The 108992-nt window shown below is 37.6% G+C and overlaps 2 protein-coding genes across 2 annotated transcripts; both read left to right on the top strand.

Moving 5' to 3' along the window:
• Positions 1–27529: 27529 nt before the first annotated feature.
• On the top strand, positions 27530–79549 carry LOC133309120 (clustered mitochondria protein-like). Its single transcript, XM_061509858.1, has 29 exons — positions 27530–27696; positions 28263–28503; positions 36977–37038; positions 37293–37482; positions 37562–37702; positions 37813–37969; positions 38055–38248; positions 38348–38449; positions 39563–39698; positions 39813–39941; positions 40392–40782; positions 41066–41170; positions 41791–41909; positions 50603–50711; positions 50803–50901; positions 63789–63923; positions 64109–64279; positions 64435–64521; positions 67143–67286; positions 67481–67636; positions 67745–67813; positions 68340–68498; positions 68992–69048; positions 69126–69166; positions 75695–75814; positions 76836–77145; positions 77218–77325; positions 77811–77882; positions 78701–79549. The coding sequence occupies exons 2-29, from the start codon at positions 28272–28274 to the stop codon at positions 79163–79165; spliced, it is 4260 nt and encodes a 1419-aa protein (XP_061365842.1). The 5' UTR covers positions 27530–27696; positions 28263–28271; the 3' UTR covers positions 79166–79549.
• A 28062-nt stretch (positions 79550–107611) lies between these two features.
• Positions 107612–108673, top strand: LOC133309119 (uncharacterized). The gene has a single exon (XM_061509857.1). The coding sequence runs from the start codon at positions 107612–107614 to the stop codon at positions 108671–108673; it is 1062 nt and encodes a 353-aa protein (XP_061365841.1).
• Positions 108674–108992: the final 319 nt, after the last annotated feature.

The following is a 108992-nucleotide window of genomic DNA, read 5'->3' as shown; positions in this document are numbered from 1 at the left end:
CCGGATGTGGTTCTCATATTTGCAATTCGTTGCAGGTACTTAAGAGCCCAAGAAGATTGGAGAAGAACGATAATGGAGCAAGAGTTGCTGCTCATGCTGTTGGAGATACCGACCTCATTTTTCCTACAGGCCTTTTATTGCATTTGAATAATTGTCTTTATGTTCCTAGTATTTCTTGAAACATTATTTCTATTTCTTGTTTAGAACAAGATGGTTTTGCTTTCACTATTAGGTATGGTACATTTTCTATCATTTTGAATGATATTGTTTTTGGTACTGCTTCTTTAATAAATGGCTTATATGTTTTAGAAATGGGAACTGAAGTGCTCAATGTAAATGTGAAACGACCTAGGACAGATAATCAATATTATCTTTGGCACTGTAGACTAGGGCACATAAACGAAACAAGATTATCTAGGATGCATAAAAATGGATACCTAGATTCCATGGATTTGGAATCCTATGGACAATGTGAGTCTTGTCTAGCTGGGAAAATGACTCGTTACAAGCCCAAAGGGCTTGAAAGTCATAGGGCTAGTGAGTTATTAGAACTCATTCACTCTGATGTTTGTGGCCCAATAGAGGCTAGAGGAGGATACTCCTATTTCATTACCTTTACTGATGATAAATCAAGATTTGGGTATGTGTACCTGATGAGATATAAATCTGAAGCCTTTGAAAAATTCAAAGAGTATAGGAATGAAGTAGAGAAACAACGTGACAAGATGATTAAGACATTGCGATCAGATCGTGGTGGCGAATATCTGAGCCATGAGTTTCAGGATTATCTGAGAGAAAATAGAATTCTCTCGCAGCTTACTGCACCTTACACACCACACCAAAATGGTGTCTCCAAAAGGATAAACAGGACCTTGTTAGACATGGTCAGGTCTATGATGAGTGAGACTCAACTTCCAAAATCATTTTGGGGACATGCCTTAGACACAGCGGCATACCTTCTAAATAGGGTACCGTCTAAATATGTTCAGACCACACCATATGAGATATGGAATGGTAAGAGACCCAACCTGAGTTACCTCAGGGTATGGGGATCGCCATCATATGTCAAAACGTTGGCATCAGACAAACTTAGTGCTAAGAGTACTAAATGTCTATTTGTGGGGTATCCCAAAGGTACTAAGGGATAGTACTTTTACTCCTTGGAAGAACACAAAGTGTTTGTGTCCAAGAATGCTGAGTTCCTTGAGAAAGATTTGATCTCTCAAGGAGCCAGTGGAAGAAAATTTGATCTTGAAGAAGTTCAAGGACGACATGAACAGATTGAGGAACCCGAGTCTGCTCCACAGGCGACGTTCTCCAATGGAGAAGTGAACACACAACCCCGTAGGTCTACTAGGGTCATCCATCCACCTGAGAGATACGAATTTGTGATTGAGAATCAACAAACCGTCGAGGATGATAAACCAAGTAACTATGAGGAGGCAGTCAAGGATGTTGACTCTTCTAAATGGCTTGAAGCCATGGAATCTGAAATAGATTCAATGTATCAAAACAAGGTATGGACCTTGGTTCCAAAACCGCAAGGAATAGTTCCTATCGGTAATAAATGGGTCTTTAAGAGAAAGATTGATGCAAATGGAAACGTTCAAACCTCCAAAGCTAGGTTGGTTGCGAAAGGATATCGTCAAAGACAAGGAGTTGACTATGATGAAACTTTCTCACCAGTTGCCATGATCAAATATATTAGGATCATGCTTGCCATAGCAGCATATCACGACTATGAGATTTAGCAAATGGATGTCAAGACCGCCTTCTTGAATGTATTCTTGAAGGAGAAAGTGTACATGACACAACCTGAAGGTTTTGAAACCAAAGGCCAAGAGCATATGGTATGCAAACTGCAAAGGTCGATATATGGGCTAAAACAGGCATCACTGAGTTGGAATATTCGTTTTGATGAAGTCGTTAGGAATAACGGTTTCATCAAGAACGAGGATGAACCTTGTGTTTACAAGAAGGTTAGTGAAAGTAATGTCGTTTCCCTGGTTCTTTATGTAGATGACATTACTAATAGGAAATGACATCCCCACATTACAAACAACAAAAGATTGGCTTTCAGAAAGCTTCACCATGAAGGATTTGGGAGAAGCGGCCTTTATACTTGGTATAAAGATCTATAGAGATAGATCCAAGAGGCTGCTGGGTTTGTCTCAATCCACGTATGTTGACAAGATGCTAAAGAGGTTTAGCATGGAAGGGTCGAAAAGGGGTTTTCTTCCCGTCAGTCATGGGGTACATCTTTCCAAGGCTATGTGTCCTAAGTCACAGCCTAAGAAGGATCGCATGAGTGGAATTCTATACGCTTCGGCTATTGGATCCATCATGTATGCCATGATATGTACGAGACCAGATGTCTCATATGCTTTGAGCATTACGAGCAGATACCAGTCTGACCGTGGTGAGGGTCACTGTAGAACAGTCAAGACCATCCTTAAGTACTTAAGAAGAACTAAGGATGTATTTCTGGTCTATGGTGGGGTGGATGAGCTTTCAGTGAAAGGATTCATTGATGCCAGCTTTCAGAGTGACAAAGATGACTGCAAGTCACAGTCAGGGTTCGTATTCACCTTAAATGGTGGGGCAGTGTCTTGGAAGAGTTCCAAGCAGGAGACTAGAGCAGATTCAACAACAAAAGCTGAATACATAGCTGCTTCAGAAGCGGCTAAGGAGGCCGTGTGGATCAAGAAGTTCATATCTGAACTAAGGATGGTTCCAAGCGTGGATGAGCCCATACAGTTGCTTTGCGACAACACTGGAGCCATTGCGCAGTCAAATGAACCTAGGTCTCATCAAAGATCTAAGCACGTGCTCCGCAGATATCACCTGATTAGAGAAATCATTGATAGGATGGATGTAAAGATGGATTATGTTCCCACTGATGATAACCTGGCCGATTCTCTGACGAAGGCTATTTCTCAGAGAAAACATGATAGTCATTATGAGGCTTTGGGTATACGTCTTAGGTCTGATTGGCTCTAGGCCAAGTGGGAGCTTGCTAGTATATGGATGTCCTAGAGACAATCTTTTGATTAGATTAGGACATTTGTGTACCTTTTATATTGTCGCAAATAAATCATAAGCACTATTTATCCTGTTTCATATTTTGTCTCAATATCATTGTTTATATATGAGTAACTGGATAAACCCCTTGGAATAGAATAAGTATCTCTTGAGTATCTGTGATGAGATCACGATCATGAGGATTCAAGGATACCAGATGTTTATTCCTAATTTTATGTTCCTAGTCTAGAGACACTGAAAATGAGGATCAGTAATCTCGGGTAAGACTAGCATGACTTATCTACTTGTATTCAGATACAAGGTAAAGACCTCATGAGCTACAGATATGGAGATGTCTTAGATAAAGTCGTGAGTGGACCTATAAGGGTATAGCTCGCACTGAACAGACCCACAAAGAGGCTCTATGAGGAAATTTCACAAATAGTATCATTAGAGCAGCCTCTTATTATTTGGGTATGTCTTTCCTTAGACTAGAAGTTTTTCACCTAGACTATGTTCTAGATGCATGTTTTGATTGTATACCTCGTCTGCCTGAAACATGGAGATTCATAGGTATACCTTTGGGCATGTCCTGAAAGAACACAAGCTTAGGGTGATAAGCTGAAGGAATTCGTCAAATCTCTGTGAGGGATTAGGTTATCTGTAAACCGGAGAAATCGGGATGACATTTACAGGACTCGGAAATCTATGCATAGTAAAAGAGATCATGAGATGCTCTGCCTTTAGAGTCAGTAAATTGAAGATTCCCTATTTCGAATTAAAGCTTACCTTAAACCGCAAGGGTTGATACATCTCCTCACCCTAGGTTTAATGGGAAGGTAACCGACACGAAAGGAAATACATACGGTAACCAAATACATTTAATAAGATGATCATGTCATTAACCTAACTAGCTTTGGGGCAACAAAGTATTGCTAGTGCTATGTGTTGTCATTAAATGGGTTGTGGTCTTATTGAGTCCAAGCCCATTTATGTCAGTGGCTAAGTTGGGCCTAATGGGTCACAACTAACACCTTATTGTCTTGACATTATAGCATTAAAGGTTTTGGGCCTAATAATGGTTGTTAGCCCAAGAAGAAGTTTGGATGCCCACCTTAGAGGGAAAAGGGCGCATGGATTGTTGTACTGAGCTTGGATGGTCCAAGACATTATTAATTAATTTAATTAGTTAAATTAATTATCTAATGTTTAAATTTAAAATTTAAATTATGAATTTGAATTTTGAATTTAAATATTTGAATATTTAAATTAGAATGTTCAAATTTGAATTGGCTATGAAAGGAAGTTTCATAAAAAGGAAAGGATAAGATCTTGATAGTATCTTGTCAAGATCAAATCCCAAGTATCAAGAGGAGATCTTTGGACATCATCAAAGATGATTGGGGCGCTGATTTGGTGGCTTAATGGTGGTCATTTAATCAACAAATCAATCTCCATTCAGATTTGGTTAGTTGTGGAAATATTTGATTTAGTTGATTCAATTTGAATTGCAACTAATCAATATTTTTGGAATGATTTTGGGCTGATTGGGGCGCACAATATGGCTGATCATATAATGGTTATTAGGTCAGAATATTGACTAGGTGCAGACTTAGTTTTAAGAGGATAGGATGGGAATTTTTTGACTAGATTTGATTTGCAACAACTCCACTCTTTCCTCCACAAAAGGGGCGCTCCATGATCAGATTTTTGGTGAAAAATCTGATTCAAATTTATTCCTCTTTCATCTCCCTAAGTGTTTCCTTTTTGTGATATTCTCCTTAGGGTTTTTGGAAAATAAAAGGCCATTCTCTTCTACAATTTGTGTGACACTTTTTGTGAGTTTTATTGCTGAAAATTCTCTCATCTAAACATATTGAAACCGAGCCTCCTACCTCTTCACAAGGGACGCCTAGCTTGCTCCTTTGTGGTGTTCGAGTTGGTGGCATTTCAAGAAGAGTTCTTGCGTCTTGACAAAGGGTGGTGTGGATCAACATTAGAGGGTTTGAACCTTCAAGCCTAACACTGATCACCTTCGAGTTTTGAGTTACGAACAAGGTATCTCTCTGTCCTAGAGTATGATCTTGATTGGTATGTGTGTTTCCGTTTTGAAAATTTTTGTTTTCATCCTCACATGCCTACGGCCTTCAAGGCCCTTTCTTTCAAAATATTTAGCACTATCATTCTTTATCTGAGTTTCTTTTATCTTCTCATGCAATTCGTTCTCAATCCGAGTCAACTCAATATCACACACTCTACCTGCAAAGAAATCTGTTATTTTCAAATCCCAGAACTGCTCAATAACCTCATTATCCCACTTCATCAGCTGGGACACGCTGATAGACTTCCTACTCAAGGCATCTGCTACCACATTAGCTTTACCCGGATGGTATTTCAGCTCAAAATCATAATCTTTTAGAAATTCAACCCATCTCCGTTGTCTCATGTTCAGCTATTTCTTATCAAACAAATATTTCAAGCATTTGTGATCACTGAACACAACAAATTTCATCCTATACAGTAAATGTCTCCATATTTGTTATCAAGCTCCAAGTCGTGCGTCAGATAATTCTCCTCATGAGGCTTCAACTGCCTAGAAGCATAAGCAACCACCTTCCTATCTTGCATCAACACACTCCTCAAACCTTTCTTGGAAGCATCACAATACATTTCAAACTCACCTTCTGGATGGGGAAGGGTCAACACAGGAGCAGTAGTCAACTTCTCTTTAAGTGTTAGAAAACAGTCTTCACATTCCTGGGTCCACAAAAAAAGAGTATCCTTTCGTGTCAATCGGGTCAACGGCAATACCATAGCAGAAAACCCATGTATAAACCTGTGATAATAACCAGCAAGGCCCAGAAAGCTTCTGATCTCAGTCACAGTCTTAGGCCGTTCCCAGTCACTTACCGCTTCAATCTTACTCGGATCCACAACAACACCACTAGCATAAATCACATAACCCAGAAACTGCACCTTAGATAGCCAGAATTCACACTTAGATGGCTTGGCATACAATTTTTTATCTTTCAGCACCTACAACACAGTCCTCATATGCTCCGTATGCTTCTCTTTACTTTTGGAATATATCAAGATGTCATCAATAAACACTATCACAAATTGGTCCAAATACGATTTGAAAATACAATTCATATAGTCCATGAACACCGTCGGGGCATTAGTAACCCCAAAAGGAATCACCTGATACTCAAAGTGTCCATATCTGGATTGGAACACCGTTTTAGGCACATCCTCCGGCTTAATCCGGATCCGATGGTATCCGGACCGGAGATTAATCTTAGAAAATACACAGGCACCCCTTGACTAATCCAACAAGTCATCAATACATGGTAATGGTTACATGTTCTTAATTGTAACCTTATTCAACTGTCGGTAATCAGTGCATAATCTCATGCTACCGTCTTTTTCACAAATATTATCGGTGCTCCCTATGGAGACACACTCGGCCTGATAAAATTCTTTGCAAATAGCTCTTCAATATGCTTCCTCAACTCAGCCAGCTCTAGTGGCGACATTCGATATGGAGCCAAAGAGATAGGCCCCACGTCAGGAAACAAATCAATCGAGAATTCATTCTCTCTCTCAGGTGGAAATTCCGGTATCTCATCAGGAAATACATCAGCAAATTCATTAACAACCGGAATACTTGAAATTTCTAACTCCATATCACCAACTAATCCACCCAAGAATACATGACCCAAGTCACTAGCCTTCAAGGCTTTAATAGTTTGACAGACAGACAGATAAGGAGACGGACAAACCGAGGGCTTCTCGTGAGATAATATCAACCTCTTTCCGCAACAATCAATCATTGCGCAGTTTTGAGACAACTAGTCCATACCCAAAATCAAATTAACAGAGGTCAGGGGAAAGATAATCACATCAATAGTGTAACTCATGCCTTTGTAGACAAACCCGACCTCTTTACAAATAAAGGAGGAATTACTAACCTATCCTGTAGCAGTAGTAATACGCATAAAGGGAATCATCTGTGTTACCCTTTAACCCAATCCCTTAGCAATATATTTCGTCACGAACGAATGCGTCCCTCCCGAATCAAACAAAACAGATAAATCAATATTAGAGATGAAAATTATACCTTTAACCAGATTCGGTGTCTTCTTTGTCTGCTGTGTATTGGTAGTATACACGCGTCCAACTGTAGGAGCAGATGGCAAGGCCTGCAGATTCGCAGCCTGCCCCGTATTACTATAACACTCCCTGGCAAAATACCCAACCTTACCACATTTGAAACATGAATTCAAGGCCGCAGTACAAGGACTCTGATGGTACCTCTTATACTTATCACACTAGGGAGTGGAATTTCTGTCATTATAACCACCCCTCTGACCACCACCTCTCTTAAATTGACCAGGAGGCTGCCTTACCTGCAACCCCCTACCTCTGTTATTATTATGATGGTATCCACCTCTATTATTATTTCCAGAAGAACCAGATGTCCTCTTAATTTCATGCTCTCTTGAAGAAGTAGACTTCGGATACCTGCCGTACACGGTCTCAACCCTTTTACATTGGGTCACTAGATATGCAATATTTCTCACAACAGTATTAGACATTCTCTTTGCAATTTTCTCATTTAATCCTCTTTGGAATTTGGCAGAAAAGAATTCAGGAGTCGACAGCACACCCCCGTAATTCGCAAACTTGACCAACTCATTAAACTTGGTCAAATATGCATCAACAAGCATAGTCCCTTGTACCGATTTTTCAAATTCTCCCTGCTTATCTTTTCGGACATCCCTGGGAAGATACTCTTCATGAAATAACCTCTCAAACAAAACCCAGGTCAATTCCTCTCCCTGAATGGTGAATGGGCGAGATGCGTTGCACCACCACTCGTGGACATCTCCCTGAAGCATATGCACAAAATACATCAGTCTCTGGGGATCTTGGCACCTCATTACCTGAAATATTTTATCCATCCCCATCAACCAGGTAGTAACTACCTTCGGGTCCCTTGACCCCTGGAATACTGGCGGCTTGTGTTTCCTGAATGATATGAGTCTCTGCTCATCAGTACCAGCAACTAACTGCTCAGCAACCCCAGAGGACTGAGCACCAACAATAGAATCAACAAAATGATGTGGAATATATGTAGGATCCACAGTGGGCTGACTAGCCTCACCAGAATGGTGACTAGCCCCACTCCCCTCCTGCAGAGGTGTAACAGATGGCGTTGGTGTAGGAGTCACCGTAGCCATATGTGGAAGAGAATCATCCTCCTATGTTGAGCTGTATTTGCCCTCATGTCATTCATGAAGGCAGTCATCATATCCTGATTATTTTTCATCAAGTTCTCGATCATTGTTCTATTAGCAGTCGTCTCCGCCTGTAGAGCATTCAGAACTGTAGCAATCAGATCTGGTGCTAGAGGACCTGCACCTCGGGTTCCACGGCGACCACGAGCCTACTCATGATATCTGTACATGTAACACAAAGGAATGAGCTGATCAGACCCACACTGAGGAATCACATATACATTAATCATAAATAGTTCACAGATAGCTATGCAACACAAAATACAGTAATACATAATCAGAGCTCCCTAGTAAACTGCTCCGATACCATAAAATGTAACAGTCTGTTATACACCGGTATTGTTAACATTGATTATGATATTAAGCGCAGTTACAATCACAGCAATTCATTTATAAAAATGCGAGTAAACTTTTTCCTTTTTATTACGCGAGCATTTAAAACAATAATAAAGCGTAATAAACAAAAGTTGTAACCGTAATTGTAAACTAATTGCGGAATAATTATTTAAACTGTCTAAATATCATATAATACTCCTCTCAAGTCACGAAGGAATTCCCATAAACCCATTTAGCTACAATATCACTTTTACGTTTTCTACCTATCCAAACATGGTTTGGTATTTTAATTACTGCGGATAAAATGCATGCCGCAAACCTCTCATCTTTTAGTATGTTGTTCTACAAATAATTACCTTTCTAACAAGCTATCACACGAGTCATAAAGTTATCGTTTGCTCCGGATATCACCGTTTGAAGTTGGACAAGCAAATCTGCCAGCCAACCTCAAACTGGGCTCCAAACAGCTCTCACTCTCTCAAAAATTTCGGAAAATCCACTCAACCAATTGCTCATAAATTTTTATACAGTAAACTAGACACCTCAAGCTTAAATTTTAAATATCATGCACCTAATTTGACAAAGCAACGAAGCGGGAATAAATTCCCCAAAAACTGCCAGAAACAGCCCCATCTGCTGGGGCGTCCTGCACAGTCCGCGTTCTCTTCCTCCTACAGCGCTGCATAGTTATCCTTTGGTTCTCAAATTTTGACACAAGGTAGATGACATCTCAAGCTTTAAAATGGAATATAGCACGTCCCTATTGGAATTTTGTGGAGGGAGATATGCTCTTCCAAATTCACCCAAATTCTAGCAATTTTTAGAAATTTCGCCAGAGTTTCCTTTGTTTTTCCACTAAATCCCACCTTTGAAAGTGTGTTATCTAACCTCAATTTTGTACCTAATAAACATGGGTGGCACTCAAGGACCAGCAATGCCTTGGTGCTCTTACAACCCTTCACAATTTATATTCAATTTGCTCAAAATACATAATCATTGCTTATTCTTTCAAAGTTAACTAATTTCAATCACAAGATCCAATTGCATGCATTCTTTGACATAAAACATAAATCAAATCCTAGAATAGGCCTATTGCCCTTTCATCATATACATGTATGGTCTCCATAATGTAATTTACATCACCTCCAATGGACATATTACAATTTACAACTTTAATTACAACACCATAACTTTCAAATGAAACATAATAAGTAACCACTAAACTTAGCCAAAAAGAGACATGAACAAAATGACAGTATGAATGGTCCTAGCTCAACATGTTCATGTCCTAAGTCTAGCCTAGGCCCAATGGCCACAAAATGCAAGATGGCTTAAGTCCAAGCTCATCCTACGGGCCTCTTGCCTGCCGCTCTCACACCACTGGCACTACCTGAAATAAAGTCCCCAAAGCGGGGTGAGATATACGGATATATCTCAGTAACTAAGAGGTTATGGAGAATACTCCGCCCAATGTCTCACTTCGATGCATATCAATAATATAATACAACATTAAAACGGGATAAAGCAAGGGATTTAGTGAAGTAGGGAAGCATAGGGAAACAAAGGACGACGAAGCTAGAATAGTCAATGCCAAAGCCACGCAACGTCTACCGGTTTCAACCAAGGCGTGTTCCCAGAACATCAACCAAGGCGTCCTCCATCCATATACACCCGAGACTTCCTAGTGTTCTCCTGTACGGATGACACACCACGACCCCAGGTCAACTGGAGCTCTCTCATAGAGACCTATCCAGTGGAAGTCCGTAACGCCCGAAGGCAACTGTCTACTGGCCAAAGACTCGATACATCCAATGTACCACAAACATACAAAATGTATGAACATGTTATATTACATTATACACATACACCTCCAACCACTACCCTCAACGGGCATGGTGGAGCACACACGGGGATCAAACCCCAGTACTAAGGGATTACCTGAATAATCTCCTTCTTATAGCTCCAATTCAATACGTTCCAGAACTTGGTACAAATAGAAATGCCTACACATAGGACATTCTCCAATTCAATTTCCATTCACCAATTGATAACTCTCTAAAAGAGAGTTATTTTGGGCTTAATTGTGATGTTTTGAGGCTATGATTACATATAATTCTCTTGATTTTATATGATTAATGCATGAATTCTATGATTTCATGATTTAATTGAGAATTATGTTAATTATATGTATTTGGATATAAATTGAGGTATTGGAAACATTTAAATGCATTTGTTATTTTACTACAGGACAATGCTATAGCATCGGAAAGCAGTGCTGTAGCAGTGCAGCTGAGGTCAGCAGTGCATATTGTTGACATCATCACCAGCAAGTCATGGATCCAAGCCCAATTTGATGGAAGAAGCTTCTGAACGTGTAAGAAAAGATCTGATTTGGATATACGCTCAAAATCATCAAGAAATCACAAGCTAATCTTCATCAAATCAAAGATTACACATCCGATTCAGATCTGAATTGCAAATCTGGAAAGAATTTGATGAGATATGCAACAACATACTCTGTCAGCATGACAACAAAACAGAGTTGCATCTCCAATCAGAGCTGCAGCAAATAAGGAAAGAATCTCCAATCATATCTGCAACAAATAAGGAAAGAATCTCCAATCATATCTGCAACAAATAAGGAAAGAATGTCCAATCATATCTGCAGCATATAAGGAAAGAATCTTCAATGCTGCAGGACGTTGCATGGTAATGGTAGCTACTATTCCAGCTTCATCGTATTTTGTATCCTTATGTTCCCCAGTTTCTCTAAATCCCTTGCTATATCCCGTTTTCAATATGTTATTTTATGTTATTTATATGCATCGAAGTGAGCCATTGGGCGGCTTGAGGGGCTTTATTTCAGGAGGTAGCAGTGGTACAGGAGCGGCGGGCAAGAAGCCCGTAGGATGAGTCGTTGGAGGACTTTATATATTTTGCATTTTGATGGCCATTGGGCCTAGGCTAGACTTAGGGCATGAACATTGTATATATTGTTAGGATGATTTTTATGTCATATTTGTTCATGCTATTTTTGCCTAGTCTAGGTACGTGTAGTTTTGGCATTTGGAGATTTATGAATTATGTTGTAATTTGGATAATTGTAAGTATTGTAATTTGGATCTTGTGTAATTAAAGCATATGTAATATGATGAAAGGGCAATAGGCCCATTTTAGGATTGTCATTATGTGTATGATTAGTAAATGCATGCAAATGGACTTTGATGATTGAAACGTATTGAGTATTAATAAAGTAAGCAATGTGATACGTATTATATAAGTAAAATAAACTGTGATGGGTTGTAAGTGCCCCAAGACATTGTCGGTCCTTGTGAGTGCTACCCAATGATTATTAGGTACATTTGAGGTCCTAGAATACATTAGCAAACTTGGGAATTTTTGTAAAAACAAAGGAAACTCTGACGAAATTTCTAAAAATTGACATAATTTAGGAAAACTTCGGGAGAGCATATCTCCCTCCACAGAGGTCCGATAGGAACGTGCCATATGCCATTTTGAAGCTTGAGAGGTCCTCTATCTTGTGGTAAGATTTGGTGAAGTTCTGGGTTGAAATTAGGGCTGGAGAAGGCAGAGAGTGTAGACTGCCCATTTGCTCAGTGCACATGTGGCAGTTCTGGACCGGTTTTAGGAAATTTATTCCTGCTTATTTTCTAGGTAAAATTAGGTGTATGATATGTCAAATTGAATATTGAGGTGTCTAGTTTTATGTAAAAAAATTTGAGAGCAATTAGTTGAGTGGATTTTCTGCAGTAATTCGTGGAGTGAGGGATGTTGGAGCTGTTTTGGGGTTGGTTGGCAGTTTTGTTTGTCCAACTTCAAACGGTGATATCCAGAGAAAACAAGCTCTAAATAACTCGTGTGATAGCTTCTTAGAAAGGTAATTGAGTGTAGAATAACATATCAAAAGATGGGAGGCTTGTAGAATGTGGTTTATCCGCAGAAAATTAATGACCGAACCATGTTCGGATAGGTAGAAAATGTAAAAGTGAGAAATATGCTAAGTGGGTTTATGGGAACCCCTTAGTGACTTATAGTAAGTAAAATAAGATATAAAAGTAGTTTTAATAAGTATACCGCAAAGAGTTTACAGTTACGGTCACAGCTTTTAACTATTACACTTTTTATTGTTTTAAATGCTCGCGTAATAACGAAAAAAGCTTACTCGCATTTTTATAAATAAATTAATGTGATTGTAACTGCGCTTAATATCATAATTAATGTTAACAATACCGGTGTACAACGGGCTGTTACACACACGGGGTGTTACAATGACCGAATTCATGTTCTTGAAATTAGGTTAACTAGTTGACATTTCTTAACATACAATCTATTGATTCAACTTTAAATCATAAATTAATCATCAAACAACATCAACCAACATGTAAACATCATCAAACACCTTGAAACCCTAAATAACCTAGTGATGGCCGAACCATACTCTTTAGGGTTAGGTTATTATCTTTCATTTTTCACGCATTCATGATGTTGTCTTTAATTTACATGATGAATCAACAAATTTCCAAAACAAAACCACTTCAAAATACATCATCAACATACATAGAAATTCATAGTAAATACAAGAATACAAAGATTCACAAATCACCATCCAACCAAAGCAAATGACAAGTAATACCTTGAATAGCTTCCTTTAGGTAATCAAAGGCTTTTCCAACATAAAAATCAAGCAAAAACACATCCAAAACACCATGGGGAAGCAGCCATATATAAGCTTTAGGAGAAGATATCTCACTCAAAACAAAGCTAGAAAGTGTATGGTTTTAGGGGTTTTGTTCACAAGCTGACAATGAATCTTATTTATGTTGAAAGTTTCTTAAAATAATGGCTAAATCAAAAGTTTTCTCAAGCTCTTCACCTCACCATAGCTCACGATCATGGAGAAGAAGGAAAGATGAAGGTGTCGTGGGTTTTGAGAGGAAAGAAAGAAAAGATGACAACTTTTACAATTTTCAATGACTTAATGTGTAAGTTTACATTATTTTAATACTTTTTAACTTAGATAATTTCATCCAACTTTAACTTAGCTTTCAAGAGAAGACAAGAACTCTTCTAATAAGTCAAATGCCTCGTGATATACATCCAAGAAGAGATCAAACCGACTTGGTCTTGCAAGGATAGGATAGCACACCATTTTTGACTTTTTCATATATAAAGTGACTTGATTTCTATTGGTTTTCACTTTACACATCACACACTTTAATTTTTGACTAACCAATCATATAATAGCATAATTACACATAGGATATAGTAAACCAATCAAAACAAAATTATCTTTGACCAATAATTAAACCTAGTTGTAAAGTTAAAGCTTACTTTTAACCTAGTTGACTTTTTATTTAATCAATCTTTAACCTAATTCTTAAATTATTATACACACCATTTAATTAATTTAGACACACTTATATTCCTTAAAATTCATCAAAGAATTTAAATAGACTGTCAGAACTAGTTCAGACCTAGTTTGTAAAATTACCAAAATATCCTTGTTACCACAAATTTGGCATTTATGTCTCTAAACACAATCTATGTTCTTTTTAGGTCCTAATTGACTTGTTAGGCATGAATTGCATCCTCATATTCATTGTCATGATAATTTCATGATTCAACTGTTAAAATTCTCTTAACAGTCACAAAATCCATACACTGTCTCACTTAAATTTCAATCTCACCTGACTTGAGAATTAGAGTTGTTATACAGGGAGCGATCGCGGGTGCAAGAGAGACACAGACAATGAACGACTCATGCCAAATCTTGCAGATTGGGATACATGAATGAATCGAATAAATACTTGAAAGAGAGGGTTCCCAAAGATTGTGCAGGTATGAGAATGTACAGTTAGGGATAACTTATAAAAATTAATTGGTACTACCTATACTAACAAGATGCATATATTTTTCGGTAGCACAAAATGGATGAACTCCATAGTTAAGCGTGCTTAACTTGGGGCAATTCTGGGATGGGTGACCTCCTGCAAGTTTTCCCAGGAAGCGTGTGAGTGAGGAGAAAGCACGCTGAAAAGTCTTGTGTTAGTTTGTGGGGACAGTCATTGATCTTGCAAGAGGCCGAGCGTTACAAACGAAGTGTCATAGAAAAAGATATTGGTTATTGTGTGGTGTGATATAGAAGATATGCAGAAAGTAAAATGAGCAGTGGCAAGAAACAATAACAGGAACAACACAGTGAAATGATTAACGAAATGATAGTTAAAAAGAAGGAATAGATACACTAATTGTAAGAGCCTGCACAATTAAATTATAATTATAGAAATTTAAATAAGAATTAAATGGAAGATTTATTTATTTTAAGTAATTTAAGTTAAAGCACCTTTTAGAGAAAAAGGTCAATGTTGTGTGTTTCGCAGTAATAATGCAGTGGGTAAAATTACCTGAAACTTAAATATAATTAGTAATTATTATACCATGAAGTTTGTGGAGTTAAAATAATGACAAAATATTTAAGGGAATATTAATAGGAAATATTAATTATTGAAATTTAGTCATTGCGATGAAAAATGCTGATATTGCGAGTATCGCGGTAGAAACAGCGGGTATAAAAAAATACCCGAAACTGAAAAGAAATTATAGATTTATGCGTCATAAAATTTATAAGTCACTGTAGTGTGAAATTATTAGAGAATTAAGTGAGTGTGGCATGTGAACTAATACCAAGTGTCTTAAGTGAGTTTGCCCTAAATAGCAAGACTAACACTTACTTTTATTTCTCTCTTTTCCTACGTAGACTCTTGTTAGTTTTCTTTCATGGCTTCCACCTCTCACACTTCATGGAAACTCAAGCTTTTCTTCATGAAACCTAGCCAAGAGTTTGCCTTTCCTCACCTATCTTCCATAGGATCATCCTAAACACTTAATAGCTTGTGTCTTGTGGAAGAAAAATCCATTCTTAGAGAGTTTTTGTTTTTGTTTTGGGGAAGGATGAGGGCTACCATCTTTGTATTGTGAAGTTAGAGCCATTTACATACACTTTGGAGCACCAAGGAGCCACCTTTGTGAAGAAAAGACTAAGCTTGGGAACTAAAATTTGTGCACCTTCTTTGGCAGTAGCCTGGAGTAGCATCAAAGCCTTCAAAGTCTCTTCTTTTTTCTATTTTGAAGCCCATATGTCTCAACCTTTCCTCTTGAGTTTCTATGTAAAAGATTGAGTATGGACATGTTAAATGAGTAACCAAGATGACCACTAGCTTAAACATGCTTAAAATGTTAGCTTGAACCTCTGTAGATGTTAAAAATGGAACCTTGTGATATTAAATCATGAAAAATGATGTTTTGGACGAAAATCTTCTGTTCTACGACTAATATTCGGATATGAACAGTAGAATACCCGGATATTGATATCCGGTTATGCATATTCGGATATTGCGATAGCAGCGAATCTGTTTTAGTAAAAATTTGATATCTCAAACTACAGAGCTCCAAATTGAGTGAGGTTTGGATCTATGTGAAGCTAACACATAGGGATACAATCTTGCAAAATTTTGTAGCCATTGGATAAGTGGTTTGATCGCAACTAAGTTTGAAGTCGCAACTTGGTTGCTGAAAATTCAGTTTGCAGCAGTCACTTTGCGAAAAATATAACCGGAGTTATACAACCCCAATTGAAACATGTAATATATCATGAGAAAGCTTGAGATGTTTAGTTTAACATATTAAAATCTTAGAATTTTTGGTAAATATTTGCAATTCCAGTTTTAAAAACGGTAAATGAGGTTTGTTATCGTATTCATAAATAAAGTTGATTTCTTTGGAATGTTCTTCAAGGAAATGATTTATAGACTCTATTGTGGGTGTAAGTGAAGTCTTAAGGTTATGGGAGCTTATGGATTGGACTTAATTTATCCCACCTTGAGTTGGTGTCCCTACGTACAGAATGATTACGTAAAAGACAATATTGAAATGAATGTCGTAAACGCGTATAATTACTAATTGCCTTTATATCTTTGAAATAGGTTGTCATTTGTGAGGGCCTATGATTGTGTTCCTTTGAATACTGACAGTACATTGGAGTATGTTTCTGTAACAGGTAAACTTCGTGTTCTCAGGGTTAATCCCCATTTGTTCCACAAACTCCATGGGAAGTTGGTCGTTTGATATATGGTATGTGTTTTATTTGGAACGTGAATTTATGAAATGATGCACTCTTATATATGTATGTCATGTGGTGTATTATACACAAGATGGTAATCCTTGAGTGTAGTGTGAAGCTGCACAAGATGGTAATCCATGAGTTTAGGTATAAGGTAGACACCTTATGCTTTTTGTGTATGTAGCAGACGTGTGTAAATCATACTTGTTTTCTGGCCAGTAGAATTGTTAGAACACATGCATGATATATATATATATATATATATATATATATATATATATATATATGTTGTTGCATCACATGGATTTTATACTACTCAAACTATTTTTACTATGATTATATCTGTAAATGAACTTGGGGTGGAGTGATCCTTCAATTTACTAAGATTTAAAATCTCACCCTGTTTAGGGCATATCTTTCAGGTGCTGAGTTTGTTGATATTGATGCATCTAGAGGCAAGAGGCCAGCATGACACGAGACATGCATTGCTGTATTTGATATTTATCCGGGATTGTGTATTATTGTATTTGTGAAGAGCATAGAGAGTGTTTATCTAATTTGATAAGCGTGTGTATATGTATAGATGAAAATGTATAGGTTTATGAGATTTATGTGTTTCTATTCATTTTGATCATAGGATGTAATGATGTATTGATCATGTGGTTGTTGTAAGAACCTGCACCGTTAATTAAGGAAGTTAATTAATTGATTAAGAGAAATTAGGAAATAATTCCATAATTGACCCTAATAATTATTATGAGGCTTTAATAATTATAGTAAGTGAGTAATAATGCTGAAAGTCGTTTTTCTGACGAAAAGTGCAGATATCGGTTCTGCTACTCGGTATAAATGCGTACCGATGAAGTATCCCGAAAAATTATAATAAGTGCAAGAATATTCCTAGAATAATATGTAGGACTGTGATTTCAAGTTTCAAGTTAAAATAATGAGAACTGGTACCAGAACTGATACTGGCTACGTAAAAGCGCATACCGGAAAGGTGCTGTGAAAATTAATATAAAAATATGATAAATCTTGTAAAATTGAGTAGGTTCAGAATCCTAAGTTTGGGATTAAAATGCTAAGTGTAGCTATTATTGTTAATACTGTGTGTTTAAAGCTTAAGTGCCTATAAATACAACTTTTGGGCTCAAAACCCTAAGAAATTTCTATTCCTACGTTACCTTTAGAGGCTGATCAGCCTTGGTACTGTTCCATTGCTTGTTCCCTTTCAAACTTGAGCTTTCTCCTTTGAAACCAACCAAGTCTTAGCATTTCTGTTTGATTCTTCCTCTTCCATCTTGTGTGCACTTGAGATTATACATTGTGGGGAAGAAAGACACCTTCTTGCTGAGTTTAGCTTCTGAGTTGTGTTACTTGGGGCTGAGTTTGTGAACTACCTTAGTGGAGGCTTTGTTCTTGACTTTTGTGGTGCCAAGAAGTGATCTTTTGGCTTAAAGGACCAAGCTTGGTGGTCAAATTTGTGTCTTGCCTAAGTCTGAACTTTGGTGCTGTGTTGAGGACCTTTATGGTGTCTTATTTTCAGATTTTTGGAGCTTAGAGGTATGCCATGAATACCTCTTTGTCTTTTGATGATTTTAAGCTTGTTTAATCGGTTAAAAAGTAAAACTTTGATCAATTGAATAAAGGAATGTGTTTCTGAGTCTTAAGCATGTTAATAAACATCTGTTTAAGGAGTTCTTGGACTCCAGATCGAGTTTGGATCATTGGAGGTCAATTATACCTTTAAAACTCAGTTTTCTGCATTCTACTGGAAAAATGCAGTAATCGAATACTTCGCGAGACAGCAGCGATCTAGTTTAGTAAGATTTCGATATCTTGAGCTACAGAGCTCTAAATTTAGTAAGGTTTGGACCTATGTGAAGATAACACATAGGGCTACAACCCTGTAAATTTTCAGATCCATTGGATAAGTGGATTGCTCTCAGTTTATGTTTGAAGTCGCGACCCTATTGCTGGAAATTCAGTTGTTGTAGGAACTTTGCAAAAATCATAATCGGAGTTATACAACTCCGATTGAGACATAAAATATGTCGTTGGAAAGCTTAAGATGTCTAGTTAAACATATTAAAATGTTAGAGTATTTGGTAAAGATTTGCAACTGTAGTTTTAAACTAGTAGTCGAATACTCCTTGCAGGAGTATTGGAATACTTTTCTGGGAAGAAAAGTATTCGGATACCTTGGAAGAAGTATTCGAATACTGAAAAGTATTCGAATACAGTGAGGTTTGGTATTCGGATACTGTGGTATTCAGATACTGGGGGGAAAAGTATTCGGATACTTGGTAGTATTTGAATACTTAAGTGAAAGTAGTCGAATAGTTTCTGGAGAGTTGGAGTATTCGAATACTACTCGTGGAGTATTCGAATACCTCCTGCAGAAACAACATGAAATGACTTAAAATGAGTTAGAAAGCCTTAATCACTTATAGAATCTTGAGCAATGATTGTTGATGATTAATTATTGTATAAACAGATTGTGATTGTGCTGTTTGTGGGCCTTGAGCTTGTGTGGACTCTTGGTTTGGATTGTTAGCTTGCAAGGTAAGCTTTCGTGTCCTCGGATTAGTCCGTTGTTTGTTCCACCGACCTCCATGGGAGGGTTGTTTATATGCATGGGATGCTTTTATGAAAATGTTATATGCATGATATATGCCTGAGATATGTGAATATGATGTTGTTACTTACACAATCAGACAACGACTCTGGTGTGTAAGGCATGTAGTGTGTGAATATGATGTCGTTACTTACACAATCAGACAGCGACTCTGGTGTGTAAGGCGTGTAGTGTATGAAAGTGATGTTGTTACTTATATAATCAAACAACGACTCTGGTATGTAAGGCATAAGACTGCGACTCTTATGTTAGATGGGTCGCAGATGTGCATAATCTCTATCCTGTTCCCTGGCCAGTCGAACCGCATTTGCATACATCACATGATTACTGAGTTAAATGTTCGCTCATTGAGCAAGGGATTATAATGTCATGAAATATATGCTTAACATGAACATGCATTGAAATTACTGTTTTGAACTTATATTATGCCTGTAAGTGAGCTTGGGGCGGAAGAGTCCTTGAGGACCCCTTGTCTTACTGAGATTTCTTTTTAGAGATCTCACCCCACGTTTGGAGCATATTTTTCAGGATCAGGTACCTCGGGGGTAAATACCTCAAGCGGCCGGAGCTGAGTTGAGATTTATGCTTTTATGATGATATGCTTGGATGCTGATATGTTTTACATTTATTATCATGTTATTGGATTTGAGACTCTGTTTGGCTTTGTTGCCATATTTGGTGAGCATGGGGATTGTCCATGCCACATTGATGTTAGTTATGCTTGTAGTTTTGAGTTGTATAAACTATCAGGATGGTCCGGTCTACGTGTTGTAGTTCCGTGACTAGAGACAGTTACTTAATATATGAGGTATTTCAGTTAGTTGTTTGATTGCAAATTACATACAGGCAATGTTTTGAAAATGATTAAATAATCAACTTGGTAAATGATAATGACGTCATAATTGAAAAGAAAAAGTTTATTCCGTATTTTAATTAAGCGTAGCTTAATACGATGACATGATAACAAACCGGGTATACACGGGGTGTTACAGTTGTCATTTTGTAATATCATGTGTATGTGAGATGGCCTAAGCAATGGATTGTTAGGTGTCACAATTTATGCATGTAACCTGTAACGCCCCAATTTAATAATCAGATTGTTAACTACAAATGGTCACACTATACGCAACTAACTAAATTGAAGTAGTGGAAGACTTAATAAAATTTATAATTACCAGATGTAATTTCGCGATATAACCTTTTTTTTTCAATTAATTCTTACGCATTGCTATGATTATATTATATTTCTCATTTCAATAAACTGTACAGTTCCATACTTGTACAAAATTCCAAATTAAATTCCAAGTGACCATTATCAATTACCAATCACTATCCGAATATGATAATTTATATCATTCTGGGTATAGAGTCTAACATAACGGCTATAAATCAGACTATACCAGGGATTAAATCCCACTGTTTTAACCTGTTCCTGATATACAAAAAAGTCTAACCAAAATATACATACTGAATATGGCTCCGTGCCAATACAATATCAAACTACTTGACTAGCTAATACACATATAGGCAAACACATGCCTCTCAAAATGATTATCAACTATATATATGCATGATCATATACTTCATGCACTAGCAAAATAATTAGGTGTTTCCTCATGCTGAATTCTCACTGCACTGGTCCATTGCTCCTACCACTGATACCTGCGATTTAAATCACAGCCCCATGACGGGGTGAGACATGAATCTCATAAGACTCTGGGTTTAAGGAGTAGTCTCCACCTAAGAGTTCACTTTCTGCATGAAAAGTCAGATATAAAGCATATAATACAACATGTAATTTTATTAGTATATCCTACTGATTATATCTCACTAATTATATCTCACTAACTGTATCTCACTAACTTGTTTCGAAAGCCTTTATACTCCCCCATATCCCACTGTTTTATATTACGGAAGATTTATGTTCCCCTGCTTGATAATAATACAGAAGATTATATTTCCCTATTGATTGTAATACGAAAGATTTATACTTCTCTGCTCATATATAATTTAATACCAATATATTATATAACTAAGAACACATTTCCACGTCTTGATTATTCAATCACTTTTCTACGTCTTGATTACTTAATCACATTTCTACGTCTTGCTTATATTTGTACTACAAAATATTTGTACTTCCGCTATTCTTCTTTATTACTACGGAAGATTTATACTTATGTTATTCTTCTTTAGTCCACTGTGTTGGACTGTTTGAGATATTTATAGATGATATGGACTTTCCTATATTTCAGGTATAACATAATTATGGGAATTAATCCCTAGTTAAGCCCAATTTACAATCGTTATGCTGTCCGTAAGACACTGTTCGGAATGGTACAAGATAACATATCTGGATAGTATTTTGAATGTCAAAGACAGTTACTGAAAGAATGAATAAGGGGTCTGTGCAGGTATGTGTTGTACAGATTATAATAATTTAAAAGGGAATTATGCGATGGAATGTATAAAGATAATTAAAAGAAAAAGTTAAGTCACTAGTTACGTGGATAACAGTGATACTTTCATAGGTTAAGTCTTCCACTTAAGCATTTAATTATGCGGTGTTTATATACCATATGCATGTTAACTAACCGGTCACGAATTGGGCTGTTACAACCATCATCCTTAATAGACTTTGGTGGAATAATAAGAACAGAGAAAATTCTGAAACCAAGAGCTTATCTGTAAAAACTCAAATCCAATGCTTACTTGATTCTCGTTCTTCAACCTATTGTACCATCCAAATTATAATTAATACCAATTCATGCCACCACACAAGTCATAAACAACTACTCCAAGTATTCAAATTTATTACATATTACTATTTCCACATGAATATTAATTAAAACAAGGTTTTAATACCTTAAGCCTACTTACAAGACCTAAATATGATCTCACTCATTTTCTTTGTTTTAAACACTAACCAATCATCATTAAATGTCCTATGGAATTACAAAAAAAAAGTGTCCTATGGATCATTGTTTTACATAGCCAATGAATTAAATGCTTAATTTGCACAATTATTTCAATATAGCCAAAATGCACACACAATTTTCAACATTGACATCTTGTACTATTCTAATCACGAAAAATTCATTTCTGATCCAATTTCCCTGGATTTTGACATGTTATACTAGACATATGTACCTTTAATTTTCAACAAACCATACTCAATTTGGAGTTCTAAAACTCCAGATATGAATTTTTCAAAAAGAGGTCAGATTTACCTCTCTAGGGTTTCACGAATTTTATTCAACTTTCATTGATTCAACCTTAATTCAATCAACTCCATGAACATCAAAGCCCGTAATTACACATCAAAATACATATTAAACACATGATTTAACATCATCCATGTTCAGCCATATTCAACAAGAAAACCTAAAATCATAACTTAAAAAACAACCGTTTAACATGAGTTTCTTGACACCAATGAACTCCAAATCACCTAGAGATCCTTCTCCAAGCTTCAAACCATGAAAAAAGTCATCTTTAGACCCATGAACAATACATAGGTCATAGTCTTCATGAAGAGAAATCAAGAGATTGAAGACTTCAAAGAAGAAACTAAAACCATAGAAAGGTTCTTAAGGTTTTAAGGAAGATTTCTTGTGAAATAATCTTAATGTTTTTGTGAGGTTTTCTAAGAAATATGAGCTCTCAAAGCTCTTGAGTGGTGGCTAGTCTATAAGGAGGGAAAATGTGCATAATTTTTGTGGAAGATGAAGAGAATAAGAAAGAAAACAACCTATAAACACTTAAAAGATATTATAGCCATTTTTATTGACTTTTGCACCAAAAGGTTAAATTCTATTAGTTCTTTTTCTACACACTCACCTTGTCATCACTTATACAACATTCTAGAATCCTTCCAAGTAACTTAGCCACCTCACATGAAAGAAAATGACTAGGATTTCTTATTTATACATTTAACAACTTTTGAATATTCAAACTTAACATCCATTGGTCTATTCTTTCAAGACTTGTCAAACTTAAGTCTAATTGGTTGGTCTTCATCCAACTTTGACCTTCTTGAATATAAATCATTCAAGGTTATATAGAATCACATACACCTAAAGAATTATGCAAAGAATTCCCAAAGTTAAGTTATGTTACTAACTTGACAATTTTGTATCCATCTTTGACTTAAACCAATTTCCATTGGTCTTTCATTAATCTTACTTTGACTCAATTTTAGAAATTAATCTAAACATCATTTGATCATAGTAGGATCACTCTGAACCCATGAAATTTACTATAGAATTTAATTACATCATCAAAATCAAGCTTTGACCTAACCTTGGTCAATTACCAAATTAATCTTAACTTTTCACATAATAACATCTATATCCTCACATATACCTTATATTTATATTAGGGTCCTATTAGACTTGTCTGGCATAAATTATATCCTTGTATATCTTATCATCTTGATTTCATGATCAATTGATCATTATTTAACACAACTTATCACAATTTCCTTGAACATACACTACTTGATTCCTTGTAACTTGACTTGATATTTTGAACACTTGCTTGATTTTCTCGTTTAACCTAACTTGATATTGAGGGTTGTTATATAACTGTTGTTTAAGTTCCTTAAGATATGATAACTTAGATGCTAAGAAAGGTATGAAATAGCTTAATTAAACCAAATACATGGTTGACACTTGTTGTATACCTCTTAGGTGAAGACCACTAAGTACAAGATGAAGTGATATAAGGTAAAGAGTTGGAATCTAAACCCTCAGCTCGAAGAAAGATATTCCATTTCGCCATTGTCATGGAATATCCGGATATGACATATCCAGATATATCCCCGACAAATAACAGGATATTCTGGGCAAACAGAAGCAAAAAAACAAACATTTTAAAAGAAATGCTTGTAGGCCTTATGAAATTTAAATATGAAAGGCTTAAATCCATCTCTACGAAGTGTGGTGGCTTAATAAAGGTTAAGGAAAATGAGAGTAGCTATAATAAATAATTTAGACGTTATTGGATGTCTTAGGGTGTGTATGTGTTACTATGTCATAAATGACTAGATAATGGAAGGATTTGGTAATGTTGGCATGAAATGAATAATTAATTAGTGGATGGTTAAGTAGAATAAATAAAATAATTGGTGGATAACTCAGACATAAATGGATATTATAAGTGAACAATTAATGGTGGTCATGATAATAGGTAAAGGTAAGATTAGCTACGCGAATTGTAAACTATATGGAAAAGAAAAAGTTTATTCACGTTTTTACATGAGTTTAATTATGAATTACGATGATTAGCTTCTGCATTTATTTGATTAATTTGCTGCGCTTAATACCATTATGATGTTAGCAAACCGGATGCACAAGTGGTGTTACATTTTACAGTATCAGAGCACTTTCGAGGGAAAAAGCCTGATATAAATGATTGAGGGAAGTCTCTTACTTAGTGATTCCTAGTGTTTGACATGATATTGCATTGCTAGATACTGAGTATGAGTTTGGCCGTAGATAAATTGTAAAGAATTTAACCATAGATCTCTTAACCTTCCCATCAAATATGTAGAAAATTCATTAAAATGTGAAATATTACCCCGCCATAGTGTAACATGTTTTCAATGCTAATAAAAAGTAACCCATCCAATGGTATTTAACATCTAGAAAACTGCCAAATAAAATGCATTCCACGCCGAAATATCACAAGTACCACCTCGTTCTGGACCGTTGCAAGGAAAACTATAACCAAAATCCTTTTTATCCGACATTAACTTGGAACCGCGCGCATCCAAAACACATTTTTCTAAGATCAATGTTGTGGTATGTAAAATAAGGAAATAACATAATGAACCAAGAAGTCTCCGGGCCCTATTGTTAAGAAAGAGAATTACTATTCTCATTAATGGCATTTAACCAACCAGGCTACCATATGCTTCGCCCCGTATTGAATGCCAAACTATTTGTTGAAGATAAAAGTACATTGAACCCATATTAAGTTTTACCATGAGCAAATTGTATCCATTGGGCAAATATAGGTTTGATCAAGATTTATTTCTCTGTAGTGCCGGAAGCAAGCATGACATCATAAAGAATATATATATATATATATATATATATATATATATATATATATAGGGAAAAACATTTCTCAAGCAGCTTGAGATAAGTTTATCTCCGGTTTCGGCTACCTCAAAACTACGTCGTTTTATTTATTTATTTTCTTATATTAATTGATTCACCTTTGAATGGTTATGATTCCCTTTTTCTTTCTCTTCCTTTATCACCATTGATCCATCTTTGTACGGTTATGATTTACTAGCCGGAGATAAGATTATCTCAAGCAGCTTGAGAAATGATAAGCCTATATATATATATATATATATATATATATATATATATTGGCAGACCTATTTAGGGGCAAATGATTGTAAGTATGAACAATTTTTTTTTGTCAACTTCCCTAAAGTGCTGGGATTTAAATTTGAGGGAACCATGAGCACATCGATTGCTTATTTGGTTGGAATTGGTGTTGAAAAAAAGAGAAATTAGAGGGGTCTTAACTAGATACTCATAATTTTTGGGATGCAAGTTGCTAGAATCATCAAGCTTTTTATAGATTACCTTGAAAATATGGGAATTCCAAGGTTAGCCACTTCTAGACTGATAGAGAAATGACATTATATTCTTGGATTTGGGCCGAAGAAGAAGGTGAAGTCAACTATAAAATCCCTTGAAGAGTTTAAGGTCAGGCGAATATCACTTCCCTTTATAATTGCTAAGATCCAGACATCATTGGAGCTGACTTAAAGCCAAAGCTTGTTAAGTGGAGAAATTTACTCATTTTCTTTTATTGTTTATATTCTTTTGATTTTGAATGCATTTAAAAATTTCTTAATTTTTTTTCCACTGAGTGTGTATATATAAATAAATTTTTTTGAGTCCACCAATATATATATATATATGATCATTAAATTGCATTAGTGTGAGTTTGTTTCAATTTGTTTTATCCTTTTGCTCTTTTTTTTTGTATAATCACGAACATGAAAAAAGAAAAGAAAAGAAAATCAAATTTTTAATTCTCCGATAACTAAATGATCATTAAATTGCATTAGTGTGAGTTTGTTTCAATTTGTTTTATCCTTTCGCTCTTTTTTTTGTATAATCACGAACATGAAAAAAGAAAAGAAAAGAAAATCAAATTTTTAATTCTCCGATAACTAAACTCTTTCGTTAAGTCATGCTTGGAATTCTTTAAAAATCCTTTGTTCATAAACTCCTTCCCACATAATATCAGCGTAAAACTCTATCCTGAATTCCTAATAATAAAAGGCACATTTAAGTTTTAAAAAAGTTATATTTTATTGGAAATAAGCATATTTTACCCTGGTAAACTTTTTTTCGATACTTACCTATGATTATAATTACTTAATATTTTGGTGATTATTATATTCATATCATCTGATTCAAGAATTATGTACTAAAAAATTGTGATACTAAAATGTCGCGTTCTTTGTTATTAGTCAGCATATATCGTAATTATAATACGAATACAAATATTCTTGGGGCGTTTGGTTGAGGAGAAATTTTTTGAATACTAGGAAAATAGTTGGAAACTGAGTTTGGTAGAAAAATGTAAAAAAAATTGTTTGGTTGACCGAAATATTACTAGAGAAATTTATTTAAATTTGCAAAATCTATGTTCGGAAGAAATTTCGCACCTGTTTTTTCACTTCCCTAGTTATCTCAAAATACCACATCTCAAGTGGTATTCTATAACAGTGAATTTCATCCAAAAATCAACACAAAAGTCATTTTCTCATCTATCCTATTTGCCTAGTATTTTTTTAAAAAACTTGAATCAAATATGATATTTTCCAATAGCCATTTATACTTTCCTATCAATTCCAAAATAAATCTTCAACCAAACACTGCCTTAGTATTTAGTACAAGAGAAGAAATCCTCCCCCCAATAGATACTGATAAAAAGAAATAAAATAAAGAAAAGAATAAAAGGCCCAAGCCCATAACCAATATGGGTTCCAAATGATTGAAATCTTAATACTCTATTTTTGTTCTTCCATTTCTCTCTCATCTCTCTCATAGAAATGAGAAGCCGCCTCTCAGCCACTTCTTGCTGTGCTTCTCTTCCTGTCTTTGTCCCTCAAACCTCAAAGCCTTCTTTAACCAAAAACTTCTAAGAACCCTTTTTCTATTTGTATGCTTCTTCTTAACTAATCCATACTTCTCCTGCAATTGGTTCAAGTCATATTCTTGCTGGTAATAAAGCTTATGTTGTATTATTTTTCTTTAGTATTTTGGAGAAAATGGAATCCTTATTTGTCAATGTTTTTCTTCTTCATGATTTTTCCATTTGGGTTTTGTGGGAATTAAGAAACTGCGGAGTGTTACATTATTATTATTATTATTATTATTATTATTATTGTTTTTAATTTGTTGGTTTTGTCTCCTGGGTTTTGTGGGAATCAGCTGTCAGGAGTGCAAGTATCAGGATGGCTGGTTCTGTTTATGGCTAAAACTTACACCTTTCAAATTATCTTCTCCTCTGTTTATGGCTTAACAGCTTAATTCGGAGCTTCTGCTGGCTCTTCCTTGAATTTTTTTTAATTGATGCTGATATTAGTTGCATGTGTCACTATGTTTCTTTCTCTATGTCGTAATTGTGTTTTTATTTACGGTGGTTTACATACTTTTAGGTTGAGTAAATGGTGTTTTTGAGAGACTGACTGTGATTGTTTGAACCTTTTGACATATAAAACTTACCCTTTGCTGCTTTATATTACTGTTTCTTTCTTGGTATATTGACACGTTTGTTTGGATTTTAGAAGGAGAAAATGGCTGGAAAATCAAACAAGGGGAGGAGCAGAAAAGGGTCGCATAATGCTTCCAGTTCTTCAGAATCATCTGTCCAATCTGATGTTACCTCAAAGGATAATGTGGAAGGCACTACTTCAGAATCTGCAAAAGTTAATGCAGCGGAAGTTGCAGCTGCTGGTGTTTCAACTAGTGCCAACATAGAGGTGAAGGAGCTTGAAGCAGCAAATGAAGTGAGCCATCTAAAGCAAGGTGAACCTTGTTAGAGAAGTACTTTTGATTTATTTCACATGAAAGACTGCTTACACATTAACTGTGGCATATTAGTAGTAAGGTCAATAGTGAAACACGCCTCAAGGTGCTACAGGGATTCAGCCTCAAAAGCTCCTAACGTGAAGGTAGCTTGTCTTGCCGAGGAGGTGGGAACAGTTGATCCGTCAAGAGGCCCTAGCTGCCAAAAAGCGCACGTGTTGAAAGGCATTAACATGAGAAAAATAAATCAGTAAAATATTGACTATTTTGCACTGATTTTCCAAATAAATTAACTTCTCAAGCATAGAGTTCATAATAAAACTAAAAAGTTATGATATTTAATTTACAAAACATAAGCTGCTTCTTGTTAAGAGGCTCCAAGATTAACAATTGGTTATTCTCTTACCATTCTAATTATTTTACCCTCTTTAGCATCACAGTTAGCAAGTTAGATATCTGAGCTTTTAGATAATTTTATGATTTTTGTTTTTATTACTGTTATCAATTAGGAGCTATAGGCTTGCCTTGCCTGGCCAGAAGAAAGGCACTTCTAAGGTGCCTGACCTTAATGCCTTAGCCACTCCATTTGGTGTGTGCCTTTGACTACACTCGATAGTAATTTGTAACTAATAACCAAGGTAGTCAAGATCCCATGTCAACTCGTGGGATCGTATGATCCTATGAGTTTTTCTACCATTGATGATGCAGCTCGGTTGCATAATTGTGACTTACTAGGATCGTAAAGAATCGTTGTGCAAAAGCGTGAAAATGGTGGGATCGTGGGATTCCAAGGTGTTCCATACAATCCCAACAAAACCCACCTGAAACGGTCTCAGTTTTGAAAATTACCGAAAACCCAATACATGAAAATAACCCAAAGTGTCTTTTAACTTGTCGGAGAGTTGATGAAGCGCTACCCCACTCTCTATTTGGGGCAACAACATCTCTGTTTGGTGTGAGCCTCTATCTCTGCTTCGACTGTCTATGAGGTGCAAGCCTCTCTCTGGTGCGAATGCCAATGTATCAGCCCTCCCCTCTCGCGACTTGTGAGCTTCTCTTTGTACATCTCTCCCTGTTCTGTGCTTCCTTTGCTAGTCTCTGTTTCTATGCGTCTCTTTATTTTCAGTGGTACAGTTTAGTGGGTTTTATTATGTTCTTGTGCTGACTAACAAATTCGGTGGGTATTTAATAATTTAGTAGCTATTCAATAGTGCATTTTCCTCAATCATTTAGTGGATTTTACTTAAATGACAATGTATTGTTGCCAAATTTGACATCTGGGCCTTTAATTTTTATGGGTCTCTTTATTCAGTATATATGTATATATATATATATATAATGTATTTGAATATAATTTTTTATTTTAGTAAGATCTGCGATCCATGTGGATCCCGCTATTTATAATTTTTCCCTCCCCTTCCGACCTCAGGTAAAATCTTTAGTTTGACTACCTTGGCAATAACTTGTAACAGATCTTTCAGCTTACTCCTTTTATCTTTTTAATGTTATAAAATTTCTCTACATGAAGAAAATAAAGTCCTACATTATGTCTATCTTTGAAGAAAATTCAGTCCTACTTTAAATGTAACTTTGTTTGTTTGGAAATTCCCTAAATTGAATTCTTGATGCCCAAAGTAGATTGACTGCCTTTTGAGCTTGTCTATTGCTCTAGAGACACAATCGCGTTTCATCTTTCGCTGTAGATGCGGTTGTGACATTGGACAAAACTGAATCTGATGGGCCTTTGCAAAGTGTTTATCCAAGCCCAACACAATTGAGGAATTAGTTAGGGGAGAGAGAGAAGGATTTATATAGTGGTGCAAGATGAGGAGGGGGATTTCACGCATGAATTCTGTATTGGTTTAGTGGGATCTCTTAGAACCTAGGTTTGTTGGTTCTAAGGGTAATATTAGGAGGTCCTTTTACTTGTAATTTTCTCTATTGTTTCTATTGTTGTTCATATGATATCACTTCTGTTGGTGATTATTCCTGATATCTCCAATCTTTCATAACAATATAATACTGATACCATCAATTTGGTATCAAAGCCTGGTCCACTAGATCCAAAAATTTGGAGATATGAGGAATAATCACCAGCAGAAGTGATATCATATGAACAACAATAGAAATAATAGAGAAAATTACTGGTAAAAGGACCTCCTAATACTGAATTCATGCGTGAAATCCCCCTCTTCAACTTGCGCCACTATATAACTCCCTCTCTCTCTCCTCTAACTAATTCCTTCATTCTGTTGGGCTTGGATGAACACTTTGCAAAGGCCCATTAGAATCTAAGAATTAATGATTTCAATGCCCCTCATAAAATTTGTAGAAGTTACCAAACATTTCCTATTATTATTGGTAATTAAAACTTAATTTCAACATAATTATTTGCATATCATTTTCCTTAGTTTGACTGAAGAAAATAATTTTCGCTTAGTACATGAACAACCAGTTTGCTAGCATATAATATTCCCAAGCATACACCTAATTATTCTAGATTCAAAAGTCAAAATCAATTCTTGTGAAATTGAGCCTTTTCAAAATTTCAAATCTCAGAGCAATTTTAAAAGCATGCTTAGTTATATTTGTAAATTTGGTTGCAAAAAGAAATAAAAGTTGTAACTATATAATTTTAGATACCATTCATTCTTACCAACTTTAAATCATGGTTAGCAATAGTGGCATCCCAGAATGGCGAGGCCAAGAGCCGCCACTGAAGTAGCAGAGTGCTTTACTACTGCAGCTTGGATCACTGCAATAGTGGGATGAAATAGTGGCCACAGTGGCCCCTGTTCTGTACGGAGCCAAAGTCCTATTTAATCTCACTAAAACCCACCTTCCAACAGGTTGAACAAATTAGGGACTGATACAATTGGATCAGAGGTAAGGAATGTTAAGGAACTCAGAGAAGCTTTTGGTCCAGATATTGCTTCTAGATTTTCTGTATATTGAAAGACATAAACGATACAATGAACATAAGCAAAATGGAAATCCTCCTAATACAAGATACTGAATTACAGAAAGGAAAAAAGTAATTCAACACATTTGAGAGGTGTTGATCTCTCCCAGTCATAGTTGTCAGTAGCAGTTAGCGGCCGACCCCAAAATGGTATAGCGGGGTTGCGGATAGCGGTGTTGTCGCTACGGTGAAGTATTAATTCCACATATATTATACTAACAGTCAAGAAACGAGGCAATACCACTTTTAGTATTAATGCTCAAACATAAGAAGTCACACAAAATCAAACACATAATTCCACAATCAATGTCAAATACAAGGAACATAAAGGAAGATCCAAAACTAAACACAAATGAAAAATAAAATTGTCAAATAGTCAAGTACAAGAAGTGAACTGTTGAGATATATAGTCCCACATTGGTTGTATGTGCAACTAATGTGGAGTTTATAAGGTCTTGGGCACTCCCACCCTTTGAGCTAGCTTTTGGGGTGGTGTATCCCAAGGTTCTTTACATGGTATCAGAGCCTCGCCGTCCCCCACTTTCTCTTGTGGAGTTTCTTAGCACAAGTAGGCTAAGCCTGTTGCATTGTCCACTTTTCAAGCCCAATGGGCTCTTGTGTGAGGGGGTGTTGTTGAGATATATAGTCTCACATTGGTTGTATGTGCAACTAATGTGGAGTTTATAAGGTCTTAGGCACTCCCACCCTTTGAGCTAGCTTTTGGGGTGTTGTATCCCAAGGTTCTTTACATGAACTAATGAAGAAAATCATCATCATCTCCGGATTCTCCATCAAATTCCAACATGGGAGTGGTGTAGCGGGTAGCAGTTATTGCTGCTATGCTACGCCGCTACCTTTTGCTACGGCCAATGTCGCGTAGTGTCGCGGTTTGTAGCGGCCGACCGCCGCTACCTGCTACGGTAGCTGTTTAGCGGCGCTACGGGCCGCTGCTAACAACCTAGCTCCCAGTCTCAATCCCAATGCCCAGAATTCAAACCCTACCTTCACGCCCCCTTCCTTCTTTTATCATAACCTCCTCTCAACTTCCTTCCGCCACGTCAGCACCCTCATTCTCACTTCTAACAAATTTGTCATCTAATATTCTTTTCAATAGGTGAGTCAACAATGCCAATTGATTCCCTAAACTGCTTCCTAGAGTAAACCTTGATAGGGGTTGTTTCTATACTCCCCCCCTCCCGGGGCAAAAAAAAAAAAGACTTTCACCTTGTCGTCAAGGTGATGGTTAACAAACGAGTGTCCTTCCTCAGGATACCATTGCTTGAATTGTAAGGGCCAATTTATTTTTGCGACATATTGATCTCCTCCAGAGTCATTCCGTTATCACCCTTAAGCACAAGTAGAGCCAAACCACAAAATAAACTAGAAACAAATTCAATTGCACATTGCTCAGCCATGTGCACATCAAAAGGACTAACTGGAGAGCTGTCCTGAAACAGGTTGAGTGATGGCTTCATCATGATTCCTGCATGGACAGCCTCAATATTTTTGTTTTTATCTTTTTCTGCAATAATAATCTGCATAAAGCGATTACAATATATTTGGGGTCGAACAACATAATCGAACAAATCAAATTCAACAGAATCACCCATAGAATCTAGAGGCAGAAAAATGAATAAATCTTCTATATTTTGTTCACCCACTAGGTCCACATAACACACCTGAATAAACATGATGTGATATATTGCCTCATCACCCTTGTCCCCTCCCTTAACAAGAACAAAGTAATACACTTTTTGAAATTTTCCATTCTTTGTTTCTTCTCTGTCATCTATGTGTAAGCATCAACATGGAGGGATGAATGCATTAACATCAAATTGGGAATATTATGAATGCATTAACATCAAATTGGGAATATTATTATAGCTTCTGTTTATATTATCTTTGTACTTTTTCTGAAAACCATATTGTTGGCAAGAAACAATTTAGGTCAACTTTAAATCAGCCATAGCTTTTTCTGGTTCGAAAAACTTATCTTTGTCAAAGAAATCCATTGTCCGGTAGCCGTGCTAGCATTTTCTCTTGCAAATGCTATGAAGCGTTGAAGATTCAAAGCTTGCCAATAGTACATCATTCCTCTCACTTTTGATTGCCCTCTGTAACATGTCCACTGATGAGTAAGCTCCTCCTTATTTTCTTCAAAACAATCACTTTTTATATGTTCATGGAAACTACCGCATCATCATGATATATCTTTCGCAGGCAGAATAAAATTGATGCTCCATCTTCATTTTTCTCATCGCATTCGTCAGTAGAATATAGAGCATCTTCTTTAAAAAATGGGTAATGGTGGTGGATGCTTCATCTCCTCTATTGGTTGTGGCTTCGATTGTTCTTGTGTCTTTCTCGTTGAGACCTTTCGTTCGTCCATGACTTCATGAATTTTCTTGGTCTCTTTTCCTTCCATGATTTCCTTCTACGAATTCTTCTTTTCTGTGCATCATACAAGACCTCCAATCTCCTTCAACTCTCGAAAGCTTTCTATTGAACCACCATAGGTTTCCATCTTCTCTGGTAGAGATTTCTTTTGCACCTTCATCTCTAATTTCACATATTTTGGATCTGCATATCTAAGCAGTCCTTGAACCACCTCACTCATCTTTTCATCACCCTCGATCCTCTCCTCCTGCAGCGTCTTAGTTTTTGGTTCTATTTCATCATTTACCAAACAAGTCTCGGGAAGATATTTTTCTACGAAAGCTTTCTCAAATTTTCTCCAACTTGCATTAGTATTAAGCCAACTCTAGCATTTATACCAATTGGATGCAAAACCCTTTTACTGCCTCATTCAACTTCTCATCTTCATGTATTTTCTCCTCCTGGAAGTATTGTTCCAGATAGATTAACCATCCCCAAGCTTCATCATCTTCTCCGTAGGACTTGGGAATTTCCTTTCTCCATAGCTTTCTTCTTAACAAGGCCATGGTTCAAAGCTACTCGGATCGGGTAGCTCTGATACTAATTGATACAATTGGATCAGAGCATAGTAGTTAAAAGTGGATCGCGTTCTGTTGCGGCCAACTCTAAAAAATGCTATAGCGCTATAGCGGGTTGCGGTTGCGGAAATAGCGGAATGAATTAATAGAACTAGATATACCACACATATATATGTTAAAAAACAAAAATAATCAATAATAATAAAAAATTACTCCAAAATAAACGGGAATTCCAAGTAGTCAATTAAAATATCTAAATAACAAAATAACTATACGAGATAGTAAAAAAATTATAACTATAACCTCCCTCCTTTTAATTTATAATTTTTTTTTCAAAAAAAAATTATTTTGTATTTGAATACAAATTTTAAAATTATTTTAATAAAAATTATGTATTTTTTTTACTTATTTTACAAACAAAAAATTATTAACTTTTAAACATTATTAAGTGTGTTTAGTAATTCACAGTTTGTAAAATAAAATTTTATTTTAAGTAAATTTAAAGTAGTGGGTACACTTCTTCCTTTTTAAAATTTAATCTAAACAAAGGTGTCTAGCAAATCAACGTGGGACTGTTGTGTGTGTCAATATATATGACTATATGTATAAGGGAAGAAATCTGGAAAAAATACCCAAAACAAAATCCAGTAAAAAAAAAGAGGGTAGGAAAAAAAAAGGAGTAAGAGAAAAAACAAGAAAGTCAGAAACCTGCCGACTGAGGAGAGAAGCTGAGTCAGGAAAGGAGAAGCTGTCAACAAGCCAAGATACAAAGGAGAGAAGCTGCCGACTAGGAATAAAGAGACTCAATCTTCTTCGGTGGAGTGTGTCAGTGGATTTAGAAAAGAGATGACTGAAACGTTAAAACAGAGGCCAATGTCCTTTTAATAATATTAAATATGAAAAGGGCAAAAATATCTTCTTTTTTTCCGTTTATATAGGCGAAACAGTATTTCCCTTCTAGTTGCTTTTCAGACGCGATTTTTCAGCAATACAGGCGCGATTCCCTCCGCTATTTTCCCCGCTTCAAACACAATCTCTTTCTGGTGCGGTGCAGCACGGTTTCTCGCGGTGGTCGACCGCAACCCGCGAACGCTGCGGGTAAAGCGGCGCTTTTAACTACTATGGATCAGAGGTGAGGAATGTTAAGGAACTCAGAGAAGCTTTTGGCCCAGAAATTGCTTTTTGGATTTTCTGTATATTGAAAGACATAAACGATACAATGAACATGAAAGCAAAATGAAAATCCTCCTAATATAAGATACTGAATTACAGAAAGGAAAAAAGCAATTCAACACATTTGAGAGGTGTTGATCTCTCCTAGTCCCAATGCCCAAATTTCAGTCCCCCTACCTTCACACTCCCTCTTTTATAATAACGTCCTCTCAACTTCCTTCAGCCACGCCAACATCTTCTTTCTCGTTAACAGAGTTGTCATCTAGAATATTCTTTTCAATAGGTGAGTCAGCAATGCCAATTGATTCCCTAAATTGCTTCCTAGAGTAAACCTTTTGTATCAGAATCATGCTAACAGAGCATCACAACAGCAGCTGTCTTGTGTTCTAGTAGTCTTCCTTCCTTTGCTTTGTTCTATGATATCTCTGTACTTGTTCATGAATCATTGTTAGTCATTTGTGTTTTGAAATTACTACTTCTAAATATTTTTTTTCCCTATGCTCCTAATTTAGTTAATCTTGATTTGTTTTTCCCACTATTTCTTGTTCATTTTTGTTCTTTTCCATCACTCCCCTATTACTAAATTTTTTTCATTCTCATCAATATCAACATCACCTTTAGTCCAAACTAAATTTTTTTCTTCCTATGGTTTAATTAAATTTAAAAGTACCAAGATTATCAATTATATGCTTTTTTTTCTTTTTTTCCTTTTACAAATTTTCTTTTGATTGTTTTATAGTAAAAGGCAAGCTTTGTCATATCACTCCTTTGTTTTCCCAGTCATTAGGTGATTGTGCAAGTTTTCTCTTGTTTTTTACTATGCACGATTTTTAATAATTTATGTAGTCCAATTGTAGTTATATAGTTGATAAGAACCTTGGGATGCATCATTCCAAATGCTATTTCAAAGGGTGGAAGTGCTCAAGGCCTTGTAAACCTTATATTAGTTGCCCATATAACTAATGTTGGATTCCAAGTCCCATACCTTGCAAATGGGTCCTAATATTCCACCACGCTTCGCAGCCTAAGCCCGGGGTTCCAAGTCCAAGGGTCCAACCCCCGGGTTCTAGTTCCAAGTTCCAATCTGCGAAACATAGTGTGTGCTTTGATACCATTTGATAAGAATCTTGGGATGCACCACCCCAAAAGTTAGCTCAAAGGGTGGGAGTGCCCAAGGTCTTATAAACCCTACATTAGTTGGCCATACAACCAATGTGGGACTTCAAGTCCCATGCCTTGCAAATCAGTATCGGTCCTAACAGTAATTTTCTATAAAAAAAGGTGGTAGTTTAATCAAATTTATTTTCACTCTAGTTAGTAATGCGTATGATAGAACCTCCACTTTGCTTCATAACTAATATTCTTCCCCAATTTGATAGTGCAGGTGATCTTCAACTTTATGCAGTTTCTGTTAAAACACAAACTGGGGAGAAGCTTGAGCTTCAGGTGAGTTAACTTCATCATGAAGCTATTGGTTGTTACTATTTCACATCAAGAGAATTTGAGGAATCAAGAGGTTCTTAGATGATCTTGTTAGAGATCTAATTATTTCCATGCATTTTTATTGTTGTAAAATTTGTTTGTTTCTACATTTAGAACATTTGAACTATTTATAGTATCAAGTTTAGATCTGTGCGACTGTCCATATTTTGATTACATATCATAGAAAGTGACTTCTAAGCTGTTTAATTGATCCACAGTTGAATCCAGGAGACTCTGTCATGGATATACGACAGTTCCTTCTTGATGCCCCAGAGACATGTTTCATCACATGCTATGACTTACTGCTGTACACAAAGGATGGATCCACACATCACCTGGAAGATTATAATGAAATTTCTGAGGTAGCTGATATTACTACTGGTGGTTGCTCCTTGGAAATGGTTCCTGGTATGTTAATGAACTTTTGCTCTAGCAGTAATATGATGTTTAGGATAATAATATGATAAATGATTAATTGTCTTTGCAGCATTTTATGATGATAGATCTATAAGGGCTCATGTTCACCGTACAAGAGAGTTGCTTTCCCTTTCTAACCTTCATGCTTCATTATCAACGTCACTTGCCCTACAGAATGATATAGCACAAAGTAAAGCTGCAAATTCAGGAGGTATGGGATAGTGCTCTTTCCCTTTATTTATTTTGCTATATCTATTTGTTTCTTTTTTGTTTCTGAAATATTTAGTCACTAGTCTGCTTCTGCATTTCGTAAAATATCAGACACCTTGAAACCTGAAGTTCCGGAGCTTGATGGGCTTGGTTATATGGAGGACGTCTCTGGTTCATTAGGTAATTTGTTGTCTTCCTCGTCGAAGGATATTAAATGTGTGGAGAGCATAGTGTTTTCATCCTTCAATCCTCCTCCCAGCTATAGAAGGTAATGTGAAAAATGTCCTCTTCAGTTAATATCATTTTATAGCCTCATTTAGTTTATATGCATTTAACAAGGCTGTGGTGTGCAGGCTTGTTGGAGATTTGATTTATTTGGACGTGATAACTCTTGAGGGTAATAAATTTTGTATTTCTGGAAGTACAAAAATGTTTTATGTCAACTCAAGCTCGGTGAACAATCTCGACCCAAGGCCTAGTAAAGCTACTTTTGAGGCAACAACACTTGTTGCTCTCTTGCAAAAGATTAGCCCCAAGTTCAAAAAAGGTAGTAAAGTATAATTAAAGTGCCTTTTGTTTGAGACTTACGTATCTCAAAAATTTGCTTTGGCACCCAAATCTTATTTCCCTTTGTCCAATTTTGAAGCTTTCCGTGAAATATTGGAGGGTAGAGCTGCTGCCCATCCTTTTGAAAATGTGCAGTCTTTGTTGCCGCCTAATTTGTGGCTTGGTTTATACCCTGTTCCTGGTGAGCTTAGCCTATGGCATTTTGTTTCTTTGGTGTCTGTTTTCAATTCTTTATGTTGTCGTAATATCTGCTCCTGGATTTCAATGGTAGTGTTTCTTTTCCTTTAGTGATAGGTGATATATTTTCCTTATTTATTATCTGCAAGAGAAAATTGTTAATTGGAAAAATTTCTTTTGGCACATCTATAATGCCCGGCTTGAACAGTGTGCTTAGAAGAGGCATGGTCTAGTTGTTAAAACAGAAAAACAGATGGAATCTTGAAGCTTTCATCCTATCCTGGTAGCTTTTGTAAAGGGTCCTACAGTATAACTCATATTATGGATCTAAATATTTATAGTTGATGAAGGATGTTGAAAAAGAAAATTAGTTTGCTTTGAGTTTGTGTGTATTATTAATTCTAATAAGAGCATAAACTGAGTGTTGTAGAGAGTAAAATGTTGTGATGGATGAGTGAACATACAAGAATAGATATTGGGAATGAATGTATGAGAGAGAAAGTAGGAGTACTACCTATTGAGGAAGAGATAGTAAATTGTGCCCGAGATGGTTTGGTCATATGAGAAGAAGACCAATAGAAGCCAAGCCACTAGTAAAATGAGTTGATCAATGAAGGATAGCTCAATATTGAGAGGGAGAGGAAGACCAAGAAAAAACTCTTAAGCTAAATTATTAAAAAGGTCTTAGATGTAAATAGCTTGTGCCAGGACTTGGTTTTTGACAGAACACAATGGCGTTTTTGATCCATGTAGTCGACCCCACCTAGTGGGATAAAGTTTTTTGTTGTTGTATATCCTTATACGGAGGGGAGCCTTGGCACAATGGTTAGTGTTGTTGCCATGTGAGGTAACAACTTTGATTCATGTAATCAGCCTCTTGCAAATGCAAGCTGCCTGCCTACTTTAGACCAACATAATGGGTCTGACCCTTCACCACACACTGCGCAGAGTGGGAGCTTTATAGCGCTAGATTTTCCTTTTTGTATATCCTTATATGATTTGGATTTCAACTTTACAATGGCATGAAATTATATGAGAACCTTATAATCAGGTTCCTAATATGTGAACCTCAGGCTAGCTTCATGTATTTTGTAATGTGGGTTTCATGTGTTGGCAGACCACAGACGTGACACAGCTAGGGCTGAGAATGCCTTGACTCTTCTGTACGGCAGTGAGCCTATTGGCATGCAAAGAGACTGGAATGAGGAGCTGCAATCTTGTCGAGAATTTCCTCATACAACTCCACAGGAGAGGTACCTTTATTTTCTCTCATTTGTAAATGGATGGCTATGGAAGTACACCTGTTACATAATGACTTGATATCATCTATTATCAATGCTTCTTGGGAAACTTGTTTATTGCTGCAGGATCTTGCGGGATAGGGCACTTTATAAAGTGACGTCAGACTTTGTAGATGCAGCCATTAATGGTGCCATTGGAGTGATCGGTGGCTGCATTCCTCCAATAAACCCGACTGACCCAGAATGCTTTCACATGTTAGTGGGTCTTTAACTATTTTAGGGATTAAACATTTTTTTTAAAATATATTCTGAATCTTGGTTTTCTTGAAATACTAGTAGTAAATAGTTTTCCCTGCATTCTGATATTTTATTATTTTAAAATGCTGAAAAGAATGCTCTAGTGAAAATTGCATGTTACATTTTTCTTCTTTCGGGTGGGGAGGGGGGATTGAAGATTCTCCTTCCTTGGCCCATAAATTTTCCTTGTGGAGTACATGTTCGTGACTTCATGAGATGGCTGTCTCAAGTATGGTACATGGTTTTGGCCAAAAATAGTTCGATATATGATGTATCTTGTTCAGGTCGGCGATGTTATTAGTTCATATGTTTTCTTTTTATAGTTGACATTGCCTCTTCCCCCCCACATATGAGTTTTGCTTTGTATGTGGAAAGCTTTTTCGCTCATCAGTGTAATTATGGTAATAGGTATGTGCACAATAATATATTCTTTAGTTTTGCTGTTGATGCTGACCTTGAGAAGCTGTCAAAGAGATGCGTGGATGCTGATTCAAAAGCATGGAGCACAGGCACTGTGCAAAGTTCTTCTGATAAAGCTTCTTATATACCTCTTCATGGAGATAGTCAGGTTCCCAATGGGGTGAAAGACGATGGTTCAAATTCAGAAGATCTTAATGGCACAGAAGTCACTCAGGATGTTTCTCCTGAAGCTCAGCTGGTCGAGAATGAGCAGGCCACATATGCTTCTGCAAACAATGATTTGAAGGGCACTAAGGCTTACCAGGAAGCTGATGTTCCTGGAATTTATAATCTTGCTATGGCTATAATTGACTACAGGGGTCATAGAGTGGTAGCTCAGGTATTTTCAATATTTTATGTAAATTGCCCTCTTTATATTGTATCAGTATTTGTTCTTTTGCAGCGTAAATGTTTGTGATGTCCCAATATGGTTGCTATTAATATTTATATATTAATTATTAAGCCTATAAAAGCTCTATATTAAATTATTGCACTGGAGTTACGTGCTGAATTTTATGCATCAAAGTCATTTCATTCTTTGTATTTTGTAATCTGAAACGCAATGACTCCTTGTTCTCAATATAAATTTCTGTTTGGATTTCAAATTATATATTGTGCTGCAGAGTGTCTTACCAGGCATTCTTCAAGGGGACAAGTCGGACTCTCTCTTGTATGGTTCTGTTGACAATGGAAAGAAAATTTGCTGGAATGAAGATTTTCATTCTAAGGTAAGAAAGGTTGCAGAAGTGTAATTTTATTTGGTGAGGCTGTCAGATTTGATTTTTTTGCATTTACTGAAAGTTTGAAACTGTTGGAGATCATCATGCTTACTGTGGCTGACATTAAATTGTAAGTGTCAAGAACCAACCATCTCAAAAGCCTAGTTGTTGGGTGAAGGCACACGAACGCTTTTAAATATATCTACATATTTGTATTATATATAACACTTTCCTCACACAAGAACCCTTTTTGTACTGGGCATAAAACATGGACAATTGCACAAGCTTACCTACTTTATGTTGAAATTCAACCTTTTTTTATTAGAAGAATGGGGATGGCAATGATCGAATTTTAGACTAGTTGGTTATAGTGGCTCTGGTACTATATCAAGAACCAACTATTCCAAAAGCTGAAGGTGTTGGGTGAAGTCACATGAATAATTTTATTATATCTCTAATATATTTATATTATATGTGGCAATAAGAAAAATTTTTTTTAGGGGAAAATAAGGGTGTTTTAAATTGCATTATCTGTAAATTGTAATTTGTAACTGTACATTCTTTTTGCTTATGTTCTCTTTCAGATGGATATTTACTTTTGTATCTCATCTAAGCTTTTCTTATGTTAGGTGTCAGAGGCTGCCAAACGCCTTCATTTGAAGGAACACTCGGTCCTTGATGGATCTGGAGATGTTTTCAAATTAGCTGCACCGGTGGAATGCAAGGGCATTGTTGGTGGTGATGACCGGTAGTTACTCTTGAGTTAGATTGTTTTTTTCTTCTGTATGTGTGCTTTGTTGGTGACCTCGTCTCAAGATTTTGATTTGAACATGATGGAACCAGAAAAATAACACTGAAATTATAGAGATAATGGAGGCCATGCCTCTTTTACATACACTAATTTGCAGAAAATAAACCCCAAGAAACCTCAACTCCCCCTCAAACCAAATACCTAGGCTCGAGTTCTTTAGAAGTCTCTCAATTTTCCCCACTAAACCAGAATTGAATACATGCATAACAGAGACATCACCCTAAACTTCTATGTATACTAATTCTAAAATACTAATGTAATGGGCTTGGATTATTTATTATAGGCCCATCAATACTCCCCTTTCAAGATTCACCTTGTCCTCAAGGTGAAGAAAGAGGTCAAGTAATGTGAAAGAACTTCCACCCGGGTCCCATTGTGTGAAGCTTTTTGAACACAATGGCAGCTTCAATTCCATTGTTTGAGAAACTCTTCCACTGGGATCCCATTGGTTGAAGTATATTGAACGCGATGGAATGAATTCAAACATGCCTTCATCTTGCCCAGTTGCTAGCACCTTGTATACTGTCAAGTGCAGATCAAGATTTTCTAGCTTAAGCAATCGATCCATTAGTGATACCCTTTGAACCACAAACTGGTCCTGCCAAAGATAATCACTTTTTTTATATATGATTTTACATGTTCCACCCTTTGCTGTACTAAAAATAAGGCACAAAGGATCCATTGCACTTTCGAATATTGATGACTCTGAAGGTACAATCCCAGTAATAAGGACACCTCGTGCAATACCACAAACATTCCATAAATCTCTAGTGATTGAACACAATTGAACAGTCAATTTTGTCCGACGTATCAGTTAAATGTAAAAGAATACGTTGTGTATTGATCTGTGTCAGGGAGTTACAATATATAGAGACCCTAATGGGCTTAAGTGTAAGCTCCAAACCTAATCCAAACCTAATCCTAATACAGTCAGAATACAGTCAGACTATTTACGGATAAGACAGAATCCAATCATATCTAATCAAATCTAATCATATCATATCTAATATTCTAACACTCCCCCTCAAGCTGGTGCGTATATATTATGAGCACCAAGCTTGTTACAAATGTATTCAACCCGAGGACCTCTAAGAGCTTTAGTGAAAACATCTGCTAGTTGATTAGACGAGTTGACAAAAGCTGTCTTGATTTCTCCTGACTGAATCTTTTCCCGAATGAAGTGACAATCAATCTCTATATGTTTGGTCCTCTCATGAAAAACAGGATTAGAGGATATATGTAGCGCAGCTTGATTATCACAGATGAGTGTCATGGGTTGTTTCTGTTCACAAAGATGAAGCTCCTGAATCAACTGCTTTAACCAGATCAACTCACAGGTAGTATTTGCCATTGCACGATACTCAGCTTCTGCACTAGATCGGGAAACAACAGGTTGTTTCTTGCTTTTCCATGAGATTAAGTTTCCTCCGAAGAAGACACAATAACCAGAAGTAGAGCGTCTGTCCGAGGGTGATCCTGCCCAATCGGCATCTGAGTAACCACAAATTTCTGTATTTCCCTGATCCGAATACAACAAACCTTTTCCTGGTGCTCCTTTGATGTATCGGAGGATCCTCACAGCAGCATCCCAATGTGAATCACAAGGGGAATCAAGGAACTGACTGGCCGTACTGACAGCGAAAGAAATATCTGGCCTAGTCACAGTAAGATAATTGAGCTTCCCAATCAGCCTTCGATAACGTCCAGGATCAGATAATGGCTCCCCCTGTCTGGGCAATAACTTAACATTAGGATCCATGGGTGTATCAACTGGTTTACACCCCAACATACCAGTCTCCTCTAGGATATCCAAGGCATACTTCCTTTGACAGATAGAAATGCCCTGTCTAGATTGCGCCACCTCAATTCCCAAGAAGTAACGCAGCTTCCCAAGGTCCTTTGTTTGAAATGCACTGAATAAATGTTGTTTTAACTGATGGATTCCGTCTTGATCACTTCCGGTGAGGATGATGTCATCAACATAGACTAACAAATAGATGCACTTGTTAGGAGATGTAATCCTATAGAATACAGAATGGTCAACTTTACTGCGAATTAGGCCAAACGCCTGTACAGCAGAACTGAAGCGACTGAACCATGCTCGAGGAGACTGCTTGAGACCTTATAAGGATTTTCGAAGACGACATACCTTCCCAGACTCCCCCTGAGCAACAAAACCAGGTGGTTGCTCCATGTAAACTTCTTCTTGTAAATCACCATGAAGAAAGGCATTTTTGATGTCAAGTTGAAGGAGTGGCCAGTGACGAACAGCAGCAGGGGCAAGAAATAGGCGGACGGAAGCCATCTTAGCGACTGGAGAGAATGTATCGCTATAATCAAGGCCAAATATTTGAGTAAAACCCTTGACAACTAGGCGTGCCTTGAGACGATCAACATGGCCATTAGGTCCAACTTTCACGGTAAACACCCAGCGACAACCAACTATAGACTTCTCTAGAGGAGCAGAAACAAGGTCCCAAGTGCCCTTGGTATGAAGTGCGGTCATCTCATCAAGCATCGCTTGGCGCCATCCTGGATGGGAACGTGCTTCACCTGTGGTCTTAGGAATAGGAACAGAAGAAAGACTAGAAACAAAGGTGAAATGAGGAGGAGAAAGACGATCATAGCTCAAGAAGGTATAAAGAGGATAAGGGTTACGAGTAGTACGTGTACCTTTTCTTTGAGCAATGGGAAGAGCCTCTGGTGAAGGATCCGGAGGGGAAGAATCAACTGCAGAGGGCAATGAGTCAGCAGGGGTCGAGTCGACTGGAGGTACTGTCTTACGACGCTGATAAGTGAGAAGTGGACGGTCCTTAGGTACTGGAGCAATAGGTGATTGCTTATCTGGAGTAGAAGCACCTGCATCTGGCAAAGACAAGTCAAGAAAAGGAACAGGAAGAACATGATCAACCTGTGACAATGGAGATGGGATAGAATTAAAGGGTTGTTGATCAAAAAAGGTGACATACGCGGAAACTAAGTAACGCTTGAGGTCAGGAGAGTAACAACGATAACCCTTTTGAAGACGAGAATAACCAAGAAAAATGCATTTAAAGGCTTTGGATGTTAACTTATCCTTACCAGGAGTGAGATCATGAACAAAACAGGTACAACCAAAAACATGTGGGGATAGAGGAAAGAGAGGAACATCTGGAAACAATAAGTTATGAGGAATATCATTATTAAGCACAGATGAAGGCATGCGGTTGATGAGAAAGCAAGAAGCAAGGACTGCATCAGCCCAGAAGTGAAGAGGAACATGCATGTGAATAAGAAGAGTCCTGGCAATCTCAATGAGATGTCTATTCTTACGTTCAGCTACTCCATTTTGTTGTGGAGTGTGAGGACAAGTGGTTTGGTGTAAAGTACCCTGTGTGGCTAAGAAGTGAGAAAAGTCAACAGAAACATACTCCTTAGCATTATCACTACGTAAAATACGAATAGAAGCACCAAATTGAGTATGAATTTAAGCAGAAAACTTTTGATAAATAGAAAACAACTCAGAACGGTTTTTCATTAAATAAATCCAAGTACAACGGGAGAAATAATCAATAAAGGTGACTAAATACCGAAAACCTAAAATAGACACACTACGACTAGGACCCCAAACATCTGAATGAATAATTGAAAAAGGAGCATCAGCTCGTTTATTGACTCGATTAGCAAAAGAGGAGCGTATGTGCTTTCCTTGCTGACATGACTGACAATCTAAAGTTTGAAGACCGGATAAAAGAGGAACCATCTTCTGCAATTTCGCAAGACTAGGATGCCCGAGACGACTGTGGATGAGCTGTGGAGATTCTGTGAGAGAACAAGCAACTGAAGGACTCGGCACATCAAGGTAGAACAGACCCCGTGACTCACGGCCCACTCCAATCATCTTCTCCGTACCCGGGTCCTGCACAGAAACAGAATGGTTTGAGAATGTGACAATACAATTAAGAGAATTGATCAATTTACTAACCGATATTAAATTATAAGGGATGTGAGGAATGTAATAGACAGATGTCAAGGTCAATGAGGAGGTTGGACAGATTTGTCCAATCCCATGAACGGGGGCCTTAGTTCCATCAGCAAGAGTAAAAGAGGGTAAATTATTAGAATATGTAAGGGAAGAAAAGAGTTCCTTATTACCACAGAGGTGATCAGTAGCACCTGAGTCAAATATCCAAGGACCTGGAATGAGAAACACAAGCAACAGGATTACCAGTTTCTGAAGCAGAGGCCTGAGATTGAGGAGAGGACTTCCTGAGAAGGGCCTGGAATGCTGCATATTCTTCAGAGGAGAGAGAGACTGAACCATTTGAAGCAGTATCCGATTGAGCTACATTAGCAGCAAAAGAAGGTCGCATGTGAGGATACTTGGTGTAGCAGCGTTCCTCATAATGACCAAGTTGCTGACAGTAATGACAACGAGGTCGCTGACCACGTCCGACTGGACCTCCTGGGCCTCCTGGGCCACGACCTCCTGGGCTACGTCCTCCTGGGCCTCTACCACGACCACGTCCACCTCCAATATGCCGCGAAAATCAGTACGGGAAACTAGAGCAGTAGAATCAACAGCAGAAGACGATGCAGGAGCAGATTTCTTATTCAAATTCAGAAGACGCTGATACGTCATGGATAGATCAGGCTCCCCACTAGTCAAGATAGTATCACGAACATTATCATATTCTTCGGGAAGGCCAGAAAGTGTGGCAACCATAAAGAGACGTTCCACCTGTTTCCGATATGCAGTAGCATCAGTAGGGTAAGGCAACATATCCAAATATGCCTGCATCAAAGAGCGACTCTTGCCAATATGTCTCCATCTGAATGTCGGATGATTTGCTCAATTCCATAAACTGAGAGATAATGAAATAGAGCTGCTGAACATCATTAGTGTAGAGGTTTTTTGCTTCCTCCCACACTTCAATGCAAGTTTGAAATGAATAAAAGATATCCAAGACAATCGGATCAATGGATTGCCAGAGGATACTCAGAAGCTGGTTGTCAATCTTTTCCCAATCAGACTTGTCCTCCTTAGGGACATCAGTAGACTTAGTTGTGAGATGGTTCCCATATCCTTGTCCAAAGAACCAAACTCGAACAGAGGTGGCCCAGTTCTTATAATTAACAGATCCCTTCAATTTTGAAGAGGTAATGGACCCAATATTGGTAGAGATGATATTGGGAGAATTTCTCAAAGGAGGAGATGGAGACTTGACCTCCGAATGAATTGGAGGGTTTGCTGCCATAGTATCAAATCAGAAAGATATAAACCGAATAAAGAGAAACGAACTTGATCACCAATCAAGAAGAGGTGCGCAAAAAGTCAGACCCACAAAGAACCAACCACAGATCCAGAAAGAGGAGGAGAAGACGAGCTTCTCTGTCCAAGACCGGCCGGAAAAAGCCGACGGAATAGTGCTCACGCGCCGGCAGAAGGTGGCGCGTGAAGCCCACGCGCAGAGAAGACTGGAGGCGCGTGAGAGCGCGTGACAACTCCGATGGTGGCCGGACTTCCACAGAGCAGGTCGCCGGGAGGAGAGGGTTCTGTTCGCGTTCGTTCCAGACTGATAACTCGCCGGAAAAGTACTCCGGCAGCCTGAACAGTGGCTGACGGTGGCTGATGGTGCTCCGGTGACTGTTTGGGGATGTGGACACGTGCAGAAGATGCCTGGAGAGGACTTACAGCCCTTGATGTCTTACCGGAAGGACGCACGGCAAAGAAAAGATGACTCCTAAGCAGTGGGCTTAGGTTTTAAAGCGAAGAACAAGATTTCTAAGCGGAAGCGAGGGTTCCCAGAACGAAATAGCTCTGGTACCAAGTTAAATGTAAAAGAATACGTTGTGTATTGATCTGTGTCAGGGAGTTACAATATATAGAGACCCTAATGGGCTTAAGTGTAAGGCCCAAACCTAATCCAAACCTAATCCTAATACAGTCAGAATACAGTCAGACTATTTACGGATAAGACAGAATCCAATCATATCTAATCAAATCTAATCATATCATATCTCATATTCTAACAGTACCAAACTCCGCCACCGTTTAAACCCATCTTCCTCTCCATTCAGACCAGCTTCCATCTTCATCATATTCTCTTCCAGAATCTCATAAGTGCAGTCAAATCGTTTGGCATATGCAGTGTCATAAAGTTCTGCAGCCACATACCAACGAAAAAAACTTACCAATTCAATATTGCATAACGCACGCAATTCAATATTGCATAACGCATGCTGGACAAGGAAATGAGAAAGGTGAGATTTGTCAGAGCGATCAATCCGAAGAGCCTGACCCAATTGAAGCAAGTAACATTGAAGTTCTTAATCATCAGCTCTTTCAAGAACACTAACTGCATAAACACGAACCATCTCCTCCGTCGTCCATCGCTGGTAAGATGCGCCTCGCCTGTCAACATTGTCGTCGTTCGTCGCGAGGGTCACTGGTGTTGATCCTTCGCTTTCCTCATTCTCGAACGAAATGTGCCCTAGACCAGCATTTGTTTCGTTGGGCCGTGTTTGGGCCCCATTAGTTCTAGTAAGATCAGTCTGATTGGGCCCTCTGGTATTGGGCCCGTTACGCGATCCAGCCCCACCACCATTTGTTTCTCTACTCAGATTGTTGGAACGGGTTGTGAATACCACTAGATTAAGCTGACCTAAACTTGGTCCAGTTCCCGTAAACCCATTTCGACCCACCAAAGTCATCGTCTTCCCCGTGACGTTTTTCTTTTCTTCGATTCTTTGCCCAGAAATAACATTCACCATTTGAGCTAAAGCCATATTCTGATCTATAGAGACACAATCCAGATCTATCTGGCCATGGAAATGCATTTTCACCCGTTCTCCATCTTCTTTCTCTCCTCCTTCGTCTTTAACTATTTCTTCTATTTTTTCTGTTCCTTCCTCTGCGTCTGTTTCTTCTTTTTTGCTCATTTCTTCTTCTTCATTTTCTCCTGTATTCTTTTGCTTTGCTGCAATGTCTATGTCTTCTTCCTTTTCTTCTTCTTCTTCGATTATTTCTGCACCTTCGATTTCTTTTTCTTCAACTTCTTCACCCTCTGTTCTTCCTTCGTTGTGCACTCGATTCAAATTTCGATTGTCGTAGCGCTGATCTATTACATCCTTGAGTCTCTGAATTGTTCCTTGCAATTGACGGATAGCGTCTTCCACCCCTCTCAATCTTTCTACCCTCACGCTATCCATGCTTACTTCCACTTTCATGATGAACAACATCTTCAACTCGATGCATTCTTGCTTCTAATCGATCCAAGCTCCTCTCCATTCTTTTGTTTTCCATTTTTTTTTTGGTAGATCTGGACCAGAAGCACTCCCTAGATCGAAAATGCTCTGATACCAAATTGATGGAACCAGAAAAATAACACTGAAATTATAGAGATAATGGAGGCCATTAGGGGTGTTAACGAGCCGAGCCGAGCCGAGCTTTGATCTTAACGGGCCAAGCCTGTATTTAAACGTGTCCGACTGGCCTTAGCCTGTTACCTGTTACGAATATAATATTGGCCTGTGGCCTGGTTTATTTACAAAAAATAAAAGTCTGTGTGAAGCCTGTCTTAGCCTGTTAGCATGTTAAAGAATAAAAATAAGAGAACAGAATTCCACAAAAAATCAATTTCCAGATAGAAACCTTAGCTTCCAATTTGCAGCAATAATTTACAAAGTCTACAATAAATAAAAAAAATTAAAGTGAGAGAAGGTAAATAACAGGTTATATTATCTTAGCCATTATAAAAAAAGTGCCAACAAAAATAAAAATAAAATAAATAAAAAAATAAATAAATTGACACAAACGAGCAGTGCACAGTGGAACAAATGAGTTTTTGTGGGTTTGTTTGTGTGAAGGAGGATGAAGGATAATATAGAACAGCACTAGTAATTCCATAAATATACTTAAATTCAATATATATCCAAATAGCATAATATAGAACAAAATCATTCAAAAAGTATGTTAAACCAATAAAATGGGGTGAAATAAATTGATGAGAGAGTTATTACAAGTAGTATAAAAAGTATAAATAAATATTTATATACTAGACTAGCCTGGGAGACTCTAAGGCCGAACTTCTGAATTAGAGCCTGAGGCTTTTTTATTAAACGAGCTTTTATACAAGTCCAAGCCTGATTCCAACACGAGCTTTTATTAAACGAGCTCAGCCTTTACGAGCCGAGCCAAAGGCCCCTGGCTCGTTTACCACCCCTAGAGGCCATGCCTCTTTTACATACACTAATTTGCAGAAATTAAACCCCAAGAAACCTCAACTCCCCCTCAAACCAAATACCTAGGCTCAAGAGTTCCCTAGAAGTCTCTCAATTTTCCCCACTAAACCAGAATTGAATACATGCATAACACAGACATCACCCTAAACTTCTATATATACTAATTCTAAAATACTAATGTAATGGGCTTGGATTATTTATTATAGGCCCATCAGAACATGGCTAATATATTCGATTCTTTTTAACTCCTTCCTGGCTAATTTTTGTATGTTTTATCGTTGATTAATGTTATTGAACACAACATGTTATTCATCACAATGTTCAAGTTTAGTTTATTGCAACTTGCATTTATGTCTATTGTGCCACTGCTGTGAACTTATGCATTACTCTTTTCATAACCAAATCAGGCATTATCTTCTTGATTTGTTGAGGGTAACTCCTCGGGATGCCAATTATACTGGACCTGGTTCTCGATTTTGTATATTGAGACCAGAATTAATTACTGCCTTTTGCCAGGTAAATACACTACTTTGATGTTAACAATATTTGGAATTTGCTTTATATATTCAGAAACCAGTTTCACACAGCTGGTTCTTTGTGGGAATAGGCCCAAGCAGCGCAGACGTCAAAATCTAAGGATACAAATTCTCAAGGAGCAGACAACTTGGCCAATGATGCTCAAAATACTACTGATGTCGAGAAGCAGGTAAGTGTTAAAGCAGTGTAACATATGCTTGTACTTGACTAAGTTATGTTTTTATTAAGCAAATTCTTTTGTTCACCCCTTCTTGCATTTAAGGACAATCTTGACTATGCTTTTTCTATATAAGCTTGATATGAAAAGCATTTTGTTTTGATGGTTCTTCATGTATTCTGACTTCCACTTAGATCATCTTTGTTTTGTAATTCTAGTAACTATGTAAATAATATCTTGCAGTTGATGTTAATGGGTAGTCAGAATCATGTAATTATGGTAATTAGGATAATAGAGAAATCTGTATAATGTATTTACTACTTAAATCCAAACCCCAGTATGTAGTTTAGTTACACGAATTTCTCCTAACTTAACATGGTATCTAGAGCCTGACAAGAAATAATCCTATTCTATGCCTACTTAATGGACTCACTATCCACCCATGTCTATCTTTTGGCCGGTGACTCTTAGATTTGGAGTAGCTCGCCCCGTTTGGCCATCCAAATAGACCAACAGTGAATGGCCATGTGAAGTGCCCTCATGCATTCTTTTTATGTCTTCTCCAATGATTGCTCTGTCATGCTTGATAGCGCGGATACCATTCATGGTATTCGCCCGATCCATTACTTTCTTGCCTTGGGTGCCTATGTCATTCTCTCCTCACATCTAGTCATCTCAACCCTTTTCTTTGCTTCTTAGTGTGGCCCATGGCTTGATCTAGTCTTGCAAAGGCATTTATGGATGTTCCAAAGGATGAGTCCCTTGTTTTAACCTACTACGTTAGTGCTTCCTCTCCACTAACAAGTTGAATGATTGAAACTATGACACAGGCTTCGAAAATTAAATGTTGCCTTAGTGTGCAAGATTACGTAGACCACCCAACCACCAAGGCTGGATCTGTGCCTGCCGCTGAGCGCCCTAGGTGGAGTATGCTCAACTATTTCAACCCAAAAACTTAAGGTGTTGGGTGAGGGACTTTTAAATGGTTTATATTATTCTATAACACACCCCCTCACGCAAGAGCCCTTTGGGCTTAAAGCGTGGATTATTGCATATGCCCAATTTTTGGTTTACCTTATGCTTATTTAATTCCACAAGTGGGGGGTGGTGAGGATCGAACTCGTGGCCTTTTGGTCACTGAAGCTCTGATACCATATAAAAAATCATTTCAACCAAAAACCTTAAGGTGTTGGGGGAGGGTCTTTTTGATGGTTTATATTATTTTCTAACAAGTGTCATAAAATCCGCTATTCATCTATCTTTGAAATAGTTCATCTGGGCTCACGCCACTTGTTTGTCTGTCTAGCACTAGGCTAAGGTCCTTAACACTAATAATCATTGTAGTTAAAAGCGGCGCTTTAGCGGTGCTACCCGCTCCGTTTGCGGGTTGCGGTGGTCAGCCGCGAGAAACCACTCCGCACCGCGTCAGAAAGTGATAACGTCTATAGCGGCCGAAATAGTGGAGGAATCGCGGCTGTATCGGCGAAAAATCGCGGCTGAAAGCGGTTCAAAATGAAATCGAAGGTTTTTCTCTCTTCTGCGTTAAAAAATGGAGTTCTCTCTTTCTTCTGCGTTATAAATCTGAAGACGTTGAAACAAACCCACAAACCCACGTGACTTGTATTGGGTTTCGATATATTTTTTTCCCACATGAGTCACGGGCAACAATTACAAAAGCTAATGATTTATTTTTTATGGGTAAAGAAATATATCAAAAGCTATTATTCAAATTTTAAATAGTTGTTTTAAAAAAAAAATTAAACAATCAAGCTATATAAAAGAATTAATAAATTATGTTTTGTCATAGTGTGAGCCACATATTTTTTTATCCTTTAAGATATATATATATATATATATATATATATATATATATATATATATATATATATAGAAAATTAAGAGTCATAAATTTACTATTACAATCACTTTGAACAAAGTGAATATTATCTCAATCGACCTCTATCTCTGGACTCATCTGAACAATAGTGGGCAGCTTCTCCTCTCCTCCCTCTTGACTCATCTTCTCTCCTCTCTTCATTTAGGTAATGATTTTGACTTCTTTTTTTTTAACTTTTTTTTTCTGGTTTGTATTTTCTAACCTCTTACTTCTTTTTTCTACCTCCTATTTTTTCTTTTATAGTCTCCGATTTTTTTTTTTGTCAATAAAAAAGAAAGATCAATACTGATCTGGTCTCCTAATATTATTGATTTTTATTTTTTAGCATATACATGTGTGGTATATAATATATATAGGTTCTATCAATCCGCTATTTCCGCAATTTTTCGTAACCGCAACCCGCTATATTGCTATAGTGCTAGAGTGTTTTTCAAGGTTGGCCGCAACTGGCTGCAATCCGCTTTTAACTACTATGCTAATAATACTCGCCTCCTTTTAACCTTACGAGGGTCATTGTGCCTTAGACGTTTAATGCTTACATATTTTGGGGAGATTCATGAGGCTCTCTTTGACTACTGAACACTTAATACCATCCCTAGTTGCCTACATTGACCTTCTGAAATGGTTTGAGGAACACCAAGAATTCGGTACCACTGCCTCTGTTATGTAGATGGGTAATTGGTTCTTAGCTTCTGGTGCTAAAGATAACTTCTCTAGTAATAAACATCTATTCTCCGACATTATATATTTCGTTATTTCCCAAAAGCAACCTTAGCTGATTGTTCTAAAGCACAATCCAAAGGGTTTGGTACTCCTTATTCCCTCCCTTTCATTTTTATTGATTGTGATCCTATTTGTGGTTCTCCATTTTATTTTTTCTCTATTAGCCCTTTAATGTGTTGTCTCTTTTGATAAAGACTCTATTTTTCTATAGGACTGAAGTTGGGGACGGATGATTGGCATCGCATGTTAGTCTCATAATCTCTAATAATTCTATAAACCATTTCGTGTTTGCTCATTCATGGATTCCCTTCTCATTATTCATGTCCAATTAGGTCATGAGTCTTGACAAATTGCAAACATTGGTGTCAAGCCTATCCATGGGTTGCAGAACGTAAAAGTCAACACTTCATTGAAACTTCTATGACACTTTTGCTTCATGGTCACATTGCTTGGCATTGTTAGGGTGATCTTGTTTTGCTGCTTGCTATCCTAGACCACCTAATATGTCACTGTGTTGTTCCTCCCATAGTTGCCTTTGCACTCTATATAGCTTCATATATAGGTATTGAAAAGAAGTTTCTGTATATTGATATTGAATAAATTACATGAGTGAGTATTTATACAAGAAAGAATCGCTAAGAATGACTAAGCGATGACTAATCAATCCTATCACAATCCTAATCACAATCAATTCTAATCAATCACAATTAATCCTAATCAATCATAATCAATCCTAATCAATCATAATCAATCCTAATTAATAGGAAATAAAAACGGAAACATGTTTGAATTCTAATTTTCTACACTCCCCCTCAAGTTGGGAGGTAAATATTGATCATTCCCAACTTGCCAATCAAGTCTTCGAATGCTGGACGATGTAGGCCCTTGGTAAGGACATCTGCCGTTTGCTCTTTGGTTGGAACATATATCAAATGCACACTTCCATCATCTAATTTTTCTTTGATGAAGTGACGATCAACTTCCACGTGCTTTGTTCGATCATGATGCACAGGATTTTGAGCAATGCTAACAGCTGCCTTGTTGTCACAATATAGTTTTATTGGTAGGGAATATGAAATCTTCAACTCTTGAAGATGTCTTCTCAACCAGATTCCTTCACAAACTCCATGAGCTAAAGCTCGAAATTCTGCTTCAGCACTACTTCTTGCAACCACTGTTTGCTTTTTGCTTCTCCAAGTAACAAGATTTCCCCACACATAGGTGCAATAGCCTGAGGTAGATCTTCTGTCTACTGATGAGCCTGCCCAATCTGCATCAGTGTAGATTTCAATTGTCCTTTTATACCCCTTTTTAAAGAATAATCCTCTTCCTGGAGTATTCTTGAGGTATCTAAGCACCCTATAGACTGCACTAAGATGCTTCTCCTTGGGTGAGTGCATGAATTGACTAATCATACTCACCGCAAAGGCAATGTCAGGACGCGTATGAGATAAGTAGATTAGTTTACCAACCAATCGCTGATATTGTTCTTTATCCACCTCATTCCCATCTTCAATACCTAACTTGGTATTAGGTTCCACAGGTGTCTCAGCAGGTTTACACCCTAACATTCCTGTTTCCAACAAAAGATCTAGAACATATTTCTTTTGTGTTAGAGTGATGCCTGTTTTGCTCCTAGCAACTTCCATACCAAGGAAATATTTGAGAGTGCCAAGGTCTTTGAGTTCAAATTGAGCTGCTAGAAATTTCTTCAAGGTGTTCAATTCCTCAATATCATCACCTGTAAGAATTATATCATCTACATATACAATAAGAATAGCAATTTTACCATCCTTAGAGTGTTTGTGGAAGAGAGTATGATCAGTCTGTGCTTGAATGAAGCCTCTTCTTTTGACTGCTTGTGTGAATTTGTCGAACCATTCTCTGGGAGACTGTTTCAATCCATATAGAGACTTTTTTAGTTTACACACTGATTCATTTCCCCTTTCAAAACCAGGTGGAGGATCCATATAGACTTCTTCATGTAAGTCACCATTTAGGAATGCATTCTTCACATCTAACTGTTGCAGAGGCCAATCTAGATTGGCAGCAAGAGATAAGAGAACTCGGATGGTATTGACTTTAGCAACCGGAGCAAAAGTCTCATGATAATCTATCCCATGAGTCTGAGTGAAACCCTTTGCAACCAATCTTGCCTTGTATCTGTTGATGCTATTATCTGCATTGAATTTTATTGTAAACACCCATTTGCATCCTACTGCCTTTTTTCCTTTGGGTAGGGTCACTATCTCCCAAGTTCCATTTCTTTCTAAAGCATTCATTTCTTCAAAGACAACATCCCTCCATTTTTTATCATTGAGAGCCTCATGTATATTTCTCGGTATCTTTGTACTATCCAACATAGTATTGAAAGCACGAAACCCTGGGGACAACTTTCCATATGAAATATGATTAGAAATAGGATGAGTAGTACAAGATCGAGTACCTTTTCTGAGAGCAATGGGCAAGTGTAGATCATTTTCACCATGACACTCAAGTATTGGGGTGCTGGAACTAGAACATGGTTCAGAATCCTGGCAGTGTAGAGGCTCTGGGTTATTCACACTTTGAGGAGGCTTTCACCTGCTATAAACTTGTCCCCATTTTGAGGAGGCTCCTGATGGTGAGGATTTTGTAGCTCCCCCTGTTTCCAAAAGTAGAGGTAATACTGTGGCATTAATAGGTTCCCATGACTGATCTTCATCTACTCCTATAGACTCCCCCTGAAGAGAAGTCGAGGGGAAGAAAGGGTTATTCTCAGAAAAAGTGACATCCATAGAGACAAAGACCTTACGAAGAGAGGGTGAATAACACTTATAGCCACGTTGAGTAGGAGAATAACCAATAAAGACACACTGGAGAGACTTAGGATCAAGCTTAGACCGTTGATGGAAGGGAATATGGACAAATACAACACAACCAAATAACTTGAGAGGTAAGGAGGAGACACCTCGGAAGGAAGGGAAGATACGAACAAGACTAGAAAGAGGAGACTGAAATTTCAGAATGCGAGATGGCATTCGATTTATCAGATACGAGGCAGTGAGAACTGCCTCTCCCCAAAGATATTTAGGAACACTCGTGGTAAACATAAGAGCCCGAGCAACTTCAAGGAGATGTCGGTTTTTTCTTTCCGCAACTCCGTTTTGTTGGGGTGTGTCAGGACACGAGCTTTGGTGAAGGATGCCATGTTGGGAAAGATATTCTCCAAGAATAGAGTTAAAATACTCTTTGCCATTATCTGTACGAAGAATTTGTATAGCAACTTGGAATTGGGTTTGAACCATGGCATGAAATTTTTTAAACACGGATGCAGCATCGGACTTATCCTTTAGAAGATACACCCAACAAACTCGAGAATGGTCATCAATGAAGGTAATGAACCATCGAGTACCTGAAATATTTTTAACACGGGCTGGACCCCATATGTCGCTATGAATTAAGGAAAATGGGGAAGAGTCATGGTGAACTTTAGAAGGATAATGAGCACGAGTATGCTTGGCAAGTTGACAAATATCACAAGAAAACAAACTTGGACTTTTATTAATAAATAAGTTTGGCAACAACTTCTGAAGATAAATAAAATTTGGATGGCCTAGCCTACGATGCCACATCATAACATCATTACATGAATCAAAAGGAAACATAGAGTTTTCTTCTACGAAAACAGCTTCATGAGTCACATCCTCCTCAAAGTAGTAAAGTCCACCATCCTCTCTAGCACTGCCAATCATCCTCTCCGAGTCCTGTTCCTGAAAAACACAACCATGTGGAAAGAATTTAGCAAAGCAATGCAACTCAGAGGTGAGCTTGCTAATGGAAATGAGATTACAAGTCAGAGAAGGAACATAAAGAACTGATGTCAAAGTAATCAGCTCAGAAAGTTTAATGGTTCCGTGTCCCGCAATCTGGGAAAAACTGCCATCGGCGATCTTGACCCGAGAAGGTTCAGAATATGGAGTGTATGAACAAAACAAGCCAAGATTACCTGTCATATGATCAGAGGCTCCAGAATCAAGGATCCAATGATTTTGACTATCAACATGGAAAGTTGTACCTTGCTGGACCACATGACTAGTGGCCTTAGGAGGTTGCTCGTGGTAATAAAAAGAGTGTTTTGAGGAAGCCATGAATAAAAAGAGAAGGGTTGACCGTTGATGAAAAATCAAGTTTTGTAAACTTTTGATCTGACCTCTGGAACAGGAAGGGGAGAAGCCGGCGAGAAGGTCTGTGCAAGTCGCGACGGAAAAAAAACGTCTGGAAGGCGGCGCGTGGTGGCGCGTGCAGCGGCTGACGGCGATGGGTCCAGCGGCGGTCGACTCGTCGGATCCTTCTGAGTCGAATGGTCACCTCACTTTTTTGATCGGAGGTCAGTAAACTAGGTTTCTGTGTTGGACAGATTCAAGGCGGTGTTTAGGAGGTGTTTGACGGTGATGGAAGTGTTTGGATGGTTATTTCAGATTTGAATTAGGGTAGGAACGAACCCGCTCTGATACCATATTGAAAAGAAGTTTCTGTATATTGATATTGAATAAATTACATGAGTGAGTATTTATACAAGAAAGAATCGCTAAGAATGACTAAGCGATGACTAATCAATCCTATCACAATCCTAATCACAATCAATTCTAATCAATCACAATTAATCCTAATCAATCATAATCAATCCTAATCAATCATAATCAATCCTAATTAATAGTAAATAAAAACGGAAACATGTTTGAATTCTAATTTTCTACAATAGGTGTACTTGCTTTGTTTGTAATCTTACTCGAAGGTTTTTAATAAGCTTTCAGCTCGGTCTTGTGAGTGTCTTTCTAGGTTACACTTGATCTCATAAGGGATATCGGTGTTTCTTACCTGATCTATGTCGTTATCTTGTCTTGGCTGATGTTAACCTTTTTTTTAGTCTATTCTCTTATTCATGTGTTCTTCATCAACTTTAGAGCCTATCTCAGAGGTATTATGTCCACTAGTTGTGTTCCTTCCTCCTTCTCCTACCCTGGTCGATGTTCTTCTCTCCTTGTCCTGCCTTGATGTAGAATCCTCCACCATCTCTCCCGCGTGACAATTCTATCATTGTTTTCAACTTCCTCCTTTGCCTCTAGAATCGCACTACGACGCTAATACATCTTTCTATTTCTGACAAAGACCCTTCAAACATACTCAAATCAAATCTTTTAATGCTTCTGTCATTGCCTCTTACATCTGACATACCCATTGCTCTATGAGGAGGTATATGCTCTACTTATAAACTGTCTCCTCGTTATGTTGCATTGAGTTACTATTGACTTTTTTCTTCGCATTATACTTGTCTTTCTTCCTTGTCTTTTATTACATTTCTCAATACTATAGCTGACGCATAATCCCATCATAGGAGGTGACAAATTATGATTGTTGAGATGAATGCACTTCAAAGCAGTGACACCCGAGAATTGGTTCCTCTTCCTCTTGGAAAGCCCACTGTTGGTTTTTGTTGGATTTTAACTATTAAGGTTGTGCTTGATGGCCTGATTGACCACCTTAAGGCCCATTAGGTAGCTATAGGGTATAACTATTTCTTTGGCTTGGAGTATGGAGACACATTCTTAGTGGTGAAAATGGCATTTGTTCCCTTTTTTCTATCTATAGTTGTTATTCGCCTCTGGTCACTTCTTTAGGTCTGTATGGTGATATAATTGAATAAGTTTTTTATGGAGCAACAATTTGATTTTTCTACCAAGAGGGAGTCTTTTGGCATGGTTTTTCGTCTTCAAAATCCTTATATGGTTTTAAGCAATCTCCTTGTGCTTGATTTGGTTGATTTGGCATGACAAGAAGTGAAGTTGACCTCTCAGTCTTTTAGTAACATTTAACTCGAGGATTTATTTATTTGATCGTATACGTTGACAACATTGTTATCACTGGCCGTGATTGACATCATTTAGATAAAATAATATTTTGGTTATCACTTTTAGTTTTTAGACCAAAGATTTTGGCAAACTTCGATACTTATTATAAAGCTAGCATATCCATATATGCTATTGTAATTTCATTGAGGCAATATGCTACGATAATTCTTGAAGAAACCGGTTTGTTGATATTAGCTTATATTGTGTCTTTAGTATTTGGTAGGTTTACCTTTTTACCTTAGTAGTTTTTAGTATATTGTATATTTGTCATAGGGATTACACTCTTCCTTTAGGTACGGGTTTAGTTGAGTTTCAGTTACATAGTTACAACTAACTCAGCTAATGCAAAGTCACCATAGTTTTATATCACCTCATTTGCTCTTCTTCTGTCACAATTGAATACGCGGAGATATTTCTCAGATTCTCTCTTCTCTCTATTACTTTTCCTTCTCTCTTTATTATGTTTTAACTTTCTTTTTCTTTGTTTCTTTGATGGTATCAAAGCTCTCTCTAAGGGCCTAATACAAAATATTCTCCATGTCTTTCGCAACATCGCAACCATCTGATAATGCCATGGTGGAGAACGAAGCCGCAACGAAGAAAGGAGCAAGGACGGAGAATAGATCTACGACTGAAAACATATTTGTTATATAAAATAAAGTTCCTTTTCTCTTCAATTATCAAATCTCTATAAAGCTTACCACCGCAACTACTTGTTATGGAATAAGATTGTAGAGCCAGTGATCACTTCTCATTAGCTTCACCACTTCCTGGTCAATCCTAAAGTACTGCTGCATATTCTTCAGAACAAGATCGTCTAGATGGAATCGTGAACTTTGCTTGCATAGAGTGGCTTCTTCAGGATCAAATGCTATTGTCTTGGCTCTTTTCCACAATTTCAGAGAATATAGTCAATGAAATATTAGGTGTACGACATGAGCATGGGAGCAAGTGCACAAGCTTTTCCATGCTATGATGAAGTCCAAGGCGCCTCAGCTTAGATTTGAATTGGGCACCATACAAAAAGGTGTTAGGTCCATTGCTGAATATTGTAGACGAATCAAAGGCTTATGTGACAAGTTGAAAGCCATTAAGAGTCTCATTCCACTGGATGAACATATTGAGTTGATTTTGGATGGCTTGCTAGTAGGTTTCAACGCTTTTGTCACATCTGTGATAGGAAGAGAAAATCCTAATGGAATTGGTGACTTGAAAGTAGAACTCATGGGTCATTAAATGATGTTGACAAACAAAATAGGTCAGTTTTAACTGAGACTTAACTGAGACTATGTTGTTAGTGAATGTACTGATTTCTGATACCTGACAATCGAAAGAATGAACAAAACTCCAACACACAAAATCTCTACATTCCTTATAACAGTTTTGGAAGAGGTAGAGGTAGATCCTTCACTTGCGATAATCGTGAAATAAGTGATTGTATTAATGTTCAATGTCAGCTTTGCTACATGTTTTGACATGAAGTCTAAAATTGTTGGCATCATTTTGATGAAAATTTCATTCTAGTTCTTCCTACACTTGATTCTCCCCAGTATTTTGTCCCAACTAGTTCTGGCTCAAATCAAAGATTCTTCCAATATGTTAGACCTTCAGCAACTCCAGTCCTCCAGTGCAAGTTGTTCGGGGTAGTCTACCACCTCCCTCTAATACAAATGCTCTGGAGTTGTATCCTGACTCGAGAATCTCACCACGTAACTCTTGATGCACATAATCTGCATCAAAGTACTCAACTCTCAAGTGTAGATCATATCTTTGTAGGCAACTCTAAGGTCTGGAAATTACATCCTCTGGTTCTTCCTTTTTCCCTTCACCATTTAAACCACATACTAATTTATTTCCACATAATTTGTTTCCTATTCTAAGTCAATAACAAAGAATCGCACTGTAAGTTTGCTAGAGATAATGGAGTGTACTTTGGATTTCACCCTTTTACGTACAATGTTAAATCACAGGGGTTCAATGAAGTACTATTGGAGGAAACCCTGGGTTCAGATGGCATATGCCGGTCTGGTGGAGTCCAGCTATCACACATTCCAAGTTACAAAAACCTGCCTTAGTACAACTTTACTTCTGCTATTCTTAGTTGCAATTCTACTCTTTGTTTTGTTTATGATGTTTCTTCTACTGGTTCAGTCAAAGGTAGTGTAGGTGCCAATGGCAATGTAATAGGAAAACCGACTGTTTCAAATTTCTCTTACTTCCTATGGCATTGCCGCCTAGGACATTCTTATCTCAAAGTTGTATTGAGTATTTGTAAGATTTTAGTACCTAATAAAACAGAACATGATTTTTGTTTTGCTTGTTGTTTGGGAAAATCCCATAAAGTGCCTTCCTTTCCCTCCATTACAAAATATGAAAAACCCTTTGATTTGATCTATAGGGATTGTGAGGACCAATCCCTGTTAAATTGTCAATGGGGTTCACATACTATGTATCCTTTATAGATGCCCATACAAGATATACACTAATATACCCCTTGAAATTAAAATTTGAAGCCCTAATTATTTTCACTCAATTTCACACCCTTATTGGTAACCAATTTCACACTTCAATTAAAGCTCTTCAAATTGGCTGAGGTGGAGAATTTCGACCCTTTAGCCAACTCAAACAACTTGGAATTATTCACATATTAGCTTGTCACACCCATCACCAGAATGGGGTTGTCGAACATAGTCACAGACATATTGTGGAGACTGGAGTAACTCTTTTGGCACATGCTTCATTACCTACGAAATTCTGGGATCATCCTTCTTAAAAGTTGTTTACCTCATCAATTATCTTCCTACAACTGCTCTAAACTTTCAAATTCCGTTTACCAAATTGTATCATGTCTCATGATTACAATTTTCTCAAGATTTTTGGACGTGCTTATTTACCTTTCCTGTGCCCATATAATAATCACAAACTTGATTTCAAGTCCAGTGAATGTATATTCCTTGGTTATTAATCGAACCACAAAGGATATAAATGTCTTACCCCAAATGGTAGACTCTTCGTCTCGAAAGATGTGTTATTTAATGAGACAAAATTCCCTTAGCCCTCTTGGCTCAAGCTAATTCCACTAATTCCTTCCAAACCACCAACCTCAAGTCTTCCTCTGATTCTTCTCCTGTTTCCAATGACTCCTTCCAACTTAATTAATGTTTCCTCTCTCTTACTGACAATGCTGTTACTGACTCTTCTAACCCTCAAGCTCCTCTCTCAGCACCATCAAGACAAGATCTTCGACTACATTCTGAACCGGTCACTCCCACTCACTCTACTCTTCCTTCTTCTACTTCTTCTTAAACCCCAATACAACCTTCTCAATCCTCTCACTCTTTTTCTGCAACTCCTTGTACTTCCACTACTTCCTCTCCTTTAAGCTCAGTCAGAATATGTACCCTCTAGCTCTTTAAGCTCTTCCTCTCCTACCCATTCTATAACTACTAAAGCAACTCAGAGGCCTGATATTTTAATGACTTCTCTGGAACCTTGCACTATTAAGCAGGCTCTGGCTAATTCCAATTGGCTTGCTGCCATGCAAGCTGAATATGTAGCCCTTCAATCCAATGGAACCTGAAGTTTGGTTTCTCTTCCACCCAACCACAAGGCCATTGGCTGCTAATGAGACCTTGGGATGCATCACCCTAAAGCTACCTCAAAGGGTGAGAGTGCCCAAGGCCTTATAAACCCCACATTAGTTGCCCATACAACCAATGTGGGACTCCAAGTCCCATACCTTGCATTGGGAAAGTTCTCCTACCGATAGAATGTCCACTTCTATATTCATCGGGGATAATCTAGTATCTTGAAAAAGTAAAAATAAAAATTATGGTTTGCAAGATCAAATGTCGAAGCATAGTATCGAGTCATGTCCTCAACCACTTGCGCTTTTATTTGGCCAAAACAGCTGCTTGGAGACAGATAGTTTTGTAGAGGTTATGCATTTGAAACTAGCTTGTGATAATCAGGTTGCATTATATATTGTCTCCAATTCATTGTTTCACGTGAGGACTAAACACATTTAGATGGATTAGAGTGAAAAATTATCTGAAGACTTCACCAATAGCTTTGTTCACTCAATTGACTGATGCTTTCACTGGCTTTGATAAGTCCGTTAATAAGTTGCAAGTGTATTGAAGAGGAGACATACAAGGTATATGCTCCAGCTTGAAGAGGAGTGTTGGTAGTTGTAGTAACTATGGAAATAGTTTCTTGCTGAATATGTAAATAGGAAAGTCAAGAGTTATGTAGTCACGGTAATTATGATTGTAGTGATATGTGTATCTATTCTGTTTTTTATGATTTTTTTACTATATAATCCATACACTTTTGTGTAATTGAGACTCACGGTTTAATAAGAGTCTCTTGGTTCCTCCTTCATGCAGGATTTAACAAAGGAAGAGAAAACTGAGGATGTCAAAGATCTTGCTTCTGCATTTGCTGAAGCCACCAATCGTTATCAGGAAGTTGTTTTTAATCCTAATGTCTTCACTGAATTCAAACTGGCTGGAAGTCAAGAGGTGTTTCTAATCTTCTTTTTCCCTTATCTGCTCCTAACTAAATATCTTTCCTTTCTCTGTATGCATCTCTCTAATGCTATGTTTGCCTATTTAGCTCCCTGTGCTTTGTGTTGTCTGCATGAAAACATCATGGTGTCTCTTTGCATTAATATTTTTATATTGTTGTATGTTTTCATGTTCTCCAGGAAATAGCTGCTGATGAAGAAAATGTGAAAAAAGTTAGTCTATACCTTACTGATGTTGTGCTTCCAAAGTTTATACAAGACCTTTGCACACTTGAAGTTTCGCCTATGGATGGCCAGACATTAACAGAAGCACTCCATGCACATGGAATTAATGTTCGCTATATTGGCAAAGTAAGCACTGTGTATTTTGGTCTATACAGTTTTATTATATCTTTTGGGAGTTGGTCAAGTGAATTACATGCCATTTTATCGGTTAGCTGCATGTTTCTTTGCTTGTGTTTTAATAATTCTTATATTGCTTCTGATATGCCTATATTTTTGTGAAGGTGGCTGGAGGGACTAAACATCTACCTCATCTGTGGGATCTTTGTAATAGTGAGATTGTTGTCAGATCTGCTAAGCATGTTATCAAGGTGATAAAATCTATCTCACTTTAAGCTCATTTACCTGTTTTCCCCCTCTCTTATTTGGTTTTTAAAAATTTTGTAATTCATGCTGGAACATGAGCATTCCAATCCCTTTGAATCAAAGGGGATGCGAGCCAATATTTCCAGATATGTGTTCATCTATGTTTGTGTCATGGTTGTCGAATCATACGAGATCATATGAATCTCGGTTTGGTTCATGCAATTCAATCTGATTCAGATGGCAGAGGGAATCATTTTGGGGGCAGAATTGCACCTGAATCATGCTAGATTTGATCTATATTGCCAGATTTATGTTTTGTATGGGATTTGCATAATTTTGCAAAGCTGAGTTGGATCTTGAGAGACCTAATTTTGAAAATTATTTTTCAGGGTTTTGTTTTTTGCAATTCGACTCGAACCTTTAGTCTGCCTACCTCATAAAGAATAGCAACCCTAGAAAACCATATTTTAGAAAGAAAAAAAATTGCAATTTTTTAAAGAAAGTGTAGTGTCTTGTGGTTTCCCTTCGTATTAAGAAATCCAACCTTAATCCTGTGGCGTGCTTTGTTAAGAAATAGTGATATGGTGTCTTCTATATTTGGAGGGGCTGACACTATAATTTACTTTTAAATTTTTAGTACTATTATTATTAGTCTTCATCTTTTTGACTGTTACAACTTGAATCTTGATTTGTTTTGAGGTTTTTATTACAATGAGTTATTTGACTTTAAAATGTTACTATCTCGATGTTTGCAATATTTTATTATGGGAAAATATATTTTGTCCTATTTTTTAATTATTTATCATTGGTGGTAATTGTGGGTAACAATGTAAATAAGATCTAACTGATTATGTTAATAGGGTAGTCAAAATCATGTTATTACGGAAACTAGGATAGTTGTGACTTCTGCATTTATTCTGTATTTATTATATTTAGCTATATAACCTAAACTTCCTTATGTAGTTGAAATAAATAGATTTCTCCAAATGTCTCTTATTTCCTGCTTCATTAAAATGGAATCTAGAACCCTGTTTTGTGCCTACTTGTTGACCCACTGCCCACTAGTGACAATTCCCAAACCCCCCCCCCACCCCCCCCCCCCCCCGCCAAAAAAAAAAAAAACACAAAAAAAGGCATCATCCTTCTGGCCTCTTCTGTTCCCTGTTCTGCCGTTGCCATCCTCCATCAGCTGACGTCCTTTCTAGATTTGGAGTGCACTCTCTGCTCAGCTCATCCTTAAAAGGCCCATTTTAGAACGATCATCAGATGCACTGTTCTGTTTGTTTCCTTCTCCGGCGCACGCAAACACTTAGTTGCATGTGGAGACCATTTTCTTGCTTCAGCTGATGACATTGTGCTTGTCTAGGCCTTCTCCTCTTAGATATGGTGTTTTCCTCCTTGACCTGCACTCTGTTGGTGCTTGTTTAGTTTTAATCCACTCCATTGCCTAGTGCCCTTCTCTCTACATTTCTGGTCCTTTCTAGCCTTCTTTTCTACTGTCCAAAATGACCTGTGGCTGGTTCTAGTCCCTCAGAGGCTCCTGAGGATGTTTCAAAGACCGAGCCCCTGTTTTCCTGTTTTCACCAACTACGTTTGTGACTCTGTCTCCACTGACAAGTTGGAGGGGAGCAACTATGCTGTATATTCTCTCCAAATACATATATAACAAGTTTTAGTGCATATGACCTATATGCTCTAGCTTGAGAAGGAGTATTGGTAATTGTGAGTAACTGTAAAATAATATCTTGCTTATTACGTATATAGGGCAGTCAAAATCATGTATTTATGGTAATTAGTATAGTTGTGATATCTATGTTTATTTATTTATTTTTTATTTTTGGTGATATAAAGAATCAATTCAACCCAAAAGCTTAAGTTGTTGTTGGGTGAGGGACTTTTTAAACTATTCTCTAACACGTCCTCTCACACGAGAGCCCATTGGGCTTGAAGGGTGGACAATGCGTAGGCTTACCTACCTGTGTTAAGAAACTCCACAAGACTTAACTAATTATGAATTAAATGGGACGAGGTAAAAATCGAACCCGTGACACTGAGGGTCTGATACCATGGAAAGAACCAATTCAACGCCCCAAAAGCTTAAGCTTTTGAGTTGAATTGATTCTTCTTTACATGGTATCACTGGCTATATATCTAGACCCCATTGTGTTGTTGAAACACAAATTTTACCAAATATATCTCATTTCCTCCTTCCTTAAAAGTCATTATTCTTATTATTCATATTTGGAAATTGGCTTTGCAATTGAAGATTTGAATCCCTATTTGGCAACCATGTGTTGTAGTGTAACTTCTGAGTGCTTGCGAGTTTAGTTGGCTGATCCTTATTTAAAGCTCCGAACTATTCCCAAAATCTCTTTTTCGGATCAGGAAATATTATTAGTTTTTTACTTCTTGTTTGTTGTCAAAGGTGGCCTGTTATATTGTATCATGCTTTAACTGATATATGGTTTATTTTGCTTCATTTATGTGAGATATTACTTGAGCATGAGAAACATGGTATACTGTCTGATGTTGACATGTTGGATTCTACAGAGGATAAGCTATATTTTGAAAATAACTTTCTGCTTAATCCACTCGCACTGAGAACTCAAACGTGTACCATTTGCAGGACTTATTAAGAGACACAGAGGATCATGATCTTGCACCGGCATTATCTCATTTCTTGAACTGCCTATTTGGAAGTTGTCAAGCTCCTAGTGGAAAAGTAATTGCTAATAGCACACAGTCCAGGACTCCTAAAAAGGCATGTCCGGTATGGTTGACTTTCAAGATAACTGCCACTTATATTTCCTAATCTGCTCGTTCTTGTGTGCCAGTGATCCCTTGAGTTAATCTGTGAACTTTGCCTTCTCTCCTTAGGCTGTGCAAACCACATTTTGTTCTCTTGTCAAGTTTATAAGCCATAAAGTTCCAGTTAATTAGTAATCCTTTCTCTTTAATTTACAGGAACATGCAGGGTATCGGTCTCCAGGAAAGCATTCTAAAGGGCAAGCACGATGGAAAGGCAGGGCATCTTTAAGAAAGACTCAACCTTTGTATATGAATATGAGCTCTGAAGCTCTTTGGTCAGAAATTCAAGAATTTGCAATAGTCAAATACGAGGTATCAGCTATTGCCTAACCTGAATATGTGGCATTAACTGGGACACTGTGAGGTTAGGTGTTTCCAATCTGTTGCTATACATTTGAACTTCAAATCAATTTGTTGCAGTTTGAATTGCCTGAGGATGCAAGATCACGTGTTAAAAAAATTTCTGTTATACGAAATCTGTGTCAAAAGGTAAGTACAAGATCATTTACAGTTTAGTCAATTCATATTTAAATTAATTAGTGGTGTAAGTAATTTTTACTATTCTTCATGATCTGATTTTTTAATCTTTCAACAGTTCTGATGACATGAAATTTTGGGAAAGTGTTTTTATCTTTTAATTTTTGCTATCAATTCAGCTACCTTGGTGATTTTTTATATCATGTAAAATATTTCTCATTCAAATCTTGTATTTCTTGGTATATTTCAGAAAAGGATGGGGTGGTTTACACCTATCTTTTCCTTTCTGAATTTATAATACTTTATGTATTTTGAATTTTCTGACTTTGCCCATGTGTTTTGCATTGCATGTTTGCACTTTCTGTCAGTAATATTTCTTACAATTTACTGTGAGATTGTGGTATTTGTTGTTAATAGTTGTTGGAACTTTGATGTTTAATAGTGCTCTTTACCATTTCACCAATAACCACTTCAATTTTTTTGCCATTAAACTTGAGTGAGTGGATTTCATCATGCTTAAACAATGCTTGGTTGTCAGGTTGGTATAACCATCGCAGCTCGAAAATACGGTCTTAATTCTACCTCACCCTTCCAAACATCAGATGTCTTGGATCTGCGTCCGGTGGTCAAGCATTCAGTTCCAACATGTTCAGAAGCCAAGGAACTTGTGGAAACTGGAAAACTTGAATTGGCTGAGGTATTTATATTGTTTTTGACTGTAAAATGAAAATAATGAGTACATTTTTATCCAAAACAAGTGGGCTAGTGGTGAGGAGTTTGGGGGTAGTTTGCAGGAGTCATATGTACAAACCTCAGTGCTCCTATTGTAATAAAAAACAATAGAGAATGAATACACTTGTATACTGTTTGTAAACTACGTAGTTATGTTATCTGTAGCATTCTTTTTCGGATGTTCAGCTTTCAGATGTGATTTTATTTTTAGGGTGAAGTTGTGTTAAGGTTAACCAAAATCCAAATATTTTGATGCTAGTGTAGCTATCTTCTTCAGATTGCACCCTGTTGAATTGAAGTAATGATACTTCCTAAGATGGCATTCTCTTATGTGTTCAATACTGTAATATAAATTTGTAAATTAAGTAGGTTTGGTGTATGGTATTGTTTTTATTTTATTTTTTATTTTTTTCATACAGAATGTGTTAATGTGTAAATTTTTTTTTTTTTTAATGCAGGGCAGGCTCAGTGAAGCCTACACTTTATTTTCAGAGGCATTCTCAATTCTACAACAGGCATGGAATTCAGTATTTTTTTATCTATCTTGGATGATTTTCTTTTGCATAAATAATTGTTGTTAAATGGGCTGCAGGTTACTGGTCCCATGCATCGGGAGGTTGCTAATTGCTGTCGGTATGTCAATATTTATTTATATATAATGTTGGCATGATTTTAAACGTTTTTCTACTTAAATCATAGTTTTATCATGATCTGCAATTCTGCATGCTGTGCTGTTTTAGACCTGGATGGTGGAAATGAATTAACTCCGATGTAATTTTCAGTTGCTATGTGATAAGACCCTTCTCAAGACATAGTATATAGAAAGCATTATAGAGGATTACCCCTCCAGGATGACATGGCTGGTGGAGAGAATATTCTAGAGAGTAGCAATGCTGTTGTTGTTGGGAATTCAGTTAGAGGAAAGCAATTGCAAATGCTGAGGTGGATGGGTCAGCTAAGTTAGTTATAAAGGAGGGGCGAATGGGTGTGAGGAGCAAGCTGGGAATAGAGTTGGGACTTGGGAGAGACTCAGAGCACCCTCGAATTTGCTCTGAACCAACCTTTGAATTTGGATCTTTGAGTGTTTCGTGTGTCACTATACTCTTTCTTTATTTCTTCATTGTTCTGAAGTATCTCTGTAATTTTCCTTTTCCATTACTGATATAATATCGAAAATCCAGTTCTTCTGAGCCACTTTTTGGTATTTGTTGCGTTAAAACTCTGATAGCTGACCCAATTCTTATCAACTGGTATCAGAGCACTTTGATTTGGGGTGCTTTGAAAGGTTTGTTGCGCGCCATGGAATCTCGCTCGATTTAAAGCTTTGGAGGGGCGATGCCGGAGAAATGAAATTATCAATGATGAATGATTCCGTAGAACAGAACAGAGATTGACGGAGATCGAGCAACTTCTTCAGGATCGTCGCGAGAGGAGTCGACGATATGCACGTTCATGGAGGGGGTGGCAAGAGTCCTTGGATTCTGGTTGGAGGAATGAGGAAGTGATGGAGCGATTCCAATTGTTGCAGAAAAACCCACCTATCTCATCGGAGATGATGAAGGAGACGACGATGTGGAAGACGACTTTGCTGGAGAATCAAAAACAGACTTGGGCCATTGACGAGTTTGCGTTGGCCCGCGCTAATCAGTCCTTCAAAGGGGCTTCAAGTGTGTCACACGCCAGACACGTGCCTCATTTATCCAACACACCCAACACGCAAGGGGATGAAATGCTGGTCTTTGGTACAACTCTGTTAAACGACACGCGTTCAGGAATTACCACTGAGGCATTTGGAGACGCGTGAACCCTAAAAGGCACTGGAGGTAATGGGACGAAGGGTGAGGGGAGAAGACACACACAATCCGAGCTCCAAGATCGCATCCGCAGAGGAGTGTGCTTCAAGTGTGATGAAAAATGGGGCCCTAAGCATCGCCACAAGGTTGTGCAACTTCAGCTTTGGTGCGTGGACGAAGACGACGATGAGGTGGTCTACGCTGATGGTGAGAATGCTAAACCCGAAGTGGAGATTGACGAAGAAGAGGAAGCAACGAAGACTTATGGCAGTGGTGATCCCACAACTCAACCTCTCGTAGCTGAATATATGGGGTTACTGATAGAAGAAACTAATTCGTGTTGGAAGACGTTTTTGACAGTTGAATCAGATTGGGACTTGAGTGGACGCAAAGTGAGGGATATTTCTGGTTTGGATTACCCAAGTACCCCTTGTTTTAGTGGCTGGGTTCGAACCGTTGCAGGATTGGCAAAAGAAAGACTACGAATGGTTAAAGAAATATGGGAAGGAGGTTGAGAAAATTCTAGAAAGTGTTCTTTTTCGTCTGTTCATTGACGTCACAGGCCATATAAGCATCTTCGACTCAGCTTTCAAAGGAAACAAAGCCAATCAGGTAGCGAGTTTAAAGCTTCTTGTGCTGCAAATTTATGATGAAGTTAATGTAGATAAGCAATGGGACCTCGGAGGAAATCACTACGTGTTTGTCATATGTTATTGTTTACAGTTCAGGCAATGGGATCCCGGTGGAAGGTGATTAGGGGCTAAACCTCACCTTGAGGACAAGGTGAGTATTTAGGGGGGGAGTATTGATAAGACCCTTCCCAAGACAGTATAGAAAGCGTTATAGAGGATTACCCCTCAAGGATGACGTGGCTAGTGGAGAGAATATTCTAGAGAGTAGCAATGTTGTTGTTGTTGGGAATTCAGTTAGAGGGAGCAATTGCAAATGCTGAAGTGGTTGGGTCAGCTCAGTTAGTTATAAAGGAGGGGCGAATGGGTGTGAGGAGCAGGCTGGGAATAGACTAGGGACTTGGGAGAGACTCAGAGCACTCTCAAATTTGCTCTGAACCAGCCTTTGAATTCTGATCTGAGTGTTTAGTGTGTCACTGTACTCTTTCTTTATTTCTTCATTGTTCTTATTGTAAATAATAGAATTTTTGTTATTATTTTGTAATAGTTATAATACTCTATAAGTGTATTTGAGCTTAGCCCAATAGGTTTTTTAGTCCTTTAAACAAAGAACTCTTGTACAAATATTATACAGTTCAATAGTATAGAAATCTTCTTTTCTAGTTGGTATCAGAGCTCTCGATTCTGAGGGCTTTGCTTCCGCAAATCACTACCTCTAAAAACCAAACCCTTTTGCCTCTCGCCGCCACAAAGCCGCAATCGGGAAAAAAAAAAATTCCGGGGACCTTTTGGACCGTGAAGACCCCTGTTTCACTCTGTTTTCTCAGATCTATCATTCTACAGAGGTTTCTTTTTCATCAGATGACCGGAACAACTCAAGGAAAAAAAAACATTGTTCATCGCGCACTGTTCATGCGACATTGTTCATCGCGCATTGTTCACTGGTACTGTTCATCGAAAAAAAAGAGAAATTTATTTTATTCAACTTTGTTTGGTAAGATCACACACCCTACTCTCTTCTTACATCTTGCACTGATTTAAAAAATTTATGGATTATGGATTCTGGTGCAACTGATCATATGACCTGTCTAGCTGATTCTTTTCTTTCATATCACCCTACTAGTGGTATCCGTACTATAGCTGTAGTTGATGGATCCCACAAATCAGTTGTGGGTTCTGGTAACATTCAAATTCAACCTTCCTTATTTTTAAAGAATGTTCTTTATGTTCCTCAGCTCTCTACCAATCTTATCTCCACTTATAAGCTTACAATTGACATGAATTGTGCTGTCACTTTTTTTCCTACCCATTGTGTTATTCAGGATATCACCACGAGGAAGACAGTTGGAGTTGCTAAGGAGCAAGGTGGGTTGTACTATCTCATTCCAGAGCATGCTACAAGGGATACCGGGAATCAATTATTGATGAGTCATCACCCGTCTACTTCATTCTCACAAATTTGGCTTCATCACAAACGCCTGGGGCACCCGTCATTTGGCTTATTGAAGTCAATGTTTCCTTCTTTGTTTAAGGACCAGGCAATTCACTCCTTCCATTGTGATGTTTGTGAGCTTGCGAAACAATACCGCATGCCCTTTCCTTCAAGTTCAATAAAGAGCATTGAGCCTTTTACTCTTTTCCATTCAGATGTTTGGGGCCCTTCTAAAGTACATAATATTTCAGGTGCGAGGTGGTTTGTTTCTTTTATTGATAATTGCACTCGGGTGACATGGGTATTCTTGATGAAAGACAAATTAGAAGTACCATAATTGTTTATTCGATTTTATCAAATGATCGAGACATAGTTTGGTAAAAGTATTAAGAGATTAAGATCTGACAATGGTGCAGAGTATGTCAACTAGCGTCTGTCATAATTCGTTTCAGATAAGGATATGATTCATGAGCTCACATGTGTGGATACCCCTCAACAGAATGGGGTTGCTGAAAGAAAAAATCGACATTTGCTTGAAGTCACAAGAGCATTATTGTTTCAGACATCTGTATCTAACTCTTACTAGGGAGAAGCCTTATTAACTGCAGCCTATTTTATCAACTGCTTGCCTTCCAGAGTCCTTGGCCACGTAAGTCCTGTTGATCTCATGACCTTTTTTTCCCTTCTGTTCCAATTATGCAAAGTCTCCAGTCTCGTATCTTTGGACGTGTTGCCTTTGTCCATATCCATAAACAACATTGGAGTAAATTAGAGCCTAGAGCCCTTAAGTGTGTCTTCCTTGGTTATGCTCCCAACAAGAAAGGATACAAATGTTACCACCCTCCAAGTCGTTAATTCTTTGTCTCTATAGATGTTAGCTTCCATGAATCTGAGTTTTACTTTCTACACCCTCAGCTTCATGGGGAGAATAGTGTAGAAGCTTCATCCATTTTCTTCGAGTCTGAGTCTCCTTTTCTGTTACCTACATCTTCTACTTCAGTAGTTACACTACATGACAATGAGAAGGAAGACTTAATTGCTGAGGTTGAAAATTCATCTGATTCCTCATGTGATATGCCTCCTATTGATAGACAGAAAGTACGCAAAGCTAGGACACCCGAACTATTGGATCAAAGGAAGAAACAACCCACACTGCCCCACCAGCAACTGCAATCGCCTGAACTGCTGGTAAGTACTTAACACACTACTTCTTTTATTCCTGAGCCTGATATTAATTCTGATGACTTACCTATTGCTGTAAGAAAAGGGAAAAATGCCTTGTACCCAACACCCTATTTCTCATTTTGTCTCCTCTAAGAATCTTTCTATGCAGCATAGAAGTTTTATTACAACACTTGACTCCATTTCAATCCCGAAATCAGTACATGAAGCATTAAATCAAATTGGGTTCAAGCCATGCATGAGGAGATGAATACATTGGAGAAGAATAATATATGGGAAGTTGTTGGCAGGCCAAATGGAAAAAGGACAATAGGGTGCAGATGGGTGTATACTCGAAGTCCGAAGTATAATTCTAATGGGACTCTTGAGAGGTATAAAGCTCAATTGGTAGCCAAGGGATACACACAGATCTATGGCATTGATTAAGAAGAAACATTTGCTCCAATGGCCAAAATGAACACTGTAAGAGTTCTATTGTCTCTTGCTGCTCATTTTAGCTGGGATTTGAACCAATTTGATGTGAAAAATGTCTTCCTCAATGGTGAATTAGAAGAGGAGGTTTACATGGAGATTTCACCAGGATTTAACTCGACAAATGGAGATAATAAAGTTTCAGGTTAAAGATGGCGTTGTATGGTTTGAAACAATTCCCGCGTGCTTGGTTTGGAAGATTTACCAAAGTCATGCTTTCATTGGGATACAAGTAAAGCCAAGGGGATCATACACTTTTCTTTAAACATTCTCAGGAAGGTAAGACCACTATCCTTCTAGTTTATGTTGATGACATTATTATAACAGGGGATGATATAGGTGAGACTGCTGAATTTGAAGTTAAAGATCTTGGAAAACTGAGATATTTTCTTGGGATAGAAGTTGCTCATTCAAAGCAAGGAATATTTATTTGTCAAAGGAAGTATGTTATTGACCTCCTTAAAGAAGCGGGAAAACTTGGGTGTAAATCTTCCAGTACTCCGATTGAGCAGAATCACAGACTAGGAAGTGAAAATGAGAGCTCTCCAGTTGACAAAGGACAATATCAATGAATAGTGGGCAGATTGATATATCTAGCTCATACTAGACCTGATCTAGCTTATGCAGTTAGTGTTGTTAGTCAATTTATGCATGATCCGAGAGAGAAACACTTGCGAGTTGTGGACAGGATTTCCAATATCTGAAAGGCACACCAGGTAGAAGACTATTGTTCCAGAGAGGAGGAATCCTTAGAAGTTTATACAGACGCCGATTATGCTCGATCCGTGACTGACCGACGGTCTACTTCAGGCTATTGTATGTTTCTCTATGGAAATCTTATAACATGGAGAATTAAAAAGCAAAATGTGGTTGCTAGATCAAATGCAGAAGCAGAATTTTGAGCTATCGCTCAAGGTATTTGTGAGTTATTATGGCTGAAAATCATTCTAGATGATCTCAAGGTGAGATATAAAGGATCTATGAAGTTACTTTGTGATAACAAGTCAGCTATTTGTATAGCTCACAATCCAGTTCAACACAATCGAACCAAACATATTGAGATTGATTGCCACTTCATTAAAGAGAAATTAGACAGTGGACTGATCACTACTCCATATATTCTTTCTGGTCGTCAATTGGCTGATGTCTTAACCAAGGGTCTTCCTAATGATAGATTTCAAGAATTTACTACCAAGCTGGAAATGATAAATATCTATTTCTCAGCTTGAGGGGGAGTATTGTAAATAATAGAATTATTTTATTATTATTTTGTAATAGTTAGAATACTCTATAAGTGTATTTGGGCTTAGCCCATTACGTTTTTAGTCTCTTTAAATAGAGAACTCTTGTACAAATATTATACAGTTCAATAATATACAAATCTTCTTTTCTAGTGTTGTGAAGTATCTCTGTAATTCTCCTTTTCCATTACGGATATAATATGGAAAATCCAGTTCTTCTGGGCCACTTTTTGGTGTTTGTTGTGTTAAAACTCTTAATCTCTTATAGCTGATACAGCTCTTATCACTATGCCTTACAAAATTATAGATTTGTAGCCAACTTTTTCATCCTTTGTTATAAAGTCAAGCTTATCAAATTTTTATTTTATTTGTGTGTTGCATATTCAATCTCAATTGAAATTATTGAATTTCAGGTATCTTGCCATGGTTTTGTATCATGCTGGAGATATGGCTGGGGCTATTATGCAGCAACACAAGGAGCTAATTATAAATGAACGTTGTCTTGGTTTAGATCATCCTGACACTGCTCACAGGCATTCCCTATTCCATTCATCTACTGGGTTCATCTCCATAATATTTTTGGGTTATGGATTCTACATTTTTATTTGCCTAATTGTATATAGTTGCGTTTAATGTACTTATGCCAAGACAAATTTGAATGTTATCATGGCCAAAAAAGAAAAAAAACGGCACCAAGTTATTGAAAAATTGAGATGTATTTTCGAAAACTGGAATAGACCAGGAGCTGGACTGGTCAGACTTCTGAAAGTTCAAAAGCCAGTGTCAAAACTGGTTTTGAACAATTTGAATCGATCACTGTTGAACTGGTTCAACTTATTTTTTATGTTTTGAACCCTTTTTATTTTGACTTGGCTTTTTTGTTTTTCCTTTTCCTGATTGATCATTGTTATTAGAAAGAACCAATTCAACCCAAAAGCTTAAGTTGTTAGGTGAGGGTCTTTTTAATGGTTTATACTATTCTCTAATACGCCCCTTTACATGAGAGTTTACTGGGCTTGAAGGGTGAACAATATACAGGCTCACCTACTTGTGCTAAGAAACTTCACAAGACTTAATTATGAATTAAATGGGAGGCGGTGAGAATCGAACCCCGTGACACTGAGGCTCTGATAATATGTAAAGAACTAATTCAACCCAAAAGCTTAACCTGTTAGGTGAGGGCCTTTTTAATTGTTTATACTATTCTCTAACAGTTATTCTTGGCTTGGTGGTTTTATTATTTTATGGATGTAGTGCTTTTTACTTCTATACGGTGTTGGCTTATTGTATGGGAAGCAATTTGATCATATTATAGACATATTTCAGCTTTTGTGTATGATTTTACTTATATAATAAGCATATGTATATTTTAAAAAAAAATAAAAAAATTTCCTTATATAGTTATATTTATAGACTGTACAAAATCCTGGTGACTTTAAAACATTGAACGTCTCCAGTAATCCTTTCGAGGATTGGTCCATTTCACAGCATTAGGTACATGTCATAAAGTAGTATGGTCTAGAACATTTTGTGATTTGTATGTTGTTGTTGCAGTTATGGAAACATGGCTCTGTTCTACCATGGACTTAACCAGACAGAACTTGCCCTTCGCCATATGTCCCGTGCTTTGCTCTTATTAAGTTTGTCATCAGGGCCGGATCATCCTGATGTTGCAGCCACTTTTATCAATGTTGCAATGATGTATCAGGATGTAGGAAAGATGAATACAGCTCTTCGTTATCTGCAAGAAGCTTTAAAGAAGAATGAAAGGCTTCTTGGCCAGGAACATATTCAAACTGCTGTTTGTTATCATGCTCTTGCTATTGCATTTAACTGTATGGGTGCTTTCAAGCTCTCTCACCAGGTATGTATAGGTAAAGTTTGTTTCTAATAGTAATAGCAGGTGGTTGACTGATTTTGGCGTTTGGTTTGACAGCATGAAAAGAAAACATACGATATACTTGTCAAGCAACTTGGTGAAGATGATTCAAGGACAAGAGACTCAGAGAACTGGATGAACACATTTAAAATGCGTGAGCTACAGGTATCTGTACAGTTCCCTTGACACGTGGGTATTCCCGTATGGCTTCACTTACTGGAAATACTTACCTATAAATGTGTTTTTCAAGAAATTCACCGGGAGAAATTAAGAAACTATGGCAGTAAGGCAATAATCTCAGAAAATCAGGTCACAAACACTGGAGGTAGGAAAGAGGAAGAGATGAACCTGGAGTGTTTTGGAATTTGTGCTTGTATGTGTGTGTGTGTGAGAGAGGGAGAGAGAGACTGTAGAGAATGGCAATATAAAAGTTGAACAGTGGTAGATGGCAGGAGGCATAATTAATCCAGAGAGGAGTGACCTCTAGGTTAGGTGGGTTGAGGCTTTTTGTTTTCACAAAGGTCATTATGCATATTCAATGGCATTCCCATATCTGTTTTCTCTTTTTTAATTTGTGTGAATTTTCAATGACTAAAAATTTCCTTCATTCTAGTTAAGTAAGATTCACATTTCACAACTTGTTTTGGCAGATGAATGCTCAAAAACAAAAGGGTCAAGCTCTTAATGCAGCTTCGGCTCAGAAGGCCTTTGATATCTTGAAGGTATCTTATATTCCTTTGTTTTTGCATGCAACATCGTCAAATGGTATCTGTAGCTAATGCTGAGTACATTCCATGCTTGTATACTGAGAGAATAATGAGAGTAGCTCTAAAAAGTGGAGAAACACAATTGGTTTTGTTAAATTTTCAGTCCAAGCTTCTCTATTATTTCATGGTTTTTCATTTTTTGGTTTGTCATATAGTATAACTGGGTATCTGTCCACTTTATTCTAACACTCCAGAGTCGTTTAAGGTTTATACTTTAGAATTTTTACTTCCTTCAAGATAAAATGTAAAGAACCTTGGGATACACCACCCCAAAAGCTAGCTCAAAGGGTGGGAGTGCCCAAGGCCTTATAAACTCCACATTCGTTGCTCATACAACCAATGTGGGACTATATATCTCAACACGCCCCCTCACACGAGAGCCCACTGGGCTTGAAAGGTGGACAATGCACAGGCCCACTTACCTGTGCGAACAAAGAAATTCCACTTGAAAGAAAGTGAGGGGTGGCGAGGATCGAACCCGGGACACGAGGCTCTGATATCATGTAAAGAACCTTGGGATACACCATCCCAAAAGCTAGCTCGAAGGGTGGGAGTGCCCAAGGCCTTATAAACTCCACATTAGTTGCTCATACAACCAATGTGGGACTATATATCTTAACATAAAAGGACCACAGAAGCTTCCCAACATGTTTGCGATGATTGCATTTTGATCTCAGATTGGTTTCCTGAAGGATATCTTATTCTAAACTTTTTGGTTATTTCTCTGATGATGTAATTTCTACTTAAAAAATAAGGATTTTATATAATGGCAGGCACATCCTGATTTGATACATGCATTCCAAGCTGCTGCAGTTGCTGGGGGGTCTGGAAGTTCTGGTGCATCTGCAAACAAATCCCTTAATGCTGCAATAATTGGTGAGGCTCTTCCCAGAGGAAGGGGAGTTGATGAAAGGGCCGCACGCGCAGCTGCTGAAGTCAGGAAGAAGGCTGCAGCAAGGGGCCTGTTGGTACGTCCGCATGGTGTACCGGTACAAGCCTTGCCACCCCTTACCCAACTTCTGAATATTATAAATTCAGGTATGACTACAGGTGCTGTGGAGAATGGGGATGCAGATGTAGAAAAGAAGGAAGCAAGTGGCGTTCCTTCAAGTGATCCAACTGATGCTAAAACGGGCCCATCAATGGCTGTGCAAGAACATGCTCCAGTTGGATTGGGCAAGGGGTTGTCATCATTGGATGCTAAGAAACCAAAATCAAAACCAAAGGCTGGGGCTTGAAATTTTGAACGTCTAAGCTCTGCGTAATTGGCAATGGTAGGTTAATTTGAGATCATAAATTCTTTCTGAAATGGTTGGATTAAACGGGTACTCTGCTCAGCTTTTGAAGAGTGTTGAGTAACGGTTAGAAGTGATCTTTTGTTTTGTTTTGTTTTGTTTTGTTTTTTTTCTGCCCTTTCCCAGTAGGTTTGGTAGCTATATTAGACATCGAGAGAGAATGCAAGTGATTGTGAAATAAATCTAATTATTATTTTTTTCTTCTGGCTAATAACTGATAATCTTCCAGCAAGCTATATATTTCGGGATATGATAATAATAACTTTCATCATGATATGAATCCTTGTATCTATAACAACAAATTTAATCCCCTTGCCCTGTTGATTTGAGGCAAATTCAATGCATGATACTATTTGTAGAATTTTCAGCTTTTTTAGGACATTAATAAAATGTGGCAATTCTTTCTGCGAATTACTTAATGCTGAAAAGATTTTTAGAAGGGTTTGGTGCTCAAGTCTTTTAGTTCCACCTGTTATTTTTCTTAGGCTATGAGGTTATTGCTTCAAAGGAAAGGAATAATAAGTAGGTTGTCAGTAGCGGTCCATAGCACCGCTAAATTGCTACCATAGCGGGTAGCAGCGGTCGGCCGCTACAAACCGCGACGCTACGCGACATTGGCCGTAGCAGAAGCTAGCGGCGTAGCGTAGCGGCAATACTGCTACTCGCTACACCGCTACACCACTCCCATATTGGAATTTGATGGAGAATCCGGAGATGATGATGATTTTCTTCATTAGTTCACTTCTTGTACTTGACTATTTGACAATTTTATTGTTCATTTGTGTTTAGTTTTGGATCCTTCCCTTATGTTCCTTGTATTTGACATTGATTGTGGAATTATGTGTTTGATTTTGTGTGACTTCTTATGTTTGAGCATTAATACTAAAAGCAGTATTGTCTCGTTTCTTGACTGTTAGTATAATATATGTGGAATTAATACTTCACCGTAGCGGCAATACCGCTACCTGCTACACCGCTATACTATTTCCGGGGTCGGCCGCTACCGGCAGCTAACTGCTACTGACAACTATGATAATAAGATAACTGCCTAAAGTGGCATGCTTTTTGCCTTTATGACCATTGAATTACTTGAATATTTCACGTGTGACTTTCTTTGTACGAGTTTTATAGGGAAAAAAATACCAATGTTTTGATTAGTGCAAATGTTTTCTGGTCTACTTGTTTTTAGAGATTCTGAGTGTTTGAATGAATTATTTTTTACTTTTTTAAAAAATAAAAGTCAATTTGTGTATTTAGATAGCAATTTTTTTTTTTGAAAAAAAGTTAAAGTATTGTTGATTTTAGAAGACAGGGTTCTTTGCTTTTGAAAAAAGTAAAAGTCAAAAGTCAAATAATGTTTTGAAAATTCAATTGTATCTTAATTTCATCTCAAGTATTCCATGTCATATCATCACATATCTTTATATATAAAATGTCCTTATTAATTTACATTTGTTGTTAAAGTACAAATTTATGGATGACTGAATTTTGAATTATGTGATCATTGGCATTAATGATATAATTATCCTTCATTTATGTTTTTCTAACCATTACACTAATGGAGCATAAGCTCCCCATGGTTATATCTTTATATATACATCATACTTGTATTGAAAAAATGTTTGTAAATTAGAATTTCACATGTTACCGGCACAAATAACTCTATGAAAGTCTGCAGCGACAGCGCTGAAATTCATGGCCTTTTACCAAAAAAATAAAATAAACTACCAACACTCTTTGAAAAACCTTTTCAGAAAAATGGAAATAACCCTTTGTCATGAATGTTGTTACCATTTTTGTCACAAGTAATTTTTTGTTTACGAGGTATTTGGTAGGTATTAATTTGTGGAATGTTTCATCAATTTTTAATTATTCTCCTTCTACCGATTCTCCTTTTTCATTTTTTATTTATGCACTTAAAGTGCTATTGGTCATTCGATAACATGCCCCTAAAGTAGCAGTGATGAAATGATATTGGGTATTTGACAATATATATAATCTCGCTCTTGAAGTAGTGAGTGTTTTAAAAAAATTATTAGGTATTTGACAGCCTGTATCCTCTTGTTGATAAAGTTCCACATCAAAAACCCCAAGTTCCACATCCTAGAAGTGAGTAGTAACAATTATCTGTCTTGATACGTGGACATGGAGATGCACTTTTAAGGGCAAGGCCTACTTTGAATGAAAAAGATAAGGCAAACACGTTGATTTTTATCCACTGCCAAAAATATCATTATATTAGACTTGCTTATTCAAAAGCATTGCCTCGAGAAAATGCCAATTCTCTAAAAAAAAAAAAAAAAAACTCTAGCCATTTTAAAGGCTATGAGTGCACACAATGATATAACCCTTGAAAGGGTGGTAGAAAATCTTACTTGGGTTAAATCATGACTTAGGAAAGAAGTGAAACAAAGATGGCTAATGAAAGAAATGTGACTAAATAAAAAAAGCAAGAATGATGAATCTCATGCAATTGTAAATGAGGGCATGTTTTGTGTGATGTACAAGGCCTGTCAGTATAAGCTCATATTATACGTTATGACATTTTTAGTTGTTTGGTGTGACAATCGCATAGTATAAATTTATGCATCAAAATCTCTTAATACATTAAAATGATGTATAATTTAATCAGGCTAGAGGGTGAGATTATGCTTGATAAGGGGGTTGGTGTATTAGAATAATCCCTTCCCATCTTTCTCTTTCCTATTGTTAACCCTTCTTTCTACACATTTTCTTCTTATTCTTTCTTTCCCACTGTAACGCCACTTTCTTCCTCCTTTTCTTCTTCTTCTCCCTTTCTTCACCAAATATTGCATTGGTTTCTGATCTTGGCAAAATCTTCAATTCAGTTATGATCTTAGCTACATTTTATCCCAACAAACGATATTGTTCCCTTGCAGCACCAGTATAATAACCCTAGCTTATGACTTGTGAATTTACAAGCTGGTTAAGAGTTTAATTATGATAAAGATAGATTAATTAGATGAGAGATCTAATTATATGAAGTAGAGTTACTTTTGGGCAAAAATGCAATTAGTGAAAGTCTTGAGGTAAAAATACAATTATACAAAAGCTACCCTAAACTTGAAAATAATGTAGTGTGGAAACTATTAAATCACTTTGGTGAATGTTAAAATCATGTGAGGTGGTTTTGGATCATGAATTATAAGAGGATTTATGATGAGGGACTAAATGTGTAATTAGCCAAATTAGATATTTTGACCAAAAAGTCAAAGGTGATACACTTAGGTCACCTAATTTTCCCTAAGACTCTCATCTTCGTGTGGCTTTCTTCCCAAAATCGTGACCCCATTTGTGTTTAAGCTTGAAATCTATTTTGAGCATAAGTCACCAAAACACAAAGAGTTGGTCATGATTCATGAAAGTTGCTTCATATTGTCTTGTGAGCAAACCTATAAATCAAAAATCATTGAAAGGCCTTGTGTAAGGAGAAAACCCTTTGGGAAAGTGGCGCCATTTCGGTGTTGAAGAAGCTAGGAGAGATGTTTTGTTTCATGAAAGCTTGGAAAGTAATCTTGAAGCATTCTAATGGAGTTTGTGGTAAGAAATCCTTAACTTCCTTAGTGTTTCATGGAAATCCAAGTGACTTAGGTTTTCAGAACATGTTGTATGTTGTGGGATTTTGAGTATGTTATTGGACATTGGTCATGTTGGAAGAAGTATTTAGGAGATGAAATAAATGGTAAAATAATAATAATTAAATAATCATTTGGCACACTTTGGAATTTTGCCTATGAACAAGTATAAGTTTCTTGTACTACAAGTAAAGTGTGTTGGGATATTGATGGTGATTGTGTTCCTTTGATTCATTGGTCAAGTGAGTCATTGGTGATAAATCAAGCACTGGATCATCCAATGGAGTTTCACCTTGAATCTTGAAGGATTCAAGATTAGTGTAAGTCATCAAGCTTTAGTTTGATAATGTGTGTTCACTAACTAGCTATGTTTGTATATATGTGCAAGTTATAACACCTCGTAATTCTAAAACACATAATTATCTTTCAAAATATAGATTAAAGGATAAGATTAGTGAAAATCCTGAATTTCGAGTCAAAATACGAAAAAGGGTAAAACGATAAATTGCCAAACATGTAACCCTAGGAAATGAAATTTAAGTAGAAGGTCTCAAAAGGGAAAAATAACCCTGGAAATAGATTCAAAACGAAAAATTGAGTGGTTAGGCAAGTTTTTGGAAAAATGAATAGTGTTTACCGGGTAAAAATACAGCGGTACATTGCACCGAAAAGCGTGCCGAATGAATTATGAGCTCTAGATTTGGAAATAAATTATAAAGGGTATATAGGACCAGAAATTTTGATTTCTGGTGAAAATTGAATGAAATTAGTGTTTTTGGGGAAGCGTGCGCACAATGCACATAACAACTTAAAACTGTGATTTCTCCGAACGACCGGAAAATTACGGATTCATTTGACCAAGGACATCAGTGAATGTTAAAATTGGAAGTTTCTAAATAGTCTAGAAATTAATGGACGTTTAGTGGATTAAGCGGGAGATTTAAATTAATTTGAATTACGTGAGGTGGCGGGGGACCCACCCCTCTTAAGTGGACAAAGCCACATGTGCACAATCACTATTCACCTTCTCCTTCTCTCCTCCTACAACCCGCGGCCTCCCTTCTTCTGTGTGCAAGATTTTGCTTTGATTTTTCCTCCATCAAAACTCCACCAAAATCAATGTTCCACTACATCAAACTTTAAGTAAATGACATTCTAAACACAACCATGGTAGTCTCAAGGCATGAAACTCACTAGTTTGGGATAAATCATTGACCCATGTCCGTGGTTTTGGTGAAGAACCTTGGTGTTCTTGGAGTTGTTTGATCCTCCATTGCTTGGGTATTGTGTGGAGGAGCCTAGGTCTTGATTGTGGGTAAGTTTCAACACATTTCATTGGTTGAATTGTTGGATTTGAATTATGAACCCTAAAGCATCCTTGTATGGATTGATATGGTTGAGGACCTCAAATTAAAAATGTGTATTAGATAAAAATGTCTTAGAGTGATGTTTTACGATGATTGAACTCATAAAAATTATTGGTGAAAAGTTTGGTAACTTAGGCAATTTTATTATGGAAATGCAAGACTTTGTGTATGGATGTTGTTGTGTAATTGAGTTATGGAGTAGTTGAATGAGTTAATTATAGGATTGTATGATATGTGGAATTGTGGATTTGAGTTGGAAAACCTTTGGTACACATGCATGAACATTTCGACCATGTAGGGAGAATAAGGAAGAATGATTAAAAAATCATGTAATTGATGTTGTGTGGTGGTGAACGATGTTTAAATGGGTTGTATGTTGGTTTGATGCATGTGGATTGGAAGTAAACCCATTGAATATGTCTAAGTGTTGATATTGGCCTAAAGGAGGATAATTGGGAAAAATGATGTTGAATGGTAATGGAATGAAATTAAGGAATTGGTTTGGTGTTGTGGTAAGCTTAGGAAGCTATTGGAACCTTGAAATAAAATTAAGAACATGGCTAGGTATTTTTGGCCAAAAGGACGAACCTGTGTGTGTGTGTGTGGGGGGGGGGGGGAGTGTGGTGCTTTGTATTTTGACTTGGTTGCACCATGGTATTGATGATCCTTGTGTGGTCATTGTAGGTTACCTCCCATGGACGTGAACTTTGAACAACGAGCTTGGTGGATTGCCTTTGGTCCTTGACCAAAAGGATCGTAGTAAGTGATTATGTAAAAATTCATGGATGCTTAAATAACCAAGTGTTGTATGGTTCTAATTGAAGTGAGAATGACCTGTGTGAAGGCATTTCTGGTTGAATCAAGTTCAGTGGTACCTTGCATTGGAGTTACCTAGAGAGGGAGCTTCAACAAGGTAATCCTTTGGTACTGGGATTAATCCCCGTTTGTGCTCCACCATGCCCATTGGGGGTAGTGGTTGGAGGTGTATGTTTATGATGTGTTATAACATGCTCAAGCATATATGTATGTATATTGGGTGCATAGTGTGAAACCAATGCACTTAAATGAAGAGTTTATTTATACAAAAGTTTTGATGATAATAAACAAGCTTAAAAGCAAGGTCAAAGATAATACAACTTGCAACAATCAAAAGTCCAAGGAAGCAATTCAACAAAACAACAAGAGCAAATCATTCAACGCACATGATCAAGATCAAAGATCAAGATTACAACATATCCTCGAGAGCTTAGATCTTTTTTTTTTGTATATCAAGAGCTTAGATCTAAATGTAAAGGTAATTGATTAATGATGCATAAATAAGCTCAAAGGAAGTTTGACTCTATGCATGCATGGCACTAATCACTTGAAAGCTTTAATATTTATGAAAAAGGCCCTTGACATATTTCGTAACCTCAAAACATTTTTTACAAGTCAAGGAATTACATTAAAAGTGATTAGAGGCTAGTAGAAATGCTTTACAACTCAAAAATTGTATTATTTATATTCTGACAAGAAAGTATTCGAATACTTTATTGAATGTATTCGAATACTCATACTGTGAACAAAGTATTCGAATACCTTAAGAAAAGTATTTGAATACTTGATGAAGTATTCGAATACTTCACGAAAAATATTCGAATACTTACTGGGCAGTAAGCATTCTAACGGCTATAAACAGCTAGTATCGTACCATCACCTATATAAACTCATTTATTACGATTCAGAACGCTAAGAATTATTGTTCCATTGATTTTGCAATCATTATTGATTATTCTCATTGAATCAACCTCATTCATTAATTGTTCTTACTCATATTGATCATAAAACTCCTTTGAGCGTCATTATTGTGTCATTGATCAATACTCATAAGCTTCAACTTGTATAATCTGTACTTCAAGAGTACAAATTCATTTCTAAACACTCTCATTCTGTTTATTTGAGTTGAGGGTAGTGAGACCCTAGTGAAAAGGTTGCTTATAGCCTAAGAAAGTGAGTGGAAGTGTAAGGGTTTAAAGAACTAATTTTTTTGAAGGTTGTAGTGGTTTGTCAAGCACCCTTGAAGCTTGATCATTAGTGGAAAGTTGAACGAGAGGCTTCGATCTAGATGTAGGTCACGGTGGTGGTGACCGAATATAACACCTTGTATTTTTAAAACATATAATTATATATAAAAATATGGATTAAAGGGAGGATTAGGTAAAATCCTGAATTTAGAATTAAAATACATATAAAGGGTAAAACGGTCATTTGACAAACACATAATCCTAGAAAAGGTTTCAAATAGGAAAACTAATCATGGAAATGGATTCAGAACGACTGGTTAGGCAAGTTTTTGAAAATTTGATAAATAGTACTTTTACCGGGTAAAAATAGCGCGGTACAGTTGCACCGTAAAGCGTGCCGAATAAATTTTGAGCTCTAGGTTTGGAAATAAGTTATAAATGGTATATAGGACTAGGAAATATGATTTCTGGTGAAATTGATGAAAATTAGGGTGTTTGGGGAAGAGTGCACACAACGCGCATAATAGCTTAAAATTGTGATTTCTCCAAACGACCGAAAAACTCCGGATTCATCTGATCAAGGACAATTAAAGGGCAATGGTTAATGCTAAAAGTTGTATTTTCTAAATAGTTTAGGAATTTATGGACGTTTAGTGGAATAAGCGGGAGATTTGAATTAGTTTGAATCGTGTGGGGTGGCGGTGAGACCCACCCCACTTAAGTCATAAGATGACAACATGGCAAGGAACACTATTCACTCTTCCCCTTCCTCCTTCTCTGTCCTTAGCCGCGGCCTGCAACACCCCGTATGCATCCGGCTTGTTAACATGTCATCGTATTAAGCCACGCTTAATTAAAATTGTGAAATATCTTTTTCTTTCCAATTATGACGTCATTATCATTACCAAGTTGAATTACTTAATTCATTTTCAAAACATTGCCTGTATGTAGATTGAAAATGACAGTTAACTGAAATACCTCATAAAATAGAATATCTATGTGTATGTAAATCACGGAACTACAACACGTAGCCCGGACCATTCCTGATACATTACTACAACTCAAATCTAAGTAAGACATAGTCAATCAATGTGGCATGAACAATCCCCATGCTCACCAAATAAGGCAACATAGCCCAACAGTAACAACATAATCATGAAATGAAGCTAATAGCATAATAGAAATAGACATAATCAAGCATCCAAGCATATTCAGCATAAGCAGGCAAGCATCAATCAACTAATCTCCGGCCTCCTGCCGCCCGAGGTCTCAACCCCAGCATTACCTGAACCTGAAATGTGTGCCCCAAACGTGAGGTGAGATCTCTAAAAAGAAATCTCAGTAAGACAAGGGTCCTCAAGGACTCTCCCACCCCAAGCTCACTTACAAGTATAATATAAGTTTAAAACAATAATTTTCAATGCATGTTCATGTCAAGGCATTTATATCATTACATTATCATCTCTTGCTCAACGAGCCAAGTACTACGACTTATTAATCATGTGATGTATGCAAGTGCGGTTCGACTGGCCAGGGAACAGGATCGGGCTTATACACGTCTGTTACCTACCCTTATGAGGGAGGCTGCCTCATGCCTTGCACACCAGGGTGACTGCCTGATCGTACAAGTACTAACATCACATTCATACATTACATAAACAGCTATAGTGCCTTGCACACCAGGGTGGCTGCCTGATCGTACAAGTACTAACATCACATTCATACATTACATCAACAACTATATCAACATGTCTCAGGCATATATCAATGCATATATATATCATTTTCATAAAAGCATACTATGCATATAAACCACCCTCCCATGGAGGTCGATGGAACAAACAACAGACTAATCCGAGGACACAAAAGCTTGCCTTGCAAGCTAACTATCCAAGCCAAGAGTCCAACCAGCTCAAAGTCCACACACAGCCCAATCACAATCTGTTTTGGACCGATAAATATATCAATATTCAAACACAACAAGCATACAATGTAAAAACAACGCCTTTCCTTTACGTTTCACGTCTTTAGGCTCTTCACAAAGCCATAAGTCCTTAATCACTTGATTCTGACTTAGATTAATTAATACAGAAGTCCTCATTGACCAATCATGGGTTCACAAACCCAAAATATCATTCTGTATGAACAGTACCATCACTGTCCTCGCAAACCCAAAATATCCGGATATTTGTCGGGGACATATCCGGATATATCAAGTCCCATATCCGGATATCCAGAACCCCATATCCATATATCAATATCCGGATATTTCGCGACAGAATGCAGTTTTTGCATTTCGCGAGATATTAATTCCAAGGTTGGGTTTTTAACCCATTCCAACGTCCAAGCATGCATTTTTACTCTCTTTTAAGTTCATATACTAGTTGGTTACTTGTTAAACTCATTAACATGTCAAGACTCAACCTTTAAGCAAATAAAACTCATGATCAAGGTTAGTGACACTTACCCAAAGCTTAAAACAGGGAAATGAGTGCTCTTGGAGCTCACCAAACAGCTTCAAAGGTTCTGACTTTGAAGGTGCACAAAAATGGCACACCACAATGGTTCTTTCTTCACAAAGGTTGCTCCTTGGAGCTTACCAAACCAAAGGAAAGACTCCCAACCCACACAACTCAGAAACAACCCCTTCCCCACACACACACAACACCCTCAACTCAGAAGATGACACCTTTCACCTTCACCAATGCTCACACTCAAGTGTTTACTTGTTTAGAGGTGAAGAAATCAAAGAAAGGAGGTGACTTGGAGGTTTTCTCATGCAAAGGTGACCAAGGGAGAAGGGTGGCAGCATCCAATGTTCTCAGAAATTTCACGTAGGCACCAAAGAATGACCTAAAAATCTGTGCCAAGGCCTTATATAGGCCACTTAAGATTTCAACGCACAGTATTAGCGCTAATAGCTACGCTTAGCATTTTAATCCCAAACTTAGGATTCTGATCCTACTAATTTTTCTAAGATTTAACATATTTTTATTTTATTTTATTTTATTTTATTTACTTTTCCATAGCCAGTATCAGTTCTGGCACCAGTTCTCATTATTTTGACTTGAAACTCGTTTTACAAGTCATATATATTATTCTAGTGACATATACACACTTTTCATAATTTTTCGGGATACTTCATCGATACGCATTTATACAGAGTAGCAGAACCGGTATCTGCACTTTTCGTCAGAAAAGCGACTTTCAGTATCATTACTTACTTACCAATATTTTTTAAGCCTCATAATAATTATTAGGGTCAATTATGGAATTATTTCCTAATTCTCACATTTATTTAATTAATTTCCTTAATTAATGGTGTGGTTTCTTACACGGCCTACATGGTTCTTTGGGCAAGTTTTGCTCCAAAATTTTACTCTCTCCAAACACACTCAAATCTCCACCAAAATCCAACTTCTACTACCTTAAACTTTAAGTAAAGGACATTCTAAAAACAACCATGATAGTTTTAAGGCTTGAAACCCACTAAATTGAGAGAAATTCTCCATTCTTGTCCGCGGCCAAGTGTGTAGATTTGTTGTTCTTAGAGTTGTTTGATCCTCCAATGCTTAGGTATTGTGTGGAGGAGTCATAGGCCTTGCTTGATATGAACCTCACCAAGAATAGTGAGACCCAAGACCAATTTAGTTAGGATCGTTTATACAATCAGGAATTGAAAACAAGAAAAAAGAACCTTGACCCGTTATCTATGGAAAATAAGAACCAAAGGTATAAGAAGGATAAAGACGCCACACTCAAGAAAGAAGAAGGTGAGTGATAAGTCTGGTTTGAACGCCACAAGAACAAGCTTCTTGATAAGTTCAGAGTTCTAGATAAGAACCCAAGATAGGAAACCTCTCAATTATATTATAACTTCAAAATCTGATTACAAGAGTTATATCCTCCCTTATTTATACTTGGAACATCCCTCCAAAAATAGAAAAAGACTTAGAAAATGAAAAGACACTAATTTAAAGTTGACAACTTGGAAAAGGTAGAGACTCTAATCATCCCACTAAACTTTAATGACATTGGAAATGTGAATCAACCCCACTAAGCATTAATATCATTGAAAATGCTTTCAGCCCTACTAAGCATTAATTGACATTGAAAATTGCTACTCATTCCACTCAACCTCCCTTGCATTGATGACATTGACTAAATTATGATTATGAATAAATTTGGGCTTGATGTCTTCATGATTAGCCCACATTTGCTGGATCAACCCACTAAGACCTTCTTTAAACTTCTTGGCCCTTGATCTTGTGATTGGCCCATTTGGCAATTGTAATGGATCACTAGGTGTTGTCTCCTTATTCATATCATTCCCCCTTCTTTAAAAGGATTTGTCTTCAAATCTGCACCTACATCAAAAAGAGATAAATCAGAAACATTAAATGTTGCACTAACATTGTACTCACCTAGAAGGTCAAGCTTGTAGGCATTATCATTTATCCTCTCAATCACTTGAAATGGTCCATCACCCCTTAGAAGCAGTTTGGAACGTCTTTGGGCTAGAAACCTTTCCTTTCTCATATGTATCCAAACCCAATCTCCGGGTTCAAGAACTACTTTCCTGCGCCCTTTATTAGCTTGGTAGGCATATTGTTCAGTTTTCCTCTCGATGTGTTGCCGAGCTTTTTCATGAATCTGCTTAACAAGTTCAGCTTTCTTCTTTCCATCTAAGTTAACATGTTCACTTATTGGTAAAGGAGTTAAATCCAAAGGAGATAATGGATTAAACCCATACACAATTTCAAATGGTGAAAACTTAGATGCTGAATGGACTGTCCTATTATATGCAAATTCAGCATGTGGCAAACATTCTTCCCATTATTTCAAATTCTTTTGAATCAAAGAACGCAACAATGCAGATAAAATCCTATTAATCACCTCTGTTTGCCCATCTGTTTGTGGGTGACAAGTAGTAGAAAACAAAAGTTTTGTTCCTAGTTTATCCCACAAAGTTTTCCAAAAATAACTTAAGAACTTTGAATCTCGATCAGAAATAATACTTTTGGGAATACAATGCAATCTTACAATTTCTTTGAAAAACAAGTCAGAGATATGTGATGCATCATTGGATTTATGACATGGAATGAAATGTGCCATTTTTGAAAATCGATCAACAACAACAAACACTGAATCCTTACCCCATTTTGACCTAGGAAATCCTAAAACAAAATCCATGGATATCTACCCAAGGTTCATTAGGTATAGGCAAAGGAGTATACAACCCATGAGGCTTAACTTTAGATTTAGCTTGTTTACAAGTAATGCATCCCTCACAGACTCTCTCCACATCACGTTTCATATGAGGCCAAAACAAATGTTCATGCAGAACATCTAAGGTTTTAGACACTCCAAAATGCCCCATCAAACCTCCCCTATGAGCTTCCTTAACAAGCAATTCACGCAATGAACTTTTAGGCACACACAATCGTTTCTCCCTAAACAAATACCCCTCATGTCTAAAGAACTTTCCAAATGCAATTTTATCACATGCTTTGAATACATTACCAAAATCAAGATCATCAGCATACAAATCCTTAATGTACTCAAATCCAAGCAATTTTGCAGTTAAAGTGGATAGTAGAGCATACCTTTGGGATAATGCATCAGCCACAACATTTTCCTTACCCTTTACCCTTCTTGTACTTAATCACGTAAGGAAATGTTTCAATGAATTCCATCCATTTGTCATATAACACCTCACATTTCTAAATTATATATTAAAATATTAAACATGGATTAAATGGAAGGATTAGTGAAAATCCTGGAAATTAGGTCAAAATACAAAGGAAGGGTAAAACGGTAATTAGCCAGACACACAACCCTAGGAAAGTAAAATTGAGTAGAAGGTCTCAAATGATAAAAATAACCCTGGAAATGGATTCAGAACGAAAAATTGAGTGATTAGACAAGTTTTAGAAAATTCAGTGAATAGTATTTTTACTGGGTAAAAATACCGCGGTACAGTTGCACTGTAAAACGTGTCAATTGAGTTCCGAGCTCTAGATTTTGAATACAAGTTATAAATGGTTTATAGAACTAGGAAATATGATTTCTGATGAAAATTGATGGAAATAAGTAAGTTTGGAGAAGCGTGCCTACGACGCGCGTAACAACTTAAAACAGTATTTTCTCCGAACGACTAGAAAACTCCGGATTTATCTGATCAAGCGTAATTAAAGGACAATGGTTAATGTTAAAAATGAGAGTTTCTAAATAGGGTGTGAACTTATGTACGTTTAGTGGAATCGGAGGGAAATTCAAATAAGTTCGAAGTCGCGTGAGGTGGGAGTGGGACCCACCCCACTTAAATCCACTTAAGCCACGTAAGCCCCCTCACTATTCATCATCTCTCCCTCCCCTCCCTCTTGAGAAACCGCGGCCCCCTCCCCCCAAAGAACCCCATTTTCTTTAAATCTTCACCTTCTCCTAACTTCATCAATACTTAGCCAAATCAAGCGAATTTTGTGTTGAAATTTGTTGGAAACAACCTTCCAAACTCATTGGTGGTATCCATTAGCCTTGAAGCTCTCTCATTTGTGAGAAAACTTACCTGGACAACCACAAATTTTGGGAGAAAGTTGGAGTTTTGTGGTTGTTTGCTCAAGCTATTGTTTGAGGATCAATTGGAGAAGTCTTGTGACTTGATTGTGGGTAAGATTCAACACCTTTTTTTGGTTAATTTGGTAGATCATAATTCATGAACCCTAGACTTGGATTTTATGATTTGTGTTGTTAGAGAGCTCAAATGGAAAATGTGTATTAGATGATAATGTCTTAGAATGATGTGTTAGAGCTATAAATGCAATGAAAATTATTGATGAAAAATGTGATTTAACTTAGGAAAATTTGGAGAAATGTCATGACTTTGTGTTTTTGGATTGTTGTTAGAAGTGTGTTGGAAGTTGTTGTGTAGTTGTATGATGATATAATAGGATTGTATGAGATCTGGAATAATGAAATTGGATTGAAAACCTCTTGGGAATTGCCTTGGTGCAATTCGGCCATTTAGGGAAAAAGGAGGGATTTATGTTGAAAAATTATTTGGGTGATGTGTTGTGTAATTAAATGGTAATTAGATGGGTTGTGTGGTGGTTGGAAGGTTGGAGAACCAATGGAAAAATAGTTGAGGGTGTTGAGTGGTTCATTGGACCTCGAGCGAAATATTAGGCAAAACGACGTTTAAAAGACGTAAAATGAAAAGTGGCACCTGATAGGGCCTTTTGGTAACCTAAGGATGCCTAATAAAATGAGAAAGAAAATTTAGAAAAATAAATTGTAAAATAACACATGTTTGGCCGAACCTACAAGGTGTAGGGGAGGATTTTTGACGTTTTCGTAATTTGATAGATTTGTCGTGTATTGATGGTTCGTACATGGTTGTTATAGGTTGCCGTACGTTGATTTGAACCCCGAACCGTGAGTTCGTTGGATCTCCTTTGGTCCTGGACAAAGTGGGATTGAGGTAAGTGATGAGAACCATGCTTGTGCAATTGATGACTTGCATGTGTTGTACGAATTTTAAGTAATTGGGAATGTCCTCTGTGTAGGCATTTCTGCTGTATAAAGAGCTCGGAGAAAAATTATCGGGAGCTAAGTTAAGAGGACTAAACAGGTAACCTCTTGGTACTGGGGCTTGATCCCCTTGTGTGTTCCACCATGCCCGTTGAGGGTGATGGTAGGAAGTGTATGTAAGTAATGTAGAATAAAATGATCATGCATGTGGTATGTATGTTGGTACATAGGATGTACCGAGTCTCTGGCCAGTAGATAGTTTTGCCTTCGGGCGTTTCAGACTTGCACTGGATAGGTCTCCGAGAGGGAGTTCCAATTGACCTAGGGTCGTGGTGTGTGATCCGGATAGGAGCACACTAGGAAGTCTTGAGTGTATATGGATGGGAGGGGTGCCTTGGTTGGATGTTCTAGGAACACGCTTTGGTTAGACTCGTAGGCTTATATGCCGAGCCATTAGGAAGGACGTTGCGTGGTATTGGTAGCTACCATTCCGGCCTCGTCGTATTTTGTATCCCTATGTTCCCCAGTTTCTCTAAATCCCTTGCTATATCCTATTTTTCAAGATGTTGTTTTATATTATTTATATGCATCGAAGTGAGCCATTGGGCGGAGTTTTCTCCGGAACCTCTGGGTTAATGAGATATATTCGTATATCTCACCCCGTCTTGGGGGCTTTATTTCAGGAGGTAGCAGTGGTACGGGAGCGGCGAGCAAGAAGCCCGTAGGATGATTAGCCGGAGTATCATTAGTATTTTTCATTTTGATGGCCATTGGGCCTAGGCTAGACTTAGGGCATGAACATTGTATATGTGTTAGGATGAGATTTATGTCATATTTGTTCATGCTATTTTTGCCTAAGTCTAGATACATGTAGTTTATGACATTTGGAGACTTATGAATTATGTTGTAATTTGGATAATTGTAAAGATTGTATTTGGATCTTGTGTAATGTGAAGCATATGTAATATGATGAAAGGGCAATAGGCCTATTTTAGGATTATGATTATGTGTATGATTAGCAAATGCATGCAATTGGACCTTGATGATTGAAACGTGTTAAGTATTAATAAAGGAAGCAATGTGATACGTATTGTATAAGTAAAATAAATTGGGATGGGTTGTAAGTGCCCCAAGGCATTGTTGGTCCTTGTGTGTGCCACCCAATGATTATTAGGTACATTTGAGGTCCTAGATCACATTAGCAAATTTGGGGATTTTTGTAAAAACAAAAGAAACTCTGGCGAAATTTCTAGAAATTGGCATAATTTAGGTGAATTTCGGGAGAGTATATCTCCCTCCACAGAGGTCCGATAGGGACGTGCCATACGCCATTTTGAAGCTTGTGATGTCCTTTATCTTGTGGTAAAATTTGGTAAAATTCTGGGTTGGACGTCGGCCTGGAGAGGGCAGAGAGTGCAGACTGCCCATTTGTTCACTGCACATGTGGCAGTTCTGGACCGGTTTGAGAAATTTATTCATTTATGGCTCCAACACATCATTCTAAGACATATTCATCTAATACATAATTTTCATTTGAGCTCTCTAACTACACAAATCATGCAAAATGAGCTTAGGGTTCAAGAATAAAAATCAACAATCCAACCAATAAAAAGTGATGAAACTTACTCAATAGCTTGGCCTAGGACTCTTCCAAGACATACCAAACCATTGGAGCTCCAAACAACTCCATGAACACAAATCTTACACAAAGGGCCGTAGGTTTGGGGGGGGGGGGTTTCTCAAAATCTAGTTGGTTTCAAGGCTCAAGACTACCACCAATGTGTTTGGAAGGTGATTTCCAACAAATTTCAAGACAAAAATCACTTGATTTGATGATGTATAGTGTGAGTTTCTGAAAAGGAAATTTGAAATGAAAATGGGGTTTGGGAGGGGGAGGGTCGCGGGTTTGATGAGTGAGGGAGGAGAGAAGGTTATGATGAATAGAGATAGGGACATGTGTCTTAAGTGGCTTAAGTGAGGTGGGCTCCACCGCCACTTCACGCGATTTCAAACTAATTCGAATTTCCCTCTGATTCCACTAAACGTCCATAATTTCATAACCTATTTTGAAACTCTAATTTTTAACTTTAACCATTGTAAGATCGCGCAAATAGAACCAACAAATAAAACAACTATTTAATAATGTCGTGAGGACTTGTGGAGAAAGAGAACAATTTTACTAAACTTCGTTGCTTCTCAATTCTATCTTTCTTAAACAATATACTACACTATTTATAGGCTATAGTTTTCCTTTCTAAAACTGCAACACTAAATACCCATAAACCACAATTAAAGCCAAACTTAATAACAAAACATAATGTCTGACTCTTAACATTCAAAACTCCTAAAATAAATGCTAAACTTATGACTCATAAACTATCCATAACTGACAAATTTAAAACCATTAAAAATTAAACTGACTACTTAATTAAACCCATTAAAAATTAAACTGACATTTAACGTTTATTTAACAAAACTCCCCAGTAAACTTAAATGATTCTCCCATCCTTCATGCTGATCAATTTATTGCAGTTGTCGAAAAGTACTATCGGTAGCGGTTTCATGAAGATATCCGCGACTCAGTCCCGACTTGCCACATGCACTAATTCCACACTTCCTTCCTTCACATGATCTCGAATGAAGTGAAAACGAACGTCGATATGTTTTCTTCTCTCATGATTCACCGGGTTCTTTGCCAACTCAATTGCTGATTTATTGTCAACTCGTATCACAGTTGCACCGAGTTGTTGTTGTCCCAACTTTCCCAACAGATTTTTGAGCCATATCATATGACATACACACCAAGACGCTGCCACATACTCAGCTTCACATGTCGAGAGCGTCACAATCGGTTGCTTCTTTGAAAGCCAAGTAAACGCCGTGTTACCCATAAAGAACACATATCCCGACGTGCTTTTTCGATCATCTAAGTTTCCACACCAATCGCTGTCAGAGTACCCAATTAACTTGTAATCTTCCAAATTTGAATAAAATAACCCGAGTGACACTGTTCCTTGGATATACCGTAGGATTCGCTTCAACGCCTTCCAATGTGAATAAACTGGCTCTTCTATGAATCGACTTACAATGCCAACACTTAACGAAAGGTCTGGCCTTGTGTATGTGACATAGCGAAGGCTTCCCACCAAACTTTGATATTTGCTCACGTCGACTCATTCTCCTCCATCGAACTTCGAGAGTTTTGCACCCGGTTCCATTGGTGTTGAAACTGGGTTTCAATCTGCCATCTTGTACTTCTTCAAAATTTCCTTTGCATATACCTCCTGTGACACAAAAATACCCGTCTCTCCTTGTCTTACCTCCAGACCAAGGAAGAACTTCATCAAACCCAGATCTGTCATCTCGAATTCTCGTGCTATTGTGCTCTTAAACTCTTGTATCATCTCATCATTGGTCCCCACAAAAATAAGGTCATCAACATAAAGAGAAACAAATAACAAATTACCTCCACTCTTCTTCACATAAAGGGCATGTTTGTAGGGACATTGCTCGAACCCGTTCTCCTTGAAGTATGTATCAATACGAGTATTCCATGCCCGCGGTGCTTGCTTCAACTCGTAAAACGCCTTCTTCAATTTCAGCACCTTCTTTTCTTCTCTGATTTTCATGTACCCGGGTGGTTGTTCTATGTAGACTTCTTCTTCGAGCACACCATTCAAGAATGCCGACTTGACATCCATTTGAAATATCGGCCATTTGAATTGAGCCGTTTGTGAAATGAGCAATCGAATTGTCTCCATTCTAGCAACGAGAGCAAACACCTCGTCATAGTCGATTCTCGCCTTTTGCTTGTATCCCTTTGCAACAAGTCGTGCCTTGTACCGTTCTATCTCACCTTGAGCATTCATCTTTCTCTTGAACACCCACTTCACACCAATGGGCCGACTTCCTTTCGGCAATTCCGCTAACTCCCATGTGTTGCTGCGGTCAATTGCTTTAATCTCCTCGTCCATGGCAGTTTTCCACTTCTTGTCTCGCATCGCCTCTTCAAAACTTATATTCTCAGAATCCGACAAAAGACATACAAGGTGTACGTCATTTGTCGAATCATACAAATCTTGCAAACTTCTCATTCTGGGTTGTCGCGGTTCATCTTCATCATCAGTAGTTTCAGAATTTGTCAGAATGGTTGTTGGTGTAACGGTTGATGATTCTCCAACTTCGATGATAACTTCCGTTGAGTTATTCCAATCCCACTCGCTTCCTTCATTAAATCGTACATCACGACTCACCATAACCTTCTTGCTTATCGGGTCGAGTAGCTTGTTTCCTTTAGTTTTCTCATCATACCCAATAAAATTATACCTTTGGCTTTTGTCTTCAAGCTTCGTTCTTTGCTGATCCAGCACGTGTGCATAAGCCACACAACCGAATACTTTGAGATGAGAAACTGTCGGTTTTTGTCCGCTCCATGCCTCTTGCGGTGTTTGATCATCCAACTTCATATGAGGACACCGATTTTGCACCTAGATGGCACATTGCACGACTTCCGCCCAAAATTCCTTCGACATCTTCTTGCTCTTGAGTATTGACTGAACCATGTCAAGAATGGTCCTGTTCTTCTTCTTGGCCACACCGTTTTGTTGTGGAGAGTACGGTGCGGCTAGAAATTGCCTTATGCCTTGCTCCTCACAATACTCCATGAAAACCGTCGAAGTATACTCTCCACCTCTATCAGATCGTATGGATTTGATGTGTGTACCGGTTGCCTTTTCCACCATCACTTTGAACTTTTTGAACACCTCGAACGCCTCAGATTTTTCTTTCAAAAAATAAACCCAAGTTTTTCGTGAGAAATCATCAATAAAGGAAATAAAATACCTCTTACCGCTAAAAGATTCAGGGGTGATTGGTCCACATATGTCAGAATGAATCAACTCAAGAGGTTGCTTAGCATGATATTATGCCTTCTTTTGAAACGAAGTTCTCGCATGCTTGCCGAGCACACACTCTTCACAAAACTTTCCCTCGTAATCCATGTCTGGTAGCCCGCGCACCATGTTCTTCTTCGCCAACTCGTTTAGACCACCATGATGTAGGTGACCAAAACAGAGATGCCACAGCGACGCCTTGTCTTCTACATCTACCTGCAAACATTTTTCTCGCATGCTTCTCAAATTCAGCTTGTACATGCGATTTCTCCCCATTTCAACTCGAGCGACCAAACACCCTTGCTTATCTTTCAAGTGTAAAATTTGGTCTTTCATAAGAAACGAATAACCTTTCTCCATGAGTTGCCCTATACTCAAAATGTTTCTCTCGAGGTCTGGTACGTAATACACATCTCAGATTGACCCAACTAAGCCATCCTTTTGTAAGTAACAAATCGTACCTTGGCCTTTGACCTCAACCTTCGACGCATCTCCAAACGAGACATGTCCAGTTTCCACTTTTCACATCTCTTTGAATAGGTGCTCGTGCCCGTACATATGGTTCCTTGCACCCGTGTCGAGGTACCACACTGTGTCATTGTCGGTGTTGCCTTCGTTGTGCGTCATCATGAGAAGACCTTCTTTCGCCTCATCTTCCGTGGCTAGGTTGGTTGTCTCTTCCACCTTTTTCTCTAATCCACATTCTTTCACAAAATGCCCCACCTGGCCACAATTGTAACACTTATCAGAGTTACAATCCTTTGCGTAGTGATCATATTTGCCACACTTATAGCACTCGATGTTGGAATAATTCGACCGGCCGCCTATCCCACGACCACGTCCTCTTCCACGCCAATTTTGTTGGTTTGATGTCCCCTTCTCCTTATAATATCCTTCTTGACCGCGATCTCTACCACCACGACCATTTTCTCGACCTCCACGGGCACGACCTCTTCCTTTAAAGTTTTGAGAATAGAGTGCCTTTTCATCTTTGATTGCTGCCTTGGTTTGAAGTGCTTGCTCGAGTGTCTCCTCCTTCTTCTTCTTCTTGTGTTGTTTGTGTGCCTCGAGAGAACCAGCGAGCTCGTCGACCGTGAGCGTTGCTAGGTCCTTTGACTCTTCTATGGCACATATGAAATTCTCGAAGTTGTCGGTTAGTGACCTCAAAATCTTCTCCACAACTCTCGCATCGGGCAACACTTCTCCATTCCTGTTTAACTGATTCACCACGGTTTGAACACGCGTGATGAAGTCAGACACACCTTCCGTCTCCTTCATCTTCATTTCTTCCAACTCGCCGCGAAGAGTTTGAAGTCGGACTTGCTTAACACGGTCAGCTCCTTTGTAGACATTTGCCAAAATGTCCCACGTTTCTTTTGAAGTTGCAGCACTCACAATCTTCTCAAAGCCTGACTCGTCAACAACTCGAAACAGCATGTACAATACCGCATTGTCTTTTGATCGCGTGTCTTTCAACGCCTTGTTTTGAGATGCCGTATAACCTGCGGTAGATTCCGATTATGTGAAACCATCTTGAACTACCTCCCAACTATCTTGAGATCCAAGAAGAGCTTTCGTTTGGATGCTCCAATTCTCGTAGTTTACCTTCGTTAGACGGGGCAATGGTACATTACTGGTCACAACCTCCATTGGCTCTGATACCAATTTGTAGGATCGCGCAAATAGAACCAACAAATAAAACAACTATTTAACAATGTCGTGAGGACTTATGGAGAAAGAGAACAATTTTACTAAACTTCGTTGCTTCTATATTCTATGTTTCTCAAACAATATACTACACTATTTATAGGCTATAGTTTTCCTTTCTAAAACTGCAACACTAAATACCTATAAAACACAATTAAAGCCAAACTTAATAACAAAACATAACGACTGACTCTTAACTTTCAAAACTCCTAAAATAAATGCTGAACTTATGACTCATAAACTATCCATAACTGACAAATTTAAAACCATTAAAAATTAAACTGACTGCTTAATTAAACCCATTAAAAATTAAACTGACATTTAACATTTATTTAACAACCATTGTCCTTTAATTACCCTTGATCAGATGAATCCGGAGTTTTCCGGTCATTCGGAGAAAATGCAGTTTTAAGCTGTTACGCGCGTCGTAGGCACGCTTACCCAAACTCACTAATTTCTGTCAATTTTCATCAGAAACCATATTTCTTAGTCCTATACAACATTTATAACTTATATCCAAACCTAGAGCTCAAAACTAAATCGACACGTTTTACGGTGCAATCGTACTGCGATATTTTTACCCGGTAAAAACACTATTCACCAAATTTTCTGAAACTTGCCTAACCACTCAATTTTTTGTTCTGAATCCATTTCTAGGGTTATTTTTATCATTTCAGACTTCCTACTCAATTTTACCTTCCTAGGGTTGCGTGTTTGGCTAATTACCGTTTTACCATTTCTTTGTATTTTACACTAATTTCCAGGATTTTCACTAATCCTCCCCTTTAATCCTCATTTAATATATTAATATAAGATTTAGAAATGTGAGGTGTTATACATCACACGTCGATCAAACTGCCATGGACGCCCTAAAAGAATATGCCTAGCTTGCATTGGCACAACATCACATAACACCTCATCCTTATACTTTCCAATTGAAAATGAAACTACCACTTGCTTGTTCACCTTGATTTCTCCACAATCATTCAACCATTGTAGTTTATATGGTCTAGGATGTTTCAAAGTTGCTAAATTTAACTTCTCCACCAAACTAGTACTAGCAACATTTGTACAACTTCCTCTATCAATAATCATGGAACAAACCTTGTCCTTTACATTGCATCTAGTATGAAAAATATTTTCTCACTACAACTCCTTATCTTCTTTAACTTGCACATTAAGAGGCTTCTAGCCACTAAAAGCTCTCCTTCAACGTGTAATTCTATATCACTTGCATCTTCTAAAGAAGGCAAGGATTCATTATCAGATTCACCTTCACTTTCAACATCACCATTATCTTTCAAAATCATGACTTTGTTATTTGGACATTGAGAAGCAATATGGCCCCTTCCCAAACACTTAAAACATTTTATGTCTCTATTTCTAGAGTATTGAGATTCAGTTTTACCTTGGCTGGAAGTGTTTACAACTTGGTTGGTTTTAGAGGAACCAACTGGAGATTTAAAATGAGGCTTCTCTTCATTTTATTCCATGTTGCTCTTGAATGAGAAGTGGAATTCTGCCCCATACGCATGGTACCCTTCCTTTTGAGTTTCCTCTCCACCTTTATAGCCATGTGCACCATGTCATCTAACTCCACATAATGTTGTAATTCTACCACATTTGCAATGTCCCGATTTAAGCCAAGCAAAAATCTGGCCATAGTAGCTTCACGATCTTCATCTACATTGGCTGGAAGCATGGTTGTCTCCATCTCCTTGAAATATTCTTCAACACTTTTAGAACCTTGTGTAAGACTTTGTAATTTCTGAAACAAGTCTCTATGGTAGTGACTTGGAATAAGTACTAAAGAGTAAGTACTAAAGAAAGTGTGAGTTGGAAATATTATAGGAATAATCAGTAAATATACATGAGAACGATTAGAGTCTGTTCTGAATACGGTTAGAGGCTTTTGGGAACAACATTAGGTCAGAAAGATAGATAAAGATGAAAATGAAGCGAAATTAGACAGACAAGTTTGTAATATGGGTATATTATGACCTACAAATTAACGAAAATGCAACCGTAGTCCATGGAAACAGTGAAAATATAGTGAATTAAGAGGCCAGATCCCCGAAATTGTCAAGTTTTGTGAAGGATTGAGTAACGATGGATACCACAAAAACGAGGTTATGCCTGTGACGAAAGTAAAATTGTAAAGATGCACACTTAAGGAGGCTAGTTGAGAGTGGAAAGATGAGATTCTCCGGTTACATCCCGAGTTATGGGATCGTTAGGATGTTAATTTTGCGGACAAAATTCTAAAAGGTGGGGTGATTATAACACCTCGCAATTCTAAATGAGGATTAAAGGGAAGGATTTTTGAAAATCCTGAAAATTAGGCCAAAATACAAAGAAAGGGCAAAACGGTAATTAGCCAACACGCAACCCTAGGAAGATAAAAATTGAGTAGAAGGTCTCAGATGATAAAAATAACCCTGGAAATGGATTCAGAACGAAAAAATTGAGTGGTTAGACAAGTTTCAAAAAATTTAGTGAATAGTGTTTTTACCGGGTAAAAATTATCGCGGTACAATTGCACCGTAAAGCGTGCCGATTGAGTTTTGAGCTGTAGGTTTTAAATATGAGTCATAAATGGTTTATAGAACTAGGGAATATGATTTCTGATGAAAATTGATGGAAATAAGTAAGTTTGGGGAAGCGTGCCTACGGCGCGCGCAACAGCGTAAAACAACATTTTCTCCGAACGACCGGAAAACTCCAGATTCATCTGATCAAGTATAATTAAAGAACAATGGTTAATGTTCAAAAATTAGAGTTTTTAAATAGGTTGTGAATTTAAGGATGTTTAGTGGAAACGGAGGGAAATTCAAATGAATTTGAAATCGCGTGAAGTGGCGGTGGGGCCCACCTCACTTAAGTAACTTGGCACATGTGACACCATGTCACTATTCCTCTTCTCCTTCCCCTCTCCCTCTCTCCTACCCGCGGCCTCCATGGCTCCATGAGCAAGTTTTTGAACAAAACTTGTTTCACTCCTAACCACCTCATTTCTCCACCAAATCCTTTTATTTTTGTGTTGAAATTCATTGGAAATTGCCTTCTAAACCCATTGGTGGTACTCCTAAGCCTTGAAAGCCACTAGTTTTTGAGATATCTCCTCCCTAAGTCCGCAGCCAAGTTGCTTAGATTTGTGTTCTTGGAGCTTCTAGATGCTCCAATGGTGGAGTATGTTTAGGAGGAGCCTTGTACCAAGCTTTTGAGTAAGTTTCCTTGCATTTAAACAGTTGAATCTTGTGATTGGATTTATGAACCCTAAAGAGGGCTTGGTTGATTGATGTGTTTAGAGAGCTCAAATGGAAAATGTTTGTACATGAATGTGTCTTAGAATGATATGTAGTAGCCATAAATGCAATAAAAATTATTAATGAAAAATGTGAATTTTTAACTTTAGAAAATTTTTAGGTTGTCATGAACTTGAGTTTTGGAAATGTGTGAGGATTGGATTGGTGAGTTGTTGCATGATTGTATGTTGATATAATGAGATTGTATGAGGTGTGGAGTGGTTAAAAAAGAGTGAAAATCCTTTGGAATTGCTTATGTTACAATTCGACCATTGAGGAGAATTAGGAGTTGGATGTTGTTGACTTTGCTTGGATGATGTATCATGTGTTAAATGGTAGTTAGATAGGTTGTGTGGTGGTCTGAAGGTGTAACATCCCACGTAATTAAGAAATATATATACATTATTATAAGGCATAAGCATGCATGATTGAAAATTCGAATCACATGGAATGTGTGTTTAATTTTGACTCCTATGGTTAGAAGTAGAGAAATTACTTGAATTATTAGAATATATGCGAATGTACCTTAGGCATGTGAAATACTAGTAAAGTATATGAGCATGATAGAAAATCGATCTATAAAAAAATTAAAGGTACTTAGGAGACGTGGAACTTTATGATGTCCTAGAATAATCTTGGAATGGTAATCCATTGGGCTTGTCATTTTGGTGTTATTGTTTCCTTCTTTTATGCTTGTGGGCCGAAGCATAAGGGGCTGCAAAGAGGGTCTTAGTGCAGCCCAAAATTTCATTGTGTATTATCTTAATAATATCCAAAGAAACTCCATAAGTTAGTCTTTGATTGGTAGGTGATCACACATGGCAAGTTATCCTTATCTTCCCTCCACATGTGCGCGTAGGTATAGGTAGTGTGAGCAGAAATTCTGATTTATATCATCTAAAAGTGGACAGATTGGCCACTAAAATCCCTCCCTTCTATGTGCATGGGCTGCACCAAGGAAAAGGCTGAAGTTGCTTGTTGAATTTTCCAAAGGCAATCAGCCTTAAGGCAATGCAACCAATAGATAACAAGTAGCCAGCATTGCATGCAACCTTATTGGATAAACAATGTCATCCAGCCCTCACTTGTCACGCTACATAGGTAGGAAGGATGGAATTCTGATCTTACACTTTAACACTCTAACTCAATCAGATTTAAAACTATCCTTTGTGCCTTTTCATGCGCTAAGAAAATTAAAGGAGAGAAAAACAAAATTCTGGTCACATGTCCTTCCACCTTAAACTTGCATGTTCAACATGTGGCAAACACCATCTTCCATCAAGCCTTGCATGCGCATAGAGTGTATGAGAAGCAATCAGAATTTTAATTTAAAACCTCTACGTCTTGCAACTTTTGGCCAGCCATGCAGCCAATGGAGTTAAAAAGGGAATCTAAATAAATCCTCTTTGTTCAGCCACCATTGCTCTATTTCTCATCAAACACCCTCTCCATGCCGTAGACTATTAGAAAAAGGGAACCAACCAGAAATTGTATTATTTTCTCTTCTTCTCTAAACCGTGGAACCCTTAAGGAATCACCAAGTCTCAAATACAAATCCCTCCTTCTCTTACTCGGCTATGCGTGGTAACTCCAAGAGGTAAAGTGTATCCCTGATTCACTACTCATTCTCTTGGTTGATAAAAGACGTTCCATTATATGTGAATGATAATTCGAGCTAACCTTCCCTCCCTTCGTTTTCTTGTACACGGTCATCAACTTGAAGAGTGGAGTTGTGGTTTTAGTGGAACTTAAGGGATTGAGTTGCTGCTCTTTTGATTCAAACCAGTTTTCCTTGTGTATTGTGAAGAGGTAGGCCCAAAACCCCTCTTCTTCTTCCCTTTGTTGAAACCGAGAAGCATGCTTAGGATATAGTCTTAGTTATCTTATGAAAGCATGAAAGCTTAGAATTAATTTCAGAACTTGGTAATGATCTTAAAGTTAAATGATGGGGCTGTTGATGATGGCCTGGTGTTCCTTTAAAATTTTTTGAAGCAAAATAATTTGGACAGCATGCCTAGGTCCCTTGTAGCGATCCTTGAATGAATTCGTGAGCTTTGGAAGAAATCATCCTTGATGCTTTGTTGAGATGAAACCGATTCTGTCTTGATAAAACTTGTTATAAACTAAGTTTTATTTAACTTATATATATACAGCATGTTGTTTAGTTTCCCTTCACATACTCCATGTGTTGTTAAGCCAAATATTTGAATAAACGTTATGAGCCTTGTATGATGAAACCCGTTCTGTTTTGGACCAGCCTTATTGTGTGCTAAACTCCATCTAGAATTATGTAGACAGCAGAATAATAAGCTCCTTTTTCGCATCTCTGAGTATAGAAATAGGAAATTGTATGAATAAAAATCTTGAGTAACTTCTATGTCCAAAAATCGATTCTGCCATGCTTAGGAACCTTGAGAAACCCTCACTGTTAAACGTTGGGAAGACTGTTTTGAAAGTCAGAATATTTTAGGAAAATAACATTGTTGGCCGAATGGATACATGAACCTTTAGGTTTGGAGAATTGTTGGTAATTAATAGAGAAGGCTGAAACATATTCTAATTTTGTTGCAATGTATATTAGGTGCGCAAAAGCCGTAAATTTTGGATTATACGCTGCTGTCTGGTACATTTAATTGTGACGTACGAGGTATGTGTAGGCGGTATTACCTAATGTGACTATTGGCTAGTGTATGGAATTGTGATGTGTTGCTCACATTTGTTCTATGTATGTTATGATGATGATGAGCCAATGGTAAGAATATGAAAGGATGATATGATATATGCATGCATTTTACATCATAATACATTTTTCTGTTGGGTGCGATTGCATAACATGGCATGTATACTTGATTCATGACATCTTGAATATATATATATTTGTATTGAGGACATGTGACTGAGCATGCATCATATAGGCATGCCTGGTACCAGGAGAGGGGACACTTGGCTTCAGTCCGCATAGGTTCCACAGTGGGATTCACCTTCATGGGAGCCATTAGGAATACCCACTGTGATGCTACGCGCACGACGGTGCTATGAGCGTAAAGGAAAAATGGCGTTATATACGCGTTATGATATATGATGAAAAAGATTAAATGTTTGAAGTGACTATTTATGATTTTGTGCCTAGTTAATACTGTTGCATTTGGTTTTGTTGCCACACTACTGGGTTTATTCTCACCCCTTTGGGGCTGCAATTTTTAAATTGCAGGAGAACGTAAAAGCATTTGAGGACTTGGATGTTGAACTCTGTTATATTTTTGTTGCTGTCTGGATTTATTCACTGTTGACTGTTTTAAGCTTGGGATGACTGTATTATGTGGTACTTGATGATTTTTGGATGACTGTAAAACTATGATTTATTTCTGCTTTAAGTCTTCTACGAACAGCGGCTATTTTAAGAAAATCTGAAAATGTTTTGCGAAAAGGAATTATTTTTAATGCTGAATTTTAACAGTTTACGGTCAACTTATGAGTTACGTTTCAAGGGGCGAATGACCTCCGATTTACTATTATTTTATATGCACGCGAAGCCCCAAGCGTCTACATTCAGATTTCGCGAACTGTACAAAAATATTTTGAAAAATCGATTTTATATTAATATTTAAAGGAATACGGTTTTCTAAAAATTTTCACCATTTTTATCAGCAACACATTTTAAGTTCTTTCCATCAAAAAATTTTCTTAGATTCAGCTTTCCACAACAATTTCTCAAAGATCTTTTTTTTTTTTTTTGAAAAAGTTTTCATCCGTTTCCACAACTCGAATAACGATTAGCAAACGACTCTCTTGGATGCATACAAGAGAGGGTGTCGTGATATTGTGAGTGCAGAATCATGGCAGGTAATCGCGGTTCTTTGAATTTGCTGTCATAAATAACCTGCAGTGAGGAAGGACTGACAAGTGCAGAATCATGAGGATCTTATCACAACAATGCTGAAGAGGATCTTATCACAACAATTGGGGGATTGGCCACGTTCGTCCAGAACATGAGCCAAGAATGGCAAGAACATCGTCAACAGAACCAGAATCAACCCCCACTGCAGGACCATGCGGAGGAGATTGCCCGACGGAGGTTGAAGGACTTCCGTAACTTTCAACCACCTATCTTTGAAGGTGGAGACCACCCTGAGGCTGCAGCAAACTGGCTGCAGATGATCGAACATATCTTCGAACGGATGGGATGCCCAGAGGCTCAGAAGCCGGACTATGCCTCCTATCAGTTGACGGGAGAAGCATTGACATGGTGGACCGGCGCGAGAGCTCTGCTGCGAGCTCAGAATACTGAAGTGACCTGGGCTGTGTTCAGGAGGGTATTCTTGGACAAGTACTTCCCAAAAGCAATGCGAAGAATGAAACACACAGAGCTACTGTCTTTGAGGCAAGGAAACATGACTATCAATGAATACATTGCAAAGTTTGCACAACTGATGGAATATACCAATTTTGACCGTAACATCTATGATGAGGAGTGGCAAGTGGAGAAGTTTGAGAGTGGATTGCATCCCGAGATCAGAAAGCTCATGTTGACCACGGCTATCCATACTCTGCCCGAAATCATTAATCAAAGTCGGCAGGCAGAAGGCATTATCATGGAAGCAAGAAATTTGAATAGACAACCGGTGCAACAGCAGGGAGGAAACAGAGGGGGCAGATTCTTCAAGAAGAACACGGGAATGAACAAGGGAAAGGGTCCACAGATGCAAGCTCGGAATGGTAATTTCAAGAGAAATACTGCACCCGGTCAGTCATCAGCAGGACGTCAGGGTCCCAGTGCATGTTCTAATTGTGGGAAAAACCATGCTGGAGTCTGTTTACAGGGAAGCAACACATGCTACAGATGTGGTCAACCTGGACATTTCGCTTCTAAATGTCAAAACTATGCAAGTCAGCAACCTACTCAGGCCAGAGTGTTCACCCTCGATGCTAATGAGGCGCAGAAATATCCGAATCTTATTCGAGTACTCCTACGGGGGGATCCTGTACAGCCTCAGAAATTTGCAGAGGCGTTCTTCTGGAGTATGAAGGAAGCATTTATACAATCAACTTAGTGGTTTTGCCGGTATTCAATTTCGAAGTAATTATCGGCATGGACTGGTTGGTGGAGAACAGGATCACTTTGGACTGCCAAGCAGGGAAGGTCATTGTTCCTTCGAGAGACGGTAATTTTCTGTCTTTTGCTACTATTTCTTTGTTGCAAGTTCGTAAAGAGCTCCTTCGGGGGGCAGCAGGTTATCTCTTGTCAATCGAGGCTGAGACCCTGGTTGAAAATCCAATTCAAAATGTACCAATGGTGAATGAATTCGAGGAGGTATTCCCCGATGAAATTCCTCGACCCCCTAAACGGGAAGTAGAATTTTCCATTGAGCT

The sequence above is a fragment of the Gastrolobium bilobum genome, unplaced genomic scaffold (genome assembly GCF_033153095.1).
Source record: "Gastrolobium bilobum isolate Gb01-03AN ecotype WA unplaced genomic scaffold, APGP_CSIRO_Gbil_v1 utg34968, whole genome shotgun sequence".
Classification (NCBI taxonomy): Eukaryota; Viridiplantae; Streptophyta; class Magnoliopsida; order Fabales; family Fabaceae; genus Gastrolobium; species Gastrolobium bilobum.
This window is presented reverse-complemented; position numbering and strand designations above follow the sequence as displayed.

Bases quoted from the DNA above. Each gene is read 5' to 3' on its own strand.
- LOC133309120 (XM_061509858.1), top strand. From the start codon at position 28,272: ATGGCTGGAAAATCAAACAAGGGGAGGAGCAGAAAAGGGTCGCATAAT. The intron at 37,483-37,561 runs GTATGTTAATGA...TTGTCTTTGCAG, and splicing joins CTCCTTGGAAATGGTTCCTG to CATTTTATGATGATAGATCT. The intron at 68,499-68,991 runs GTATTTATATTG...TTTTTAATGCAG, and splicing joins GAAAACTTGAATTGGCTGAG to GGCAGGCTCAGTGAAGCCTA.
- LOC133309119 (XM_061509857.1), top strand. From the start codon at position 107,612: ATGAGCCAAGAATGGCAAGAACATCGTCAACAGAACCAGAATCAACCC.